The 126,966-nt window shown below is 38.9% G+C and overlaps 1 non-coding gene and 2 pseudogenes across 1 annotated transcript; 1 reads left to right on the top strand and 2 right to left on the bottom strand.

The window, feature by feature from the left end:
* Positions 1 to 49,853: 49,853 nt before the first annotated feature.
* LOC121482439 lies at positions 49,854 to 52,783 on the bottom strand (annotated as a pseudogene).
* An 11,063-nt stretch (positions 52,784 to 63,846) lies between these two features.
* On the bottom strand, positions 63,847 to 121,660 carry LOC121482440 (annotated as a pseudogene).
* LOC121483655 lies at positions 107,551 to 107,652 on the top strand. Its single transcript, XR_005985783.1, has one exon. It is a non-coding gene; the product is annotated as a U6 spliceosomal RNA (small nuclear RNA).
* Positions 121,661 to 126,966: the final 5,306 nt, after the last annotated feature.

The following is a 126,966-nucleotide window of genomic DNA, read 5'->3' on the forward strand; positions in this document are numbered from 1 at the left end:
AGATGAACAAAATTCTTTGAAAAATAAAATAATAAAATGTATAGTTTATAAAAACTGACAGAAGAAATTGAAAATCTGAATAGCTTTATTAAATTTTTTTGTTTTATTTTTTTTATTGAAGTTCAATTTGCCAACATAGAGTATAACATCCAGTGCTCATCCCATTAAGTGCCCACCTCAGTGTAGCTTTATGTATTTTAAAGAAATTATAAACGTTCCTACAATGAAAACTGAAGGCTAGTTTGGCTTTATCTGTGAATCCTATCAAATATTTAAGAAAGAATTATGGCTGACAGATGAATGGATAAAGAAGTGGTACATAGATACAATGAACTACTAATCAGCCATCGAAAAGAATGAAATCTTACCATTTGCAACAATGTGGATGGAACTAGAGGATATCACGATAAGCAAAATAAGTTAGTCAGAGAAAGACAAGTATTGTATGATTTCACTCATATGTGGAATTTAAGAAACAAAACAGATGAACATAGGGAAAGGGAAGGAAAAATAAAATAAGATGAAAACAGAGAGGGAGACAAACCATAAGAGACTCTTAACTATAGGAAATAAACAGGGTTGCTGGAGGGGAAGTGGGTGGGGGGATGGGGGTAACTGGGTGATGGGCATTAAGGAGGGCACATGATAGATCGAGCACTGGGTGTCATATGCAACTGATGAATCACTCAATTCTACCTCTGAAACCAATAATAGACTCTATCTTAATTAAATTTAATTTAAATAAAAAAATTTAAAAGAGAATAATTATGGCAATATCATACAAATTCTTTCAGAAAACCTAAAAGGAAGAAACGTTCCAATTTGATTTTTAAGGCCAGAACAACCCTGATACCAAAACCTGTTTGTAGGGTATCTCTGACCATATTTGCTTCAGGCCATTGCTTGTCTATAAATTTTAAACCAGTATGGACAAAACCAATTCAAGCTCCATGAAGCCAATGCAATTTTTTTCCAGCCTCAGCCAGCAATGTTTTAAAAGTAATTATGAAACTGTTGGTCATGACATTTGGCTTTAAAAGAAAACAGTGCCGTTGGGAGCAACAATGATACCACATTATGACTGTGTCATCATTTAGTCACTAGGTTTTAAAGAATCATTTCTCCCAAACAACAGAATCACCAGAAAGCTTTATCCATGCCAAAAGCCCAGAAGTTAGTGTAAAAGTTAGTGAGTTTTTCTTATACTTTTACTGAAATTTTACTCAAGTAAGTAAACTGGCTTATCCAAAATGACTGGTACATGCAAACTAAGCCAGAAGGTTAGCTACCACATTCCTGTGTCTTTCTCCTAGCTGCACAGGAGAAATTCCAATAGCAACAAACTTTCCTTTGAATAAATGACAAAGCTTAACCCTTAGCAATGACTCCATTTCGACCAAGAGTTGCTATTCCATAAGCAATCAAAAACACCTCATATGTGGATACCACAGTGCTATGACACCCAAATCATATTTTGGTGTCAATATAAAAAAATGATTTCACAAAGGCCTTCTCTACATTAACGAGAGGTCCATACTGCAGGAAAAAACAACACATACCTCATTGAACTGTTTGTGGTGGACTGATATTTGGTAATATAACAAAATATGATATGGGTTACTTTTCCTTGCATAAGTTTTAAACATAACCATATAAGAGGCCTACAGGCAGCCAGCTAGGTGTTTGTCAAAGATGCGAAAAGGTATTATGTATTTGTATGTGTGTTTGTTCATTTCAGTAGAGTTACTTCCCTTTTATGTTCTGAAAATATTTAAAATTCAAACACAAAGGATAACATTACCTAGAATTCTAGCCTTGGAACAGGAAGTTATCTGGAGTTTCTTTGCCAAAATGCTTTTACTAAAATATCTTATAAAAGATTAGGTTAAAAGTAATAGGAGCAATTTCTAATTCTACAACTAGGAATTTGTGGCAAAGAACTTTTTGGAGATGCACAAAAAGATTTATATATAAGAACATTTACTGCAGTGTTAGTTAAAATAGAAATTCATTAATAATAGCCTAGGTGGCTAAAATTTTAAAAATAACTCAGTTAACCACATGATGAGGAAAAAATGCAGCCATTAAGAAGCATGTTTGGAAGGATATAAATATATCCTTTTTAATAGTTGCATATATGCCCTGAGTATATATAGTGTTTTTTTTTAAAGATTTTATTTATTTATTTATTTGAGAGAGAGAGAGAGAGAGAGAAAGAGTGTACCTGGGAGCACAAGCAAGGAGACCTGCAGAGGGAGAGGAAGAAGCAGTATATATATATATATATATATATATATATATACTGGGTTACATAGTGTCCCATTAAACTTCATGTTTAACCCTGAGCCTGTGAATGTGACCTTATTGGGAAGTATGATCTCTGCATATATAATCAGGGTAGGAATAGCCAAAATAGTTTTGAAAAAAGAACCAAGTTGAAGGACTCACACTATCTGATTAACTAATTTACTATTAATAATCAACAGTGTGCTGCTACTGGCAAAAGGATAAGCACATAGATCAATGGAACAGAATAGAAGCCAGGAAAAGATCCACATAAATATTCTAAAAGATTATACAGGAGGAAGTATTTGTGGCCTTGAGTTAGGCAAAGAGTTCTTATATAGAATACCAAAATCAGGACATTTAAAGAAAAAAAAAATCAACACATTGCACTTCATCAAAATTAAAAACTCCTGCTCTGCCAGAAACACTGAAGTACTTGACCAACAGGCCACAGAATGGGAGAAAATGTTTGCAAAACATATATCTGATATAGGACTTGTCTCCAGAATATATAATGAACTGTCAAAACTCATAAAAAAAAAGAAACAAAAAAAAAAAAGAAACAATCCGATTTTTAAAAAATGGGCAAATGTTCTGAAAATATTTTATCAAAAAAGATATATAGTATAATATAAACTATAAAGATGAAATAAACATGAAAAGATGTTTAACTTCATTAGTCATTAGGAAAATGCAAAACAAAACTGCAGTGAAATAACATTACAAATCATTACAGTGGTTAAAATTAAGAAAACTAATTCTACCAAGTTCTGGCAAGGATATAAAGTAACTAGAATTCTCATACACTGCTGGTACATTGCATTGATGCAAAATGGTACAGTCACTATGAATCACACATTGTGTAACCTTCTGAGGCCGCCTTTCACTTCGCACAATGTATATGAGATTCATTCACATTGTGCCTGTATCCATAGTGAGTTGGTTTTTATTGCTGAGTAGTATTCCATTTTATGGATGTACCAGTTTGTTTATCCATTCCTCTACTGAGGGACATTTGAATTGTTTTCAGTTTGGGGCAATTATGAATACTGCTGCTATAAACATTCACATATAAGTTTTATGTTAACATACGTTTTGATTTCTTCAGGGTAAATACTTAAGAGTGGGATTGCTGAGTCATATGGTAAGTGTATATTTAACTTTAGAAGAAACTGCCAAACTGTTTTCCATAATGGCTGTGCCAAAATGGCAAAACTACAGGGACAGAAAACAGACCAGTGGTTGCCAGAGGCTGGGGTGGAGGGAAAAGTTGGCTACAAATGGCCACAAGAGAATTCTGTGGGCGATGAGAACTATTCTATAGCTCATGGTGGTTGTTACAGGACTCTATGTGTTTGTCAACACATACGGAATTATATAGTAAAAAGAGTGAGTTTTATTTATGTAAATTATATCTCAATAAACCTGAATGAAAATCATTCACGTAGAAGGAATGCATAGAAATCTTAGGATATCCTATGCCATATTTAAACCAAAGATCTGAGATAGCAGATGGCTTCCCACTGCCTTCAAGATAAAAATCTAACTTTTTTAGTGGGATGTACTCTCTTAGTGGGCTATTAACCATCCAGCCACTGCCTATTTCTAGGAGTTAGGCATTAGCTCCATTCAGGTTTCATCTCAACAATTACTATCCACATTTGGGTATTTCTATTATTTTTTGAGCTGGTTTCCAGTTCTTCCCATCCAATCCCATTTACTTTTGAAGTTACAGGGCTTCCTGCTTTTATACCCAAACCCTACTAAGCTTTCTCATCCAGCCTGGGCACACAGCTCAGTGACAGAACTTTTGGCAGGATTCCAGAACCTCCCCACAAAAGCATCCAAGAGAAGGGGCCTTACCTTCTCAGCCTGGCTTCAGAGAACTGAATAGAAATAGACATAAACATAGGTATGTACACATACAAGCATATGTTTCCCCTAACATTTTTGTGAAGCTCTTTACTGACCTAACTCCTTTTATTCTCTCTGCTGATTCAAGTACAGCATAGCCTGACATCCCCATTGCTAGAGAATGTAATACATCTGATTAACAGCAGCAAAACTAGGAGCAGCAGGGAGCCTGGATGGTGCACTCTTGGGCTCTAATGGAGCAGTTTTTGCAAATTGGATCCACCAAATGTTAGTCGTAGGATAGATGGGAGGAACTCTACTATCATAGCCATGTTTGGACTCTGAATCCTAATAAAATTCTCAGCAGCTTGAGTATATCATTTTGTTTCTAGAAAAGCAGGCTTTCTACCCCTGATTTTACCAGAGGAAAAAAAATTTTAGAATAGAAGGAACAATGATTAGACAGATTCTAAAGAAAATAATTTTAAATACGTTTTCAAATACTTCTTGTTGGTATTAAAAATACCAAAGATGGCTCAAAATGAACTGAATATTAGCCTATAAAGACACATGGTTTTGGCAAAGCAGTCCATGACAACCATTTCCAATGCTTGGGGGTCTTTCTCAATCATTTCTGACTTCAGAGTCTCCCATGTTTCATGCTAAAATGAGACCCCTGCTTAAGTATGATTATCACTGCACATGTTTTTTAAAAATAAAATCTCTCTCCTTTCAAAAATGTAAATGAATCTACCCATTAAGTGAGTGAGTTCCGCTCTCTCAAAACTTTTTTTTCTTGAATGTTGGGAATTCATCTTCTCTTCATTCTTTTCCTACACTCATAAGCAAATTCTCAGTTCCTCTTCTAGTGATTTTTAACTTAGGGCATGTTCCTCCCATTCCCCATCCTGATGGAAACCATCCTGTCATTAGCAACATTAAATTAGAGGGAAAAAAAAAGAGTATCGAGACAGAAAAAACAGTTTGGACAGCTCAGCTCTGCACTCAACCCCTCAAACATCCCATCTACTCCCTGACTTCCACTTGTGTCTCTACTCCATACTTTATTTTTCTGAGGTTACCTAGTAGTCTATCTGTTAAGGGTGCCACAACCTTAAAGAATCCAAAAGTAAACTTACCCTTTCTCCCCACCCATTTTCCCAGTATACTCTCTTTTGTATACTCCATATCTTAACCATAATTTCTCAGACATTAAGCCTTGCCAATTCTACCTCCTAATTATCTCTTGAATCTGCCTCTTTCTCTTTCTTCTCACTACTACAGCCTTAGTTCAGGCTGTTTTTAGCTCTTGTGTGGGATCCTTCCCGTAGCAACTGGTTACTTTCCCTACCTCCAGCCTCATAAACACACAACTCCACCCCTCCCTTCCAGGGCATCCCTTACATGCCTGGCCAAAAAGGTGTTTACAAAATGCAAACTTGATCATATCTTTTCCCTAGGTGTAATTCTCTAGAAGCTTTTGTTGTCTACAGGATAAAAACCAACTTCCTTAGCAGGAGGTATAAAACTTTTTATAAATTGGCTTCTACCTACTTGCCACCTCTTTATCTCCTATTCAACCTTCAAAATCCCACTCAGATGTCAACTACTTTATGAAGCTCTCTGAACCAACCCCTCTTTCTCATAGTTAAGTTAGGCCCTCTTTCCTCTGTGTCATGTACCTAATATACTTTTTATTGTAAAATAAATGAGAATTAATTTATATATAGATGCTACTCATCAGAGAGATGAGCTCTGTGAAGAAACAAATTATTTATTGTTCCTATCTATATACTTAGCAATTGTACTCAATCACCAGATGGTGAATGGATGAATGATTAAAGTGGAGAAGAAATCAATTAGTGAGCCATCAATGGTTGTTTATTTTTCTAAACATTCCAAACTAGATTTCCTAATTGTCTCAAATGAAAAAGTTCCTGCTAGCTGTGATCATTTGAGCAATAGAAACTACTATGATGGCATCTATTGTGACAATAACTATAAAAGAAAAATAAAACCTTGTTACATATCTGGCACTCTGAGTAATAACCTTGAAAACAGGCCATGAAATTTCCCCATTAAAAAATCCCAATGATGAGGTCTCCGCCATAGAAATAAAATTCTGGTAAACACCATGACCATTTATTTAGGAGAAGAATGAATTTGCAGCCCCAAGTGTTGGAGCCTAATGGAAAAGGAGTCAATACAGCCAAGAAGAAAATTCCTGCCACATTTCAGAGGACTAAAAATCTTATTACCCTGGAATATTCCAGGTCAAATTGGTCAAATTCATGATGGATCATTCTTTGACCTTTTAATAGGTGCAAATTAAATATGGTGATGGATACATTTCACAAAAAGTGAGATGTCTTGCAATCAGACACAAGAAAGTGCTCTCTCTTGCTCTCTCTCTCTCTCTCTTTTAGTAAATACAGATACATGCACAGATATTGAATGGACTCAGGACTCAGATGAGAGAAGCAAAAGGCTAATCTGTTCAGATAGAAGTTAAGTCAAAAAGAGAAAATGACCACGGTTGTTCTTCAGACTAAGTTAAATTTATTATTTCTGTTGTCTGTCATCATCAATTGCAGTAAGGATAGAGACCAACAGGCTGGAACTCTAACAAGCCAGGAACCCCCTGATCCATACTGACCAGAGAAACAAAAGACTTTGTCTGAATATTTAAAATACCACCAAGATAATGGAAAACTGAAGCCAAATTTCATTCATTGCCCCCAAAGAGTGATAATGTCATGCAATAGTGAAGTGTCCCTGAAATTGTAAAGCAATTAAATATTTGTCAAAATCAAGCCTTTTCTATTTGGCTCAAGTTCTGTTTAGGTTTTCCTACAGTTCAATCAATCAATTTATTTCCCAAATCAGTGGTAACCAAGTGTTTCAGTTAGGGTCCCAATGGGCTGGTACACTTAAATTAGGTTAATCTGAGTAGGATATATTTAAAAGGGAACTTTTAAAAAATGTGTAGGTAAGATGTAGAGGAACCACAAGAAGCCCAGGGCTAACACTGGAGGGGCAGTTACTACCCCCGAGGCCCAAAGAGAGGAGGGAAGAAAGCAGCTTTCAGAGCACAAAAGGAAAGAGTTGTGTGAAGAAAGTAGAAGTTCTCAGTCAGCCCAAGGTAACCTTGCAGGAAGGGAGCCAGGAGATAAATATCTGACGTCTCTCTCTCTCTCTGACTTTCTGCTGGGTCTGCCATAGACTGAACCTACCTAGAAGCCAGAGGACATATAGGACCACATCTCAGAGCAGAGAACAGAGTAAATACAAAAGGAGAATGGCTCTGGAGGACAAATGAAAACTATGTAGCACTCCATGTTTTAGGAGGAAACAGTTATTTTCCCAAGCATTTACCTCTACTGAGTCACTACTGCATGCAAGGTACTGTTAATTGTAAGAAGATGATGGGGATGGGGTAAAAGAGGTTGAAGATGAAGGGAGGGAGAGACACAAGGAAGAAAGAGCTTCTCCTACAGGAAATTAAAACATGTTTCCAACTGTGGCAAATCTCATTCAATGACCATATTTATAAGCACAAAATCTACTCCAGAGTGTGGTCTTTGGAGTGGCAGCATCAGCATCATCCAGGAGATTATTAGAAATGCAAGACATCAGGCAGTACCCCAGACCACAAACTCTGAATCTGCTTTTTAACCAGATCCCCAGGTACCTGTTATACACATGAAAGTTTAGGAAGCACTGCTATAAAGACTCCCTAGAGTTACTCTGGGTAATAAGAGAAGTTTGGAGTAATTACAGCTAGTGGGATTTATAGGAAAAGGTTCATGGAGGAGGTATATTTGAGGGGGATATTAAAATAGTATTTTATAGAAAACATGCTTTTTAATTTCATCATAAAGTCAAAGAGCAAATATAGTTCATCAGTAACAATATGTAATATTCAATAAATAATATAATCAAAAACTGATAATAAATATTGTTCTATTAATACAAAGCTCTTTCACAATAAAATAAAATTCTTAGGATATATAAATTCTCTAAAGGTTCTGTAAAGAAAGGAAAAATCCAGGCTGATTTAAAATGGAAAGCTGCTGCTTCAGTTTTGTGCTTTGCCGTCTTTCTCTTCTGAATACTACTTTCCTTTCTATTTCAGGCACAACTCTGGTACTTAATGGGTGTTCAGTAAATACTCTTTGATTGATTGAAGTCCAACTGATTTAAAATTGTGTGCTAAACTGTAATAATAGATCAGCATCCAAAAAAAAAAAAGAAAGAAAGAAAAGAAAAGAAAAAGAAAAAAAAAACAAATCTAGTTGTAGATTTCTACTTAGAGAATAGCACCATCTAGTGTCTCCACAGGAAGGTACCATCTCCCATCAAGCCTCTACCTACAGCTCCAGAAAATTCTAGTACTAACATCTTTCTATCTTACTACACCTATAACAAAGCCTTAGATTTATTTCAGTTTGCTTCTTCCAGGTATCACTTCCAAGTCTGAAATGGCAGGAGCGCTTTCATTTACTAGGGGAAAGACAGCTGTCCCTCAAAACCTGTGTGGACCAGCCCATATCCTCTTACCTTAATCCTTACCAACAAACTGAATGCCATCCTGCTTTGCAATTTCCAGAATCTATAATGCCTGTGTCTGAGGGCTCTTTAAGATCTTCAAAGTCCACCTTTCTTCTCAAACAGCAGGCCAGACTTAGCATCAACCCAACTCCAAGGGCCCAGACCAATGACTACCAGGAATTGGTATATAAACATCCCAGTTCCCTTGCCCCTCAGGAAGTAGGGTCTGTTTCCTAGAGTTTTCTCATGAGATTAAGCACCAATCATTCAGAGTCATGGCTTTTGGGGCTGCCTTCTCTTACCTGTCTCACTTCCCTACTTCTCAACCAATGTTCTCCTCACCTCCAGAAAAACTACTTGTACTTGAGTGTTTGCCTTGTGGTCTGTCTGCTTCTAGGAAAACCTAGACTAAGACATTCTTCTTTAAAAAAATACTTTATTGAAAAAATAAAAATAAAAAATATAAGAATAATTTATTGAAAAAAAGGAATAATTTATTGAGATATGATTTACATGCAAAAATTTCATTTCTATATTTCATATAGAGTATGGAGATAAATATACACCCATGAAACCATCACTACAGCCAAGGCCATAGACCTATCCATCACCTTCCAAAACTTCTTTCTACCCTTTTTATTATCTTCTTGTGGTAAGGACATTTAACATAACCTCTACCCTTTCAGAAATATTTAAGTATATAATGCAGTACTGTTAGCTATGGGCACTATTCTGTATAGCAGATCTCCAGAACTTATTTATCTTGCATAACCAAAATTTTGTACCCTCTGTCCAACATCCCCCCATTTCTCTCTCCCCTCAACCCCTGGCAAGCACCATTCTACTCTCTGCTTCCATGAGTTTGACTATTTCAGATTTCACAGATAAGTGAGACCATACTGTATTTAGATTATTCAGCCTTAAAAAAAGTAAGGAAATTCTCACTCATCTGTGGAATCTAAAAAACAAAATAAATGAATAAGCAAACAAAAGAGAGAGTACAAATAATGTAAATACAGAGAACAAACTATGGATTGCCAAAGGGAAGAGGGGAAAGGGATGGACAAAATGGGTGAAGAGAAGTGGGAGATACAGGCTTCCAGTTATGGACTGAATAAGTCATGGGAATAAAAGGCACAATATAGAGAATATACAGTCATTGATACCGTAATAGCATTTTATGGTAAGAGATGGTAGCTATACTTGTGGTGAGCATAGCATAATGTATAGAGAAGTCACATCATTATGTTGTACACCTGAAATTAATGCAACATTGTCAATTATACTCAAATACAAAAAAAAAATTTAAATAAGAAAATTCTGCCATTTGTGACATCATGGATAGATCTGGAGGGCACTAAACTAAGTGAAATAAGCCAACACAGAAAGACATTCCTAGTGCTCACTTTGGTAGCACATATACTATTGTAGCATATCCCATCCAAAGCCACTGGTTAAGAAGATAGGTAGAAAAGAAGAGTGCCATGCCTGGTTTCTCATTTGCTAGCTCCCCAATATAATGCTGTAATCTCATCATCACAGGAATTTTACATGAGAAGAGAGGCTTTGTTTTATTCACTGCTAATCACCAACACCCAGAATAGTGCCCACAAACAGCAAGTGCTTAATAAATATTTGCTGGCTATAAATTGATGTTGTTGGACATAAATATAGCTCTGAATCTAAAAAAAGAAAGTTACCTTATGGTAAACAAGATTATGTATGAAAATATTTCTTTCTCTTTTAATTCCCAACATTTTCCATTATTAAGACATTTTTGGCAAAACTCAGATCTATAGGTCCACATTTGAGCTGCTAAGCTAGTCAGAATACATGTCACTGAAATAAAAGTGCATTATAGACATGAGAATTTGTAAATATATGAGTATTAAGGTAATTATGTTAAGGGTTCGTATTTTGTCAAATTAACATTTTAATTAATTCTATTATGAGAAAGGAGATACTATAAAATTTTTAATATTTGCCTAAAGCTACCTTAAAATTTTTCCCATTTTCCCCATAAAATAAAACATGATTTCCATTTGATTATGTCTTCAAATTAAACATTATTTGAAAAAAATAAACATACATTTGAGATTTGTTTACTGACCACACTGACACAGTAGAGCATTCCAGCATGTGAGATGTTTTCTTAATCAAAGGATATTACAAGGCTAGAAGAGGAAAATGACTGAATCTGGAAGTTTAGACCAGAACAGGTTGAAAAGGTAATATATCTTATGTCACTCAGGGAAGCTGCATAGCATGCTAGACCAACAACTATTCATCAGGGAAAGTGAAGTAAACTAGGATTAGGCAGGGCCCAGGAGCACTGGTCCTCCAAAGTGTGACCTATAGCTTAGCTGTCACAGTCCAAAGAGGCCTTTCCCCAGATAAGCACTGATAACCAAGGGGTTCAATATGGTAAACAGAGTCTGACATATAGCATCTCCCTGGCTCAAGAGAAGGGTGGTGAGCCTGGATTTAAGCAAAACACAGATTCTATCTATAGCCACAGGGCAGAGGGAGATAGGCAGAGGTGGGTGTTAGGCAGGTTTTCAATTCCCTAACTAAGCAACCCAAGATGCAGGGCAAAGCTCAGCCCCAAGAGAAACTGGAATGGAAACCAAGAATTAAGAGGGGCATCCATGTGGAAAACTGGGATACACAGTTTAGCTGATCCCCTGAACCTGACCTAGAAGGTCTGAAACTAGAAACAAACAAAGGATAATTCCAAATGCCCTCTGATGGAAGGATTAGGTCTGGAACTCATGTTTACAGTGACTGAGAGGACCTAGGTTCAAAGGTCAAAAGTCATCAGGGTCTCCAGCTAGACAAAGCTGCAAGGGCATTAGGAAATCAGTAGAAGGTGGGAAATTGCCTTTCTCCAGCTCAGCTGCTCTAGGCAAATCAGAGAGAGACCCATATTTCTCTAAAATGAAGATTTAGCAGAGGATTGGAGGTGGGGTGGGGAATGAATTTAATAATTGTTAACTTGGATCTAGCCTGTTATGCTCCTTGAAGATAAAGAAGCTGCAAAGCACATTGAGAGTGAGAGCTGTGCTTCAGAATACAGAAACATTTATTATTCATATCTACTTCCAAATAGCGCCAAGTGAGTACAAATCATGGTGCACCCAGAAAACATAAATTAATTTGAATGTTCATTTATTTTGATCTTTTATTTCCACATGGTCTCAGTGGGTCCCAAACATCCCAGGATCACAACAGTCATAACTAAAGACTGTTCAAGGACTATTTTCCCTCAATTTCATATGATGATAGAACCAGGTTCAAGGTCCGCCCTACACAAAAACATGACTGAAGCAGATTCTATATAACTGAGAGGTCCTGTGATTAAAAATTCAAGAAAATAAAAGGAAAAAAAATGCCAGTGAAGGCAGGGTTGTAACAATGAGTAGTCATCCAGTATTTGCACAACTCACACTCTACCACAAAGTTTCACCTAGAATTTTTTAAACTAAAATGTATGGGTTTGACTTGGTTATTTTCCTTCAGGTGAAAAAGGAGGGATACATTAAGGTCACATGATAAAATTGTTTCTTTATACATTTTCTTCCTAAGTATACCCTTTATTTACTAAATGCTAATAACTAAGGCATAATACTTTCCAATAAGTTCAGCTTATTATTTTGCCTGTATAAACAGTGTCAAAAAATGGTAAAGTAAATCACTTAGGTTTACTAACATTAAGGCCAAGACCCCAGCACAAATTACATTCCCATTAAAAGTCAAACTATGGGGGCAACTAGGTGGCTCAGTGCTTGAGAGTCTGCCTTTGGCTCAGGTCGTGATCCCAGGGTCCTGGGATCGAGTCCCACATAGGGCTCCCTGCAGGAGGCCTGCTTCTCCCTCTGCCTATGTCTCTACTTCTCTCTGTGCATCTCTCATGAATAAATAAATAAAATCCTTAAAATAAATAAATACATAAATAAATAAACAAATAAATAAACAAATAAAATCAAACTGTGAAGAGAAGAGCAATTTAAAGACTGAACAAGGTGAGTCTCAAACCATGTCCCCCATCTTCAGCTCAGTTCAGTGATGTATTAATGATCTAGACACAGTACCACTGTGTCAACCAGTCTGGGATGAGGGGGAAGCAGACTGGGCTACTAAAGTAACCACTCCTCCAGAGAGGCTGAGCTTGTCAAGGCAGTACTATCAAGACATGTGATCTCATGTGTTTATGTTCTGGTCAAATGAACATGAGCAAAAGTAAAGTTTACAGCTTTGGGGTCATGTACTTAACAGCAAAGAAGTGGCTCTCCCCTGCCATTTTATACCCTTCCTGCTGACTGGAATTCAGATATTATGAGAATCATCTTGGGCCATATGGAAGAGGTCAACATTCTAAGAATGGCAGAACAACAAGATTAAGGGTGTGAAAAGTACCTGGGCCTTTGATAACTTCTCAGTAGAATGCTACCATAACTGCTAAAATTTTAACTTGAGAAATAAACTTCTATACTGTTTAAATCATTGTTGATTTTATTCTCTGTTAAAGCAGAGATTACATACTATTACAGATACATGGCAAATAATATCTTACTAATAATATTTTAAGGATAGATGATGTGAGTTATCAGTTCTTACATAAATCAGAGTAGTTGCTCTACTGTAACACTACTCACCTTAATTTGTATTCCAAAATGTTGAAGAAAAGGAGTTTAATAGTATGTAGCATGCCACGAATTGTACGAAGTCCATCATGCACCCATAGTATATGTCCAACATGTGAATGCCATCTATTATGTGTACTATTGGTTGAAAACCTCTAGACTCGAACAGGAAGCTAAGAAAACTATGGCTTTAGGATTAATATTCATGTGGATTATTTGTTTCATATGTAGATTGTATTTATCACCTCAGTTATTAATTTGGCTAATTCATATCATAAGGCAAAACCAGCAAGAAAGCTGGATGCAAATTTTCCCCCATGGAAAAATTGCAGAGGACACAAGTCCTACTAGTGAGAGGGAAGCTTAATGACAGCCAAAAAGGGATAACAGAAGTATAATGAGTTAAATAATAAAAGCATGTTTTACTTATAAAATTGTCAATAAATAAATAAATACATAAGAACTTATATTGGCCAGAGCAAGCTTCCTCCTACACTACTGGTACAGTGTATGTTAATTCCAAAGAAATAATCAGACAAGTACACAAAGATGTAATGTGCTAAGCTGTTCAAAATAGTGATATTTATAATAGTGAATAAATGGCTGCAACTTACATGTCCAACAACAAAGAGCTGACTAAATAAATTTGTTGTCTCTGAAATGGGATAACTGCAGCCATTAAAACCGAATTTTAGAAGATTATTTTATTACATTATATTAATTGACTGTACAGTTTAAAAATGTGTGAAGCATGATCTTGATTTTGTTTAAAAAAATACCGCACCATAAAAATACAATTTACATGTGTGCTTAACACATTTAAAATGTCAAAAGTCTAATATTATCTCAGGGAGGGGAGGTATGAGTAATTTTAATTTTCTTCATCATGCTTTTGTTTGTTTTCCAGAGTCTTCAGTGGACATGTATGTTACTTTTATAATCAAATAAACAGACAAATGTAATCTTAAAAGGAAGGGTGAAAGGAAAAGAAGAAAGGAGGGAGCAAGGGAGAGGATAAGTAAAGGGGGGCTTTCATATAGAACAGGTCTGAGTCTGCATCTAGACTCTACTCCATAGTTCTTTGATCTTGACAAAATTAACAACTTCTTTAAACCTCAGTTTCCTCAGCTGTAAAAACAGAATTAATACTTATCTGAAAGGGCAATTATGAGGGTTTAATATAATATCATCATATATATTTCCCAAACTTCTGAAGAACATTAATCACTTAAAATGATCAAATAAAAATATTTCCTTGGGAAAATGAGAATGTAGATTTGGATATTAAAGACTCTACCAGACCTCCTTTTAAATAAACCAATTTAACTTCATTTAATCCAGCCTTCTCTGAATTTACCTGACCACAAATCATGCTTGTACAGAGTATGTGTGAACATACTTAATTCTGCCTAACACATCTTAGGAAATGCTGACAAGTTAATGGACATGGTCCAGTACCCAGAACCCAATGGGTCCTTCGGTAAGTTTTGTCCTTTTTTCACCTATAAAGGACTGAGACCAGCATTATGATGATGCCAGAAATAGTGAACTAGAATGGGTAGAAGATAGCTCCTAAATAAGAACCCAAAAGAATAATGAACTTAAAAAGAGGGAAAGTCAAACTGGAAATAACACTGACAAATGACACAATGCATTATTTCCCAACATAGGAATGAGGCATTTGCTCCCTAGAAGGGAAAAAGGAAGCTGTTATCACTCCCCATGAACATAAAACTGTCATTTCTGTTACTGCTACTAAATGTAACATGCAATTAAAGAAACGAAGTTTACATGTAACTAATATGTTGATTAATCCTAGTACATGCCAAGACCCTGAAAGATAAAACCAAAACAATTTGAATTTATAATTTCATTAGGCATTAGCATTAGCCAGAGGTGCTTGCAACACAAGATAGCAAGGCCATTTTCAATATAATTCATCTTTTTACTTATAAGTTCAATCATCAGGCCCTACATATATTCTTTAGAGGTCAGCATGAGAACTTCCTAGAAGAAATTCTACGGATAAAACCAACACTGTCATGGGGAACACCGTAAAAATTCAAAAAGCATTTTAAGTTTTCACCATTGTTACCTTTTGCTTAGTATAATTAATTAATTAATTAATTAATGACTGGATAAGGTAAAAGGTGCTTTGCATGTGATTCATAAGTATCAGAGGTAGATGAATTAAATACTCTCTCAAAATCCCTTATAACCCTGTATTCCTCTTTGTTATTTTCTTGACATCAGAAAAAAGTTATCATGTGCCAACTGAACCAAGAGAGAACAGCAGGAATAAAAAGATATGAGAATTAATGAATTAGCCCAATCCAATTATGTTCAGGAATCAGAAGAGATCATGTTAACTACTGTGGGTGTAGACAGGCATAATAATGGCTCACAAAGATGTTCACATCCAAATTCTAAGAACCTGCAAAAATGTTACTTCACATGCAAAAGAAGCTTTGCAAATGTGATTAAGGACCCTGAAATGGGGAGATTATCCTGGATTACCTGAGGGACCCAAAGTAATCCCATGAAAATCTAAAATCAGATTATTTATCCCAGGTGAATCAGAGACAGGCATGACAATGGAAGCCATGATGTAGTATGTTAAAAAGCACACGAGATTTCCTGTTAAACACAAGAGACCACACATGTGCATTTAACTCTGTTCCTCTGGTCCCTCAAGAAAGTCCACAAAAAGATAGTAAAATACACTTTTGGAAAATATAGCCCCATAAGGACAAAGAGAATAGGAAAAGAGCTATGTGCAACAAAATTTTAGATGATGAAAAGAAGTGGTAAACTGACCTGGCAGATATAAGAAGCTGAAGCTATAGGAAACAAAGTTAAGAACCAATCTCATTTATATCATGGAATCCTCAATATGCTAATAAATTGAAAAAACCAAGTGGTATCTCCAGTAAGGGGGGTAAAGGTCGTGTAAAAAACAAAAGCACTCTTTCATAGTCTGCTCATTAGGTGACAAGACCCTCCATTTTGGGTAATTGATTCCAAAACTATTTGGAATTTCCTCTGGCTTAAAGTAAGTACAAATGCATGAAATTTATGAAAAAAAAAAAAACTGAAAGAACTGAAGAGATGACAAGGAAACCAGAAATTAAAAGCCTAAAATCTAGAGGATGTGAACTCAAAGAGGTAAGTAGACTACAGAAGCTACATTTGATCTGAATGTATTTTTCCCTTCCCCAGACCATAAACTTTTGTTTTATAGCCCCACTATTCAAGGAGAACGTTAATTAAAGCCCAGGTCCCACTCAACACGGATAATGAACTAGGATACCCTCCCTACAATAAGCAGGGATTCCAAGAGACAGAATCACAGGGAAAAAGTTAACCAGCCCCTACCCCATGCCAAGATAACAAAAAGGAAAGTTGTCCTGGTACTGAGCAAGCGGTGGACAAAGGGAAAATCTCCAAGACTCTGTATAGACAAATTAGCCTCCAGCACATTTGCAGGCGAAATTCAAATCACCTAGGTGGGCCAAAAAAACTTCAAGCAGAGATGTCATTTTATATCTGTAGTTCTCTGCCTTGGATGTTCATAGAGATAACCTAAGTAGCTTTGAAAACTCCTGATGTCTGGGGGCACCTGGTGGCATAGTTGGTTGAGCATTTGACTCTTGGTCTCCGCTTAGGTCGTGTCAGGTCCTGTCAAGTCTTGATCTCAGGGTTGTCAGATGGAGCCCCGTGTCGAGTTCCACACCAGCCCTCCACTCATGCCCTCTCTCTCTAAATACATAAATCTTTATCTCTTTTTATTTATCTGAGAGAGAGAGCACAAGTAGAGGGAGGGGCAGAGGGAGAGGAAGAAGCAGACTTCCTGTTGAGCAGGGAACCCAACAGGGGCTGGATTCCAGGACCCTGGAATCATGACCCAAGACAAAGGCAGACACTTAACCAACTGAGCCCCCAGGCACCCAGACAAATAAATCTTTTTTAAAAATTACTAATGCCTGGATTCTACTTCTCCAGATTCCGATTTAAATAGTTTATAGTCCTATCCTATGACCCAGTAATTGTACTACTGGATATTTCGAAAGAATACAAAAACACCAATTTGAAAGGATATCTACATCCCTAAGTTTATTGCATCATTATTTAAAACAGCCAAATTATGGAAGCAGCCCAGTATGCACCAATAGATGAATGAATAAAGAAGATGTGGTATACAGATACAAGGGAATATTATTCAGCCACAAAGAAGAATGAAATCTTGCCATTTGCAATGACACAAATGGAGCTGGAGAGTATAATGCTAAGGGAAATAAGTCAGGGAAAGACAAAGACCATATGATTTCACTCACGTGGAATTTAAGAAGTAAAACAAACAAAGGGAAAAAAGAGAGAGAGAAACACAAAGAAACAGACTCTGAAGTATAGAGAACAAACTTAACAGAGGGGAGGTGGGTGGAGGGATGGTTACCAGAGGGGTTACCAGAGGGGAGGTGGGTAGAGGGATGGGTTAAATAGGTGATGGAAATTAAAGAGTGCACTTTAAAAAAAAGAGTACAGGGGATCCCTGGGTGGTGCAGCGGTTTGGCGCCTGCCTTTGGCCCAGGTCGCGATCCTGGAGACCCGGGATCGAATCCCACATCAGGCTCCCGGTGCATGGAGCCTGCTTCTCCCTCTGCCTGTGTCTCTGCCTCTCTCTCTCTCTCTCTCTGTATGACTATCATAAATAAATTTAAAAAAAATTAAAAAAAATTTTTTTAAAAAAAGAGTACACTTAAATCATGATGAGGACTAAGTAATGTATAGAATTGTTGAATCACTATATTGTACATCTGAAAATAATATAACACTGTATATAAACTATACTGGAATTTAAAACTTGATTAAAAAAAGAACTGAATCACTATATTGCATACCTGAAACTAATAAGCACTGTATATTGGCTATACCGGATTTAAAAATTAAAAAAACTTTAAAAAATTAAAAAACAATAGTCTATAGTTCAGCTTAGGCATCAAGATTTTTTAGGGCAGCCTGGGTGGCTCAGCAGTTTAGCGCCACCTTCAGCCCAGGGTGTGATCTTGGAGACCCGGGATTGAGTTCCACGTCAGGCTCCCTGCATGGAGCCTGCTTCTCCCTCTCCCTGTGTCTCTGCCTCTCTCTCTCTCTCTCTCTCTCTCTCTCTCTCTCTCTCTGTGTGTGTGTGTGTGTGTGTGTCCTCCATGAATAAGAAAATAAAATCTTAAAAAATATATTTTTTAAAGTTCTTCTGATGGGGCAGCCCTGGTGGCGCAGCGGTTTAGTGCTGCCTGCAGCCCAGGGCATGATCCTGGGGACCCGGGATCGAGTCCCACATCGGGCTTCCTGCACGGAGCCTGCTTCTCCCTCTGCCTGTGTCTTTGCCTCTCTCTCTCTGTGTGTGTCTCTATAAATAAATAAATAAATCTTTTTAAAAGTAAATAAAAATTCAATCCTCTTTAAAAAATAAAAAAATAAAAAAAATAAAGTTCTTCTGATGCTTCTACATGCAATCAAGTTTGAAAGCCACTGTTTGTGATGGTAGGCGCAGAGCATATGTAAATACAAATTCTACTTGGAGGCAGGTACATCATTCCCAGGTTTCAACAGAAGCCCATAGCTTTTCCAAGAGCAATGACCCTAACACAGAGAAAAATAACAAAGTTCCATGAAATGAGAACATAATTAAGAATAGGGGGCTACAGGGGGATCCCTGGGTGGCGCAGTGGTTTAGCGCCTGCCTTTGGCCCAGGGCGCGATCCTGGAGACCCGGGATCGAATCCCACGTCGGGCTCCCGGTGCATGGAGCCTGCTTCTCCCTCTGCCTGTGTCTCTGCCTCTCTCTCTCTCTCTGTGTGTGACTATCATGAATAAATTTTAAAAAATTAAAATAAAAGAATAGGGGGCTACAGAAACAAACCTTCAAAGACTTCAAATATAGGAATGAATTAAAAGACACAGAACTAAAACAACTACCCTTACTATGCTTAAAGAAACAAAAGACAGGCTTGAAATTATCTTTACTGGAAATCATAAAAAGTGTCCAAGGAGATTTGATAATGTAGCCAAAGAACTTATAGCAATAACAATTATAATCCAAAATTTCCACTCAGAGTATAACTTTAATAGCAGATGAGACATTACAAAGGGGAATTTTAAAACTGAAGTATAGGTCAGAAGATATCCAGAATGCAGCACAGAAGTATAAAATATAAAAAAATTCATAAAAGCATTTAGGAAACTATACTGAATATAAAGTGAAATGGCTTAATGTATCTTTAAGTAGAGTTCCAGGGGAGAAGAGAAAGGAAAGAAGGAAAACAAAGAGATGAGAATGAATGAAAAACATAGATTCAAAAATGCAAGAAATCCAGTGAGTCCCAAGCAGAGTATATACATATAAGGACTTTTACCACAGACACATCATAGTAAAAGTGTAGAACACTTAGGGCAGAGAGAAGATCTCAAAGGCAGACAGTGAGAAATAAGAACACATGGCACTTGGATGAGGGAGCCAGAATGGCACCTTCACTGTGGTGAAAGCGAATAACCACCAATTCTATTCTCATAATTCTCAAGAGGGACTATAAATTGAAAACCTTTCAAGAAAAACAAAAATTGACAGAATTTTCCTCCAAAAAAAATATCTCACTCAAGGAAATTCTAAAGGATGTTATTTCTGCAGAACAAATAAATACTCCAGAAGAAATAATTAAGAAGGAACAAAGAATACAGAGCCAAGAAAAAAGTGGGTATGTGGGTAAATCTAAAAATAATAATAATAATAATGTTCTTTGAGATGAAAATAGAATTAAGATACAAAACAAGAACAGTTTATAACTGAGGGGAAAATGAGATTAAAAGTGTTTTAAGACCCTTAATGCTGTCCAGGAGAAAAAGAAAGGAACCTACTAATTTTAGACTTGATAAATTAAGAAGTATTAAAAGAAAAAAAATTGTATGACTTTCAAAACTAATAGAAAAGCATTAGCATGATTTAAAAAGCATTCAATATCAAATAAGGCAATAAAAGAGAAATATAAAGCACAAAATAGGATGAGTAATACCAAAACCCATTATTCTTTTTTAAAAATATTTTATTTATTTATTTGAGAGAAAGCGAGAAAACATGAGTTGGGGGGGGAGGGGCAGAGGGAGAAAGAGAAACAGACTTCCCACTGAGCAGGGAGCCTGATGCGAGACTTGATCCCAGGACCCTGGGATCATGATCTGAGCAGAAGGCAGATGTTTAACCAACTAAGCCACCTAGGCACCCCTATTATTATTTTTAATATAAATCAATCCAGTGTTCCAGTTAAAAGACAAAGATTTTCTTAGAAAAATCACATTTTAATCAAAGAATGAAATTTTATTTTATTTTGTAAAGATTTATTTATGTATTTGAGAGCAAGAGCAGGGGCAGGGAAGGGCAGAGGGAGGAATAAGAATATCAGGCAGACTTCACGCTGAGCACAGAACCTGACAGCCGGGTTCAATCCCAGGACCCCAAGACCATGACCTGAGCCAACCTCAGATGGCTCAGATCACAATCTGAGCTGAACCAAGAGTCGGATGCTTAACCAACTAGGCCATCCACATGCCCCAAAGAACAAAATTTAAAAAAAAAAAGATTTATTTATTGAAAGAGATAGACCAGGGGGGGTGCAAGAAGAGGGGGCGAGTGTCTTAAGCAGACTCCACGCTGAGCACAGAACCTGAGGTGGGGCTCAATCTCTCGACCCTGAGATCACCACCTGAGCTAAAACCAAGAGTTGGCCCCTTAACCAACAGTGCCACATAGGTGCCCCAAGAACAACATTTTAATCAAAAGAGACAATATTGGGATGCCTGGGTGGCTCAGTGGTTGAGCATCTGCCTTTTGCTCAGGTTGTGATCCCAGGATCCTGGGATTAAGTCCCACATCAGGCTATCTGCAGGGAAACTGCTTCTCTGTCTGCCTATGTCTCTGCCTCTCTGTATCTCTCATGAATAAATAAATAATGAAATCTTTTTTTAAAAAAGAGAGACAAGGGATCCCTGGGTGGCGCAGCGGTTTGGCGCCTGCCTTTGGCCCAGGGCGCGATCCTGGAGACCCGGGATCGAATCCCACATCAGGCTCCCTATATGAAGCCTGCTTCTCCCTCTGCCTATGTCTCTGCCTCTCTCTCTCTCTCTGTGTGTGTGTGTGTGACTATCATGAAAAAATAAAAAAAATAAAAAATTAAAAAAAAAGAGAGACAATATCTAAAAACTAAGGACAGAGAAATGTTAAAGGATAGGGGAAAATAAACCATGAAAATAATCAAAAGAAAGTTGGAGTAACTATAGTACTATCAGAAAATATGCAAGTTCAAAAGTATCACCAGAGATAAACTTAAGCACTTTATATAAATCAAAGGTAGTTTACCAGGAAGGCAAAGTCATCTTAAATCTGTACCTAATGATCAAAGCAAAAATTGACAGTAAAAGACAAACTACACAAAACCATACATATAATGGGAGATTTAAACATAGGTCTCAGTAACAGAACAAGGAGATTTTTTTAAAGATTTATTTATTTATTTATTCATGATAGACACACAGAGAGAGAAAGACAGAGAGAGAGAGAGAGCCAGAGGGAGACGCAGGCTCCATGCCGGGAGCCCGATGCGAGACTCGATCCCGGGACTCCAGGATTGCCCCTGGGCCAAAGGCAGGCGCCAAACCGCTGAGCCACCCAGGGATCTTCAGAACAAGGAGATTTTTAAAAATCAGAATGAATATGGAAGATTTGAACATGATTAACACAGAAGCTCTCTTATTTAACATTTTTTGAGATTTCATCTTTCGTTTGTTTTTGCCAATCTCTGTAATCCAGTAGGGGTTTTCTTACACATATATCTTTTGACCTTGATTTTTTCAGCTGCTAATTTTAATGCCCATGTATCAGATGCCATGTGTAAGGCAGTGACAATCTTTAATTCTTTATTTCACAGCTGAGTGGACTCCATTCTTCCCTGACAAATACATAAAAATATTTTGAGTGTGTAAACTTTACAAGTGCATCTAAATTTTGTCAAGTTCCAAAAATTGGCAGTGTAACTGTAAGTATATTCTCTTTCAACTCTTTGCCATTTTATAGTGAAGGGTTTTCTCTAAATCAGTATTTTTTGAGCTGCAGACTAAGACCCACTAGTGAACTCTAAAATTGATTTAGCATGTCAAAAGCATCATTTTAAAGGAAATAAGCCAGAATAGAAAAATATTAGAGTGCACAAAGGAGTAAGAATTGTTTCTTTTGAAACTTATTTCTGGGACACCTAGGTGGCTCAGCGGTTGAGTGTCTGCCTTTGGCTCAGGGCATGATCCCAGGGTCCCGGGATCGAGTTCCGTATCAGGCTTCCTGCTTGGAGCCTGCTTCTCCTTCTGCCTATGTCTCTGCCTCTCTCTCTCTCTCTCTCTGTGTGTGTTTGTGTGTCTCATGAATAAATAGATAAAATCTTTTAAAAAAGAAACTTATTTCCATGTATGTAGCTATTTATGAATACATTACGTATATGTGTTTCCATATATGCTATGTCTATATATACACAGATGAACATATATATTTGAGTTTACTGGGTTATAATTAAAATTCATTTTTCAATGTGAGTTGTGGTCAAAAAGTTGAAAGCCAACATTGTAAATAATCTCTCAGGTCCCTTGCAGTTTTGAAGACACAGAACAAAACATGCATGTGAGAGTTCTACTTCCTATCCTAGAATATCCCAACGTCTCTCTTCACACCTTGACAGAGCAAGTGAATGCTGTAGTGCTGTAAAATGAGTCATCTCAAAAATCTCAAGACTGCAACAACAAACACGTATTTCACCTACAGCAGTGGTATTGTAAACTCTACTTTCAAGGTGGCACAGCAACTCAAATGATAACAAGGACATAGAAACTTCTCATTTAAGGGAGCTTTTCCTTTCTAATCACTTCGTGTGACAACAGAAAAGAGACTATTTCTTGTCCCTAGGTAGGAAAGAGGCTAAGGTCACGGCTTCTATGAGTTGTGGCCTGGTTAGTTTCCTCTGGTGTGTGGTTAAATTCTTCCCACTTTATTTGGGCCATTATCCTACAAATGGATTAGCACTTTAAAGTATAACTATACAGGGCAAATCCATCCAGTTACTGAAAAAAACTATATAGAAAACAGATAAGGAAGACAACAATAATTACCTAGAGATCAAAAAAAGTTTGTAACATAAAAATAGTTTCCCAAACAGAGATTAACACAGGTCTTCTTCCTAAGGGCACGAATAAATTTTTATAAACCAAGTACAAACAGTGGTAATAAAACTTAATGAGAAACTGGATTTTTTACAGTATATATTAAAAATATTCATTTCCTGTTCTCCTGTGAAAGTCTGCATAAGTAAATATTGTTATCATTTTCTCAAGATCAAACTATTAGAGATTATACATTCCACTGTTTCTTTCTTATTTCAAAAATAGTTCAGAATCCCAGTCGTGAAGAGAAGAAACAGCTAATAATAAATCCCATGAATGCCTATGACTCTCTGAGAACCCTTAAAAAAGTGACAAATTAGGTATTCATAAGTGAACATTATTAAGATTTTTTCAACTAGTATGAATCATTCCAAACCAAATTATAGTAGAAATGCCATATCCATTTTAAATCCTAAACTATCCACTTAAATGGCCAATAATTTATTCTTTGAGAGAACACGAACAAGACTCCAATCAATTTACATGAGACAGTCCAAGCAAATAGGAAACTGCTGCCAAGTTCCAATTGTTCCATCCTAGTAATTTTATAAAAAAAAAAAAAAAAGATTGAGTAGAAAACAAGAGAGTTGTTTTTATAACTTAGCTATAAATAAAATGAAGTGTGGGTGTGGGTGGTTGTGTGCAAAAATCTCATCAAAGAATGTATGAATGTGCTTGGGAAACAGTTTTGACAAAGCAGAGTCACCTCTAGGCCACATGGTACCTCCTCTTTCTCTGAACACCTTTATGCAATATACAAACACACAATTCTAGGTAATAATAGCCCTGCACAAAAACTATTCTTACAGTCATGGGTAACTTCTATCTCACTTATCAAAAGGAAACACAATCATTCAATACCTACTTTACCCCCAAGTGAACCCTCACCTCAGCAGACACAACCTAAGAGGAAAGCCTGAGAAGAAACAAAGGGCAATTCACCTTGCCATGGCCCAAGGAAGAATTTCATTAATTATATGACATGTTTCTCTCATTTCATTGAGATATAAAGGGAGATGCGGTGTGATGAAAGTCCCCCAAACACCTCCAAGGTGGCCATACCTTTAGTCACCTAAACTCTGGATGGAACAGAAAACATAAAGTTATAAACATAAGGTTACCATTTCCACATAAGGTCACTGAATGGACTCTTGATGGTGACCCCTGGAGCAAAGAACTTGCTTTAGGAAGATCCAACTACTATACAAAAAGAAAAGGGGCTTCCCAAAGGACAGTTGAGGCTTGGGATTTTAAAATTGAAGGAACAGCAAGAGTTACTTAATTTGACCCTTTAACTTGACATATAATGAAGGAGATCCAAGGCATTTCAATGACTCTCCGAAGGTCATCTAATGTTTTATAATAATTGAACTTGAACCTATCTATATCTCACTACTCATCATTCATTGTTCTTTCCAGTACAAGTCTGAAACCCCATTTTCTGCAGTGAATTCTCAAAAAAAGGAGCACTGGGCAATTACAGACAAGATCTTAGTGAATAATATTTAATTATGGGGCAAAGGGCAGCCCGGGTGGCTCAGCGGTTTAGCGCTGCTTTTGGCCCAGGGTGTGATCCTGGAGTCCTGGGATTGAGTCCTATGTCAGGCTCCCTGCATGGAGCCTGCTTCTTCCTCTGCCTGTGCCTCTGCCTCTCTCTCTTTCTCTCTCTCTCTCTCTCTCTCTCTCTCTCTTCTCTGTGTATTCTCATGAATAAATAAATAAAATCTTTTTTTAATAAATAAAATCTTAAAAAAAATTATGGGGCAAAAACACTTTCCTTAATGATAGATATATTCTGTATTTGACAGAGATGTTGGTCACATGTTTATATGTTTGACTGTACATTCATTATACTTAGGATCTGTACACTTCACCATAAGTCATAAATTATTTTATTATTAAAATAACAATACTTAATAAAGATAATTTATGAAGTGCCAAAAACTATTCAATAACAAATTCTGCACCATATATCATTAAACTTATGCCACCTTATCCTGGGTCATATAGCCATCAGAACTCTGAGGCAAGGATTAAGATACTAAATTTTACTTTAGAATTTCAAACTTAGGGCAGTGAGGGTGAGCAAAAAAGGGGAAAGAAGGTAAAGAAAGATGTAGAGCACTCAATGTGATACATTACTTCACATGATTACTGCTTCACAAGGAACCGGGAAGAGACACAGCAGGCCACTCAGCAGATGTGTTCACTCAGTACATAGGACTTCTCTAGAAGCTTTGCTAAAAGGATTTGCATTTCAGAGTACTCCAGAGGAGAGAGAAAGGGGGGAAATCTGACTTGCTTCTTCCTACCTCCCATTTCCCTCTCCCCATTTCCCATATTCCCCAGCAATACTTGAAGCGCCCTTGGTCAGTTGCTCAAGAAGCCAGATCCCACATCCCACAGAGCAGTGTTTCTTCTCAGTTTGAATGCTGAAGGGTGACTCAGTGCAGATGGTATGCTAAACAAATTGATAAGAAGAAGGAAAACAGTCAAAGAAACCTGAGATGGCACATAAGGTTTATAACCTAATACAGATTAACAAGTAGATGGTAGAATAAAAGGTACATTATTATCCTGTTTTTATTAAAGAAATAAGACTAAGAGAATATACACCAAAATAGTAACAGTAATCATGCCTGGGATGGTAAAGTTAGTGCGTATTTTTTTATCTACTTTGTTCTTCTCTGTATCTGCTGGATTTCCTACCCCCAAATCCAAATACTCAAGTCTCCACGTTCTTTTCTCCTTCACCCTACTAGCTTCAACCCTTCATGCCATAATGATGTTTCTAGGCCTACAAAGGATGGTTACTTGGGATTTAGTTATTAAACTCAATACAGAAAGCACATATTGCATATAGCAAAAATCACTTTTGAAAATCCCTTCAGTTCTTCATAACAAGTAATTTATTTCCATAACAAATGGGACATTCTGTACTACCCATAAAGTAATACTTAGATCCCCTAAAATTTGAAAACTTCTAAGCTTCACTGAAGGAAGTAACAACATTAGAAATCTGTGTGCCATTGTATGGGCAGTCAAATCAAACTGGCATTGAGATAATGCTTGTACTCTAAGTGCCCTATGGTTCCCATCCTTCTTTTAATCAGGGTTCCACTCAAGTATAATTTCCTGATATACAGGATGGCTTGCAGGAGGAAGAGGAGAAACAGGGCATTCAGCAGTTCACTGGAAGATTCTAGAGAGATGATGAAAAGATCAAGGCACAGGTATGAAGAGGAAGGCATTTCCAAAATATTGGTATTACTGTGCAGTTCAAAAATCATAATTAAATCCATTGAAAATAATCATGATTTAATGTTTACAAAGGCAGCTTAAAGTTTATATATGCATTAAAATAAAAACATATTTACTATGAAAAAATGGAACCTCCACAGATGTCTCTTTGCTAACAGCCACATCTGAAAGTCAACTCCTGTTGACTTCTACCCTCTTAACTTGACTTATTTTGCCTAGAGCACTTATAATACCCTGACACCATATTAAATACCTACTTGCTAATTTGTTGAATGTCTCCTTCACTAGAATGTAAGGTCCATGAGGGCAGAGGCTTAGTATGTTTTGTTCACTGCTGTGTCCTCAGTGAGCTTAGAAGGTGTGGCACGTAATAGATGTGCAATAAATATTCGTTAAAGTAACCATTAAATCCCTAACCTGTTTTAATATTAAACCTCTATAATCTTAATACATGTTCTCAACTGTGTTTGTTATTTGTTGTTTTGAGAAAGCCACTCCACTGTTTTCTTCTCTTTTTCTTCAGATATAGGTATTAGCAAAATTAGGGCATTAATTGCCCACTTTAGGGCCAAACAGGACTAAGGCCATACATTAACTACTGCACCCTACTTAACAAACCATTTCACAAATCTTGCATTTTTCATGCTTCCTTTCTGAATCATTGAGTTTTTGTAGAATTATTACTATTTTTTACACTATGCTTTCTTGTTCTGACAGTTTAGGCTACTGAATTACAGTAGCTCTGTATGGCATACCTGCAATATTCAATTTGAAAACTGATTTATGCCAATACATCTCTGGGACTGGAAATTCAAGTTTACTTCTATATGACTGTAGAACACAACCTATCTAGCAAATTTACTAGTACCTTTCAAATATTATGCTACGATTTTCTGTAGCCTGCTATCATCTGTCTTAAAAACACATTTTACAAATATATAAAGTCATTTAATGAGTTTGACCCAACCAGATTTATACTTTGCTTTCTAAGAAATTTTAATGTGTTCTTTGAAAACTATGAATAAAGGATGTTCCTGAGGTAAAAGAAGGCAAAATGAATGTTTTCATTTTCTATATTTATACCTTGTCTCATTCTAAAATTGACTTCAGATAATTTATAGTAATAATTAAACTCTACAAGGTGAAAAATATATAAGAACTCAAGGACAAGGGAAAATAAAGGAATAATGATAAGATGTGGCCAGAGAAGCTTCTTTTATAACTAGAAGGCAGGGAAGAAGAATAGACTATAAATAATTATACTTTGTTGTTTTTCCCTGGTCATTATGACCATCTAAAATTTCTATACCGGGATCCCTGGGTGGCGCAGCGGTTTGGCGCCTGCCTTTGGCCCAGGGCGCGATCCTGGAGACCTGGGATCGAATCCCACATCAGGCTCCCGGTGCATGGAGCCTGCTTCTCCCTCCACCTGTGTCTCTGCCTCTCTCTCTCTGTGACTATCATAAATAAATAAAAAATTAAAAAATAAAATAAAATAAAATTTCTATACCATGAGAAAAGAACAAAGTATTCAATTCTCCCCGGAAAAGATTTTAATTAAAGAAAAAAAGAAAATATTTGCTTCAATGTTTGAAATATAACATAAATTGTTACTGGGTAAGCTTGGCCTCAGATTCCACTGATACAAGTAAAATTCAGTCTTCAAAGTAGGGTTTCTGTGCTCTACGGGGTGTGTATGCCAACCTATCAGCCCATTTAGAGTGAATGGGAACTCTCAGGACTTTTTATATTTAATTTTATGTGATGTATTTAAATTTATATTTTGAGGTTCTGTAATGTTTATCTTGCATATTTCGAATACTTCTTTCCAGTCTAATTTCAAAGTACAAATATATTTTTTTAACAAAATTGGGATCAGAATATACATACACACACATGTATGTATACACATTCATACATATGTATATGCACACATATATAACATGTGTGGTTTAGTATTATCTTTTTTCACTGAGCCTTCTATCAGAAATATTCTCTTATGCATTAAATACTACTTGAAAAAAACAAATACTAAAAAAAATTAAAAAAAGAAAAAACAAATATATTAAATATATTATATGGATGAACTATAAATTCCATTTAGATGTAATCCCTAGTTGTTGAATTTGATTCCAAGATTAACTATTTTAAATAAAGTTGCAATGACATCTTTGCACACAGACTTTCTTTAGAAGTGGAATTACTGTTTTAACATTTATGATATGGATACTATGCTATTCTCACAAATGTAAACATTTTTAATGCAAAAAGTACTTAGCTGATCATTATTTTGCCCTCTTCCCATTACATTTTAACAGCTAGGGAAATCATTTTGAATGTACTATTGTTACTAAAAAAATCTATTTTTCTGACCCTATATTTATCTCTTCAAATTAACATCATGATAAAAGATGTCCTCTTAGATAAATAAACCTATTTATATTATGCCTTTGTTGTGTTGGGTAGAAGTAAAAAACAAGGAATGTATAAGCTTTCAATTATATAGACCTTTATTGCTGAGAGCTCCAACTAATCCCTTCTGCCAAAACACTGTTGACAGCAATTCCAGGACTAAAGTCCTAGGGAGATATCAAGATCCAATCACAATAATGCTACATGTAGCCATCATATTGCAGCTTTTATCCTTGAATAAGATCAACTGGAAATTGCACAAAACTTGAGAAATGTTACTATTCTTTAACTTCTCTTCCCAAATTATGCTTATGATTGTATGCCACATCATCATCCAGGCAACAGATGCTATGGGCAGCAAATTAGACATCTGAGGGGGGCACTTGATGGGATGAGCACTGGGTATTATGCTATATGTTGGCAAATCGAACTCCAATAAAAAATATACAAAAAAATAGAAATGCATGTAATAAAAGAAAAAATAAAGTAACAAGTTTTAATAACAATTATAAAAACAAGACATACCCTGAGGACTCAGGCTACTCTGAGAACAATTTAATTTAAAAGAATCAAGTGTTGATTTGAAAGGTAGTCTGGTTTGTTTCTTTGCAGTATGTGAAAGAGAGTCTAATATTAATCTTCTATACAGAAACACACAGAAACTTAAAAAATTAAAGAGGATAGGTATAATTGTATCGATTTTTTAAGTTAAAAAATACAAACAAAACAAACCTATTCTTATATGGTCAACTAATGTATGACAGAGGAGATAAGAATATACAATGGGGAAAAGACAGTCTCTTCAATAAATCATGCTGGGAAAACTGGAAAGCAACATGTAAGACAATGAATGGGACCACTTTTTAACACCACACATAAATATGAACTCAAAATGGATTAAAGACCTAAATGTGAGACCTGAAACCATAAAAAACCAAGAAGAGAACACAGGTAGTGATTTCTCTGACACTGGCCATGACATTTTTCTAGATATGTCTCCTAAGGTAAGAGAAACAAAAGCAAAATTAAACTACTGGAACTACATTATAAAATGAAAATCTCTTACACAGCAAAGTGAGGGGATGGGTGAAACAGGTGATAAGGATTAAGGAGGGCACTTGTGATGAGCACTAGGTGATGTATGGAATGCTGAATCACTATATTGTACATCTGAAACCATAACACTGTGTATTAACCACACTGGAATAAAAATATACTGAAAAGATGTACTAACCAATTCCAATGTATAGATCTTATTTGGACCCTGATTCAAACAAACTGTAAAATATATATTGGTGTGTGTATAAATCAATCAATCAATCAATCAGGAAAGTGTGATCTCTAAATATCCGCTCATAATAAATTGCTGTTAACTTTTTAGCTGTGATAAATGGTACTATGTTTTAAAAGGTAAGCACATTCATATTTAAAATTACATTCTGAAATATTAGAAGATGAAATATGATGGCTGGAATTTACTTCATAATAATCTAGTGAGTGGATAGCAATATAGGTAGAACAAAATTGGACAAGAGCTGATCATTGTTGAAGCTGAGTGGTAGGTACATGGGAGCTCATCATACTATTCTTCTATGTTTGTATATGTTTGAAATTTTCCATTATAAAAGTAAGGAAAAATACAATGAAAGAATTATAAGGTATACCAATTCTTCTTGAATTTCACATTCAAGAAAATACATCCTATATAAAAAAGATAGCAGCATTATCATTCATTCATCCATTCAACAAATATTTGAGAACCCAATGTACCAGAAGTGTGGGGGGGGGATCAAATATATATCATAAGTTCCCTCTACACACAAAGAGTTTACACACCATTAATATTCACCACATAATGTATTTTTCTTTGAATGAAATAGACCAACTGTTTATACAGAATAAAGAGTTCTCCTTTCCATAGTAATCATTAATAATACCATGGAATAAAAAAAATAATAATACCATGGAATGCCTTCCCTCTTTACCTTTCCTCCTTGAGAGTTAGCATAGAGGATAGTAAAGGCATAAAAGATTTGCTTTAAATTTCAGCCTCAGGGATCACTGATCATTTGAAATAGCCAAAGCCATTGGTGTAGTTGATGATCTCAGCATCCCAGCTGTGGCCAGTAAAAAGCTTGAAATACAGGATTCACTTGGGGGTAGTCGTTGGCGAGGAGGAAGAGAGATCTTCCAGTTAACATTACTGGGAAACTTATCCTTTCACTCCAAATAAATGGATTTCCTGAAAGAAAATTATTTTCCTGTCCTACTGAGAATAAAGGAAGAAATAAATACAAGAGCTACTGTACTGAATGCAGTGTTCACCCAAAAGCATGGATGTGAGAAAGATGAAAATTAGCAGCTCGTGAGTAGAGAAAAAAGAGCAGAGGACAAAGAAAAGAAGGAGGCAAAACATAATGCTCTCAAACATCAGACCCATAAGAAAGTAAGCAAAGGGATCCCTGAGTGGCTCAGCGGTTTAGCGCCTGCCTTCGTCCCAGGGCACAATCCTCGAGTTCCGAAATCGAGTCCCACAGCAGGCTCCCTGCATGGAGCCTGCTTCTCCCTCTGCCTGTGTCTCTGCCCCTCTCCCTGTGTGTGTCTCTCATGAATACATAAATAAAATCTATTTTTTTAAAAAATAAATAAAAGTAAAATGTTTAGGGGGTACCTAAGTGGCTCAGTCAGTTAAGTGTCTGACTCTTGATTTCAGCTCAGATCATGATCTCAGGGTCATGAGATTGTGCCTGGCATGAGATTGTGCCTGGCAAAATTCTCTTTCTCTACCTCTGCCCCTCCCTCACCATTCACACACGTGCATGTTCTCTCTCTCCCAAAAAATAATAATGATAATAATAATGTAATATCATTATATAGTGACAGATGGTGACTACACTTACTGTGGTAAACACTGAGTAATGGATAGAAATGTCAAATTATTATGTTGTACATCTGCAACTAATATATCATTGTATGTCAACCATACTTTTTTAAAAAGATTTTATTTATTTATTCATGAGAGACAGAGACACAGAGAGAAAGAGAGAGAGAGGCAGAGACACAGGCAGAGGGAGAAGGAGGCTCCATGCAGGGAGCCTGACATAGGACTCGATCCCAGGTCTCCAGGATCACGCCCTGGGCTGAAGGCAGCACTAAACCACTGAGCCACCTGGGCTGCCCTCAACCATACTTCTATAAAAATAAATAGAAAAATACTTCAGGGCATACAGTGTGATAGTAAATGTGTATTGTTTTGTAAACCTTCAATTCTAAAAACAATCAGTTGTCTTAATCAAGAGTCTATATTCCTAGAGTGGTCAGTTAGCATAATATTACAAAGACTATGCTGCAAAGGATGCTATTCTACTACAAGTTCTTTTGTTATCCTATCAAAACCAACATGCCATGCTTTGTTAATTAGCACATTGAAAGTCCAAAAGATGGATTCTGATGAAAGTGATCTGTTAATTAACATGATGAATGTTTAAAATGAGCTTTCCATGATAAAGATAAAGCTACTCAATAAATATGGACTGAATAAAAATATTTTAGAGCCATTGCCCACATTTACATTAATAGGGATTAGAAATCAGCAAGGCCCATTGCCTATGCACTTAGGGATAGCAACCAAGGCTTGATCCCTAAATATTTCTGGGTCCAGCTATTTTTTCAGAGAATTTCTGATTGCCTGATACAACTGGAAATAATAAAGTCCTGCCTCTGGGATATTGTTATGTCTCTGCCCTAATGTAACCTTTCATACAAGGTGGACGACAAAACATCTGAAAAGACAAAGGCCTGAAACTCTAAAAAGCTTAAAGAACAGGTTGAATTAACTATTTTGCGCCTACTTGTGAATAAACACTTATTTAATTAAAATCTGTATATGTGGCAGGATTTGGTCTGAGACTTCCTTCCATTATGACATAGTAGTGAGGCTGTAGGTGAATAGAGAACCATCGTCCACTAAAAACTTCAGCAGCTACTGTTACCCACCAAAGTGACCTTAAAATTGTATATGACCAAAGTGATTTAGGCAAATTCATCTAAAGTGAGATAATCAATAAATACATATAATAAGTAAATAACATAGTTTCAGATAATAATAAGGACTATAAAAAACAAGAGGCAAGAATATAGAGATTGTGAGGCCAGAGAGAACCTGATAAGTTAATATTTAAGGATAAGCAACCAAAACCATAATTTGCTTTAATTTTTTAAGTTTTTATTTAAATTCCAGTTAACATACAGTGTAATATTAGTTTCAGGTGTACAATATTGTGATTTAGCACTTCCATACAACAGCCAGTGCTCATCACAAGTGTACTCCTTAATTTCCATCACCTATTTCACTCAACTTCCCTAATAAACATCAGTTTGTTCTCTACAGTTTAGAGTCTGTCTCTTGGTTTGCCTCTCCCCTCTTTGTTTTCCTTTTACTTACTTGTTTCATTTCTGAAACTCCACATATGAGTGAAATCATATTGTATTTGTCTTTCTCTGACTATTTTGCTTAACATAATACTCTCTAGCTCCAACCATGTCATTGCAAATGGAAAGATCTCATTCCTTTTTTATGGCTGAGTAATATTCCATTGTGTATATATACCACATCTTCTTTATCTATTCATTAGTTCATGGACACTTGGACTGTTTCCATAATTTGGCTATAATATATGACAGTGGTATAAACATCAAAGTGCATACATCCCTTTGAAATAGTATTCTTATATTCTTTGGGGAAATACACAAAAATAAATTCATAATGGATGAAAGAACTAGATGTGGGATCTGAAGCCATAAAAATCCTAGAAAAGAACACAGGCAGGAACTTCTTTGACATCAGCAGTAGCAAATTCTTTCTAGATACATCTCCTAAGGCAAGGGGAAAAAAGCAAAAATACACTATTGGGACTACATCAAAATTTTAAAAATTTGAATAAATGGACAGGATAAAGAACAGTATATTAGATACAGGTAAAGAGAGAACTAGTAATGGTGAGCTAGGTAATTAAACCTAACTCTCTAGCCAAGAACAATTCAAAAAGCTGAGAAAATATATTTTTTTAAATTTTGATTTTGTAAAGGTAGTGAAGACATACTACTTATTGAAGGATTTGGAGAAGGGCAGAGTAGGGAGAGAAGAGCCAAGAAAAGAAGGAAAGCAGGATAGTGAGCAAAAGAGATGAAAGAGAGAATTGCGGAGTAGCTCTATTTGAAGAGATGATAGCTGAGAATTTTCCAAACTAATAAAAGACATCAAGCCACAGATTCTAGAAGTACTATTAATCCTTAGACAAATACAAAGAAAATCACCTGTGATGGTTTATTTTATGTGCCAACTTAGCTTGGGCATGGTACATAGTTTTTGGTTAAACATCAATCTAGATGTTGCTGTGAAGGCATTTTTTAGATGCGGCTAACATTTAAATCCGTGGATTTTGAGTAAAGCAGATTACCATCCATAATATTCAGTGGCCTAAATATATCATATGTACATCAAATGTAAATAGACAATTAAAAGATAAAAAATTAACTATATGCTGCTTATAAATGATATTCCTTAAATATTAGAATATAATATAAAAGGTTGAATAAGAGGTAAAAAGTTATATCATACACTAACCAAAAGAGGCTTCTATATCTATATTAAAATTAAACAAAATAGACTAATGCTAAAAGCATTGAGTTAAAAAAAGATATTTTGTAACAATAAATGATTCCATTTACTATGAAGATAATGACAATTCTAAATTGTCATACATCTCATAACACACCTTCAAAAATATATAAAGCAAAACTTGATATAATTAAGGGATAAAAAGATAAATCCACAATCTTAGTAGGATAATTTAATTTATCTGTCTCACTAACTCATAAAAAAAATCAGATTTAAGGTGTGGGGCGATGGCAGAAGAGTAGGGTCCCCAAGTCACCTGTCCCCACCAACTTACCTAGATAACTTTCAAATCATCCTACGAATTCGGCCTGAGATCTAAAGAGAGAACAGCTGGAGCATTACAGAGAGAAGAGTTTGCACTTCTAACAAATACAACTCGTTTTTAGCCACTCTGCACTGAGCAAAATGACTAGAAAGAAGAACTCACCACAAAAGAAGGAATCAGAAACAGTACTCTCTGCCACGGAGTTACAGAATTTGGATTACAATTCGATGTCAGAAAGCCAATTCAGAAGCACAATTATAAAGCTACTGGTGGCTCTGGAAAAAAGCATAAAGGATTCAAGAGACTTCATAACTGCAGAACTTAGATCTAATCAGGCTGAAATTAAAAGTCAATTAAATGAGATGCAATCCAAACTGGAGGTCCTAACGACGAGGGTTAATGAGGTAGAAGAAAGAGTGAGTGACATAGAAGACAAGTTGATGGCAAGGAAGGAAGCTGAGGAAAAAAGAGAAAAACAATTAAAAGACCGTGAGGAAAGGTTAAGGGAAATAAATGACAGCCTCAGAAGGAAAATCTGTTTATTTGGGGTTCCAGAGGGAGCCAAAAGGGACAGAGGACCAGAAAACATATTTGAACAAATCATAGCTGGGAATTTCCCTAACTTGGGGAGGGAAACAGGCATTCAGATCCAGGAGATAGAGAGACACCCCCCCCCTAAAATCAATAAAAACCGGTCAACAACTCAACATTTAATAGTGAAACTTGCAAATTCCAAAGATAAAGAGAAAATCCTTAAAGCAACACAAGATAAGAGATCCCTAACTTATATGGGAAGCAATATTAGATTAACAGCAGACCTCTGCACAGAGACCTGGCAGGCCAGAAAGGGCTGACAGGATATATTCAGGGTCCTAAATGAGAAGAACATGCTGCCCAAGAATATTCTATCCAGCAAGGCTCTCATTCAGAATAGGAGGAGAGATAAAGAGCTTCCAAGATAGGCAGAAACTGAAAGAATATGTGACCACCAAACCAGCTGTGCAAGAAATATTAAGGGGGACTCTGTAAAAGAAAGAGGAAGCCCAAAGAAATAAGCCACAAAAACAGGGACTGAATAGGTATTATGATGACACTAAATTCATATCTTTCAATATGTGGAGAAAGGGAAACCCTCTTGCACTGTTGGTTTGCAATGTGAACTGGTGCAGCCCCTCTGGAAAACTGTGTGGAGGTTCCTCAAAGAGTTAAAATAGAACTGCCCTACGACCCAGCAATTGCACTGCTGGGGATTTACCCCAAAGATACAGATTCAGTGAAACGGCAGGACACCTGCACCCCAATGTTTATAGCAGCAATGTCCTTAATAGCCAAACTGTGGAAGGAGCCTTGGTGTCCATCAAAAGACGAGTGGATAAAGAAGATGTGTTCTATATATATAATGGAATATTACTCAGCCATTAAAAATGACAAATACCCCCCATTTGCTTCAATGTGGATGGAACTGGAGGGTATTATGCTGAGTGAAGTGAGTCAGTCGGAGAAGGACAAACATTACATGGTCTCATTCATTTGGGGAATATAAAAATAGTGAAAGGGACTAAAGGGGAAGGGAGAGAAAATGAGTGGGAAGTATCAGTGAGGGTGACAGAACATGAGAGACTCCTAACTCTGGGAAATGAACAAGGGGTGCTGGAAGGGGAGGTGGGAAGGGGGATGGGGTGACTTTGTGATGGGCACTGAGGGGGGCACTTGACAGGATGAGCACTGGGTGTTAATGCTATATGTTGGCAAACTGAACTCCAATAAAAAATATATACAAAAAAATCAGATTTAAAAAATCCTTATGGAGAAACTTGGAAAAGCATGGCTAACAAACTTGACCTAATTTATATATGTAGAACATTGAATCCCAAAACTGCAGAATATACATTCTTTTCAAGTACACTTGGAACATTTAAAAAGCTGACCATATATGAATGTATGTTCTCTGATCACAGCAGAATTAAGCTAGAAATAAATAACAGATAGTAGAAAATCTTTCATATAGTTGGAAATTAAGCAGTACTTAAATGACCCATGCATGATTCAAAGAAGCAATCACGACAAAAATCAGAAAGTATTTCAAGTGACTGATAATTTCAAAAAAACAATGTATCAAAACTTATGGATGCAGCTACAGCTATGTTTAAGGGGGAAATTCACAGAATTTATGCATCTATTAGAAAGAAAGACTGTAAACCAGTGATCTAATAAGCATGTTAAGAAGTTAGAAAAAGGACAAATTAAAGCAAAAAGGTAGAAGTAAGGGAAAAAATAAGAGCAGAAATCAGCAACAAAGAAATCAAACAATCAACACACTCTTGAAAAACAAGGTGAGAGATGTCATTCAATTGGATATCAACTTATTCCATACCTACAGAAATTAAAGCATCATGGTATTGCCACAAAGACAAATAGAACAATGGAACAGAATTGAGAGTCCAGAAACAAACTCCTACACATATGCAGACACTTGATTTATGACAAAGGTGGTACTACAGAGCAGAGGAGAAAGGGTAGGATCTTTAATAAATGGTGCTGACCTCAAGGTAGAGACTGATTTTAGTTTCTACTGCCCTCCACGTTTGTGACCACTGAAAATTTATACTCTCTACATGTGTAATTAAATACATTTATACTAATATTTAATCAAAATGGAAATATTAGTGTATTGAACTGTAATATTCAAGTATATGCTTTGCTTTTTATAATTGAAGAGATTTTTTAAAAATATTTTATTTATTTATTTGAGAGAGAGACAGAGATAGCAAGAGAGCATGAGCAAGGAGGAGAGGGAGAAGTAGACTCCCCATTGAGCAGGGAGCCCAACATGGGGCTCGATCCTATAACCCTGGGATCATGACCTGAGCCAAAGGCAGACACTTCACTGACTGAGCCACCCAGGCATCGTGCCTTTTATAATCAAACTCTTTCAGGAATTACTTTAAAAATTAAAGCTTTTATAAATATGATAGGTATGATATAAGTAAATACATTTTTAATTGTCTTTAAGTTCTCAATTTATATCTAGACAGGAGCTTGTGCACCCCACAGGATCTACTTCATTCTTTGAAGTAATTTAAACTGTACAAAAGAAAGAAAGAAAGAAAGGAAGGAAGGAAGGAAGGAAGGAAGAAAGAAAGAAAGAAAGAAAGAAAGAAAGAAAGAAAGAAAGAAAGAGAAAACGTAACATAACGTAGTATTAGCCTGTTTAGGACTGAGCATGAATGTGAAATGGAAGTATAAGAGAGCAAGTAAACATGCTATAGATTCAGAATGAAGGGACTCTTCCTTAAGTGAAAATGTAATCATCTCAAGTACTTATAAGCTCTTCACAGATGTTTATTTATATAAGAACATGTAAATACAAACAGCTGTTTAGTTAAAAGCAGATTATAAATCCAGTGCTTTAGAATTGAAATGTATTAAGTGCTACTTAGCTAAGAGTGTCTTAACCACACAAAATGTACATTATAACATGCAGGTTTTGGGAATTTTTTTTGTTTTGTTCTACAGAAAGATTAAAGTGATTTGGAAACATCTTAGCATATGTGGAATCATACTACATTCTTCATAACATTAATCCAGAATATATGCCAAATGTAGTTTGATGTTACAGAGAAAAGTAAGGGCTTTGGATTCAAAAAGAACTAAATTCAAATCACAACTCTCTAACATAATAGTTGGACAAGCCACTTAACTCTATGAACCTTGGTTTTTTTCTTCTGTAAAACTGCAGAAGCCAACATCTAACATCACAGAATGCTGGGATGGAGCTTTTCTTGCCTGAAGTATCAAAATAATAGATGTCAGAACACAAATATAAAACCGCATTCCTTCACCCACCACTCTTACAGAGTCACTAAGGAGACAGTCTATGACTCTTTTATCAGTTATATTTTGCTATATAGCAAACCACCCCACCACGTAGTCCTTAAAACTACAAACATACAGTATTTCTCACATTTCTGTGCATCGCCGTGGCAGTTCTTCTGGTTTGGCCAGCTTGGCTGGGCTAGATGATCTAAAATGGCCTCTTTCCCATGTCTGGCTGTTGACCTGATGTCAAATAGGGTAATACAAAGGCCACATGACCCTAATCATCCAGCAGGCTTATTCACACAGTCATAATCAGAGCTCCCAAGAGCAGCAAGAGAGTCAAAGCCCCCATTGGGCAAGTACTTCTTTAAGGTCTCTACTTGTAGCACATTTTCTATTGTCCCACTGGCCAAAGCAAGTTACATGGCCAACCTACCACAACTCTTGAATCCCTCAGAAAGATAAGAGATAAAAAAGAGGTTTGAGAACAGACCCTATTTGCTAGTAAGAGTTCAATAAATATATGTTGAATAGAATAATAAACAAATGAAAGAAAAAAAAAAGGATGGTGGCACCATTAACCAAAATAGGAGGTTTAGCTAAAGAAACAGGCTCAGGATTAATGGGAAAGAGTGACTTCCATTCCAAATACATAAAACCCTGAGGTACTCATGAGACATTCAATAAAGACAGCCAATAGACAATTACATATACCCTTCTGGAATGTTGTGGAATGCTTTCCTGGAGCTATTTTAGAAGTTAAAAATAATTTTTTTATTTGTGTCTGTCCTTTACAATTATCTTTTATTTACAATTATTATTTACATGGTAGTGGTCTTCAACTACTACATTTCCTCAAATCTAGATGTATTTTCCACATTTTAACAGTCCAACTAATGTCTGTTACATCCATATACACATTTAACATGATAGTATTCCCTTATGGAAAGCTGAGATAAATCAATACAGCATTTTAAAATTTATGACACATTAAAATTGAGGAACTATTATTAACTATAAACTCTTGATCTGCTGTATCTGGGAGTAGATTTTAACCTATTAGGTAAGGCTAATTTTACTTCAGACCCAATCAAGAAGTTTCTCTTGATCTTTCTTTAAAACTTGTACCACTTTCTCTTTTACCTACCTCAGAAAAAGCCACCACCATCCAGCCAACAGTTAAATCTATAAACCTGACAGATATTCTTTTTTTAATATTTTATTTATTTATTCATGAGAGACACAGAGAGAAAGAGGCAGAGACACAGGCAGAGGGAGAAGCAGGCTCCATGTAGGGAGCCTGATGTGGGACTCAATCCTGGGACTCCAGGATCACGCCCTGGGCCAAAGGGAGGCGCTAAACCACGGAGCCACCCAGAGATCTCCCCTGACAGATATTCTTGATGATTTCTTCTTCCTCATATATAAAAATCAGTCCATTGCCATATCCCACTGAATCTACCTCTAAAATATGACCCAAACACATCTCCATTACTACTACCCTATATCAAGCACCATCAACATGCACCTAGACTATTTTGATATACTCTGAGTTGGTACCCTTGCTTCCACTCTGTCCTTCGTGCTATCCACTTTCCACTTAGCAGCCAAAGGACTTTTTGTTTAAATGTTAGCTCCATCATTTTACTCTCCTACTTAAAACTCTTCAAATTCCTATGGCTCTTAGAATAAAATCCACAATGACATCCACAACCCTCCACAAATTTCAAGCCTCTGACAACCTCTTTAACCTCATCTTGTACCTCTTTCCACTTTACTCCATTAACACTCATCTACTTTGAGTTTTCCTAATTTTTATTAAGCTCTTTTCCTCCTCATAACCCTAATCTATGCTGTTCTCTCTGCCAAGTCTATTCTTCTCTCTTCTTCCAGTTCATCCATACTGACCTTTTAAGTCTCAGCTTAACTTCCTTGACCTTCCCATCCATATATGTATATGTACGCACATATATATAGTTTATTTTTGTCTCTCCCATTGGACCATTAATTTCATGAGGCAAAAACTTTGCTTGTCTTGTTTACTACCAATTGTTCACAGACTACCTAGTGCATAGTAGACACTTAATAATATTCTTGAGGAATAAACAAAGAAATAACCAAAACATCCTCATACAAAGGAGCAAAACTGCTGGTCACACATAACACAGTATCTTATGACCAGAGAAACTAGAGAATAGGAGGCTTAGGTGAATAATGGACAAAAGCTGCAGATCTTACAAACAGAATGAGAAACAATTTTCAGTCAAAAGTTATAGCAACAGGCACAATATATTGGCAAGAAGCAAAACTTTAAATTTCCTTAGCAATACAAAGATTACACATTTAAAATATAAATTTAGGGCAAAGACTGAGCAGTTCCCACACAAATCCCAAGGGCCCTTATACTAGTAAATGATGTCCTAAGGCTGATGGTTAAGTGGCAACAATGGCAAAAGATCCAGAGGAAGATTACGGAAACCCAGGTTTGGAAGAGGCTGCTGGTTGTCTCCCAGCATCCGCCTTCCCTTTATTCTATGTAATCCAATTTTTGGGCAGTGACCATGATTGATACAGGCAAAGCTCCAGAAGCACAGAAAAGAAAGCTGTATGTTGTGGCATAAAAACAGGTTTCAGAGAGGTGATAGGTATGTGGTGTGGCCACTGAATGTTCTAGAATCTTGTGCCTTGGGTGGCTGCTCCACATTACACATTTAAGTGGAGGAGAAAGGCCTCTTTTTTTGGAAAGAGGTGCATGGGATACCGTGAGGAATGGAATCAAGAGACCCAGGATCTAGGCTTTGACTAGCTTCTTACTAACTGTGAAGCTTGAGCATGGCAGGAGACTCATTGGGTCTCATGTTCTCCATATGAAAATGTTGACTGTGAAGGACTCCATGTAAATACATAGAAACCTGCTCAGTACTCCCAGAGAAATAATGAGTTGTGTCAGGCCTAGAAGGCTAGGTATGATCTCGTCAGACAGAGATTCTACTAAATTGTGCAGTCACATTTTTCTTTCATGCCCCCAAAAGGATCCCTGAGTCAGAGTTAGAAGTATTTGGGCTCTGCTGTTAATTAATTGTATGACATTAGATAAGTCATTCACTCTCTCTAGGCCTCACTTTTTCCAAATGCAAAATAAAGGAATTGAATTAGATGACCTCTGAGGCCACCCTGCCTTTATTTATGGCCTTTTCTCACCCAGTTATCTTTTTTTTTTAAATAGACTTAATTTTTTAAAAAAATATTTATTTATTCATTCATTCATTCATTCATTCATGATAGACATAGAGGGAGAGAGAGAGAGGCAGAGACACAGGCAGAGGGAGAAGCAGGCTCCATGCCGGGAGCCCAAGGCGGGACTCAATGCCGGGACCCTAGGATCGAACCCTGTGCCAAAGGCAGGCACTAAACCGCTGAGCCACCCAGGGATCCCCTTAAATAGACTTAATTTTTTTAAGTATTTATTTATTTATTTATTTACTTACTTACTTACTTACTTACTTACTTACTTATTTATTTGGCACAGAGAGAGAGCACAAGTAGGCAGAGTGGCAGGCAGAGGTAGAGGGAAAAGCACGCTCTGAGCAGAGAGCCTGATGTGGGGCTCCATCCCAGAACCCTGGGATCATAACTTGAGCTGAAGACAGATACTCAACTGGCTGAGCCACCCAGGTGCCCCTAGACCATATTTCCATATTTTTTAAAGCAGTTTTAGGTTCACAACAAAATTGAGGAAAAGGTACAAAGATTTCTCATATACTCCCTGCCCCCACACATGCATTATCCCCATTATTAATATCCCCTACTACAGAGGACATTTGTTACAACTGATGTACCTTCACTGACATGTCATTATCATCAAAAGTCCATAGTTTACATTAGAGTTCAGTCTTGGTCTTGTACATTCTATGGGTTTGGACAAATATATATCTACCACAGTATCACAGTATCATATAGAGTATTTTCACTGCCCTAAAAATCCTGTGTGCCCTGCCTATTCAACCCTCTCTCCCTGCTAAGCCCTGTCAACCACTGTTCCTTTTACTGTCTCCATAGTTTTCTTTTTCTAGAAGGTCATATAGTTGGAATCATATAATACGTAGCCTTTTCAGATTGGCTTCTTTCACTTGGTAATATCTAAGTTTCCCCCTCATATGTTTACATAGCTTGATAGCTCCTTTCAGTTTAGCACTGAATAATATTCTGTTGTCTAGGTGTGCCTGGGTGGCTTAATCGGTTAAGCAGCCTATTCTTGATTTCAGCTCAGATCATGATCTCGGGGCTCTGGGATAGAACCTCGCATCAGGCTCCACACTCAGTGGGGGGTCTACTTCAGGATTCTCTCTCTCCCTGTGCCCCTCCACCCACGCTTGAGCTCTCTCACTGTCTCAAGTAAATAAATAAATCTTAAAAAATATTAATATTCTGTTGCCTAGATGTACCACAGTTTATTTACTTGTTCACTGTAAATGTCACTGAAGGACATCTTAATTGCTTCCCAGGTTTTGCAATTATGAAACATCTTTGTGCAGATTTTTGTACAGGTATTTTCAATTCATTTGAATAAATACCAAGGAATGCAACTGCCAGGTTGCATGGTGTGTTTGGTCTTCTAAGAAACCGCCGAACTGTTATCCAAGGTGGCTGTACCATTTAGTACTCAAATCAGCAAATAATGGAGAATTCCAGTTGCTTCCCATTCTCACCAGTTTTTGATATTGTCAATGTTCTAATTTTTGGCCATTCTAATAAGTGCGCAGTGGCATCTCATTGTTGCTTTTATTTGTATTTCCCTGATGACATATAATAAGGAGCATATTTTCATATGTTTATTTGCCATTTGTATATCTTCCTTGGTATACAAGGTCTTTGGCCCATTTTTAAATTGGATTGTTTGTTTCTCTATTGTTGACTTTTAAGAGTTCTTTGTATATTTTGAATAATAGTCCATCACCATATTTGTCTTTTACAAATATTTTTCCCAGGAGCACCTGGGTGGTTCAGTCAGCTAAGTGTCTGCCTTCAGCTCAGGCCATGATCACAGGGTCCTGGTATCAAGCCCAGCATCGGGCTCCTTGTTCAGCAGGGAGCCTGGTTCTCCTTCTCCTTCTGCCTGCTGCTTCCCCTGCTTGTACTCTCTCTCTCTGTCAAGTAAATAAATAAAATCTTTTTAAAAAACAGATATTTTCCCCAGTCTGTGCCTTCTCTTTTTCTCTCTTGACAGTGTCCTCCAAAGAGCAGGAATTTTTATTTTAATGAAGCCCAGCTTGCCAATTCCTTCTTTCATGGATTGTCTTTGATGTTACATCTAAAAAGTCATCACCAAACCCTAGGCCATCCAGATTTTCTCATATGTTCTCTTCTAGGGATTTTATAGCTTTGCATTTTACATTTAAGTCTGTGATCCATTTTGACATAATCAAATAGTATACTTACTAGGACTGCCCAACTAAAGGCTGAATTCCTGAGCCTCTTTGACTCCTATGCATGTTCATGTGATAAAGTTCTAGCCAACAGAATATGTAGAGAAATTATGTGTACAAACTTTAGTTCTCACCCTTAAATGGAGAAGTGTATTTTCCTTCCCTCCCTCCTGTGATTTCTTCCATCCTGCTATCTGGTACATAAATGTTATGGCCATCTTGAACTGTATAGATAAGTACAGAGGAAGGACAGAAGAACAAAATAAACCATATAGAACACTGGTGCCATATCAGCAAGGGACTACTACCTAAAAGAAAGGTGAATTTCTATTTTCTTTAAGCCATTATTTTTTATTGTATATTTTTTATTGGAGTTTGATTTGCCAACATATAGCAGAACACCCAGTGCTCATCCCATCAAGTGCCCCCCTCAGTGCCCATCACCCAGTCACCCCATCTCCCCACCCACCTCCCCTTCCACTACCCCTTGTTTGTTTCCCAGAGTTAGGAGTCTCTCACGTTTTGTCTCCCTCTCTGATATTTACCACTCATTTTCTCTCCTTTCCCCTTCATTCCCTTTCACTATTTTTTATATTCCCCAAATGAATGAGCCCATATAATGTTTGTCCTCCGATTGACTTACTTCACTCAGCATAATGCCCTCCAGTTCTATCCACGTCGAAGAAAATGGTGGGTATTCATTGTTTTTCATTAAGCCATTATTAATTTACATTTCTATTAATTTGCATTTCTGTTTATATACAACAGAAATTACATTCTAACAGAGTGGACCATGCAAGAAGAGAAATCTAGACATTAGCAGACCAGAGACCATTCTTTTGGTTACTCCTAAGAAGGGGTTTTCATCTGTTCCTTGAGTTGTTAACTGTAAAGTAATATCAGAACCTACTTCATTTAATTTATAGTGGTGGCATATAATTATGTAATATTCATTACATATTGAAATGTTTATGGGTTCCATTAAATCAAATGTATTCATCATTCTTTTGTATTCTTTACCTAAAGATCAAAGCTATATAGACCCTCTAGATGTGTTAAAAATGAGTTTCCTGATTGGACCCTACACAGCAATAGCAGTAAATATTTTGGAGCTGAGACTGGCAAAACCAAGTAAAAAGCTTCCTCATACCTACCCTCACTCTGATTCATATACTCCTTACAAAATGTTGCTTTAACCAATTCATGGTATAGTATATACTATACCATGACAGTACTACATTTGAGGTATTTTAAATGGATATGCTGAAAATTCTCTTCCCTCCTCCTCATTTTATTCCTTCCTTCTCTATGCCTTGTACTAATCTCCATGGAATGTATCAACTGACTTCCTTATGCTCTGGCTTCTTCTTGAGTAAAGCCAATCAGAGGCACAGGCAGGGGATTGCAGGGTAGGACAAAAGAGAAGTTGGGATATTTATTCCTCCAATTTCTTCCCTGGCTGGCTACAGTGGACATTATTTCTTTTTCTCAACTGAAGGCCAAGAAGAAAGCACAGAATGTCCATGTTGTACATTTGTATAATTTTTCAGAGTGGAGGCTAAGTGTGGTTATGAACTGCTGACAAATTGGAAGCCACCACACACAGGCCATGACTACTAGGAATTTAGCCCAACATAAAATACTGTTGTACAGTGGCATGGTAGCCTCTCTTGTTTCACAGTATATAACCTATTTGCCATGACGTAACCAGTAAACCTTGGTCTAAACTGCATTCAGAGTGACAAAAACAAATATAAACTCTCAAACCTTACATGTGAATCATCTACAGTACTTGTTAAAGATGTAGATTCTTGAGCTGCATTTTAGGAAATTCTGATTCAGCTTATCTGGAACTTGTCTTGGAATCTGTAGGAAGTTGCCTGGGTAGGTTAGGCCCAGGTGTCAAAGGGGCACACTTTGAGAAACACTTAATTAGAATATTGTGGTTAAAAAAATTTAATATCCAAGTCTATCAATATTCAGTCTTCTTGGGCAGCAGAGTGTTAACCTCCAGCTAAACTCTATAATTCTTGCAGTCTGTCTTTTACAGCTACAGCAGAGTTTCCCAAATTGTCATATGCATACAAATAATCTGGAGGGGGGGCAGTCTTGTTAATCATAGCTTAATGTAATCATAAGATTCAAGAAGCATTTGCTAAAGACGAATGAAATCAAATTCTGCAACTCTTGAAAATTAAAATGATTACAAGAATATGTAACTGAAACTTGTGTTGATATAAATTGCTAACTATAACAACATAAGAGAAGCAATTTCTGAACTGCAAATATAGCTATATTGTTAATTGAAACATAGGTAAAATGAAATCTCTTAGCTAATGCTAAGTCATTAACTGACATAAAATATTTGTGTTTTGCTCTGTAATTTTCTATGTTAATTTTATATTCACCACTCAATTAAATTTACCTTACATTTAAGCAGAGACATTTAACTCAGCTTGATTATTATATTATGCTTATGAAGAAATGCAAGATTCAATAAAACATAAATATTTTAATGTGTTATAATTACTGGATAATTTTTCTTCCATGCATTAATAAATTTTTATAAACATTTGCTGTTTTATTCAGGTTCAAAGATTTCTCAACTTGAAACTGCATAAACTCTTTCTTTTAAATGGCCTTGATATAACCACCAAACCGTAAAATTTTGTACTGGATAATAAAATTATGCTTTCTCTTGAATGTTTGGTTTAAAATAATCAGGACTTTTCATACAGTTCAGTTCACATCACATGGTATCTATTGATACACTCAAGCCTTTAAACTGGCCCTTATAACGCCTGCTTCAGGATTTACAGAGCTGAAATCCTGATAACTGCAATACTTACCATTTAATTCACAATCTACTAAGTGTCAAGCACCTTACTGGGTGCCTTACATATGTGATCTCTTTTGAACCCCATGACAAGCCCATTTTGGTTATTACCCAAAATGTTAGGTAAGGAAATTGAAGCTAAAGAAGTGAAATGACTCACCCAATTTTTCACTGTGGGCAAGGGGTAAAGCCAAAATTTTAACTCAATATAACAAACTCTACATCTTTACACCCTGCCATGATGCATTGATGGAATATTAAAATACATTTGTTGAACAGTGGTTCTGTATACTCAACTTCAAAGAGGATTCAGGGTGAATAAACATAATCTTATATCCTCGAAAATGTTTCAATCTAATTGAAGTAGAAAATAGGAATAAAGGATGTGCACAGGTAGTTTTATTACTCACAGGAATATAAATAAATTGTGCTTTTTATTCAAGTGTTTAGTCCAGAATGAGACATGGACATTATAAATTATAATATATTACAATGGATCTCTAATAATTGTCTTATTATGTGTTCCTTCACAAACCGAATCTCAGATAAGAAATCTAGTAAAAGAGTTTATCTGGTAAAATGGGCCTCATCAAAACTTAAAACTTTTCCTCTGTAAAAATCCTGTTAAGAAGACCAAGCCACAGACAGACGAAATATTTCAAAGCCCCATGTTTGACAAAGGACCAGTATGTATAATACACAAAGAGCACTAAAAACTCAACAGTGAAAAAAAAAAACAATTCAATTAGAAAACAGACAAAAAGTATGAACAGATATTTCAATAAAGAGGATATAGAGATGATAAATAAGCACACGAAAATATGTTCAATATTATTATCCATTAGGGAAATGCAAATTAAACCTACAATAAAGTATCACTTCATACCTATGAGAATGGCTAAAATATAAAATAATGACAGCACCAAATGCTGACAAACATGATGAAAAACTCGATCACCCATATGTTGCTGGTGGAAATGTAGAACAGTACAGCCACTACAGAAAAATTAGATGGATTATTTAAAAACTAAACATTTAACTACCAAATGACTCAGTGATTGCAAACCTGTGTATTTATTTATCCCAGAGGAATGAAAATTATATTTGTGCAAAAGCATATATGTGAATTTTCTTAGCAGCTTTCTTTGTAAAAGCCAAAACCTGGAAACAGCCCAAATGCCTCTCTATGGGTGACTCATTAAACAAACTGTGGTACGTACATGAGTGATACCACTCATTTGTTTGCTTCAATCCTATCCCTCTTGTGAAATGTCTATTTTTAATTAGGTTATCCTTAGTCAAACCATGAACCACTAACAGACTACCTATATGAAATTCTATTTGGCAAAACTAATGAAAAGTGTATAGAAGATAGGTCAAAAGCAGATAAAATCTTATTTTAAAATGTTTATTTATACTATTGTTCCACTATCAAATTTAACTCCTCCAACTGTTCTCTTAATTTCAAATTTTATTTCACCACAACCAACTTCATGACCCACCATGGGAATCTAGGGAAAAGTCATTTTATTTTTTTATTTTTTTTTTATTTTTTTTAAATTAATTTTTATTGGTGTTCAATTTACCAACATACAGAAAAACACCCAGTGCTCATCCCGTCAAGTGTCCACCTCAGTGCCCGTCACCCATTTTAAGTTAATAGTCTTTTTATTGAAAAAAAAGACCAGAATTTACAACTTGGAATGGACATAAATTACAAGTTCTTCAACAGCAATGTTGATGGCTCTGCTGAAGTCCACAGTCACAGTGTACTCTACTGGCTCCAAGTCATGGTTCAAAAGGTTTTAAAACCAGAGAGTCCAAGATGCTCCCTTGTTAAAGGTTTCTTTTTAAAAATCTGTGTGAATGGTGACAGCCTGACACCCATTTCACTCTAGTAAAACACAGACAACACTAAACCAAAATATATAGGATGCCACCAGCATGTATGTCATTGTCACCAGGGGTCAGGACAAACAGAAGTATAAAAGTGCTGTCCTGCTAAGTGGGGCCACATCTAGACAGTTTATCCTTCACCCATCTTTCTGCACCGCATCCTGAGGTAAACTAATTTTAGATGTTTGTTTTCAGTAAACCAGCTATGACAATACATACTAACAAATTGAACTAGAACTCATTTGAATAGGTTTCAAGTTTGGTTTTTTCATTTTTCTTTTTTTTTCTTTTTTTTTCATTTTTCATTTTTAATACAAATGCCTGAGTATGCTCAATTGTCAAGCTGCATGCACGAAAAGCTGGCAAGCCCAAATAGTGTATTAATCATTAGCAAATGGAACTGCAAGGAGTCCACTAACTGCTTCCTTATCATAAGGCAGTACAAGTGTTTATATAGTAAAACTGATATGTTGCTTATCTTTAGGATGCAGGACCACCAGCCAATATGTGCAGATTTTGTGTGTGTGGACAGAAGGTACTTCAACATTCAGTTTTGCTTTAGAGAAACAGAATGAGAAAATGAACTTTTTTTGCAAGAGGTCAGTAAAAGATTCAATATGATTCTTCGGGAGGGTGGAAAAGGAGTTCAAATTAGGTCTTCATTTTGCAGTCATCAACTGTAGTTGATTTGTCCATCTCCATCAATATCTGCTTCTCTGATCATTTCATCTACTTCTTCATCTGTTAGTGTTTCTCCTAAGTTTGTCATGACATGACATAGTTCTGCTACGTTGATGTAACCCTTCTCATCCTTGCCAAAGATGCAGAATGCTTCACAAATTTTCTTCACTGTCTGTATCTTTCATTTTTCTAGCCAGTGTAGTCAAAAATTCTGAGAAGTCAATGATGCCATTACCATCAGCCTCCACTTCATTGATCATATTCTGCAATTAGGCTCTTGTTGGGTTCTGACTCAGTGACCTCATGACAGCGCCAAGTTCCTTTGTTGTGATGGTACCATCGCCATCTTTGGCAAATAAGGAGAAAGTTTCCTTGAATTCAGCCATCTGTTCTTCGGTCAGCTCATCAGCTATGGTGCTAGCAAAGAGAGGAAGAGCAGAGGGAACGAGGGTGGCTGCACCAGCACAGGAGCTGTGATGGCTCCGGTGCCTCCGCTGCTGCTCCTGCTGCTAAGTCACTGTATGCGTTCTGCACTTGTGCTGCTGTTGCTGCCCGACTGCAGAGAAAGGTCATTTTAAAGCATACACACTGCTTACCATTAGGAGAAATAGTCAACACAGGACCCACAACTTTCTGCAAAATTTTATCAAATACAAGTCAAAAGTCACCAGAAAGCAGGCCTAGAATTGGTGTTCTCTGGCCATTTGAAGAGGCTACTTCATTAGGAAAAGAAGTTTTATCTGCATTTTTTCTTTTATACATTTGAACTCAGTTGTGTTTTACCCTCTCCAAAGGAAGCAGTATTTCAGATATAATTTTTACTTTTCCAGAACTGTTTTTCTAATTTTAGAAAAGTGAGCATTTTGGGGTCCCTGGCTGGCTCAGTCAGTAGAGCATGCAACTCTTGATCTCAGGGTTGTAAGTTCTAGCCCCACACTGGATGTAGAGTTTATTTTAAAAAGTAAATGCATAAAATCTTTTTTTAAAAAAGAAAGAAAAGTGAGCATTTTATGAATACTCACTGTAAAGTATAAAATATAACCACTTGCTACCATCTAGTGGAACTACTCAGTTTTACACAGAAACATTTTTTGCTTTAACAGAATCATTCTACTTCATTACCTTGATCTGATTCTTCTTGGTTACATGTATTTGTGATTATAAAATAAAGTTTCTTGATATTGATCCAAAATTCTTAAAATATAAGGATCAAGTATATAGGACAAGACAGAAAGAGAGGAAATGTCTTCTGAAGACACATCATTGCATTTTTTTTTCATTTAAAATAAAACAACAATTATTTTGAGAGTCATCCATAAACCATTCAGAGGAAAAAGTCGTGAACCATACTCCATCTAAATTCACGCTGAGAAGACTTAGTTTTCATGCAAATTGGCACTATATCCTCATCCCCAGCTTGCTCTTATTCTACATATATCATTTCATGGCCAGATTTTTTCTCTTGTGTGCTTATGTCATGCAAAGCATGTCAAACATGTATGATCATATTAATTACATTTTTCTTTAACATGGCAGAGAAGGGGGGATCCCTGGGTGGCTCAGTGGTTTTGCACCTTCCTTTGGCCCAGGGCGCAATCCTGGAGTCCCGGGATCGAGTCCCGCACAGCCTGCTTTTACCTCTGCCTGTGTCTCTGCCTCTCTCTCTCTGTGTCTATCATAAATAAATAAAAATAAATCTTAAAAAAAAACATGGCAGAGAAGTCCTGGTGGAATATGAAATCTGAGAAATCAAATTATAAATGTGCCATATGGTCACTGATGGGAGGACAATGTACAGGAAACACTATGACCCACAGCACTGATTACATTGCTTTGGCTATAATACAGCTATTCCAGAGTATAGGAGGGCTTTATCAATATCCCTTCCTATGCTCTCAGTGGTCACAATTATACAGATGAGCCTCCTACCTAAAGCATGTATGATTCTGCCTGAGATTCTTCTTAGCTAAGGTTTCCTTCATTAAGTTTGCATTCCACAAGAACATTAGAGAAGTGTATGTATTAAAAAATGAGCATGTAGTCATATTTATGGTACCAGGATTTATATTTCCAGTCACCATGGTCCACTTGAGTCTGGCTACAGAATATTATGTGGCATCTATCACATCATAGAGCCAGGCAAAGTTTTATACTGACAAGACAGACTCCCAAAGACATTTTCATGACCATTATTTACATTCCAATAGTACAAAAATCATCTTGGGGGGTCTTCCTCCATGTCAATCCTCCCATATCCAGGAAACACAGCAAAAATATTGCAAGAGATGTCCCTGGTGCCATCCTGACCAGAGCCCTACCCTCTTTGGTGTTCTGCCAATGAACACTACCTTCAAATAGCTTTGAACTGAACTCACAATATCCAAGTAATATAAGCTTTAAAAATCCACTAAAATAACTGGGATATTTAAAGTTATTAGTCAAGGACAACAGAAAGAATTTTTAAAAAGGAAGCCACTCCTGTAATAAGATTGATCCTTCAGACTAGTCTGTCCTTGAGGACAGGATTCCAGCTAATAGAGAGGGAGCGGCTCCAATAATTCTCTATTCTAATATACTCCAAATTTGGTTAGAATACTATTGGAGAAGTAACCTCTCCATGACCTACTGTCCCCCACCTCAGGATTATCCAGTAAGTGTCCTGGCCCCAGGACATTCTCCTAAATAGAGGCTAGATGCTGAGCTATCACTTGACCCCAGATTATTCCCACAAAGAAACCTTTCCCCTGGAAGATTCTCCCCTGCCCTGGGCAAACCATGAACTTCTCTGTATTGCTTAATTATGTGTGTTATATGGCATCTGGCCTGCCCTATCAGTATTATCTGTTCCCTCCACTTCCACCAACAGGAAGGAAGTTTTTACCTGCAGCACAAGAGGGATGTGTTTGGATCATCATTCTGCATCAGTTATCAGGAGGGACTCATTGGCCATGGTAGACTGGCACACATTAGAGATGCTGTTCATGTGTCTCTTCTTTCCATGAGTAAAGCACTGTTTTAACCATTGCCTTGTGTGTTAAGTCCTCCATGGTAACTCAATCCATTGAAGATGCAGTGGGCCAAGGTCTGTGAGCTCATTCTTTTGGTGGTTGGCACTGCTATGATTGCTGCCATTCCCCACAGAATGGCACTCCTCAATTGGGATCTTCCTATTCAACAAATACTAAGCCTCTATGAAGAATAATAAAGCTACCTGTACAAGAGAAGCCTAGTTACCTATCAATACTCATAACTTCCCTTCTTATAGAGAATTGGAAGCTTTACCTGAGCAAATAGCCAGGGTCCCTGCTACAGACCTCAGTCCCTTACCCTTACTACCCCTTTTCTTAGAGGCTAGACATGGTAGCAAGCAATCCTGACCATGTAAAGTAAGGGAACACTCAGAGATGGGAAACTAATGAGACAGCAGCCCAACAACCAGCCTAGAAACCAATCAAAATTCCCACTCTGAATTTTAGGTAAGACTGAAATCATTAAGAGATGTTAGAGGACAATAGCCAAACTATAGAAAGAGCCCAAATATCTACCAACTGATGAAAGGATAAATAAGACTATATATATATACCATGTAATATTAGTCATCAAAAAAAAAAAGTGAAATCTTGCCATTCGCAATGACATGGAGTTAGAGAGTATAATGCTAAATGAAATAAGTCAGAGAAAGACAAATACCATATGATTTCACTCATATGTGGAACTTAAGAAACCAAACAAATGAACGTGGGGAAGAGAAACAGAAAAACCAAGAAACAGACTCTTAACCATAGAGAACAAACTAAGGGTTACTGGAGAGGAGGTAGGTGGGGGAATAGGTGAAATACGTGATGGGGATTAAGGAGGGCACTTGTTGTAATGAGCACTGGGTGTTGTAAGTGTTGAATCACTAAATTCTACACCTGAAACTAACATTACACTGTGCGTTAACTAACTGTAATTTAAATAAAAACTTCAAGGAAAAAAAAGAAATGTTAGAGCAGGGAGCCAGAAGCAAAGTTAAAGCTCAACGGAGAAAATATGAATGGAGACATCATCTTCACACTGGTAAGATTTGGCAAAGAAGGGACCAAAGACAAAAAGGAGTTTAAAGACAAGTCCTTGGAAAATACTAAAACTTAGAAGGTGGCAAGAGAAAGACAAGTCAAAAAAGGAAAAGTCAGAGAAACAGGAAGAAAAACTGAAACAAAAAATTATAGAGTAAACTCTATAAAAACAAAAATTAAAAACGGACAAAGGACTTGAACAGGCATTGTTCCTAAGAAAATATGCAAATGACCAAAAACTAAGATGAAAGATACTCAACATCACTAGTCATTAGGGAGATGCAAATCAAAAATATAACAAAATACCATCTAACACCCATTAATATGCCTTCTATTAAAAAAAAAAAACAGAAAATAACAAGTGTTGGCTGGAATGTAGAGAAACTGGAACCCTTGTGCGCTGTTGGTGGGAAAATAAAATGGTATAGTCCCTGTGAAAAACAGTATGGCTTTTCTTCAAAAAATTAAAAAAAAAAAGAATTGCCACATAACCTAGCAATTCCACCTCTGAGTATATATGCCAAAAATAACTTAAAGCAGGGTCTCAAAGAGATATTTGTACACCCATGTTCATGGCAGCACTATTATAGTAGATAAAAATATAAAAACAACCTAACTGTCCACGGACAGATGAATGGATAAGCAAAATGTGTTTTATACACACACACACACACACACACACACACACACACACACACTGGAATATTACTCAGCCTTTTTTTGTATACTTTTTATTGGAGTTCAATTTGCCAACATATAGCATAACACCCAGTGCTCATCCCGACAAGTGCCCCCCTCAGTGCCTGTCACCGACTCACCCCAACCTCCCGCCCACCTCCCCTTCCATCACCCCTTGTTCATTTCCCAGAGTTAGGAGTCTCTCATGTTCTGTCACCCTCACTGATACTTCCCACTCATTTTCTCTCCCTTCCCCTTTAGTCCCTTTCACTATTTTTATATTCCCCAAATGAATGAGACCATGTAATGTTTGTCCTTCTCCGACTGACTCACTTCACTCAGCATAATACCCTCCAGTTCCATCCACATTGAAGCAAATGGGGGGTATTTGTCATTTTTAATGGCTGAGTAATATTCCATTTTATATATATAGAACACATCTTCTTTATCCACTCGTCTTTTGATGGACACCAAGGCTCCTTCCACAGTTTGGCTATTAAGGACATTGCTGCTATAAACATTGGGGTGCAGGTGTCCTGCCGTTTCACTGAATCTGTATCTTTGGGGTAAATCCCCAGCAGTGCAATTGCTGGGTCGTAGGGCAGTTCTATTTTAACTCTTTGAGGAACCTCCACACAGTTTTCCAGAGGAGCTGCACCAGTTCACATTGCAAACCAACAGTGCAAGAGGGTTTCCCTTTCTCCACATATTGAAAGATATGAATTTAGTGTCATCATAATACCTATTCAGTCCCTGTTTTTGTGGCTTATTTCTTTGGGCTTCCTCTTTCTTTTACAGAGTCCCCCTTAATATTTCTTGCACAGTTGGTTTGGTGGTCACATATTCTTTCAGTTTCTGCCTATCTTGGAAGCTCTTTATCTCTCCTCCTATTCTGAATGAGAGCCTTGCTGGATAGAATATTCTTGGGCAGCATGTTCTTCTCATTTAGGACCCTGAATATATCCTGTCAGCCCTTTCTGGCCTGCCAGGTCTCTGTGCAGAGGTCTGCTGTTAATCTAATATTGCTTCCCATATAAGTTAGGGATCTCTTATCTTGTGTTGCTTTAAGGATTTTCTCTTTATCTTTGGAATTTGCAAGTTTCACTATTAAATGTTGAGTTGTTGACTGGTTTTTATTGATTTTAGGGGGGGGGGTGTCTCTCTATCTCCTGGATCTGAATGCCTGTTTCCCTCCCCAAGTTAGGGAAATTCCCAGCTATGATTTGTTCAAATATGTTTTCTGGTCCTCTGTCCCTTTTGGCTCCCTCTGTAACCCCAAATAAACAGATTTTCCTTCTGAGGCTGTCATTTATTTCCCTTAACCTTTCCTCACGGTCTTTTAATTGTTTTTCTCTTTTTTCCTCAGCTTCCTTCCTTGCCATCAACTTGTCTTCTATGTCACTCACTCTTTCTTCTACCTCATTAACCCTCGTCGTTAGGACCTCCAGTTTGGATTGCATCTCATTTAATTGACTTTTAATTTCAGCCTGATTAGATCTAAGTTCTGCAGTTATGAAGTCTCTTGAATCCTTTATGCTTTTTTCCAGAGCCACCAGTAGCTTTATAATTGTGCTTCTGAATTGGCTTTCTGACATCGAATTGTAATCCAAATTCTGTAACTCCGTGGCAGAGAGTACTGTTTCTGATTCCTTCTTTTGTGGTGAGTTCTTCTTTCTAGTCATTTTGCTCAGTGCAGAGTGGCTAAAAACGAGTTGTATTTGTTAGAAGTGCAAACTCTTCTCTCTGTAATGCTCCAGCTGTTCTCTCTTTAGATCTCAGGCCGAATTCGTAGGATGATTTGAAAGTTATCTAGGTAAATTGGTGGGGACAGGTGACTTGGGGACACTACTCTTCTGCCATCTTGCCCCATTTACTCAGCCTTAACAAGGAAGGAAACTCTGACTTATGCTACAATATGAATGTATTGAGCACATTATACTAAGTGTAATAAGCCAGTCACGAAAAGACAAATATTGTCTGATTCCATTTATATGAGTTACTTAGAAACAAAAAAATAGAATGGTAGTTTCCAGGCGCTTGGGGGAAGGAGAAATAAGGAGTTCTTGTTTAATGGGTTTCAGTGTTATAAGATTAAAGTGTCCTGGAGATGGATGGTGGCATTAGTACCATAATAATGTTAATGTACTGAATAGTACACTTAAAATGATTAAGATGGTAAATTTTATTTTGTGTATTTTACCACAATAAAAAAGGGAAAAAAACATAGTGGAGGGCCCATCATTTATACTGAAGAATGGGCGGCATGAGAAAGGACTCGCAGATTTGTCCAATTCTGAGGTGTCGGTATGACCACTTCCTGCAGCACTTTGCCTTTTCACAATGCTCCATTATCTTACACAGTTTGCCCAGATTGCCCTTAAGTGGTACATACATTCCATCTTTATACCTTGAAACACCCTAGAACATCTACCCCCAGCCATGTTGGCCACACTAGGAACACATTAGAAGTTATCACCTCAAATTCATGATCATCATCTTCCTCCTCCTCCTCCCAGACATGAAAAGAATAGATACCCCAGCCAGTTTTCATACATAAAGAGAAAAAAATTCCTTTCTCCTTACCTTTATGAAGACAAACTAAACAATAACACAATTGTGGACAGGTGAACAAATTACCATCTGAATATGCTCCAAAAGATTTGGACAGTCAGGCAGGCATAATGAAGATTGCAGGAGAACACTCCTCTCTGGACTACTTGATGGCTCACAGTGGAGATAATGACACATGCATATGTGCTCAGCATATGAATAGATTATGGCCTTGCAGTCCCTGAAAATCACATCCTATTAAGTGACTACCTACATAAGGCCTCCTCCACAGGCCAAATACCAGCCTTCATCATCTTCATTTTTTCAATATTATCAAAGAAAAAATCATGCACCTGGTTAGTGGGGACTACTAGAGAGGCTTCCCAGAAAGGACATTCTCTCTTGCTTTTCCAAAATGTAAATTAAAATGAAAATTCTATTTGAAATCTCTCCTTCCCCTACACAATGTTCACTACCTGTGCAAGCCATCAACTACTAAATTTATTCGTATTTCCCTAAGGGCTATAATTCGAAGTTCAAATGTCCAAATACCCAGGCTAGAACAACCCTTTGTGGCTTTCCACTTGATGAACCTGAGTTCATACTTCCTTCCATTGGACTCATACGTTTTATACTCAATCTGACATATGAATGATATAATGAATGAGAAGTTTATAGTATTAAGTATCAGGAGCTATACTATGGCTTTATTTATTATCTCACTGCAGCTTCAGCACACAGGGAGGGTCATAAAATATCTACAGTGCAATATCTACAGTGCAAAAATGAACAAATCCTGGATCAGGGAAATTAAATGCTTCTCCCAAGGCTACAGTTTCAAGAAGTGGCAGAGCTCAGACTAGGACCTGTGGTGTGGTGTGTCACTCCAAAACTCACACTCTTATATAGGAAGAGGATGTTTCACACCATATTTAACTACCACCTCTGTATCCTTGTAGTTAGTAAATCTCTCTGAGGGTAACCCTGAGGCCACAGCAGTGACCACTACCACTTGGTAGGATTATAGAGCACTCCAAGAGGAGTGTTTGAAATATGTACAGTGGCTAAAGAAATACACGTTTAGTGCCCATAATTAAAGATTTGGTGCATGAGAGGGCTAGGGGCCAAACACATCCCTGAAAGGCTGCATTGAACAGCAACATGTCTTATCAGGCAAGAGATCCAGGAGACATTACATACAGCAAAACAATATGCTCAGTATAGCCACATTTTTCATAGGGATATAAAGTAAGTTAGTTGAATGGAGGACTAAATGTTTAGCAAGAGTTGTCAACATGCTAGCTATTTTCTCCCCCTTATGAGAGACTAGGCCTTTGTACTCAATCCAAAAAGACACAACTAAACATTCTACTTTAATGGGAGGTAACCTCCTGGGGAACTGCCACATTTAGAGCCCACACTGACTTTCTTAAACATGTGCTCCACTTGGAGCTAAGCAACAGTTGTCCAGTCCTCCTATTCAGTTTCTTTATGGATCAATACCATCTTTTAATGGTGTCTGTAGCAAGGCAAAAATATGGGGCATGAATGGTACACATAATATTCCAAATGTCTACCTACTGATGAGTGGTTTGGCTACGACTATAGCACCATTATGTCACTGATGTGGTCAGTGAATCCAAATAGAAGACATAGTCCAGACAAGAGTCCTTAACTGGGGATCTCTGGGTGGCTCAGCAGTTTAGTGCCTGCCTTTAGCCCAGGGCGTGATCCTGGGGTCCCGAGATCGAGTCCCACATTGGGCTCCCTGCATGGAGCCTGCTTCTCCCTCTGCCTGTGTCTCTGCCTCTCTCTCTCTCTCTCTCTCTCTCTCTCTCTCTCTCTCTCTGTGTGTGTCTCATGAATAAATAAATAAAATCTTTAAAAAAAAAAGAGTCCTTAACTATTGCTTCTATTTGCTATGGTGACAAGCTTGTCAAGGTCATACTCAGAAAAGGGATCCACTATAGTGCATGCCCAGTGGTAACCTTGAGGGAAGGGTAGACATCTGGCACTTTTGAGTTTGGAAACCAGAGATCCCCTCTATATTCAACTGTGCAGTTGGCACTCTGCACACATTTCCTGGCTCCTTGGCCTGATATGTTGGAGTCAACAGGTCTTGTTTGGGGACCAAATTTCAAATTACAGATGAACAACCATGCCTTGATGCATAGTCTATCCAGGTAACCATGGTCCTAACCTGAACAGTGCAAGTATGAGCAATTTGTTGGTTTCACTGATTTTCACCTACAAATGACCCTTATCCATGGGTATGCACAAGAGACACATAAAGAAGGTGTATGTCTTTTGCAATTTGCTGATAATGTTCGTCTCCACAGAGGCTGAGTTGGAATTACCCAGTCATTCACCTAATAGAAGGTAGTTCATACTATCAACCTGAGAGTTTCTGTGCAGGGGGTAAATCAAATGTAACAAGGTGCACTTGGGGTTTCTTCCAGGATAAGAAGTACAGTCCACTTCTCCACTCATTGAGCACAATGCTCTTTCCCATGCACAAATGCAGTTTTTATTGGGGTAGTATCCATAGCCTACCAGAAGACATGTGCCTTTAACTTAGCTGAACCAGACCCAGGCATCCTCATAAACCTGTGTGTAATAAAACTGCAAGAAATGCTGGCACATTCCATACATATCAGACAACCAAATCTGGAGGGTAACAGGACACAATTTCCTGTACCTCTGAGACACCATTAATTCCTTGTTTATTTCTTCCCTGGATATACAACTTCCACTTCAAAATGGATGTTTCTTGGTAAACACCCAATTTGTTCATGTTTTCATTTGGTACCCATCCCATAATAAACAAGTAAGTTAGTCACAATACTTGTTCCTGCTTTGTTATTCTCATGATGTCCACTAACACCACTAACGAGCCAGAAATGGGGTATATCAATTAGTGGTTTCAGGTAAGCATAAATACAAGGATCAAAGTGTGGCACTGGCTAGTGGATACATCGTTTTGACACTGGTTCCATCTTGCAAAAATGTCAGTTGATAACAATTTCACTCCAAATATGCTTCATGGGTAATTTGCCCAAGTGGAAATCTGTGCACAGCTTGTTGAAAATGTTTTTAAGTAATGTTCTTGGTCAATGTAGATGTCTTCTGAATAATCTTATAAGATAGGATAAACAGGATCTACATGTTACATATAAGTGCATACAAACTAAATAAGCTTATCATGTGCTTTGTAACTACTGGGTATTTACTCCAAAGATACGGAGGTAGTGAAACAATGGGACACCGGCACTCCAATATTCATAGCAGTAATGTCCACAATAGCCAAACTGTAGAATAAGCCATGATGTCCTTCAACAGATGAATCGATACACACACACACACACACACACACACACACACACACACACAATGGAATATTATTCAGCCATCAGAAAGGATGAATACCTACCATTTACATCGACGTGGATGGAACTAGAGGCTATTATGCTGAGTGAAATAACTCAATAGGAGAAGGACAATTATCATGTGGTTTCATTCATATGTGGAATATAAGAAATAGTGACAGGGACCATAAGGGAAAGGAGGGAAACTGAGTGCAGGAAAATTAGAGAGGAAGGCAAACCATGAGAGACTCCTAACTCCGGGAAATAAACAAAGGGTTGCGGAAGGGGAGGTGGGTGGGGGGATGGAGTAACTGGCTGATGGGCATTAAGGAGGGCATATGAGATGAGCACTGAGTGTTATACTATATGTTGGCAAATTTAAATAAAATATTAAAGAATTTTAAAAAAGAATCCAAGCCATCCTCCAGTGGCTACTTGGCTATATACAAACAATAAATTATACACCAGCAAACATCTTAGGTAGCCACCCAAAGTGTATATACTTCATCCTATAAACCAAGCAACCATTGTTGCAGTACCTAAACATGAAACAAAGTCTTAGAGTCCTTGTATAGAATTCTGACCTGGGAGTGACCTACACTTCCACCACTTGCAGAAGAAAAGGCTATGACCAACAATTCCCACTTGTAGAAATTATGATGATGAGTGGTCTTGGACTGTATCCAAATTTAATCACTCAAGAGGAGCCCTTAGAAAGAAAAGGGGATGCACAACAGTGTGATAGGTCACAAAATCCTAGGGGCCAGGGACTATCTATCAGTCAGTCACAGCAAATTAGCCTATTTCTAAAAGTATTCATATAAATAAATAAATAAATAAATAAATAAATAAATAAATAAGTAAATAAATATAATAAAAGTATGCATTGAAAAAAAAAAGTATGCATTGAACATAATATTGAAGACAAGCTCTTTCAGGTGAGAGACTTGGCAGAAGTTCTGTTATGGGTTAAACTGTTCCCTTCAAAATTGTTCCCTTCCAAAAACTCATATGTTGAAATCCTATCACCCAATTCCTTAAATGGGTTCTTATTTTGAAAAGAGTTTTACAGAGGTAATCAAGTTAAAATGATGACTTTAGAGTGGCCCTAAATTAATATGACCAGTGTCCTTATAAGAAGAGGAAATGTGGAAACAGATACATATACATGGAAAATGCTATTTGAACATGTAGAAGGCAGTCTACAAGCCAAGGACAAAGGTCCAGACAGATCCTTTCTGCACAATCTTCCTTCACATCACATATAACCAACAATATCAACAATTTCATGTTTTACTTTGAGGCCCACATGTGTGACAGAATAAGTTTTTGTTGTTAAAGCCACCCAGTGTGGGTTATTTCTTATGGCAGCCCTAGCAAATTAAAACACTCTCTAAAGGCAAGGACAATTTGTGTCAAATACACCCATATTCTAAAGTGAAGGGCTGATCACCTGGCAAATAAATGATACCAAACATGTCTGTCAGCATTACTCCATTTAACTACCAAAGAGATATAAAAAAATTAACATAGAAGAAAGAGAAAACAAATTTTTAGCGAATTTTGCCAGTGTGCTGAGTATTTCTTAAACACTCACAAGGACAGGACAAGTACTGTTTCTGTCTTGCTACAGATCACTGACCAAGAGCTTCAGAGAAAGTAACCTATGCCTGTGAAGGCTGAGGGACACAGGAACAAGTATGTGACTCATACAGGTATAATCAAGACATTAAGGCCCAAGGTGCCCCTGGAGAAAGGAAGTAAGTGTATGCCTTGTGAATGAATAGCAATTCCACAGAAAGATGTCGAGTTCCTGTGTTGACAGGTTGTTGTGGGGAAAGGAGAGACTGAGAATTCTTTCATAGGGAGGCCACCCAACAGGACTGCTTAGTAAGGAAGAAAGACAACAGAAGTGACGCTCATAGCAGGCCTAGGGATTGAGGGGAGTGTCGAAGAGACAAGTCAGAGGAAAGTCACTGCATGTGACAGGGGCATGAAGTCTGAGGTCCCTGAAGAAAAATGAAAATGTTTCCCAGAAGCATCATATCATATTATTGTCCACATCTCAGAGCCTATATCCACGTTACAACTTAGCCAACTATGTCACTGTATGCTCTTCTCTCACTGAGGAGCACATGAGGGGGAAAAGTAGGAGAAACTGGTCACTGGAGAGTAGACTGAGAACAGAAAGACAAGAAGTGTTTGCCTGTTACTGCCCCAACACTCCTATATACACATCCCTTGCAGGATTCCAGTCTACAAACAGGACCCAGCTGGGAATGAAAGATATTCCCCAACATTCAAGAACTGAGGCAAACCTGGATTAATACACAGGAACAGATTTCTTACCACGTGGACATGGCAATGGAACATTTGGCTATGTAAGAATAACCAAAAAAACTATTGGATATTCCTGGGCTTTCCTCCAAGCCATGGGCAGAAGTCCTCAAGTTGTTTTTTGGGGAAAAGAACACAAAGACAGTTACTTCCGTTATGAACTCATTAACATTATTAGCTCAACAGGAACTCAAAGAAATAGTGATCAAATACAATTCTAATGAAATATGACAACAAAGAAGTCATAGTGAGAACTGCAGGGGAGCCACGCATGCCTGCATTATTGGATAACACAAGCCAGGAGATTCTCAGCTACCCCAAAACATATACTTTTATTATTTTTAAAGGAACATTCAAAATTACAAAAGACATTCTCAGAAAATTCCCTACTTCAAAGACCCCTGCATGCCAGGTCAGCAGTGAGATAATCCAATTTTGTTTATTTTTTTTACCAGTTTTTAAATATCTTTATTCACAATTCAGTATAATACTGGTAAGTTTGAGTGCTATATGTATGCTAAAACAGATTATGAAAAGCATATTTACAGTGAAACCACTATTTTATATAACAGAATCATCTGATATACTATCTCTTACAATAACAACTCAATAGAGTCAACTCTACCCTTTGAATGGACCAATTTTGTGATTCTCCTAGAAAGTTTTGAGTTGAACATAGTTTCTTGCTGCTTCTCTCTCTCTGATCCAAGGCTTAAGAAAATATTCCTAGAAATCAGCAATTAGAACCAGACCTCTCTAGGATTGAAGAGAGACAGGAGTGAGAAAAGGGACATCCTGTCACATTTTAGAGGCCCGCAACTGTTATGCTTTGCAGGATAGTGGGGAGAGGGAATATGCAATGGAGGAGGAAAAATCAGTCCCAACAATTATACTGAGCATTTATAAACTGTCAATATCAATGATTAATTCCTAAAACACAAGTTTATAAACAGAAGCCACCCAGCTAGCTATTAACTGAAATGCATATGCAATATGGTCAAGGAGATGCTATGCTTACAAAACCACATTCATCTTCTTTACCTCTAATTTTAAAATAATTCATTCCCTTGTTGGGTATGCAAGTGAGCCACAGGGAAAGCAGTGCATCTGCAGTACCAGCTGGTGCTAAGAATTTCAACACTTCGAGAAGATGCAGGCTAGAGAACTTTATTAGGCACCGGAGGGGTTCTTCTCTCTTGCCAAGATGCCCCCATTTAAGTCAGTTTTGAATTTCATTTTAAGTTTATATTGTACAAATTCTAGTCTTAGTTGAGAATAGTCTCCAAAAGTTTCTTGAGTCACTCCCTGGATTCTCTTACTATTCTGTATTCATGAATTCTTGAATTCATGTATTCTTGAATCCATGTATATACCCAGCCCAAAGGTTTTGTTTGTTTGTTTTGTAGAGGTGTAATAGACTTGTGAGTTTCAGAGGTCTGATATTACTGTTTAAAAACAATAGCCTTAAGAGAGTCCAGATACCAGCTTCTGAGGTCCATTTTCACAATCTAATGGTGTTGGCTCGCAACTATCAGTGCTTGCCCCAGAAGGGGTAGATTGTTCTTCAGCTCGGAGGAAGAAGTCATATGAAGTTTGGGAATAATACACCAAATAAGCAGGTTTATACTGGTGTGGCTTTCCATACTGCATTCCCCAAGCAATTCAAATCCATACTACACTTTCCTCAGCATCTCTGAAGCTAATCATCACATTTTTTAATGCTTCCTAAAGAATTTTTTAAATGATCTTTTGAATTGTTCCATATCAAATAGGTTAATATCTTCACTTGATCCTTCACTCACTTGAAAAATAATCCCAAGCTTGCTGGTGCTGATGAAACCAAGTATAAATGATGTATAAAAGGGCTGCATCATAAAGACTTGCATTGCTTCTCCTCACAAAACAGAACCAAGTCCTGAACAAGAGATTCCTTTTTCTGCCAGAAGTTTGTGGTCTGCAGGTGATTTTCAGACAAAAAAAAATCCCAGGCTTGGAAGACTGTCATCATTTCAGTCATTGGGATTTTCAAAATGGTTCTCTTGATAAACTCAGCAACAATGTCATCAATTTCTTTGGCATAGCCAACATGGTCAGTCAGGTCTCTTCCTCAGTAGCTGTCCCCTAGAGGTGATCCACTTCTTAAATTACACTCAAGAGCAGTCTTTCTCAGCTCATCTCCTGAAAGGGGATAAACTCACCCGTAAACTCATATAAGTCCTCATCTCAGTGTGAGAGTTATTTCCACACGCAGTCCACAGGAAATATTAAACATGCAGATGAGACTTCTATGCAGCACAGGGGCTTGTGCTCCATTTTTCTATACAGCTGGAAGCTTTGGCAGTTGTGGGTGCCTTCAAGTCTTGACCAGTGCCTAAAGCCTCTGATTCCCATTAGAGGCAGGATATGGAGGTTAAGGCTCTACCTTAAACAATCCTGTTCTCAAAATCCAGCATATGGAGGTTATCCAGGATATGGAGGTTAAGGCTCTACCTTAAACAATCCTGTTCTCAAAATCCAGCATAACTGGCAGGGCTCCCTCATGTGCCACATAAAACAAATATCAAAACATTAACTGTATTATACTGAGAAATCAGTAATGTTCTTATATTAATTATTAATCACAAATTCAGCCTACATAATGGTACTAGGATATTGCAAAGAACAACATCATATTTGCTGTCAATGTTTTTGGAGCAATTTATATATTTAAAAAAATCTACACCAATTAAATAATTTTTTAAGCTGCATAATGTTTGGTATATAGTAAGGACATATTGAATTACTATAGCTGAGTTTAAAAATATGAAAAAAGTGGCCCCTTGAGAAATCCACTCAGTACAAAGTCCCTTGCTTACAGGAGGAGATGGATAGGAAATGATCCTTCCACAGAAACAAAGAGGCTTCTAACACAGAGACCTGAAGACAATCACACATATGATGAGGTCTGTATATACTCTGAAAACTCAGAGAAGAATGAGATAAGGGGACACTGGGTTACACCCACACTGTACCCATCCTTATGTTTCTGGATTTCTCCCAGTTCTCTCCCCCTCTCCCCTTTTATCACTTGCTTCTCTTTTTTTTTGTTTTTCTCTACTTTCCCCCATGTCTCCTGCATTCTCATAAATTTTGCTGAGTGATATATATATCTTATGTGCTCCCAAGAAAGACCAGGGGCATATCCACCATCGCTTTCTTCCCTCTTACTAGTAACATCTCCTATTTCAATCTTTAGGGTCTCACCTATCTTTTTCTAAAAGGGCAATGAAACCATATCAGTCTCCAGATAAAGGGGATTAAGAGTCGCATGGAGTAGATCTGTCAAAATAAACTGAGGAACTAACAGCCTACATCATGTGGGGAAAAGGGCTGGGTAAAATATGGAAACGAATGTCCCTGAGGTAAAACCACCAGCTCACACAAAAGTTGGGATCATACTTCCTATCTGAATGTCTGGAGGCCAATACATCACAACCCAAATGGCACAAGGAGTACAAAGACACAGAATTGAAAAGGTTGAAGGGTTACATACATTGGTCAACAGAATTTAATTAATATCCAAAGCTGGAATAAAGTCAATAGACAACAAATAACCAAATCTTTTCATGAAGCTTTGAAAATAAAAAAGAGGCTCCCAAAGAATACCAAAAGAATCTATACTCTCCTACACAACAGTTGAGGGGTAAGTTTGAACTGGAGATAATCCAATATGGAATTCTCTTAACCTCAGAACTGGGAGGGGTAAGCCAGTGTCCCTTCTAGTGGCTTCTCTCACTAGATACAGGATAATTGTAGAATGGACCCTTTAAACAATTTTGTCTCTAATAGTTCCTTTTTTTCTAATAGTTCCTTAATAAGTGTGGGGACCTCCTTTTACTGTCCCCAACACATCCCAGTATCCTAATTTCTTTACTTACACCCCATGGCTGGAATGGGAAATCTGGTAGCTCCTGCTCTTCTACTTATCTTACAACCACTGTTCTAATTGTGGCATTTCCCCATTGGGAAAATTCTTTACAACTCAAAAGAAGAATTACACATACTTAACGCTTCCTAGAATACATTTAGCCATATCAGTTACATCTTGTGTATATAGGCCCAAAAGAGCCTACCCATTAACTCACATCAGTCCATATAGTACAATCTGAGACTGATTTCTACATCAAAAGTAAACTTTTGACTGAACCCATGGAAAATTTCAGGCACCACACTTTTCAGCCCCAGTGTCCCTAGGAGCTGAAAAGCATGACAATTTCAAGTGCCACCAAGCCCCCAAAACACTTTGACCAGTGTGTCAGATATTTAGAGAAGGAGAAGCCACAACTCTGCCTTTTACCTGTTTATTCTTGAAAACAATAAAGTCTGGGTGGAAAGGTGGTGCTGAGTATGTTATTTAAACATCAATCATATAAACTCAAAATGGATGAAAGATCTAAATGTGAGACAAGATTCCATCAAAATCCTAGAGGAGAACACAGGTAACACCCTTTTTAAACTTGGCCACAGTAACTTCTTGCAAGATACATCCACGAAGGCAAAAGAAACAAAAGCAAAAATGAACTATTGGGACTTCATCAAGATAAGAAGCTTTTGCACAGCAAAGGATACAGTCAACAAAACTAAAAGACAACCTACAGAATGGGAGTAGATATTTGCAAATGACATATCAGATAAAGAGCTAGTTTCCAAAATCTATAAAGAACTTATTAAACTCAACACCAAAGAAACAAACAATCCAATCATGAAATGGGCAAAAGACATGAACAGAAATCTCACAGAGGAAGACATAGACATGGCCAACATGCACATGAGAAAATGCTCCGCATCACTTGCCATCAGGGAAATACAAATCAAAACCACAATGAGATACCACCTCACACCAGTGAGAATGGGGAAAAATTACAAGGCAGGAAACAACAAATGTTGGAGAGGATGCGGAGAAAAGGGAAGCCTCTTACACTGTTGGTGGGAATGTGAACTGGTGCAGCCCCTCTGGAAAACTGTGTGGAGGTTCCTCAAAGAGTTAAAAATAGACCTGCCCTACGACCCAGCAATTGCACTGTTGGGGATTTACCCCAAAGATTCAGATGCAATGAAACGCCGGGACACCTGCACCCCGATGTTTCTAGCAGCAATGTCCACAATAGCCAAACTGTGGAAGGAGCCTTGGTGCCCATCGAAAGACGAATGGATAAAGAAGATGTGGTCTATGTATACAATGGAATATTCCTCAGCCATTAGAAACGACAAATACCCACCATTTGCTTCAATGTGGATGGAACTGGAGGGTATTATGCTGAGTGAAGTAAGTCAATCAGAGAAGGACAAACAGTGTATGTTCTCATTCATTTGGGGAATATAAATAATAGTGAAAGGGAATATAAGGGAAGGGAGAAGAAATGTGTGGGAAATATCAGAAAGGGAGACAGAACATAAAGACTCCTAACTCTGGGAAATGAACTAGGGGTGGTGGAAGGGGAGGAGGGTGGGGGGTGGGGGTGAATGGGTGACGGGCACTGAAGGGGACACTTGACGGGATGAGCACTGGGTGCTATTCTGTATGTTGGTAAATTGAACACCAATAAAAAATTAATTTATTAAAAATAATAAAAATAATAAAAATAAACATCAATCATAATAGTACAGATATTGGAATAGGGTCTAGGTCCTCCTGATCCTCCTCCTCATATGAGCAATGTGGTCATGGCCAAACTAGCTTGTAACACTGGATTTGTCATAGAGAATGGGGTGATTACTCCTCATCCTGTTAACTGGCAGGGTCCCCTCACCTATTAGCCAAGGAGGAACTCTCTATAATATCACTGGATTTTCCCAAATCCATCCTTAGTAACAGTTCTTTGCAACTCAATTTAGGAGCAGATCTTAATACATTTTGACGTAACTGACTATCCCTAGTCACCAAACACTTTTTCAGTGAGGTTGGCTACTGTCCTGCAGGTCCCATTCCATGTGGGAAAATCAACCTGCTGAGTCTCACCTGTATTTTTGCAAAAGGGCTTTGTGACCTTATCAGCCTTCAGGAGAAGGGACTTTAAAATGCAAAAATAAGCTCCATAAATGGAGAAAACAAACTGGTAGTTGTTAGAGGAGTAGGGAATAGGGAGATAGGTGAAATAGGTGAAGGGGATTCAGAGGCACAAACTTCCAGTTATAAATAAGCAAGTCACAGGGATAAAAAGTACAGCATATGGAATATAATTAATAATACTATAATAATTTTGTATGGTGACAGATGAATACACTTATTGTGGTGACCACGTCATACTGCATATAACTGTCAAATCACTATGTTTTATACCTGATTGTCAACTATATTTCAGAAAGAAAGAAAGAAAAGAAAGAAAGAAAGAAAGAAAGAAAGAAAGAAAGAAAGAAAGAAAGAAGAAAGGAAAGATAAGGTAAGAAAAAGAAAAGAAAAGAAGAAAGGAGAGGAGAGAAGAGAATTGAATTGATTTCATGGAGCCAATCTGTCAAAATCAGGTTAGACAAATTCCCATGTAGTGTTGCCTCTTGTGAAGAGACAACTTTTACAGCAGTTTTGTAGTAGATACAACTGTTCTCTCAGGAACACAAAACACTGGAGTACATAAAAGACAGAGGTTTTTCTTTGCCTGCCTGTGGGATTCTGTGTGTGAAATCACTGTGCCCTCAATTTAGTTGGAAATTTTAACTCTCCCTTCTGATGGGCATCCAAGGCTATACAGAAGGGCACCTTCTACTTGTCAATCAGTAACCTATTATTAATTGTGAAAGCTTTGGACATTGGAATATTTTTTCTGAGACAATATAAATATTCAAAATTTTAAAACAGCACATTTCAAAATCAGTTTAGAGAGCTATAATATATATATTTTATATATTATATAATATATAACTATAATAGTTATAGGTATCTTGATGACACAATAACTTTTCATTTTTTACTTTTTCACTACAACTTCTCCTAGCTGCATTCAGACACACGTTTCAGAAACAAAACCATAGCTATCTTTTCACAGACACTATAACACAAGCTTCCAACAGCATATTTAACTTTCCCCAACTGGAAGCCCAGGGAAAAGAGGAGAGAGAACACAGGGGTAGCAAATGACACCAGTAAGCACAGGTTGTTCATAATTTTGTCCATTCCATGGTATAAGGACCTTTTTATCAACAACTAGGCACCAAGTAGCTAATTGTAATCTTACCTCTTGCTACCTAACCTGCCAAGCTTTTTTCAACAAGTAACATACATTATTGGATGCAAAAAAAAATCTATCGTACTATCAACCCAGCCCTCAGCCCACACACCTTGGAAGAGGCTGACAGTAGAAGGTCCCTTATATACTCCACTCACTCCCCTTGTAGATATGGCTGCCAGGAGATCTCTATATCTCATAACCTGGCCTGTACTGCTCTACTTATCTGGGGAAGTCTTTAGGCCTCCTAACCCACCCTTGCTGTAAGACCAGGTCAGGAAAGCTTCAGGTCATCCAGTGACTCAGCCAGGGTACTCCGAGCTACCATGCATCCCAGATGCTTTATCCATACTAAAATGGAATATATTATCCCTTAGTCCGGGGACTCTATTGTCCTTTTCATCCACCACTTACCATGAGCTAACATGCTAGGAAACCTAATTAGGCACTAACCTAGCCTTTTATATCTAAAAGGTGTGGGCACTGTAACTTTACTAGCCATAAATTCAGTGCCAAATTTGTCACTGAAAGCACAGAGCCAAGGAAAAGGCCCAACTTATTTAACACTTAAAAAATACAAAAAGTTGAGGCACTTGGGTGGCTCAGTCAGTTAAACATCCAACTTCTGATTTTGGCTCGGGTCATGATTTCAGGGTCATGTGATTGAACCCCACATCACACTCCAGGCTAGGTGTGGAGCCTGCTTAGGATTCTCTCTTGCCCTCTCCCTCTACCCCTCCTACCAACCCCATTCACACTCTCGCTCTAAAAACAAAAAAGTAAAAAAAAATACAAAAAGCCCTTTTATATTTTGACACTTTAATACTTAAAAGCATAGCAAAAATAAGAATGAGGCAAAAGGGTCAGCTCCCTGTGATTCTTGTCTCACCCATCAAAAGGACATCATAACAAAGAGCAGCAAAGGGTTTCACTTCAAGCTGTAGGAGACCCCGCTGTGGATTTCCAGACTGTAGCTACATGGTTTGCTATTCTGCAGCTCTATACTTAAGTGAGGGAAGGGCAGAAATCCCCATATCCTAACAAACCTTGCAAGGCATGAATACAGTACCTCATGAGGTGTGAGGCCTGGAATAGCTAGCCCATGGGCAGCATTTTAGAAGGATTCACTCATGTTGTCTGGACTTGGAGCAGCACAAGACCTAGTGCATGACTTAAGTGAAAGTAAAGTTAGGGTTGAAGCTGTCACATCCAGTGAGAACAAAATGAGGCTGTTGTGGAAGGAAACTACACTTCTACTAGCTACAGAAGAAACACTGTCTTTCCTAAGATCGACATGGGCACTCTGAAAAAGACTAAATAGACATTTCCTTGACTTTCGTGGAGGACAAAAATTACTTCACCCTGTGTTGTTGACTATAGCACTGACAGCTTCAGAAAACTTTTATATGCTAGAGTTAGTGGGACACCAGCACTGGTGTATGATACATGCAAATGAGTCAAGAACCTAGGGTTGTAAACACATGGGCAAAAGATACAATCAACAGACTTTTTTTTAAAAAAGATTTTACTTATTTATTTATTTGACAGAGAGAGAGAGAGAGAGAGGACAAGCAGGCAGAGTGACAGGCAGAGGGAGCAGGAGAAACAGGCTCCCCGCTGAGCAGGGAGCCCTACATGGGGCTCTATCCCAGGACCTCGGGTTCATGACCTGAGCCGAAGGCAGACACTTCACTGACTGAGCCACCCAAGCACTCCTACAATGAACAGACTTGATTGTAAGTGAACTGCACTTTTATCACACAGAGAGAAAGTTCTGTGTTTTCCATGGTTGACATGAGAACCCAATACAATTAAGTATACTCAGGTTTTCTTCATAGGAAAGCATAGAGGAGCACTAGGGGAGTAGATGAGCACAACAGAAGTGTGAGACTAAAGAATTAAGGAGCTAGGAGGGACTCCAGCAGTGGTTGGGGGAAAAGGCACTGAATGGGGCAGCAGCCTGCAGCCTGAGGACCCTTTAGGAAGTTCAAATGGTGCCCCTGTGCACATGAGCTCAAGATCAGTATTGCTTACTTCACTGCAAACTGCACCCCACCATCTGCAGAAAAACAGGGTGTGTTCTCTACCGTCTACATACGGATCCATAGAAAGGGAACGTGATGGGTATTTTCTACACTCTCACAACGGAGACATAAACAGTACTTGAGATTTGTTCCAAGCAAATGGAAAACAGCTTCAGGAAGCTTGTCCTTTTTTTTTTCCTTTAGAAAATCCTTAATTTATTTACATTTGTGTTAACCAATCACTTTGTAGGGTCATTTACTTTTTATACAATGAAAGCCATCAGGCCTACATATTTCATTCTCTGGTACTGTTTTGAAATAAGCATTCATTTGCTGACACACATTCCTGCCACATTCTTTTCTTCCCCAATAGGCAAGTTCAGACTTAGGAGGCCAAAGTCCAATGGAAAGTACCAGAACTGAGGGAAGAATATTTGCCTAATCACTCACGCCACAAAATGATTTCTCGGAATCTGCTGTGTGTATAAGATGGTATTCTACCCCTACACATGTAATAGTTGTCTTTCTGAAAATCAAATCTGATGCTACAAAGAAATCACAAAAGCAAAATACTGTTCTTTCAAGTTAGACCAGATTTGTTTTCAAAAGGAAAAAAATCAAGCTAGTTTTAAAAATTGTAAACTGTCCTACATCAAGCATCTAACCATTCATGGAACTTGACTTTTCTATCTCAATTTTTAAGTAAAGGTAGTGGAGGCTTCATTTATAAGAAAAAATAATAATTTAAGTACAATTAAGAGATACAGAAACTAAACTAATGTTTTGTTTTAATGTGTATGGAGCTTTTTTCCGTTACAGTCCTCAGTAAAACTTCCTAACTATCCTGAACTGAAATTTTATTTGCTCCAGTTATCTTTGACCTCTGATTTCCCCAACCATGGATTCTTTACAGCACATGTTAGTTGATTCATCTATGACATTTAACCCAATAAGCTATTATCTCCGTGGAAACTGCTGCCATTCGCTTCCATGACACTGTTCTTGGGTCCCTCCTCTGGTCTTTCTGGCTACTTTTTTTCCAGTCTCCTTTAATCCCTCTTTTTACTTTACTTATTTCTTCCATTCCTGACACTGTCGTTTCAACATACATTTCCTGGGCAACTTCACTAAGCCATGAATCAAAGTATCACATGGACACTGAGGAATCTAAAATTTCAAGCTCCAGCTCTGTCTACCTGCCCCATCTAATGCTTTTCAGACATTTTCAACTTAATGTGTCCCAAGTACAACATATTTTTAACTTTCTTCCTGTAGTGCCCTCAGACTTCCCTTCCTGTATTTTCTATCCTACAACATCACCATCTGTTGTAGAACCCACTAACATCTTTTTGAAGTAAGGCTGTGCTAGAGTCCCTTCCCTCCAGGACTTGCCCATGTTCTTTCCCCAATCGGAACATTCTCAGATGTCCCTTCCCTTAGTTAACTCTTAAGGATCTGACATTTTCCACGCTAATTCCTCATAGATACTCTATTAGCTTTGTTTTTCACAAGGTGTTTCAAAACTGACTTTTCCTTCTTAGAACTTATTACAGCCTGAAGCAATACACACACTTGTGTGGTTATTAAATAAATGACTGTTTTTTACTTCCTCACTTTTTGCAAGAACACAGTAGCCATTATTTATTTTGGTCTAACAATTTACCAAGCACAGTCACTAGTACATGGAATGCTCTTACTTTAGTATAGATACTGAATGAGTGAGTGACTTCTAGGTACCTCTTAACGTCCTTCAACATCAGTTGGTTACCATATCCTTTTGCTTCTATCAAATTACTTATCTTTCAAATCTGCTCTCATTATCATCCTCAGTCTAGTCCTTGGAGGAGGTCCTCAGCATCCCTTGCCCACCATCAGCCTCAACTCCATCTACCAAACTATTAGTATTGTTAAGTTTTAAAAGATTTTTATTTATTTATTCATGAGAGACACAGAGAGAGAGAGGCAGAGACATAGGCAGAGAGAGAAGTAGGCTCCATGCAGGGAGCCCGATGTGGGACTCGATCCCAGAACTCCAGGATAACACTCTGGGCTGAAGGCAGGCGGTCAACCGCTGAGCCACCCAGGCATTCCTAGTATTGTTACTTTTAAAACACAAATATGATTCTCCTGCTCTGAATCTTCAATGACTCCCAAATTTCTTTAGAAACAAATTTAAACTCCTAAGCCAAGTCTACAAGATTCTTGACAAGCTTACTTCAATCTTCAGAAGCTTGTCTTACCTCCCCTAGAGTTGGGAAACACATGAAGCAGTGTCTGACTCATGCAAGTGAATTCCACATCTGGGGCTAGAGCTGCCCTGAGAAAGGCACAGTGAGGTGTGTAGCTACAAAGTGAACCACATGAGCACACAAGAGCCAGACTGGTCAGACATGGCCTTGTTAAAACACATGAACTTGGGCATCTGCCCATCCTGGGGCTGAGCCCAGAGCAGCTGAACCCCAACATGTCACATTAAAACAAGAAAACTCAGCAAAACTTGGAAATTTTATTTGCCAAACAAAGGACTGCCCACACTGGCAAAGTGGTAGTGACTAGATGCACGAACTTCTGTGTATTTGAAAGCCTACAAATGCCAAATCTTTTTAAGGGGCTTATAAATACATAAAACAGGTTCCCTGAGAAAACCCATAGATATGCCTAAGTACCCAGGTGTGAATTCTGAGGGAAAAATCCACACTGGAGATAATAATGCAACATAAAAATTCCTTCTGAGAGCGATCAGAAGACCTCGAGCCAGGAGACAGAAGGGAGGCAATATATGGCAGCATTTGCATGAACCCTGACAACTCATGGAATGATGGGATAAAGGGATACTGGCTTCCCTCCAATATGAAATATTTAAAGTGGATAAGGAAATGCACCCACAGTGCCCACAATTAAGGGTGCAGTGAGAGAAGGCCCTATGGACTAGACACATACCTGAACATCTGCCTTGAAAAGGACTTTGTAAACAAAATGGCCTTGCATATAAGTGTTTACAGATGCTCCAAAGACCAAAATGATAAATTTTAGGACCTTGAATTTTAAGGCAAGTACTGTCCTGCATTGAACATTAAGTACTGTCCTGCCAAAATCATGAGCAACGTTCAGCCAACAGCCATTAGCCTGTCTACTTCAGGATATGAAGTTGAAGTAGAGAAAGGAAGAAATATATTTAAACTGAGTTGAAAAAGGCATTCAGGGCAGCCCCAGTGGTGCAGCGGTTTAGCGCCGCCTGCAGCCCGGGGTGTGATCCTGGAGACCCGGGATCGGGTCCCGGGTGGGGCTTCCTGCATGGAGCCTACTTCTCTCTAAATAATAAATAAATAAATAAATAAATAAATAAATAAATAAATAAATAAATAAATAAATAATTTTAAAGAAGAAAAAGGCATTCATCCCCAAATCTGGGCTTCTCCTTTTAATCATACATTCTATTTAAATGAGAGGTACCTGCTGAGGAACCGCCACAGTTAGAGCCAAACCTGACTTTCTTAATATGTGCTCCACTGGAGTATAAAAGATAGTGAAAGGGATTATAGGGGAAAGGAGAGAAAATGAGTGGTAAAAATCAGAGAGGGTGACAAAACATGAGAGACTCCTAACTCTGGGAAACAAACAAGGGGTAGTGGAAGGGGAGGTGAGCAGGGGAGTGGGGTGACTGAGTGATGGGCACTGAGGGTGGCACTTGACAGGATGAACACTGGGTGTTATATGTTGGAAAATCGAACTCCAATAAAAAAAATATCCATAAAAAAATATGTGCTCCACTGGGAGCCATGCATGGCTTACTCACTTGTCTGCATGTTTTTTCTTTAAGAATCTAAACCATCCTAAAATGGTATGTGCTGCCTGGAAATGACATGGTATGCCATGGAATTCCTATTCCCACTTTGTGCCATAAAGGTGGCACCATTATTCAATTAGAGGTTCCTGGCAAATGCAAGTAAAAAGTACAGTCCAGTTAATAGTCCTTGTATCTGATGTTCACAGGACTGTCAGGTCAATGCTCAGAAAAAAGATCCACCAACCCCATGCCCACTGGTAACCTCAAGAGGAGGGCAGAGTGCCTGGTCCAGCATATCTGTTATGAAAACTAGAAATGCCCTCCCTGTTCAGCTATGCAGCTGGCACTCTGGGCACATTTGCCAGGCTTTCTTGGCTTCATGTACTAGAATCACAAGGAACTGTTTTTGAGACAAGGTGCAAACTGTAGATGGATTATCATGTCTTATATATAATTTATCCAAGTGGTCTTAACCTGGGCAACGCAAGTGTAAGTTTTTTTACTCTGCTGATTTTCACCCTCAAAAGTCTATATCTATGTGCACCACATGAAGCAAGAAAAAGAGGCGTGCATCTTGTGCAACTGGCTAATGATGTTTGCCACCAGAGACTGACACTCGAACATCTGGGTGTCCCACTGCCAGGCAACAGTCCACACTATCACAACATGGGTATATATCAAGGAGTTTGTTAAACAAACAAACCAATGAACATTCAGGAAGGAGGTGATTTTCACTACAACAGCCCTGAATCTACACATTAAGCATAATTTCCATTGTTTTTTTTTATTATTATTTTTCATGAGAGTCACAGAGAGACAGAGAGGCAGAGACACAGGCAGAGGGAGAAGCAGGCTCCATGCAGGGAGCCCGATGCGAGACCCAATCCCAGGACCCCAGGATCATGCCCCGGGCCAAAGGTAAGCGCCAAACCACTGAGCCACCCAGGGATCCCCAATTCCCATTTTTCCATGCACAGAAGCAAGCAGTTTTGTCTGGAGTCACACAACTTCTATAGCCCACTGCACCACAACTGCCTTTAGTATAGAGGATATGACCACAAACTACATGCCTAAGAATATATGTCTGAGATCAGGAAATGGTCTTAACTATAATTAAAACTCACTCTTGGCAGGGACCCCTCTTCCTATATTGAAACTGAACTCCCTTTGCCTTTTTCAGATTTTATTTTTTTTAAGTAATCTCTACATTCATCGTGGGGCTCAAACCCTGAGATCAAGAGTCACATACTCCACCAACTGAGCCAGCCAGGTGCCTCAGTCCCTGACCTTTTTGGTAGACCTAATGAATCACTTTTTCCTGTAGCCAGTTCTTACTCTAGGACTCTTGGACTGGGGCTATTGGAGAAATCCTTCTCTTTCATGTGTCACACAGAGCAAGCACTGCTCTTACATATCTTTTCATGCACTTTAAAGTCAGCGTAATTTTACTCCTATTTATTTGCACACTACATGACAGAGAAAATGCAGTTACTGCTTTGATGAGAAATATGTGAATGTTAAACTTTTTAAAAGTATAGATGGGGGAAGCCTGGGTGGCTCAGCGGTTGAGTGTCTGCCTTCAGCTCAGGGCATGATCCCGGAGTCCTAGGATCAAGTCCCATGGTCGGGTTCCCTGCATGGAGCCTGCTTCTCCTTCTGCCTGTGTCTCTGCCTCTCTCTCTCTCTCTCTCTCTCTCTCTCTCTCTCTCTCTCTCTCTGCCTCTCATGAATAAATAAAGTCTTTAAAAAAAACTTAAAAAAAAAAAGTAAAGATGGTAGGGCAGCCGGGTGTCTCAGCGGTTTAGCACCGCCTTCAGTGCAGGGCTTGATCCTGGAGACCCTGGATCGAGTCCCACATCGGGCTCCCTGCATGGAGCCTGCTTCTCCCTCTGCCTCTCTCTCTCTCTCTCTCGCTCTCTCTCTCTCTCTCTCTCTCTCTCTCTCTGTGTGTGTGTGTGTGTGTGTCTCATGAATAAATAAATAAATAAAATCTTTTTTAAAAAAAAGTAAAGATGGTAACTACAGTTAGGGTGTTGTCTTAAGGTTCATGGGAAATGACTTGACCTATTTAGTTTTCCCTTTTCAGCCCAGAGACTTAAATTGTTTTTCAGGGGATGTATAAAGAAATTTAACATTTTTCTATATGAAAGTATTTTCTCTCAACAATGAGTCACATCCCTTTGTACAACATATAGCTTACTGAAGAAATAAAGAAACTACCTTATTATGTCTTCCCACTGTGTACATGTCTATTCATTGTATTGGATACCCTCTAAAATACCCACTGTTTTTTATTTTGGATAGTATTTTGTCAACATAAGGAGCTGATATTCTTTTCTTGTTGTTGTTCATAACAGCTTTTTAAATTTAAATTATAGTGAATATACATGCAAAACTGGTTTCTGGAGTAGAATTTAGTGATTCATCACTTACATATAACACCCAGTGCTCATCACAAGGGCCCTCTTTACTACCCATCAACCATCCTAGCTCACCCCCCACCCACCTCCCTCCATCAACCCTCAGTTTATTCTCTATTGTTAAGTCTCTTATGATTTGTTTCCCTCTCTCCTTTTTTTCTTTTCTCCCTTTTCCATATGTTCATCTGTTTTCTGTCTTAAATTCCATATATAAGTGAGATTATATGGTATTTGTCTTTCTCTAATTGGTTTATTTCACTTAGCATAATACACTCCAGCTCCATCCATGTTGTTGCAAATTACAAGATTTCCTTTTTACACACACACACACCCCACATCTTCTTTAGCACTCATCTTCTTTACCCAATCATCAGTTGATGAACATTTGGGCTCCATCTATAGTTTAGCTATTGTTGATAATGCTGCTATAAACATTATATGATCCCTGAGTGACTCTACTATTACAAAGATCCACGCTTTAAGGGTGGGAAAGAAAGTGACATGGAGATAATCCTCCAAGGATAAAGAGACTTAGTAACCTAGAGAGAACTGAGACAGCCCCATATGTGGTGGGGTCTGCATGCCACAGACAACTCAGAGAAGAACGGGATGCTAGTTACTAGACCACACCCACAATATATCCTGCCTTAGCCTCTTGCATTTTTTCTAAGTTCACCACCTCTTCTCACCTCTTTCCCCTTTTTTTTTATATTCCTCTGTCTCCTGTGTTCTCATGCATGATGCTGAGTGATATCTACAAAGAATGCAGTGATTCTCTGAAGAAGAACATGACCCAAATCATCCAAGGAGACTTTTTGTGAGGTAGCTGGGCCAAAAGAATCCCATAGAATACATTTATATATACTCATCTTCCACGTATTGGTTTCTGATATTACATCTCTTCCAAATGTCCATGAAGCAGGTCCAGATTCACCTCCCTTCCTGTTTAGATTAAATGTGTCCTATATTAGCTTGAAATGCTGCTTATATTTTTCCAAAAGAGCACTGTGACCTTACCAGCATCAAAGATTAAAAGATTAAATGTCCCAGTGAACAATTTTGACAAAATATCAGGGCTCCTGAATGCCTACTCCTTTTATGTCTGAGCCAAGGAGTAACATGGTGGCAGACTGCCTCAAGTGCCACCACAAACTTATACATATTGGGGGATCCTACACTGTAGCCAGCCTCTTAATCCTGAGCACATCATGATCTAAAAGGCAGAAACAGTAAATGCAGTGAATTGGTAATTGCCATTTAGATGAGCTACACAAATCTGTATGCTTGAATTGACAAGATATAAGAGGCTGCAGTCAAAAACAAAAACAAGTCTTTGAAAATAAAAATAGGCACCCAGAAAACACCCACTAGTCCAAATATCCTCATTTCAAAGTTGGAGGATAAATTCAGACTGGACATATCCAATATAAAATTCCCTCTGAGACTAAACAGAAGGCTTCAATCTCAGAATAGAAGGAAGTCAATATGTGGCAAGTCCTGCATGCACTCTGATATCCCAAAGAATGCTGGGATGAAGGGATGCTGGCTGGCCTCAATTTTGAAACATATAGATAAGCAAATTTATCAGCAGCACTTACAATTAACATAAAAACTTTTATATGTTACACTAGAGGCTACTTTCAAAATTCAAATGGCCTACACGCAAGTCTAAGACAATCATATGTGATTCTCACCTTCTGATCCATAGCTCCTATCTTTTTTTTAACCAAATCTACCATTTGGTTTCTAACATTAATAAGGGGATCTACAATACTGAATATTATGAGTTATACTGTGATTATATATGTATCCCCTTAATGTAACTTCAGTATATATGGCAAGTATTGAAATATTCCCCACAGAGTTGAAGAAACTAAGGCTCAGAGAAATCAAAAGCTAATCCCCAAATCACAAGGCCAATAAGCAGAGATGAAACTGTAACCTAAAACACCTGATGCCAAAACATGTGCTCATAAGCAAGAGATAGAAGTTTACACCAGATAAAAGAGCAATCCCATGCCCTTCTGGGCAAGGAAGCCTCCTATTTCATGGTTACTTGAGAAAAAAGTGGTATGCAAGCACTGCTACTTGATGGGACCACCAGGCTGTGTCTTAGGACATAGGATTATTTGAAACATGTAAAGTGCATAAAGAAATAACCCTACAGTGTCTATAATAAGAGTATAACAAGTTTCAGTGAGCAGACATGTATGTAAAAGTCTGTATTAAACAGGATGTTGAAAGCAACATGTCCCTCGTATAAGAGATATAGCAGAGATTGCACAGGACCAACGCTGGCTCTGCTGGCATTAAAAAAACCATAAGTTGAAAAAATATCATATGTTGAAGTCCAATATCCAGTACCTCAAAACATAAACTTACCTGAAAATGGGGAATTTACACAGGTAATCAAGTTAAAAAACAGTTCATTATTATGATGGCCCTATGACAATATGACATAGTGGCCACCTAAGAAATTTGGAGGACATGTGGACCATTAGAAAGGTACTATGGTGGATTTTTTTCTATATTACAAGAGGAAATTTGGACACAAACTCATATATGTGGAAAATGCCATATGAACATGTAGATAGCAATCTATAAGCCAAGAAGAGAAGCCTGGAACATATCCTACATCCCTCCCCAAATATCAAAAGGAAAAGACCTTGCCAACCTCCTTATTTCAGACATCTGGACACCAGAACTAGAAAAAAGAAACTTTGGTTTCCAGATTGAACATATGGGCCCTGGGTAAGTAAGTAGCCTCAGAATTACCTAAAAGGAATGCCAACTACAGAATGGCATGGAGGTACAGAAGAACCCTAATAAATGGGGACACTGACAGCAGACAAATTAAAAGGGAGACTACGTGGCTGGTTAAAGAAAAGACTGAGGGGATCCCTGGGTGGTGCAGCGGTTTGGCGCCTGCCTTTGGCCCAGGGCGCGATCCTGGAGACCCGGGATCGAATCCCACGTCGGGCTCCCAGTGCATGGAGCCTGCTTCTCCCTCTGCCTATGTCTCTGCCTCTCTCTCTCTCTCTGTGTGACTATCGTAAATTAAAAAATAAAATAAAAAAAATAAACAAACAAAAAAGAAAAGACTGAGGTCCCTAAAGGAAAATGTCTCCATGGCAGTATCTGCCTAGGATTTCCTCCCTTTCAAAGTTCCAGATACATGCTATAGTTTAGTTAACGATGCAAGAATGCACTCTTCTCCCTGAGTCCTTCACTCTCTCTGGGAATAGCATTAGGGAATGAGAATGAACAACTGGTCAATTTGGAAACAGATGGAGAAAACAAAGCCAAAAACTGGTTGTCTATTTCAACTCCCAATCAATATACATACATCGTTTTCAGGATTTCAATATTCATGCAGGCCCCAGATGGAACTCAAAGCTATTTCCCAAGATTTAGAAACTGGGGTTTTAATTATTATACTAGAATAGGCTCCTTCTAAAACAAAACTCATCACAGACATTGGGCTATGTAAGAGTAATCAGAAAAGGTACAAGACTTTTCTGAGCCTTCCTCCAAGACATGGGAAGAACAGGTCCCCTATACAGACTGTATTAAGCTAAGTGAAAAATGTCAGAGAAAGACAAATATTATATGATCTCACTTATATATGAAATTTAAGACACAAAACAGATGAACATAAGGGAAGGGGAAAAAGAAAAAAAGGAGAGAGAGAAACAAGCCATAAGAGACTCTTAACGATAGAGAACAAATTGAGGGTTGATGGAAGGAGGCGGGTGGGGGATGGGCTAGATGAGTGATGGGTATTAAAGAGGGCACCTGTTGTGATGAGCCCTGGGTGTTGTATGTAAATGATGAATCTCTGAATTCTACTCCAGAAACCAATATTGCATTGCATGTTAACTAAGTAAAATTTTAATTAAAAAAAAAAAAGAATCCAAGCCATCTTTCAATGGCACCTGCTTCCTAGAAATGACACTGGATTTGAATGGTCCATCAAATGTCCCAAGGAGTTCCCCACTGCTGGGTATTTTCCCATTACCATTATTTGATAAGTGTCACTGGCAAATGCAAATTTTAAAATATAGTCAAATTAACATTCCTCTCATCTGATATTCACTGAGGTTGTCAGGGCAATATTCAGAAAAGGGATCTACTACTCTCCATGCCTAGTGGTAATCTTGAGAGGAGAATAGAGTGCCTAGTCTGGCACATCTGTTCTGGAAACTGGAGATCTCCTCTCCATTAGACTGGGCAGCTAACATTCTAGGCATGTTTGCCAGGCTTCCTTGGCCTGATGCTCTTGAATCACTAAGAAAAAAATGTTTTTGCAAATTCTATCCAAGTGAGCATGGTCTTAAGCTGGGCAGTGCAAGTATCATGAGGTTGTTGATTCCATTGATTTTTATCTTCAAAAAGTCTTTATCTATATGAACCACATGGAACAGGAAAAGGAGGTGTGCAATCAGTAGATCATGTTTGCCACTACAGATGCTGAGACTTGATAATCTGGGTAATCCCTGCACCAGGCACCAGTGATGAATACAAACCCAGGACTCAGTCAAAAACTAACAATGTAGAGGCGTGCCTGAATGGCTCAGTTGGCTAGGCATCTGACTCGATTTCAGCTCAGGTCATGATCTCAGGGTTGTGAGATTGAGCCCCACATCAGGCTCCATGCTCAGTGGAGAGTCTGCTTGAGATTCTCTCCCTCCTCCCCCTTTGCCCCTCCCACCACCCTCCCCAAGCTCACTGACTCACTCACAGTCTCTCTTTCTAAAAAAAAAAAAAAAAAGTAAATAAATCTTAAAAAAAAACTTTAAAAAGATTGGTGTAGGGATCTTCTTTCACACACCTCACATCCTAGTATCCTAACCTGCTTTAATGATACCTCTTGGCTGAGCTGAGGAAGTCTGATGGGCTTCCAGTTGTCCACTTATCGCCCTACCACTGCTCTATCCATGGCATTTCCCCCACTGAAACATCCCTTATAATTCAGGAGAAGTTATACAAACTTTTTTTTAACTTTCTTTTTAAACACCTTATTTATCCATTCATGAGAGACACAGAGAGAGAGGCAGAGACACAGGCAGAGGGAGAAGCAGGCCCCATGCAGAAAGCCCGATGTGGGACTTGATCCCAGGACCCTGGGACCCCAGGACCATGCCCTGAGCCAAAGGCAGATGCTCAACCACTGAGCCACCCAGGCATCCCGAAGTTACACAAACTTAACACAACTCTTATTACAATACATTCAGCAGTACCAGTTACAACATCTTGTGTAATTGGCCCAAAAGAGCCTACCCATAAACTCACATCAGTCCACAGTCCAATCTGAGATTTATTTCCACATCCAAAATAAATTTTGAACTATGCTCACTGGTGGATTCTAGGAACCACAGTGACTTGTGGTCTGGTGTCTACAAAGGCTGAGTGGTCTGACAACTTTAAGTGCCATCATGTTTTCAATACACCGTGATCAGTATAAAACCTCCAGTTTCAATTAGAAAGGGAAGGTCTCAACCCCTGTCCTTATTCCTGTTTATTATTGAAGGAGAAAGATCTAGATAGAATGGTGGTACTGAGTCTCATGAACATCAGCCCAAATAGCACTGATTTCACCCAAAGGGTCTAGGTCCTCTTGGTCCTTCTACTGATGACCCCCTACAAGCAGTATGGTCACAGCCAGACTGACTTACAACATGGGGACAGTCACAGAAAACTGGGTGATCTTCACTCCTTGTTCTCCAGGAAAACTGGCAGAACTCTCATTTGCTAGTCAAAAAGAAAGTCTTTATAGTCTCATTGGGCTTTTACTCAAAACCATCCTTAACATCACTTCTTTCTCCCTCATTATAGGAGTAGACCTTAGTACATTTTGACATAAGTGACTGCCTGTAGTCATCAAACGCTTTATCAGTGAGATCTGCTACTGCTTCCCAGGTCCTATTCTATACTCAGGTATGCTGTGTCTCACCTATGCTTTTCCAAAAAAGCACTGTAACCTTATCATCCTCCAGAAGGAAGAAGTTTAAAATCTGCAGAATCAAAATAAATAAATAAATAAATAAATAAATAAATAAATAAATAAATAAAATCTGCAGAATCAATTTGACAAAAGAAGGTGATACAAACCCCCATGTAGTATTGCTTCTTTTAGTGAGAAACAAACAGGCAATTTTTGCAACAGTTTAGAAGGAGCAACAACTATTTTGTCAGGAACACAGAATACCAGAGTGTATGAAGGGCAGCAGTTTTTTTTTCTTTTTTACTACACACATAATTCTGAGTGTAAACCCATTTAAATAATCTCAAGTATTGTATCTAGAAAGTATGCCCTCAAATTTGTTGAGAATTGTAATTCTCCCTTCTGGTAGGTATCCAAGACCATCAAGATTGACATCCATAACTTGCCAATCAACAAGATATCATTATACATTAAAAATGTTGCACATAGAAGGAAATATCCTCTGATACTATAAGAACATTCACAGTTCAGCATGTAACACATTCTGATTACACATTAGTACATGGTGCATACAATGAATTGACTTGCAGGCTTCTCAAGGACCAAATTGCTTTTAACTTTCCATCTCTTCACAAGTCCTTCTATAGCTGCATTCAGATACTTTTTATAAGAACATAGGCCACAGATATTTTATATGTATCTAACATACAGCTTATAGGAGACCATTACTCTCCTCGGATAGAAGCCCAGAAAGTAAGGATAGGAGATTACGGGGTGCAATTGGCAATATGGGTTTACGTAGTTGTAAACATGGGTTTACACACACTTTCAGCCATTCTTTAGCCACAACAAATGTACTTTTAACAACTATACACCAATTGAATGGTTGATTCCAACACTACACCTTGTTGCCTAACCCTCTAAAGCTTTTTCAACAGGTAGCATTTACTATATGATCCCAGAGAAATGTATCTTAACTCTATCCTAGCCCACATACTCTGCTATAGGTTGAACAGTGGGAGGACCCCTAAGATCACAACTCACCTCCCATGTAGACAGGGAGCATAATACCAAATCCTAGAAGCCACACCTCTCATAACTTGGCCTGCAATGCTCTACTGATCTGGGAGAGACTTGGTACCTCTTAACCAGCCCCTGCTGTGCTATTAGATCAGGAAGTCTCATCTTGTCCATGGGTTTAGCCAGGATCATCACAGGTACCATCAGCCTAGAGGCCTAATCTATTTTAATATGAAATAAATCATCTATTATTAGCTCAGGGACCCTACTGTGGCTCTCATCACCACTTAAGTGAGAAAATGTGATTCCAGATGCTGGGGAATCTATCTTAGCCATTAATCTGACCAGGATAGCCTCTTGTCTAATAAAGGAGCATCATAACTTCATCAGCCACACAATCAGTGCCAAATTTGGCATTTCACTCACAGAGACATACAAGGCCAAGGAGAAGGTAAATTTGTTATTACACTAAAATTATCTGTAAAGGCTTTCTTTACATTTTGACACTTTAATATTTACTAACACAGCAAAAAATAATGAGGCAAATTCAACCTCCCAGTATTCTTTATGCACTCTCCATAAGAAAATGGAGAGAAATACCCCAGTACAAGTTATAGGAGACCTACTCATGGAGCAGCCACGTCTAGGTTGCAGTTAAGTACTTGTCTATCCTGCAGCTCTTTGCCCAGATAAGGGAAGGGCAGAAATCCCCATATCTCAACAAACCCTGAGGGATGAGAAAACTGCCTCATGAATGACTGACCCAAGTGCAAGAGCTTCAGAAAGCTTCACTCGTGTTCTTTGCATTTCCAGTGACACAGGTATGGTGTTTGATTAATGTAGAAAGAAAAACTAGGGCTGGAGTTACCCCTGCTAGAGGGGACAAAAGGGAGCTGGCATGGGAATGAACTGGATATGATAATGTCCCACTTCACAACTATGAAGTTCAAATGACAGCATTTCATCTAGGCCTACAGATACTTACCAGTATTTTCAGTAAAGTGCGGTGGCCTTAATAGCTTCCAGGAGGAAAAGATCAAACATCTCATGGAGTCAATCTAGGCCCCACATAAGACAGGCCACTCGAGGGGCAGCCACTCCAAACCACGCCAGGGTGGCCTCAGGTGTCCCAGCTTAGCAGTGCTCGGGGGCACTGACAAGTCACTATACAAAAGGCAGCAGGAGCATATATGTGAGGATCAGGTATCACCAAAGTGAAGTGCTACCCCACACTGGTTTGGCAATATGAGTTCTATCAAGCCCTTTAATACTTCAACCAATGTATGAACTCTTCAGTTCTTTTCAGGGACAGAGGGACGTCAACTTCTACCAGAGGCTTCTTTATTCCTGAATGAAGTAAGATCTGGCTACATAGGCTGTTTTGAAAGCTTTAGATCTACAAAAGTCCAAATAGCCAGGCTCTCAGGAGATTTTAATCAGCCTCTTGCTCCCTAAAGCCACAAGCATTTTTCAAAGGCTTCATATACTGTCAGATCTGGAAAATCTATCTTCAGGGAATCATAAGATGAAGACATACTGGATTACACCCCCATTGTATGTGCCTTGTCTTCCTGGACATATTCCAATTCACCCCCTTTTCTCCCTTCTTCCTCCTTTTCTGTTTTTGTCAAATGTTCCCAAGGTCTCCCTGTCCTCACTCATTATGCTGACTGATATCTATAAAGAATGCCATGGTTCCAAGACTGAAGACAGGATCCCAATCATTTAAGAAGACTCTTAGGTAGGCTAGGCAGGGAGAATCCAAATGGAATCCATTTTCACATACTCATATCCGATAGATAGATAGATAGATAGATAGATAGATAGATAGATAGATGATAGATAGATAGATAGATAGATAGGGCCCTACATTACTTCTGCAAGCAAATGACCATGGAGCAGTTCTAGAAGCTCAGTATTTTTTCCAGAAAGACACTGTAGTTTAGATGACCTCAGGAGAAGGAAGCTACAATATCATGGAGACAATCTGAATAAGAAGGTAGGGCCAGACTACACTGTCTGGGGAGGGGGGAAAGCTAAAATCAAGGCCAACATGGAAATAGGAGTCCTGAGGTGCCACCACCACCTTATATACAAGCTTAAGATGGAGATTCTAGCATAGTGCTGGGAGCCCCAATATATCACAACTTAAATGGCAGGAGGAGTACAAAAATGGGAAACTGGTACTTGCCAAAAGAAGGACTACAAAAAAAATGACTACACAAAAATGGTCAGCTCTCACTGACCAAACACCAGAAGCTGCAACCAACAGCCAACAAACATCAAGTCTTTTTAGGAGGCCTTGGACAACAGTTCAACTACAAGTCTTTGCATAAAACTCTCCCTTCTGCTGTGCATGTACATGAGGTTAATCTACTGTAGTCTATGTCCAGTGGTAACCTTGAAAAGGAGGGTACAAAGGCAGGTCTGGCACTTCTGTATATGGGATCTGGAGATGTCCTCTCTACTTGACTGTATAGCTGGCATCATGTGCTAGAATCACAGGGTCTTGTTTTAGGGACAGCTCCCTAATTGTAGATGGATTACACTTCCAAGCGCATAGTTCATCCAGGTGATCAGGGTGCTAACCTGGACAAGACATCATCTAATAAGCCTGTTGATTCCAATGAATTTCATTCTCAAGGTGATTCATGTGCATCACATAGGGCACAAACAGGGGGTGCACATATTGTGCATCTGACTGATAATGTCTGCTACTACAGAGACTGAGAATTGATCATCTAGTCACCCAGTTGCCAGGCAACTGTCCATACTGTCATCCCATGGACTCTCATCCAGGAGTCAGTCAAATGTAACAAGATACATTTCAGAGCCTGGTTTTCAGAGCAAGCACCACAGTCAGCAGGTTATACAGGCAAGCTCTACCATCTGAGCAGATTGCTTTCTTCCATGCTTAGGGGCAAACGGTTTTCTTTGGAGTTGTACAGTTTCCACAGCCCATTGCTATCTCTCTGCCTTTAATTTAGTGTATGTGTCCATGTACCAGATTGAGGCATCTGAAGGAACCTAGGTGAACAGAGGCCACCAGAAAATGGGGTGCTGGCACCGTCTCTGCATCTCAGTCACCCACACTTGGAAAGTGACTAGACACTTTTTCCTGAACCTTTTTTTTTAAGATTTTGTTTATTTATTAATGAGAGACAGAGAGAGAGAGACAGAGAGAGAAGCAGGCTCCCTGCAGAAGCCTGATACAGGCAGGATTCAGTGCCAGGACCCCGGGATCATGCCCTGAGCCAAAGGTGGATGCTCAACCACTGAGCCACCCAGGCGCCCCTCCTGAACCTTTAAGATACTATTAATGCCTGGTTTATTTCTTCTCTGGATATGCCACTTACACTTAAAAATGGCTATTTCTTGGGCAATAGTCACTTTGTTGGGCTTCTCACCTGGTGCTTATTTTATGATAGGAAAGTTAGGGCATACTAATGCCTGCTTATGCTTTGTACCCTCTCAATATCAACCAGCATCCACTAACAAGCCAGCAATCATCTTTCAAATGGGATATATCAGATGACAATGTCAGGCAAGCCATAAACAAATCATAAAGGGTGTCATTCAGAACACAAGAGACTCCTAACTCTGGGAAATGAACAAGGGGTAGTGAAAGGAGGTGGGCGGGGGGGACAGGGTGACTGGGTGACGGGCACTGAGGGGGGCACTTGACGGGATGAGCACTAGGTGTTATACTGTATGTTGGCAAATTGAACTCCAATTTAAAAATTCACAAAAAAATTAAAATTTAAAAATTAAAAAAAAGAAATTGGAATGTGTGAAAAAATGTGATTATAATCACAATTTATAAATTTGATTTGACAACAAATTTCTGGACAATTCTTCTTGAGTATGTAATTTGTACCATTTATATAGCCATTATTTGTACCCTACTTTGTAAGTATATTCATTTGGTGTCTTAAAAAAAAAAGAGGGCAGCCTAGGTGGCTCAGGGGTTTGGCTCCACTTTCAGCCCAGGGCGTGATCCTGGAGACCCGGGATCGAGTCCCATGTCAGGCTCCCTGCATGGAATCTGCTTCTCCCTCTGCCTGTGTCTCTGCCTCTGTCTCTGTGTGTGTGTGTGTGTGTCTCATGAATAAATAAATAAAATCTTAAAGAAAGAAAGAAAGAAAGAAAGAAAGAAAGAAAGAAAGAAAGAAAGAAAGGGTGTCATTGCCTAGTGGCTACATCTTTTTGCCACAGATTCCAGTCCACATATATGTCAGTCTTTGATACCTTCTCTCAAAACACACTGCATGAGTGATGTGCCTGAGTAGAAAACTGGTCTGTAAAGCTTGTTTCAGAGTTTCTATAGCATACTGGTCAAAATGGCCACCTTTTGGGGCAGCCCGAGTGGCTCAGCAGTTTAGCTCTGCCTTCAGCCCAGGGTGTGATCCTGGAGACCCGGGATCTAGTCCCACATCGGGCTCCCTGCATGGAGCCTCCTTCTCCCTCAGCCTGTGTTTCTGTCTCTGTCTCTGTCTCTCTCTCTCATGAATAAATAAATAAATAAATAAATAAAATCTTTTTAAAAAATAGCCACCTTTTGAGTAATCTTTTACAACGGGCTGAACAGGATCCCTCTATATATAGGGTATGAAGTTCATCCCAAACTGATCAGGTACCACACACTCTGCCAAATTTAGTTTTCTGGAGGTTTTTAGGCCATCAGTGTTTCTTGAATGAGCTCAGGGAATGTTGTCTGGGCATTAACCTACATAGCTCACCAGAAGTATGTCTAGGTAGCTAGCTGCTGATTCCTCCCACAGTTAAACTTCCAACACAGGTTACACAGGTGATGGACTGTCTACATAATAAACACAATACACTGTGAGTCGGCCTCAGGATACTCTACAGTAGACTGGAGAAAATATATTACAGTATATGCTCCAGAAAGACAAACAGCCTCTAATCATCCAATTGTAATGCGATCTGAAAAAGAAGCATTAAAATAATCAGTGCTGCATATGAGGCTCTTCAATCAGCAAAATGGAATTCATGACCATCATAACAACTAGAACTTCGAGGGCAAAAGGGCCGCCAGACTGAGTTTGTGGGCATCCACATTGTGGTGTGAGGTACTTTGCTCACTGGTCACACAGGGTTACCCTACAGTGGTGTAGTCTCTTTAAGCACCTCTTTGTCCTTTCATTTCTTGATCAGTGTAAGAACTTCCTTTCGCCATCCTCCTCCTAAGGCTTTATTGATACCTCATGGCTGTGCTGAGGAAGGCTGATGGGCTCCCAATTGTCCATTCATTCCACTACCACTGTTCTAATTTTGGCATTTCCCCACTGGGAGCATCCCTTACAACCCAAAGAACAATTACATGTATTTAACACAAATCTTCTCACAATACATTCATTCATAACAGTTAACACTATCTTACATGTGCATTGGTCTGTAGGGGCCCACACATAAACTCACATCAGTCCATAGTCCAATCTAAGAGTTATTTCCTCAAAGTAAATTTTGACAATGCTCGTGGGAATTTCAAAGCATCACAGTGACTTGTGTCCCTGTGTGCACAAGGACTAGAAAAATGTGAAAAACATGAGTACAGTCAAATCCTCAACACACCCTGACCAATGGATAAAGCCTTTTTTCCCAGTGAGAGATGGTCTAGACCTGTTTGTTCTTGAAAGAATAGAGACCTAGGTGGAAAGTCAGTTGAATATGTTAAATAAACATCAATGTGAACATGAAAATCTAGCAAATTTTTCTGCCTTCTTCCTGTCAATACCCAGGTATTCATGGCTAGATTGGCTTGGAACATGGGGGTGGTTGTTGGGTGTCCAGGTGATCTCCATTCCTTTCCCCTCAGCACGACTGACAGGGCTTCCTTATCTACTACCTAAGGAGGAAGCCTCTACAGTTTAATTAGATTTTAGCCCAAACCTATCCTTATTGCTCTTTCCTTTTTGTTTTCTGTGGGAACAAAGCTCAGTGTACCTCTACAATAACTGAATGCACTTGAACAATAGGGAGTATTTTATCTGTAATCACAGCCATCAGTCATACAGAAGCAGTTTCAATTTCCTAGTGACACAGACGAGTGGGTAATAACCAAATAATATTTTTCTTAGATTTATGGGGTTTTCTACTCTTTATGTCTAACTCAAACTACCTACACAATTCAGCAGGGGCCTCAGGGACATAGCTAAAGGATCACATGCCTCCCTGTCACCAAAGCATTTAGAAACATATCTGTAACTGTATACCAATATTGTGGACACTGGATTCTTATCTATTCTGCAAATCTATTTTGAGGGGTAAAGGTTGGGCTGAAAGACCCACATCCCAGAAGACTGTGGAGCAAATGAGAATTTGCCTCATGGCAACCTTGAAAGGGGGATAGGAAGGCAAGTAGGACATGGTAAGGTGATCTGCCACATTCTGATGAGATGTGTTTCAAGTTTTTCCCCATGTGACCTATAAAGATATGTGACCTATAGTCACCAGGGCAAAAATGCAAAGTGAATACCCTACACATGGATAACATCAGGGAGTTTCTCCATTTGGGACACCTGTAAGTCATAAAATCACTGCATTCTTGAAGGAAACTTACTGTCCATCACCAATCACATGCTTCTCTGTAATACTCAGACTTGTATGACTGGAGACTCATGATATATTATGAGATGAGAGATAATGGTATGGATTAAATATTTGTGTCCTACTCTCCCACACCTCAACAAATTCATATTTTGAAGCCCGAACTGCCAATGTTATGGTATCTGGAGATGGAGCCTTTGGGAGGTAATTAGGTTTATATGAGGCCATGAGGGCAGGGCCATCATGATGGGATTTATGCCTTTATAAGAAGAGGAAGAGACATGAGAGGTCACTCTCCATCACGTGTGGACACAGCAAGAAGGTAGTCATCTACAATCCAAGAAGAGGGCCTTCACCAGAACCAAATCTGCCAGGGCCTTGATTTTGGACTTCTCAGACTCCAGAACTATGATAAATAAATGTCTATCATGTAAGTCAACCATTCTATGGTATTTTGTTATAGTAGCCAAGCTGAATAAGACAGATGGGACAAATGACATAAGTGCAACAGCTTCAGTAAGCTTCACTCATGACTCTGAAATTACAAGTACAAAGGAACTAGTGTCTGACTCATACAGGAAAAAGCTGGAGCTAGAGCTGCCCTTAGCGGAAGGTACAATAGAGTGCTGACTTGGGCGGGGGAATGGGGTAACTGGGTGATGGGCACTGAGGAGGGCACTTGATGGGATGAGCACTGGGTATTATACTGTATGTTTGCAAATTGAACTTCAATAAAATAATAATAAAAACAAAAATTAAAAAAAATTTTTAAAAGAGTGCTGACTTGGGAGCACCTGTAATTCACGCCTCCCAAAGAAGAGAGGTTTTTGTTCTCCATGGTCAACATGCGGGCTCTGAGGATGGAAATGTGTTAGGGCTTTTCTCCACCTTCATGAGGAAGGGACAGCATATAACTAAGAGCTTCAGAAAGCTTTTCTTATGTCTTGTGGAATTTTTGAAACACAAGGTACAGTATTTGAGATACACAAAGTCAAGAACCTGTGGCTGTAGCAGCCACTGCCAAAGGTATCACAAAAGGGTGGTTTGGGAGTGAGCTGCACTTTTGCCACATGCAAAAGAGAGGACTGCACTTCTCATGTCCACATGTGGATGTGATGATCATGAGTGGCATAAGATTGTGCTAAAAGGAAAGCACCCAGAGGAGTATGTGGAAAGAACAGAAGGAGCCAAACCAAAAGGTCAGTCACAAAAGGCCGAAGCTGAGTATGAGTCAGGTGGAGAGTCAAAGAAAGATGTATTCCTAAAAACCTGCATTGAACAGGATTCTGAATACATACCCTCCTAGGTAAAACAGTGGCAGAGGCTCCAAAGGCCAAGACAACAAATACCAAATACTCCCATAGTGTACTGTGAGGTACGAGGATGCCTGTTATGGACTGAATTTTGTCCTCCAAAATTCTTATGTTGAAGCCCTAACCTCCAATGTGACTTGTTTGGAGACAGGGCTTTAAGAAGGTAATTAAAGTTGAATGAGGCCATCAGAGTGGGGCCCTAATTCACTGGTGCTCATTTAAGAATAGGAAGACACCGGGATCCCTGGGTGGCGCAGCGGTTTAGCGCCTGCCTTTGGCCCAGGGCGCGATCCTGGAGACCTGGGATCGAATCCCACATCGGGCTCCCGGTGCATGGAGCCTGCTTCTCCCTCTGCCTGTGTCTCTGCCTCTCTCTCTCTCTCTCTCTCTCTCTCTCTCTCTCTCTGACTATCATAAATAAATAAAAATTTTAAAAAAAAGAAAAAAGAATAGGAAGACACCAAAGTGCACACACACACTCTCTCTCTCTGTGTGTACGCATCACACAGAAGAAGCCATGTGAGGACAAACAAGCAGACAGCCATCTACAAGCCAGGAAGAGGGCTCATACCAGAGACCAACCTTAACATTTATATCTTGGACATCTAGCTTTCAGAACTGTGAAAAAAATAAATTTCTGTTGTTTAAGCCACCCAGTCTATGGTATCTTGTTATAGGAAACTGAGCAGACTAATACACCATCCTGCAAAAAAAATGGACCTATACAGGTTCTCTTGACATTAGCCCATCACTCACCACAGAAATCTACAAGAACTGAGGAGAAAGGAGAAAAGAGTTCAAAGGTATCAGTGTGACAGGCATTTTCCCCATAGTCATGAAGTAGGGAAAAGTACTATTGCCCCCCTGCCACAAAAATCACTGACAAAGAGTTTCAGAACAGTTGAGTAAGGCCTCTAAAGATTAAGGAAGACAGGAACTAGTGTCTGACTCACCCAAGTAAAATCAAGAGGATGAGGCTAGTGGTACCCCTAGATAAGGAATGTAAAAGTACATCTTGAGAGAGGGCAGCACTCCCACCATTTACAGAAAATATATCTCTGGTTTTCAGGGTTTATATATAGATTCTAGGGGCAAAAGTACTCTGAAAATCACTTAAATACCAAGAGAAGCACAGGAAAAAGCAAAATGACCCCAACAGAGGTTAAAAAAAAAAACACAAAAAGCCTATGGACTGAGGGAGAGTTTCATGACCAGAGGAAAGGCATTGCATTCAGCAGGGGCATAAAGTCTTAAGTCCCTAAAAGATGAAATGAAAATGTCTCTAGAAGAGCATCCACTCAGAATTTCCTCCATATCTCAGACATCAGACTCACACTACAATTTAGTCAACTAGGCAAAGGTGGGCTCTTCTCCCTAAGCCTTACTCTGTCTGGGAACCACATCAAGGGGGGTGAGAATGAGCAACTGTATAACTAGGGAGAAGTTGTATAATTGCTCATTGATTTAAAAAATAAAGGCAAAACAGTTGCCTATTCTGAACTCCACATCCATATATACACTGTTTACAAGACTCCAATCTTTAAGTCGTCCCTAGCTGGGAATGGAAGATATTTCTCAGTGTTCAGGAACACAGTTTTCATAGGAAAGAGAAAAAGTGTCTTTTTGACCTTACTTATATCAGCCCCATAGGAACTCAAGTGAAGACAATGATCAAATTCCAATAGGACTATGCTCTTTAAAAACCCAAAAGCCACTGAGGACTACAGGGGATCCATCCATGTTTCCACTATTTGCTACTACAAGGTAGAAGACAATGACAAGCTATGACTTGTCAGCTCTCTATAAATATATTTTCTAGTGTTTTTTTAAGGGCCTGTAAAATAATGAAAGAAAAGACCTTGAATCCTGACATGTCACATTACAACAGGTAAAACCAGAACAAAAATGCAGAAACTGGTATCGGACAAAATTAAGGGCTTCCCACACCAGCAGGTCCAAATTGACTAGATCCCTGAAGCTATGCTGACATCAATAGCCAGCAAATACCAAGTCTTTACAAGGGGTCTTTATATGTCCCAGATATGAGGGGTTTGTATGTACCTCAATAACTCACAAAATGAGTGAGATGGGATAAATTTACCCATAGGACCTACAATAAAGAATAGAGTGGGGGAATATGCTGTGCACCAGACAGATCCCTGAAAGTCTGTCTTGAACAAGATGTTGAAAGCAACTCATCCTTGATAAGTGTTTTGGCAGAAGCTTAAAAGGTGAAAAATATAAATGCCAAGGACCCCATATTCTAAGGTAAAGTACTGTATTATCTTGCTAAGCAACAAACCAAAACTGAATCAACAGCAATAACCCACTCACCCCCTCACAGACATGAAAAACTGAGGTAGAAAAAGGCAGAAAACATTGGAAGGAGTTATTAGCATGGAAGCCATTGTTGGGCCTCATCCCTTTTACCTAACCTCATAATTAAGGATTCTACTTAAATGTAGAAATTTAAGGATTCTACTTAAATTCCCACAGCAGGTGCTGTGGAAATGGCACAATTAAAGCTTAAACTGACTTTCATAAGCATTTGCTCCACCGAGAGCATTGGTTGATTGGTTGTCCTCGCTCATTTTTTTTTAAAGAATTTAAGCAATCTTTCAATGACATCTGCCTTTCTGGAATGACATGGGGATAAATGGTCCATTGAATGTCTCTTGAAGTTCCCCACTGCTGAGTACTATGTGCTGTAAAGTTGGCACTATTGTCTGAGGAGATGTGGTCACCGAATACAAATAGAAAACACAATCCAACTAATAGTCCTTAAATACAATTTTCCATCTGCTGTGCTCACAGGATTGCTAGTGCCATAGTCAGAAAAGGAATCAACTGCAATTCATGCCAGTCATAACTCTGAGAGGACAATACAGCACCAGTTCTGGCACATCTGTTTATGGTCCCAAGGATCCCCTCTGTACTTGACTGTGTAGCTGGCACTCTAATAAGCACTTTTCCCAGCCTTCTTTGGCCTCATGTACTAAAATCTTGTTTTCAGGCCAGGTCCTGAATTGAAAATAGATCATCATGCTCTATGCAATAGTCTATCCACTCCACCATGGCCCTTTCCTGGGTAGCTCAAATGGATGAGCTTCTTGATTCAACTGATTTTCATCCTAAGAGTCCCTATTCACAAGCACACACATGGAGCACAAATAGGAGTTATGTGTCTTGTGCAATTGGCTCATGTTGTTTAGCTAAACAGAGGCTGGGCCAAGCACCAGTTCATGACCCAGCCTAGAGGCAGCTACCAAGGAGTCAGTCGAAATACAAAATATATTTCAGGGTAATATTTTCCAGTGAAAGCACCACAGACTGAATCTTCACCCACCAAGAATTCCTTTTCCATGAAGAATTGGTTTTATCTAGGTTTGCACAGTTTTTTTGGTTTTCTACATCCCCCTACACTCCTAGTTTTATTAACAGATTTACCATCAAGATCTAATCAGATTCAGGCATCTTTAAGAATGTGGGTCTATCTGGACACTTTTTCTTGTACTCTGAGACATCTCTAACACTTGATTTATTTCTTCTTTGTATATACCACTTTCTCTTGAAAACAGATGTTTCTTGGGGGGAATAATCACATATGTTGTTGGGATTCTCATTTTTAACCCGTCCCTTGATAGGAAAGTCAAGGCTTCATAACCCCTGATCTTGCTTTGTCACTCTGTTAACTCCATCAGCACCTACTAATATGCCAGCAACAGCTTTTTACATGGGGTATGTTGGATAATAGTTTCAGGCAAGCACCATGAACAAACCCCAAGGCTGATATTGCCTAATGGCCATATCTTTTTGCTCCAGGTCTCACTCTGCATAAATGTCTTTGACACTTTTTGTCAAAACACACTGAATAGGTAACTGTCACTAAGGGAAAGGTGATCTGTACAGTTTTTGTATATTTTCTAAGGCAAGCTGTTGGTGAACTCTATGCCTTTCCAATAATTTTATGTAATAGACTAGGTAAGATACCTATGTGATATATATAAAGTCTGTCCAGTACTGAACAAGATTATCATATACTCTTCAAAATTTGGTCTTCTAGAGGGTTAAGGACACCAATTCTATTGACTAAGCTTGGGGTTGTTATCTAGGCATCAGCCCACATGGTTCACCAGGACTTACCTGGGCTGCTGAACAATGATTCTTGGCAGAGTCAATCTTCCGGCCTGATTACTTAGATAATGGACAGTTTCTCTAACAAAGATAATCCACTGTCTTTAGCTCTTCCAATCAGAATAAGGTCATCACCTAATAGTACAATAAATTCTCTGGTGAGAATTCCTATTTTATAGATCTCAGCCTATCAACTGGTGAGGCATCATGGAAAAGTTTAGGTTGCCTTAGATAAGCTCTGTGAAGGCAAATTGGTTCCCATGACACGGATGCAGAGAATTGAAGAAAACATTAACAGGTCCACCAATGCCACTTCATTAGGTGCCATGACCTTCATAACCTGTAAGTGGAGGGGTTATGAGTAACACTGCTGCACTGAGTGTGCACTCCAGCACAGTGTCACATGAAATACCATAAAGTTTTTTTACTGGTCACACAAAGCTATTTTGTAGCATGGTATAGTTTTCTTAAATATCTATGCAACTATCAATTCCTTGATCTGCGGAGGGACCTTCTTTCACTCCCTTGCCCCATATTCCCATATCCTACAGTATCTACTGATAATTCGTGACTATGCCGAGGAAGCCTGATGCACTTCCAGTTGCCCACTCACCCCACTATCACTATTCCTTTGTGGCATTTCCCAATTGGGAACATCCCTTACAATCAAGATAATTACACTTACTACACCTCTTCCCACACTACAAATTTTATATGTGTATTTGCTCAAAAGTGCCCACACTTCAGTACACATCAGTCCACAACCCAATCTGAGAGCGATAGCCACATCTGAGGTAAAATTTTTACCATACCTATGGAAGTTTCTAGGAACTACGGTGATTTTTGCCCCAGTACCCATAACAGCTAAAAGGTTAAACAACTCTGAGTGCCATCAAGCTTCTAACACATCTTGACCACTGGGTAAAGCCTCTTGTTCCAGTAAAATTAGAGATGGCTCTCAATCTGTACCCTAGACCTCTTTGCTCTTAAAAGAAGAAAGCTCTGGGTAGAAAGGTGGTATAGATTAAATTAGATAAACAACAGATTTAGCACAAATCTCAGCAAAGGATCTAGGTCTCTTACACTCTTCCTATCATCAGCAATTCTACTTCCTGTAGAAGGAACGTGTGTGTTCTCCATGGAGGACACATGATCCTGAGAGACTGTGGTGAGCTTTTGCTACATCTTAAGCAAATAGCATCCACCTCATTTTCAGGTGTTCAAATGTCACATCCTCAAGAAAACCCTCCCTGATTACTCACTCACCCCAAAACTGCACTGGCAAAGTTCTATGTTAAGTGATAGAATATACAGACCACGTGTCACTTCATGGTTGCATAGTGATATGAGCATTCCCTAAGTTCCTGATAGCACAACTAAAATTTTAGCTTGTGAAAGGCAGAAATATGTACCTTTGGTTAATGAAGTCTTCCAAATAACAGTGCCTGAGACACAGTGGGCACTCAAAAGTATTCCTGAAATTAAGTAGTTAATGTAGTATGCATTTTGAAGGTTTTAATTTCTATGATTATTGAATAAGACATAGCATAGAAACATAAAAACATTTAACAATAAAAAATAAATGTGATGACAAAATTTTGGACTATGGGCAGGAGATAGGGGAAGACACTCAGGGACGGATGACCTTTCCTGGGGCTCATAGTATCACATTCTCAAAGGATTGTCTATGTATGCATGAGGTCGGTCCCACCAACCAAATACCAATCCACTCCACCTTGAAGAAGGGTTCACACCAAACAGAAGTAGAAGCCCCATAAGTGCCTGCACCTTTTCAGCAGTACACAAGCTCCACCACAAGAAAGAAACACAATCAAGTATTTGATTTCAGACCAGGGGGAGTGCTTCAAATATGTAAATAACATATGGACATGGACCTACACTGTAAAAATTAAGGTTGCAGTGAATGAAGGTGCTATGGACAGACATATTTTTGAAAGTCTGTATTGAATAAGAAGTTGAACACACACCTTCCTCAGGTAAGAGAGAAACTGGCAGAGGCTCCAAAGGCCAAGATAAAAATAAATAAATGTAACATTGTATATCAACTCTACTCAAATTTAAAATTTAATAATCAAATAAATAATAAAGTGTCAGGCCACCTTGCAAAGAAATGGATCCAAATAAATTAGCCCATCACTCAACCCAGGTCTAGAAGAGTCTTCAGTCGAAAGGAGAAAAGACTTTTCAGGGGGAGTCGTTGGCATGCTGGGAATTTCCTCCACACTCATGAGGAGGGATGGAGATTGTTTCCCAGTTGCCACAAAATCACTGACAAAGCACTTCAGAAATACTAACTAATATCCATGAAGGTTGAAAGAAACAGAACAAGTAGAAACAAAGGATCTGGACTCATAAGACACTTTCTAGCATAGTTCCCTTCCTTAAGCTGAATTTTCTGATCTGTAACATAAGATTAGTAATTCATATTACATATTTTCTGGGTTTCTCCAGGTCCTGGGGTCCTCTTCCAGTATCAAGATCTTCCAAGATGTTGTTTTCTGGACCAGCTCATTACTGATCCTTAACTTTACCCTATACCCAGTGGATTTCTATTTTTTAAAGGTTTTATCTATCTATCTATCTATCTATCTATCTATCTATCTATCGATCTATCTATCTATCTATCTATCTATCTGAGAGAGAGAGCACACACATGAGCAGGGTGAGGGGCAGGGGGAGAAGCAGACTCCCCATTGAGTGGGGAGCCCAACCTGGAGCTCGATCCTGGGACTCCAGGATCATGACCCGATCCCAAGGCAGACACTTAACTGAACGAGCCACCCAGGTGCCCGACCCAGCAGATTTCTTCACCTAGTGACAACCACATAATCAGTGCCTCAAAATTACACTCTTATTAAGTATTCCCTGAGGATTCACTCATCCACTCTGACCCCACTATAGAGTAAATCCTGTGTCCTTCTTTGGGCCCTCACAGCAGTATGGATTTTTCTTTCAGAAAAAGCACTTTACATTTTTATAATTATACAATTTTCCCATAAATTACTGATAACACCCTTAAAACTTGCTCTTTTTTATTTTTTGAGAGGCATTTATTTTTTTTAAAGCTTTTATTTATTCACAAGAGACACAGAGGCAGAAACACAGGCAGAAGGAGAAGCAGGCTCCCTGCAGGAAGCCCAATGTAGGACTCAATCCCAGGACCCCGGGATCACACCCTGAGCCAAAGGCAGACACTCAACCACTGAGCCACCCACACGCCCCAGATTTTCACTCTTAAAGCAGAAACACATCCCTGTGGTTAGTTTTTCCTACCAAATAATAGTGTGTGGTACATACAATACTTGAAAGTATTCTGGAAATGACATATTTAATATAAGATCAAGTGTTGGGAGATCAATTTGTATGAGTGTGACCAGGACAAAGCATTTAAAAGTGAAAAGCAATCCAAAGAATAATGGGTCAATGACAGAATTTCCCATCATGGAACAAGAAATGGAGAAAAATATTTGAAGATAGATGAATTTGAGGGGTTCAAAGAATCACATTCCCTGAGTGGCTGTCTCTATATGGATTAGGCCTGTTCCACAAGCCATATGCCAACTCCCGCAGCCTTGAATTTTTGAGACTGTCATAGAAAAACACATGTTCCTGGTCAATGGGGAATGCTAAAGAGAAAATACATACAAGCTGGAGCTCTCACTCAAGCTCTTTCTCCCAAACATAAATGGCAATCATGTTTAGCATCTTCCCTTCTCTCATTCTTAACTCACTCTCTCATTCTCATTCCCTTCTCTCATTCACCCAAACTTGACAATATGTACAAATGACAGACCATCAAAACTTGTCCATATTCAACTGGAGACTACTTTCAGAATTCAAATGGTTCCAAAACACCTAGGTCTGGAAGAAACATTTATGAATCCCAGCTGGATGAGCTTACCACACATCCTTTACTTTGAACTCTTACATTTTTTACTGAATCTAACATTTGATTTCTATGGTTAATAAGATCTAAATTCTAAGTCTCAGAAGCTGTATTAAGATCTTACATTTATCATTTATTTCAACTTCAATCCATAGAGAAAATATTGAAATATATCCCATATAAAGATGAAGCAACTGAGGCAGAGAAATTTAAGTCTCTCCCAAAGCCATCAGGACAATAAGCAGAACTTAAAACACTGATATGCTCTTAAACAAGAGGAAGAGGAGGTTTCACACCATAAGAAAGCATCAGTTCATGTCCTAAGCAGATAAAGCTCCCCTTTCATAGTTACTCTGAGAATATAGCAATACCCAGACACTACCGCTTTACTTCGAATAAGCAGAATACAAAAGGAAATGCACCTGCAGGACCTACATTTAAGGCTGTAGTGAGTGAAGTTTCTGTGAGATAGACTCATCCCTTTAAGTATATATTGAACAGGATGTTAAAAGCCAACCACTTTTCTCTTCTAAGAGATACGGCAGAGACTCAAAAGATAAAGCAACAAATATCTAATACAACCATATTCTAAAAGGAGGTGCTAGGCTATGTTGCAAAAAGGACCAAAACTTGTTCTGTTGACACATTATCCCATGGCCCCTGCCAATGTTCAGTTAGAAGGAATATAGGATTTCTGATGAGAGTTGTGGTAGGCATATATTCAACCATCATGACTCTGGGTCTCCTCCCCCCAACTCTCAAAGACATAAACACTCTATTTAAATAAGAGGCTCCCTTCTGGGGAACTGCCACATTTAGAACCCAAACTGACTTGCTGGGAACTAAGCAGCAGTCACCCCTTTCTATTTTTTAGTTTCTTCTATAAGAATCCAAGAATCCAAGAATCCAAGCCATTCTTCAGTGAATAGTACCAGCTACCTTCTTCTATAAGAATCCAAGAATCCAAGAATTCAAGCCATTCTTCAGTGAATAGTACCAGCTACCTAGCTATTCTACAAAGCAGGAATAGTCCAGAAAACATCCAGGGAGCTCAAAATTCTGGGCACTTCTTCCTATATACCAGGCAATGCTGTCTGATTGGAAGCAGTCAATGAATGCAAACACAAAGTAAAGTCCAAGTCTATTGCAAAAATTCCCCTAACTGCTCCAAAAATGGATTTGGCAATACCATAGTCAGAAAAGGTATCTACTACAGTCCATGACCAATGGTACACTTGAAAGAACAGAATACCAGCTCTAGTATTTCTGGCTATGGGACACAGAGATTCTCTCTACTTGACTGTGGAATTGGCACTCTGCACATTTCCAAGATTCCATGGCCTCAAGCAATGGAAAACTCTGGGTCTTGTTTTGAGCCAGGTCCCAAGTTACAGATAAATTACCATGCCTTGTTGCATGGACTCTCCAGTTAGCACTGGTCCTAATCTGGGCATGACATGTTTGATGAGCTTGTTGATTCCACAGAATTTCCCTCAAAGGGTCCCTACCAATGGTCACATAACACATGAATAGATGGTATGTATTTTTAGCATTCTGTTGATAATGTTCATTCCAACAAAGGCTAAAAATTGATCATCCAGCCTTTCAGCTGCCAGCCACCAGCCCACACTGCTAGGACATTATCAGTTGCACATAAGTCAGTAAAAATGCAGCAAGATTCATTCAGATGCTTATTCTCCAGGATAAGCATCATATCCTAAACTGCACTAACTGAGCAGAATTCCCATCCCAGGCACAATTATAAATGATTTTCTTTGGTGTTATGCAGCTACACTGGCCCATATCCCCCACTGGACTTTAATTTAGTTGGTAAATCCACAAGCCAGGCCCAGGCATCCACAAGAAACTTGGTGTACCAAAGACACCAAGAAGCCTGAGTTGATGCTCCAACCTTTGCATCTAAGACAACCATATCTGGAGAGTGACAAGGTACATTTTCCTGTAGCTGCGAGATACCGTTAATGTCCACTTAATTTATTTCCTTGATACAGCACTTACAGTGTAAATATGGAGGCTCCATGTGCCATAACCACTTCATGGGATTCTCATCTTAACCAATCCCTTGTTAGAGATGTGAGGGTATAAAAACCCCTGCTCTTGATGTGTTGCTCTCTTAATGTCCATCATTACTCACAAAAAAGCCAGCATTGGTCTCTTAAATGAAGTACACCCAGTGGTGGTATCAGGCAAGACCAAAAACAAAAGCACATAGCTACACTGTAGTGAGCATAGCATAATGTACAGATGTGTCAGAATCACCATGTTGTACACCTGAAACTAATTAAACTCTGAGTTTGTGTCAACTTTATTTCAATATAAATAAATACAGCAAAAAAAAAAAACACAAATGGCAACATTACCTTGACACACTCAAAGACATTAAGTTGCCAATATCAGATGTCATATTAATGACTTAATCTCAGGAATACTTTCAAGTACCTAGTGGCATTAATAGACTATAATCTATTGTTTTTTTTAAAGAGGCAATTTATTTTATTTTTTTATTCATTTATGACAGTCACAGAGAGAGAGAGGCAGAGACATAGGCAGAGGGAGAAACAGGCTCCATGCACCAGGAGCCCGACGTGGGATTCGATCCCAGGTCTCCAGGATCGCGCCCTGGGCCAAAGGCAGGCGCCAAACCGCTGGGCCACCCAGGGATCCCTATAATCCATTGTTTTACAGATGTAAGAATGTGAATAGTTGAGTACTAGGAAAGGAAAACAAGATCCCAAACGGTGTCATTTCCTACTTGGGTGGCTGCTGTTCCTTAATATGTAAAGGGTTAATCTTCTAGTGCCAATTACAAGGAAATTGGACCCACTATCTAAGACAGACCATCCACTGCTCTTGTCACTTCCAATCAAAATAATATCATCCACGAAATGGTACTGAGACATGTCTGATGAGGTACTGGTCTTTTCTAGGTCTTGACCTATCCACTGGTGAGAAATTAGAGATTTTTAAAAAGATTTTATTTATTAATTCATGAGAGACACAGAGAGGCAGAGACATAGGCAGAGAGTGAAGCAGGCTCCCTGTGGGGAGCCTGATGTGGGACTTGATCCCAGGACCCTGGAGCCAAAGGCAGAAGCTCAATCACTGAGCCACCCAGGTGCCCCAAAATAATGGATCTTAATTCCACATTAATGTATAAAGTAATGTGACCCATCAAGGCAAATAGACTTTACTCACATGGGTTTGATGGAGTCTGAAAAAATAATTAGCATGTCCCACCACTGCACACAAGACCCTTCAGTATGTACAATGTAGTCCTAAAATGTTATGATATCTACAACTACCAGGGCAAGGAGGTCTGCTTATTGTAATCTATAATAAAGCCCCAAGTACCCTTTGTTTTCTTCACTGGCTGCCTAGGACTACCATAAATGTTATAGTCCCTTTAAGCATTTAAGCACATCTACCTCTTTTATTTCCTTGGGCAATGTAGAGGCTTCCAGTTATGCATACCTCAAATCAGAATCCTACACTGCTGTACTGATACCTCATGGCTGGGCTGGGGACGCCTGGTGGGCTCCCAGTTGTATACTCATCCCACTACCACTATTCTATTATTCCATTTACTGCTGGGAACATCCCTTACAATCGAGAGAAGAATTACACATACTTAACTCTCCCACAATACACTCAGCAGTATCAGTTACAGTAATATGTGTGTGCATTGATAAGCTGTGTATTGGGATCTGACTGGGGGGTGTCCTACACCTCCACCTACTATAGAATTAAGTTTTATATTCTGCATGTGGATAAAAAGACCCTAAGAAAGGGAATGTGGTAAATTTCTCCACCACAAAGACTGAAGAACAAAGCTTATTTCTCATTTGCTTCAAGCAAGTAACAAAAAGCTTCAGAAAGTTTGTCTTATGTCTTGTGTAGTTTGTGAAAAACAGAAGAATTAATATTTGGCTCACATAATCAAGTCAAGAACCTGAGACTAAAGCTGCACCTGCTGAAAGGTATAGCAATAATGCTGGTTCGGGAGTGAAGTGCACTTCCATCACATGCAGAAGAAAAGACTGTGTTTCTTGTATCCACATGACAACTCTACAATCATTGAGTGGCCTCAGACTACACTAAAATGAAAGCAATGAAAAGTGTACATGGAACGTTTTCTGGAACAGATCACATATTAGACCAGAAAAGAGGCCTCAACAAATTCAAGAAGACTGAAGTTGTACCATGTACCTTTTCTGTCCACAACACTATGAAAGTAGAAGTCAACCACAAAGAAAAAATCTGGAAAGATCATAAACACATGGAGGTTAAGTAACTTGCTACCAAAAAATAAATGGATCAACCAAGAAATAAAAGAAGAAATTAAAAAAATAGATGGAATCAAATGAAAATGAAAACAAAATGGATCAAAATCTTTGGGATTCAGCAAAAGCAGGTCAAAGAAGGAACTATACAACAATACAGGCCTACCTCAAGAAGCAAGAAAAATCTCAAACAACCTAAACTTGCACCTAAAGGAGCTAAAAAAAGAACAAATGAAACCCAAAGCCAGCAGAAGGAAAGAAATAATAAAGATTAGAGCAGAAATAAATGATATAGAAATTTTAAAAATAATAGATCAATAAAACCAGAATCTGATTTGTTGAAAAAATTAATAAAATTGATAAACCCCTAGCCAGACTTATCAAAAAGAGAAAAGACCCAAATAAATAAAATCATATGTGAGAAAGGAGAAATAACAACCAATACCACAGAAATACAATCATAAGAGAATATTATGAAAAACTAAATGCCAAAAAATTGGACAACCTTAAAAAATGGATAAATTCCTAGAAACATATATATTACTAAAACTGAAACAGGAAAAATTAAAAATTTGAACAGATTGATAACCAGAAAAGAGATTGCATCAGCAATCAAAAAACTCTCAACATACAAAAGTCCAGGACCATATGGCTTCACAGGTAAATTCTTTTTTTTTTTTAATTAATTTTTATTGGTGTTCAATTTACCAACATACAGAAAAACACCCAGTGCTCATCCCGTCAAGTGTCCGCCTCAGTGCCCATCACCCATTCCCCTCCAACACCCGCCCTCCTCCCCTTCCACCACCCCTAGTTCGTTTCCCAGAGTTAGGAGTCTTTATGTTCTGTCTCCCTTCCTGATATTTCCCAACATTTCTTTTCCCTTCCTTTATATTCCCTTTCACTATTATTTATATTCCCCAAATGAATGAGAACATACACTTTTTTTTAAATTAATTTTTCCACAGGTAAATTCTACCAAACATTTAAAGAAGAGTTAATACCTATTCTTCTCAAACTAGTCAAAAATAGAAAAAGAAGGAAAACTTCCAAATTCATTCTATGAGACCAGCATTACCCTAACACCAAAACCAGATAAATCACCACAAAAAAGAAAACTGCAAGCCAATATCTCTGAGGAACACATATGCAAGAATCCTCAACAAAATACTAGCAAACCAACTCCAACAATACATTTTAAAAAATCATTCACCACCATCAAGTGGGATCTATTCTTGGGTTGAAAGTGTGGTTCACGGGGATCCCTGGGTGGCTCAGTGGTTTAGCGCCTGCCTTTGGCCCAGGGCATGATCCTGGAGTCCCAGGATCAGGTCCCATGTCGGGCTCCCTGCATGGAGCCTGCTTCTCCCTCTGCCTGTGTCTTTGCCTCTCTCTCTCTGTCTCTCATGAATAAATAAATAAAACCTTAAAAAAAAAGTGTGGTTCAGTATTTGCAAATCAATCATTAATGAAAGAAAGGATAAGAACCATATGATCAAAAAAAAAAAAGAAGAACCATATGATCATTTCAACAGATGCAGAAAATGCATTTGACAAAGTATGACATCCATTCTTGATTTAAAAAAAAAAAAAGCTGGGGATCCCTGGGTGGCTCAGCGGTTTGGCGCCTGCCTTTGGCCCAGGGCGCGATCCTGGAGTCCCGTGATCGAGTCCCACGTCGGGCCTGCTTCTCCCTCTGCCTGTGTCTCTGCCTCTCTCTGTCTCTCTATCATGAATAAATAAATAAAATCTTTATTATAAAAAGCCTCAACACAGTAGGCTTAAAGAGAACATAACTCAACATAATTAAAGCCATATGAAAAATCCAGTTAATATCATCCTAAATGGAGAAAAACTAAGAGCTTTTCCTCTATGGTCAGGAACAAGACAGGTATGTCCACTCTCACCACTTCTGTTCAATATAGTACTGGAAGTCCTAGCCTCAGCAGTCAGGCAACAAAAGGAAATAAAAGGCATCCAAATCAGCAAGGAAGAAGTCAAACTTTCACTATCTGCATATGACATGATACTCTCTACAGAAAACCCAAAAGACTCCACCAAAAAACTGTTAGAACTGACAATCAAGTGCTTCAGCAGCACATATACTAAAACTGGAACAATACAGAGAACATTAGTATGGTCCCCACACAAGTTGACATGTAAATTCATGAAGCAGCCCATATTTTTGAGGCTTTGACACCTCTAGAAAGTTTTAGGTGCTCTCTGGAGATAAACTCTTAAATGTTTTGTATATTTTTTCAATTAAATCTCTTTTCAGAAGTGTCTGTAGAACAATAGAAATCTTTGACTTCTGAAAAAAACCTGATAAATTTAGTAAAGTCACAGGATACAAACTAACTGTACAGAAATCTTTTCATTTCTATATGCCAATAGTAAAGCAGCAAAAAAGGGAAATTAAGAAAACAATCCCATTTACAATTGCATCAAAAACAATAGGATACCAAGAAATGAACTTAACCAAAGAGGTGAAAGACCTATACTCTGAAAACTATAAAACACTGATGAAATAAATCGAAGAGGACACAAAGAAATGGAAAGACATTCTATGCTCATGGACAAGAAGAACAAATATTGTTAACATGTCTATACTATCCATAGCAATCTGCACATTTAATGCAATCCCTGTCAAAATACCAATAATATTGTTCGCAGAGCTAAAACAAACAAATCTAAAATTTGTACAGAACTACAATAGACTCCAAATAGCCAAAGCAATCTTGAAAATGAAAAGGAAAGCTGGAGGAATCACAATTCTGGGCTTAAAAGTATATTACAAAGCTGTAGTAATCAAAATAGTATGATACTAGCACAACAAGACACACAGATCAATGGAACAGAATAGAAAACCCAGAAATGAACCCATAATTATATAATCAATTAATCCTAGACAAAGCAGGAAAAAATATCTAATGGAAAAAAGAATGACTTTTCAACAAATGGTGCTGGGAAAACTGAACAGCCATACACAAAAAAAATGAAACTAGGAAATAGTCTCCTACACAGGAAAGGAAACAATCAACAAAACTAAAAGGCAACCTATGGAATGGGAAAAGATAATTACAAATTATATCTGATAAGTATTCAAAATATATTTTAAAAAACTTCTAAAGCTTGAAGCCCCAAAAAATAAATCATCCAATTTAAAAATGGACAGAAGACATAAACAGACGTTCCCCCAAAGAAGACATCTAGATGGCCAACAGACACATGAAAAGATGTTCAACATCACTCGTCATGATGGAAATGCAAATCAAAACTACAATGAGATATCATCTTACACCTGTCAAGATTGGCTAAAACAACATTACAGCAAAAAACAGGTGTTGGTGAGGATGTGGAGAAAGGGGAACCCTCTTACACTGTGGTGGGTACAAAACAAACCAGTTCAGCCACTCTGGAAAACAGTATGGAGAATTCTCAATAAGTTAAAAATAGAACTGCCCTACAGTCCAGCAATTGTACTACTAGGTATTTTGTACCTAAATGATACAAAAATACTGATTCAAAGGGATACATGCACCCCAATGTTTATAGCAGCATTACCTATTACCTATATTACCTATAATTTTGTACCTAAATGATACAAAAATACTGATTCAAAGGGATACATGCACCCCAATGTTTATAGCAGCATTACCTACCTATATACCTATAGCAGCATTACCTAGTCAAATTATGGGAACAGCCCAAGTGTCCACTGACTGATAAATGAATAAAGAAGATGTGTTATACAGATACAATGGAATATTACTCAGACATAAAAAGGAATGAAACCTTGCCATTTCCAATGACACGGATGGAGCTGGAGAATATTACGCTAGGCAAAATAAGCCAGTCAGAGAAGACAAATACTGTATGATTTCACTCATACGTGGAATTTAAGAAACAATAAACAAACAAGCAGAGGGACAAAAATAAGAGGGAGAAAGAAGCAAAATCAAGAAACAGACTCAATTATAGAGAATAAACTGATGATTATCAGAGGAAAGGTGGGTGGATGGTGGGTGTGCTAAATAGGTGATGGGGATTATGGAGTGCACATGCTGTGATGAGCACAGTGTTGTATGGAAGTGTTGAATTACTATATTGTGTGCCCAAAACTAATTTGACACTATATGTTAAGTAACTGAAATTAAAATAAAAACTTAAAAAATTTTAATAAAAGGGCAGCCCTGGTGGCTCAGCAGATTAGAGCCGCCTTCAGCCCAGGGTGTGATCCTGGAGACCTGGAATCAAGTCCCACATCGAGCTCCCTGCATGGAGCCTGCTTCTCCCTCTCTCTCTCTGTCTCTAATAAATAAATAAAATCTTTTTTAAAAATTTTAATAAAAAATAAAATAAAACAGGTGTGCCTGGGTGGCTTGGTCAGTTAAACAACTGACTCTTGATTTTAGCTCAGATCATGATCTCAGAGTTGTGAGATCGAACCCTGCATCAGACTCCTCACTCGGCATAGAGGCTACTTAAGATTCTCTTTCCCTCTGCCTCTGTCCCTCCCAACACCCTCCCCCTGCCCCAGCCATCACAAGCACACTTTCTCTCTCTCTCTAAAAAATAAATTTAAAAAATTAAAATAAAAAAGAGAAATTTAGCTATATAAGAGTAACCAGAAAAGCTATGGGAATATCTGGGTTTTCCTCCTAGACCTGGGAAGAGGAGGTCCCCAACATAGTCCCCATAGGGAAAAGAAAAAGAATAAAGTTGGTTTCTTTTGTATCCCATTTATATCAGATCAATAGAAACCAGAATGAAGAAAAACTGATCAAATTCTAATTTGATAATGCTCTAAAATTACATGACATTCCAGAAGTCATACTGAGGACTGTAGGAGAGCCATAAAGCCATCCACGCTGTAATATCTGATATCACAATGTGGAAGATAATGACACATTGTGACTTGTCAGCTCTCCACTAATACATTTTTCTAGTACTTTCTCAGGGTTTTCTGAAATGGCAGAAAAACTCCTTGGATCCCAACATGTCTCTTTACATTAGGAAAACAGGCTAAAAATGTGGAAACTGGTGTATGACAGAATAAAGGCTTCCTCACAATGGTGGGCCTGGCTTGACTAGGAAGCTGAAGCTATGGTGAAATTAACAACCAAAAATACCAAGTCTTTTTAAGAGGGCTCTAAATATATGAAACAGGCTCTCTCAGAAAAATCACAAGGCTAAACACCCAGGCTTGAAAGTGTAGAGACACTATCACACTAGAGATAACCCAATATATAAATTGTCTCTTAGAACAACCGGGAGGACTCAGGCCTAGGGAGAAATGAAGGCAGTCACACATGTGAAAGCTCTGCATTCTCCCTGACAACTCCAGTAAGATAAGAAAAAGTATACTGGCTCTTCCTCACTTTATCTGACCATGACTTTCTGAAAATTCTGTCTCTTTTTTCTCTGCTTCACCCCTAAACTCCCCTTTCTCTATTTTTCACTACTCCTCTCCTATTTTCGCTCATTCTGTCTAGTCATACTTACAAAGTATGCACTGGTTCTCTAACTTGAGTCAGAACCCCAAAGCTGCAAGGGGCCTGTGATATTTAGTATCAGGAGTTGTATTAAGGCTTTATATTTACCATCCTGTTTCAGTTTCACACATAGTGAGGGTCATGAAATATCTCCCACCTACACTAGAGGAAACTAAAGCCAATGTCAGAGAGATTAAATCTCTCTCCCACTGACACAGAGCCAACAAACAGTAGGTGTCAAATGGGAGTAGGAAGAAATTTTTCAATATTCAGGAGTTGGGGGTTATGATTACTATTCTAGATTGGGTTTCCAAATGCTTGGAAATGACCATCAGGTTATTTAAAAGTAAGCAAGTAACTGCTGGAACTTCCTAAGAAGTTCCCATACAAGTTCCCATACAAAGGAAGAACAGATCCTCAAGCTAATTTTCATATGTAAAGAGAAGAAAGTTACTTTCTCTTTGTGCTCATGAAGGCAACCTCAACAATAACAGAACTGCAGACACAGCAAACAAATTGCCATCAGAATACACTCTGAATCAATTGGACAGCCAGGCCAACATAAAAGGACTGTGGGCAAGGACTCCATTCTGGACTATTCAAAAGCCCAAGGCAGGAGATTATGATATATGGGGACTTCTCAGCTATGAACAAACCTACTGTTCTAGTATTTTTAATTAGACATTGAAAATATGAAAAATAAAAAGGCCCCCTAAGAAAATCCAGTACTACAACAAATTTTCCTGCTTGACATGGGGAGGAGAATTTCACATTAGACATGATCCTCCAAAAATAAAAAGAGGGTTTCTAACCTAGAGAAGAGCTGAATGCATTCACGTATGTGGCAGGGTATGAATACAACCTGATATTTCAGAGAAAAACAGGATGAAGAGACACTGGGTTACACCCATATTACACCTACTTTATCTTCCTGGATTTCTCCTAGTACAAACCCCTGTTCTCCTGTCCTTCCCCTTTTTGCTCATTGTCTATTTTTCCCCATGTCTCTCAGGTTCTCATTCACTATGCTGAGTAAGATCTACCAAAAAAAAAAAAAAATGCAATGGTTCTCACACGGACAACTGGATTCCAATCATTCAAGGACACTTTTATAGCAGTGGCTGGGCTGGGAAAATCCTAATGAAATCTATTTCCACATACTTATCTTCCATACATGTGGTTTCCTAAATTAGATCTGCCCTCAAATGACCATGGAACACATCCAGGTTCTCCTCCCATCCTTTTCACTATCAACTTGTCCCATTTTAGCCTGAAGGATCAACTACATTTTTCCAAGAATACACTCCAGCCTTAGAAGCCTCTGGAATTAAGAAGTCAAAAATTTTACCAAGTAAATTTCTCAGAAGTAGCTGACACCTTGAATACCCACTCCATGCAGAACCTGACACCAGGGCCTAATACAGAGATAGAACTATCTGAGATGCCACCACCATTTCATTGCAAATTTGGGATCACACTTCCTACCTGACAACTAGAAACCTACCATGTCATGACCCAGAAGGCAGTAGGTACAAATAAGGGAAAATGGTTTTTGCAAAATTCCAGGACCACACATGGATTGACTAGACACCACAGCTATGGTGAATTCAAAAGCCAACAAATACCAATTTTTTCAGGGGGCTTTAAAAAACATAAAAGAGGCTCCCAGAGAATATCCACTAGCCCAAATATCTTACTTGAACATTAATGGAAGGAGATAAGCCAATATAAAAATTCTCTCTGACAACAACCAGAAGACCTCCAGTCCAGAGAGAGCAGAAGAAAGTCAGTATGCTGCAGGGTCTGTGTGCATATTGCCTTCCAAAATATGTAAATTAGGCAAGGAAATGTACCCACAGTACCTATAACTAAGGGTACAATGAAGGAAAGGGCTATGGGTCAGACACATCTCTGAAAGTCTATCTTAAACCAGACATTGAAAGTGACTCATCCTCTGATAATAAGCATTGGCTGAGGCTCCCAAACTCAAATAAATGCCTAGAACTCTTTATTATTTTTAAAGATTTTATTTATTTATTCATGAGAGACATAGGGAGAGAGGCAGAGACATAGGCAGAGGGAGAAGCAGGCTCCTCGAGGGGACCCCAATGTGGGACTCGATCCCAGGACCCGGGATCACGACCTGAGCCAAAGGCAGCCACTCAACCACTGAGCCACCCAGGCATCCCTAGAACTCTTTATTATAAGGTGAAGTACTATGTTAACTAGATAAAATCTGACCAAAACTAGGTCTTCTAGCATTAACCCACTAAGTGGAAGTGGAAGAAAGGAGGAAAGAAATTTTGGAGGGAGTTATCAGTGTGATAGGCATTATCTTCACCGTCCTGAATCCAGGCCTCCTCCCATCTGCCCCAATCTCACAATCAAACATCTGGGCATTTAGAGGCCAAACTGACTGAAAAGAGAAAGGGCTGTGTAGAGCGGTGGTGTTGAATGATGTGCTAGAAAAACAGTCTGAAGAGCACAGATTTCAGAAGGAGGTCTAAGTCTCTTGATCCTCTTCCTGTCATTAGCAATACAGATGTGGCCAGACAGGCTTGAAACATGGGGTCAGTCATAAATAACCAGGTGATCTTCATTCCTTGTCCTCCAGCACAGCTGGCAGGGCCAAGGAGCTAGGTGCACACCTTCCCATTTGGCATTTTTTCAAACACAAGTGTCAAATCATTTTTTCCCACTCACCATACTTATGGACCTCAGTACATTCTGCATAAACTACTGCCCCCTGTCACCAAATACTTCATCAATGAGATCTGCTACTGCCCCTAGGTCCTGTTCTATACTTGACTAGCCAACCTGCAGGATCATGCCTGTATTTTTCCAAAAGGGCACTGTGACCTTACCAGCCTCCAGGGAAAAGGAGTTCAAAATCCCATGGAGTCAATCTTCCAAAAACAGGTGGGACACAGCCTGTAACTTTCCCTCTTTTATAGTAAGACAAACTTATTAACTTCTGTAGACCTATTGGAGCAGCAACAATTGTTCTCTTAGGAACACAGAACACTTTAGTTTGGGAAAGACAGCTACACAGGAGACACTGTAAAACCACTTACCTGTTTCAAGTATGGTAACTGGCAGGTAAGCTGTGAACTTTGGAGACCATAAGTCTCCTTGCTAGTGGGCATCCAAGGCCATAGAGGATAACACCTTCAACTTGCCGGTCTACAATACATCATAATACCATGAAAGTGCTGGACATCGGGTGATTTTTTTTTCTCGGATACCATGTGAACATTCACAATTCAAAACAGAACACATTACAATACCTGTTACATATTAGTACACAGAGTAAATGGTAAATTGGGCCCGCAGGCCTCTCAATAACAAAATCACTTTTAACTTTTCCTCTTTTTACTACAAGTTATCTCGGCAGACTTCAGACACTTTCTGCAGAAACAGGTATTTTTATGCAAACACCACAATAGGAGCTTTCTGGAGACCATCTACTCTCCTCAGTTGGAAGCCCAAGATACAAAGGGGAGGGGGCCATAGAGTGGGAGAGACTGGTACTAGTAAGCATTGGTTTACACATACTTTCAGCCATTCTCTGGCCCACAAAAATGTATTTTTTAAAATAGTTAGGCATCAGTTGGATAGGTGATTTTCATTCTACCTGTACTTGCCTAACCCTCCAAAATGTTTCAACAGATAACATACACAATGGCATCCCAGAAAACCTATCTTACTCCTGAACTGGTCCACACACCGTAGAAGAGGTTGGACTGTGGGAGGACACTTATGCTCCCCCTCACCCACCATGCATTTAAGAACGTGCGACCAGACCCTAGGGAGCCACGCCTCTCATAACCTGGCTCATACTGCTCTACTGATCCAGGGCAGCCTTGATCACTCCCGATCTAATCTTACTATGCTACCAGACAGATCAGGAGAGTCTCATCTCATTCACTGATCCAATCAGGGTCAATCCAGGTGCCATAGATCCCTGGTACCTCATCCATTGTAACACATAATTCACAATCTCCTAGTAGGGGGGCCTGCTGACCCTCTCACTCACCTAGATTACAGGATGCACTACGAGATCCTGAGGAATCTATCTGAGGCACAAACCTGGCCAGAGTTGCCTCTTGTCTAATAAAAGGGCATCATAACTTTTTGGGTCACACATTCTAGACCAAATCTGTCATCTCATGCACAAAGACATGCAAGGCCAAGTCCAGAGCCCAAATTATTATTCCACTAAAAACACACAAAAGAATCTTAATATTTTGACACTTCAATACTTACAAAAAGAGTTAAATGAAGAATGAAGCAAAAGTGCTAGCTTCCCATGATCCTTGTCCCACACACCAAAACAATGACAAGGTAACAAAAGGGTAGCTTAAGAGCTCAGAGCAAGTTGTAAGATACCCCCCTTGTGGAGAACTACCTCTATAGGCTCCAGCTGAGTGCTTTTCTATCCTGCAGCTCTATGCTCACATGAGAGCAGTGCAGAAATCTCCATATCTCAACAGACTCTGAGAGGATGAGGGTTGGAATAGTTGACTCAGGGCAATCTTTCAGAAAGCTTCACTAATGTTCTCTAGATTCATGTAGAAAGAGTAGCAGGAGCTAGAAAGAGAGAAGGAGGCCAGGCACCTAGGTGGCTGAGTCAGTAAGCACCTGCCTTCAGCTCAGGTCGTGATGTCAGGGTCCTGGGATGGAGCCCCGAGTTGGGAAATCTGCTTCTCCCTCCCTCTCTGCCTCTCCCCCCAGCTTGTGCATGTGCTAGCGTGTGCGCACGCATTCTCTCTCTCTCTCCCTCTCTCTCTCTCTCTCTCTCTCTCAAAATAAATAAATAAAATCTTAAAAAAAAAAACAAGACAGAAGGAGGCTGGCTGACATGGGAGAGAACTGCACATCCCCCAGCTGCAGAAGAAAGAACTGTATTTTCCAAAGTTCACATGTAGAGCTGAAAAACCACCAGCAGGGGGCATTTTGTCAACTTTCATGATTGGGGAGCAAAGATTATTCCCCCCTTGCCTCAAACTATTAGCAATTTCCGAAAGCTTGATGTGTGTCCCCTGGAGTTAGGGCGAGAGTGGGACTAGTGTGTACTCACAGAAAGGAAGCTGAAAACCTCCTGAAAGGAGGCAGGAACCAGCTGGCTCTGAAGATACGAGAGAGGAATGGCTCAGAGCCAACAGCCCTTCTAACACCTGCTGTAAGAACAGCTGTGGTTTCTATGGTCTACATACAGACTCTGAACAAGGGCGTAGACTAAGATTGTCTTAAAAGTAAAGCACCCAAGGGACGCCTGGGTGGCTCAGATAATTAAGCATTTGCCTTCAGCTCAGGTCATGATCCCAGGGTCCTGGGATCAAGACCAAGCCTGGCGTTGGGCTCCCTGCTCAGCGGGTAGTCTGCTTCTCCCTCTGCCCCTGCTCCTCCCCCCACTCATGCTCTCTCTCTCTCTCTCTCAAATAAATAAATACAATCTTAAAAAAATAAAGCACCCAAGAGGGGCACCTGGAGACACAGAAAAGTCCAACACAAGAGAGCCCTACAAAAGCCAGGGTGTTTAGGGGAGTTCAATGTCCAGAGAGAAGCTGCACCCATGGCCCCTTAAGATAAAGGGATACAGGCAGGCACTAGTCTCTAGTGCCTTCTCTCAGGAAGAGAAGACATGGGAAGAGCTGCCCTGTGGAGGAAAGGTCTGTGTTTTCCAAAGACAGTATGAGCACCCTGAGAAAAGCAACAATGGTGGGCATTTTCTCCACCTTCATGAGGACAGGACAAGGATTACTTCCTCCTACCTTGATCAGATATAAACAAGCTTGAGAAAGCTCCACTTGTGTCTTCTTTAGGTAGCTGGACACCACAGCTAATGCCTGAATTATTCAAGGAAGTCAGGAGTTGAGGTCTACAAATATCTGGCTAGAAGACACAATAAAAGAAGACTGGGCTGCAGGAGAAATACACTACAACCACATGCACAGAAGGACTGTGATTTCCATGGTTCATATGAAAACCCTATACAAGTGAGTATACCAGGCTGTCCTAAAGGGAAGACACCAAGGTAAAGCACCCCAAGAAGTAATGACCCCAGAAGAAATGTGGGTCAAAGAGACTAGGGGCTAAGGTGGAGTCTGGCGGCCAATTAGAGAAAAGGCACCTGATGAGACAGGAGCCAGCACTCTGAGGTCCCTTTAAGAAGCTCAAAACGTGCCCATGAAAGTGTCAGCCCAGAATTTCACTGTTCACAGCCCCAAAACCACATTACAACCTTCTGGACCACACCAGGGTATGCTCTTCTCCACACACCTCTCTCCCTGGAGATCAAATCTAGAGTGGTGATCAAGGAGCAGAGGGAGGAGATGAAGAGAGGAAAGGCAAAAAGAAGTCCTATATCCATCCCATGACCACATATACACACATCACTGACAAGATGACAAAACCTATGAAGGCACCAGTTGGTTTAGACAGAAATTCACAGTATTCAGAAGCATAGTGTTTCTTTCAATTGTTATAGTACACTTCTAGCTTTTTGGAAGTGACTACAGAATGCTTCGCTATTTAAGAGTTAACAGTTGGCTATGGGACCTTCTGGAAATTTCCTCCCAGACTAGATAAGAACAGATCCCCAAAGAAGTTTTTATGCATAAGTAGAAAAAGTTATTTTTCTTTTTATGCTTGTCCAAGGATACTTAACAGACTGCTGATGAAGATCTATTCCAGAAGAAACCCCCTTATTTTGGAAAAATTTCTGCTTTCCCTCCAACAACTATAGGACAACAATATCAAAAAAAAGTATCTTCAAAAAGAAACACTGTTGGAAAGGGCTGTACAAATGTGAGTAGATAACTTTAGAAAAGGTCACCTCATCTGTGAAACAGGAAATAAGGTCCCACTTCACAGCTATGATGCTCAAATGAGAGAGTCCCATTTTAGCCCACAGGATATCACCTGGATTTATTCAACAGAATATTATGGCCCTAGCCTTCAAGTAAAGGAGTTAAAAACCCTGAGGGATCAATCTGTCAAAAACTTCTGAAAGCTTAAGAGCTTGGGTGAGGGACCCACATGAAGACAGGTCACTTCAAGGCACCTTCACTGCCATGTGCCCAAACCCAAGTTTGGGCTTCCTGGGCTGGTGAGGAGCCCACAGAGCCCAGAGGAGTGATATGGTGCTATACAAATTGCAGAAGGAACATAAAGGCGAGAAACTGGTGTTTACCAAAAAAATCACTACCTACACTGTACCAAAAAAATCACTACCTACACTGACCGGTCAGATTGACTAGACCCATGAAGCTGCAGTGAAGTCAACAACCAACAAATGCTGAGACTTTTTAAGGGGCCTTTAAATTTACAAAGCAGGCTCCCCGAGAGAACCCAAAAGGCTTAAACACTGAGACTTGAAGGTGAATAGACAACATCACAATGGGGGATGTTCCTATATGGAAATTTTCTCTACGAACAATCAGGAGAATCCTGGTCCAGAGATAGATGAAGGCATTCACTTATGTGAGGGGTCTCCATGCATCCTGAAAAGCACAACAAGGATGGAATAAAGGGCTACTGCCTTCCATCACTTTACCTCAGCATGATTTCCAAGTACCCTCCAGTGCCCCCACTTTTCTCTCCTCCTCTGCCATATTTTAACCTTGTGTTACATATCAGTTTCTTTAGTGTGATGCCGATAGCACTAGCAACCAAAGGAAAAGTAATTGAATAGGAAATTATCAAAATTTTTAAAATTTTGTGTCAAACAATTTACACGTTTAATGCAATCCCTATCAAAATACCATGGACTTTCTTCAGAGAGTTAGAACAAATTATTTTAAGATTTGTGTGGAATCAGAAAAGACCCTGAATAGCCAGGGGAATTTTAAAAAAGAAAACCATAGCTGGGGGCATCACAATGCCAGATTTCAGGTTGTACTACAAAGCTGTGGTCATCAAGACAGTGTGGTACTGGCACAAAAACAGACACATAGATCAATGGAACAGAATAGAGAACCCAGAAGTGGACCCTGAAATGTATGGTCATCTAATATTCGATAAAGGAGGAAAGACTATCCATTGGAAGAAAGTCTCTTCAATAAATGGTGTTGGGAAAATTGGACATCCACATGCAGAAGAATGAAACTGGACCACTCTCTTTCACCATACACAAAGATAAACTCAAAATGGATGAGAGATCTAAATGTGAGACAAGATTCCATCAAAATCCTAGAGGAGAACACAGGCAACACCCTTTTTGAACTCGGCCACAGTAACTTCTTGCAAGATACATCCACAAAGGCAAAAGAAACAAAAGCAAAAATGAACTATTGGGACTTCATCAAGATAAGAAGCTTTTGCACAGCAAAGGATACAGTCAACAAAACTAAAAGACAACCTACAGAATGGGAGAAGATATTTGCAAACGACATATCAGATAAAGGGCTAGTTTCCAAAATCTATAAAGAACTTATTAAACTCAACACCAAAGAAACAAACAATCCAATCATGAAATGGGCAAAAGACATGAAGAGAAATTTCACAGAGGAAGACATGGACATGGCCAACATGCACATGAGAAAATGCTCTGCATCACTTGCCATCAGGGAAATACAAATCAAAACCACAATGAGATACCACCTCACACCAGTGAGAATGGGGAAAATTAACAAGGCAGGAAACAACAAATGTTGGAGAGGATGCGGAGAAAAGGGAACCCTCTTACACTGTTGGTGGGAATGTGAACTGGTGCAGCCACTCTGGAAAACTGTGTGGAGGTTCCTCAAAGAGCTAAAAATAGACCTGCCCTACGACCCAGCAATTGCACTGTTGGGGATTTACCCCAAAGATTCAGATGCAATGAAACGTCGGGACACCTGCACCCCGATGTTTCTATCAGCAATGGCCACAATAGCCAAACTGTGGAAGGAGCCTCGGTGTCCATCGAAAGATGAATGGATAAAGAAGATGTGGTTTATGTATACAATGGAATACTACTCAGCAATTAGAAACGACAAATACCCACCATTTGCTTCAACGTGGATGGAACTGGAGGGTATTATGCTGAGTGAAATAAGTCAATCGGAGAAGGACAAGCAGTGTATGTTCTCATTCATTTGGGGAATATAAATAATAGTGAAAGGGAATATAAAGGAAGGGAGAAGAAATGTTGGGAAATATCAGGAAGGGAGACAGAACATAAAGACTCCTAACTCGGGGAAATGAACTAGGGGTGGTGGAAGAGGGGAGGAGGGCGGGTGTTGGAGGGGAATGGGCGACGGGCACTGAGGTGGACACTTGACGGGATGAGCACTGGGTGTTTTTCTGTATGTTGGTAAATTGAACACCAATAAAAATTAATTAAAAAAAATTTTGTGTCAAAGCATAGTATCAGAAAGTGAGAAGATGATTCACAAAATGAGAAAATACACTTGCAAATTATATCTGGTAGTGTTGTAGTGCCCAGAATAAACAAAAAATTGTTAATATTCTATAAACAAAAGACAATCCAATTAAACAATGGCAAACATATGAATGGACACTTCTTCAAAGACAATATACAAATGGCCAAAATGCACATGAAAAGATGCTTGACCTCATTAGTCATTAGGCAAATGCAAATCAAAACCACAATGAGATACCACTTCACACACAGTAGGATGGTGAAAATCAAACACATGGACAATAACAAGTGTTTGCAATGATTTGGAGAAATCAGAATCCTTGAACATTACTAATATGTGATGGTGTCACTACTGTGGAAAACACTTGAAAGCAGCCTTAATAAGTCAAACAGAGTTACCATATGGTCGGTCCAGCAATTCCAGTATAGGTATACCCACGATAACTGAAAAATATGAAAAATATGTTCACACAAAAAATTATCCTCAAATGTTCATGGTAGCATTATTCAAAATAGCCAAAAAGTGGAAAGAACCCAGATGTCCATCAGCTGAAGAATGGATAAACAAAATGAGATTTACAATTGTATGTTACTCACCCATAAAAAGAGCAAAGGCAGAGCACAGAGGATTTTAGAGCAGCAAAAATACTGTTAAAAATACTCTGTAGGATATTATAATGATGTATATATGTCATTATTCATTTGTCCAAGCCCACAGAATGTACACCACCAAGTATGTACCTGAAGGTGAACTATGGACTCATGCTGCAACATGGATGAACCGTAAAAACATTGATATTTATGCAAAAAAAGTCGCTCACAAAGGACTACATATTGTATATATGATTCCATTTATAGCAAATGCCCACAACAGACAAATCCTTAGAGTCAGATAGTAGATTAACGGTTGTCAGGTGACACAGAGTAAAGGGAACTGAGTGATAGCTGAAAGATATGGGGTATCATTTTGAGGTAACAGAAATGTTCTGGAATAAGACACCGGAAACAGTTGTGTAACAATGAATATACTATACTGTCTATATGTGAACTATATTTCAAAAACTGCTAAATTAAACAGTAATGAACATTTATTGGACTCACTGTTTGTGCGGATCACAAATTCAGGAACTGCTGAGCTGGGTGGTTCTGGCCCAAGGCATGAGGCTACAATTGAGAGGTCACTAGGCCTGAAGTCATCAGAATCTATTGGAACTACAAGATTTGGTTCCAAGGTGGTACAGTCACAAGGCTGACAAGGTGGTGCTGGTAGTTCATGAGAGGTCTCAGTTTCTTCCCCTATGGGCTTCTCCACAGGCTCCTTGAGTGTCCTCATGACTTGATGGATGACTTCTCCTAGAATGAGAGAGAGAGACAAATGTTGCTACCTCAAGCAAATGACAAAGAGTTTCAGGAAGCTTGTGTCTCTCATAGGTTGAAGATCACAGGAACTACTATCTAACTCACATAAGTAAACCCTAGAGGCTATGTATGGCTGTAACTGTCCTTACAAGATGGGACAATAAAATGACAGCTTTAGATGTAAACTGAACTGACAGAAAATACAGAAAAACCTATGTCTCTGGGGGAACAAATGTGGGCCTCACAAAACACAGTGGCCTGATTGTTATAAAAGGAAAAGCAGGGGTACCTGGGTAGATCAGTCAGTTAAAATGTCTGCCCTTGGTTCAGGTCATGATCCCGGAGTCCTGGAATCGAGTACCATGTTGGGCTCCCTACTCAGTGAGGAGTCTGCTTCTCCTTCTGCCTCTGACCCTACCCCCATGGCTTGTGTGTGGTCGCACACTCTGTCAGATAAATAAAATCTTAAAAAAAAAAAAGGAAAAGCAGCCAAGTGGACTACCGAGGGAAGTAGAAGGAGCCCAACACAAGGGTGGGTCACAAAAGACCTAGGGACTGACAAGGAGTCTAAATGGCTCTTCAGAGGAAAGACACTCACTGGGACAGGGCTTGCATCCTAAGGTCCCTTAATGATCCTACAAAGTCTGACAGTGTCAGACAGGGATTTCCTCCAACATCACCAAACTCCAGCCTATACTGCAACCCTGCCAACCATGTGAGGTTGTGCCTTTCTCCCACAATCCTCATATTCTCTGGGCCCCAATTATTGATCAGAAATAGGGTGTAGTCAAATATGCATTTAGGCATTCATATGGCCTCTGACTCATGTCTGTGAGTGCCATTGGAATTTTAGCTTGATGACAGCAGGAACACATCTGTCTTATTACTGCTGCCTCCAATGACAGTGTATGGCACATAGCAGATGCTCAGAAAGCATTTCTAATTCCTACTTCACACAACATACAAAATAATGTTTAAAAAGAGTCAAATACTACCTAAATAAAAAAGCACAAGCAAACAAAAATATAGAATATAGATGATTGGAACTTCATCAAAAGTAAAACCTTTTGCATCAAAATTCATTATCAAGAAAACAAAGATGGGGCACCTGGCTGACTTAGAGGAATATGTGACTCTTGATCCGGAGGTCATGAGTACAAGCCCCATGTTGGATGTAGAGCTTAATTTCTTTAAAAGAAAGTGAAAAAACCACCCACAAAATGGGAGAAAATATTTGCAAATCATGTAAGGGTTTATTATCCAGAATATATAAAAGAACACTTAGAAATCAACAGCAGAAAGAAAAACAACTCAATTATAAAATGAGCAAGAGAGGGCACCTGGGTGGCTCAGTCAGTCACCTTAGCCTGCCTTCAGCTAAGGTCATGATCCTAGGGTCCTGGGATGGAGCAAGCACGGTGGGGAGCTGAGCTGTCCTTGGCCATCAGTCTCCCTGCTCAGTGGGGAGTCTGTTTCTCCCTTTCCCTCTGTTTCCCCCACTCATACCCTCTCTCTCAAAGAAATAAAATCTTTTTAAAAATGAGCAAGAGATTTCCATAGACATTTCTCCAAGGACAATATACAAATCACCATTAAGCAAATGAAAAGTTGTTCAATATCATTAGTCATTTGGCAAATGCTAATCAAAACCACCATGAGATACTGCTTCACACCCACTAGTATGACTATAACCCAAACAAAGTAAACTGCCAGCTGTTAAATAGGATGTGGAGAAACCAGACCCATCATACATTACTGGTATGAATGTGAAATCATACAGCTGCGTTTGAAATCATTTTGGCAGTCTTTTAAAAAGTTCAACATAGAATTGACATATATTCTAGCAATTCCAGTCTTACATAAACACCCAAGAGCACTGAAAACATGTTCACATAATAACATGCATAATAACTTTCTGAGGGTCACATAGGTGGCTCAGTTGGTTGAGCGTCTGACTCTTGATTTCAGCTTGGGTAGCGATCTCAGGATTGTGAGATCAAGCCCTGAGTTAAGCTCCAAGCTCAGCGCAGAGTATGCTTGAGATTCTCTCTCTCCCTCTCCCTGTGACCCCCTCACCCCCAGCTCTCACTCTCTAAATAATTAAATAAACAAAATCTTAAGAAAAACTTTGCAGGGACACCCGGGTGGCTCAGCAGTTGAGCATCTGCCTTCAGCTCAGGGTGTGATCCCAGGTCCTAGGACCAAGTCCCGCAACAGGCCCCCCCCCCCCCAGGGAGCATGCTTCTCCCTCTGCCTATGTCTCTACCTCTCTCTGTGTGTGTCGCTCAAGAATAAATAAAATCTTAAAAAAAAAAAAAAGAGAGAGAGACCATATAATGTTTGTCCTTCTCCAATTGACTTACTTCACTCAGCATAATACCCTCCAGTTCTATCCACATTGAAGCAAATGGTGGGTATTTGTCATTTCTAATGGCTGAGGAATATTCCACTGTATCCATAGACCACATCTTCTTTATCCATTCATCTTTCGATGGACACAGAGGCTCCTTCCACAGTTTGGCTATTGTGGACGTTGCTGCTATAAACATTGGGGTGCAGATGTCCTGTCATTTCACTGCATCTGTATCTTTGGAGTAAATCCCTAGCAGTGCAATTGCTGGGTCATAGGGCAGTTCTATTTTTAACTCTTTGAGGAAACTCCACACAGTTTTCCAGAGTGGCTGTGCCAGTTCACATTCCCACCAACAGTGCAAGAGGGTTCCCCTTTCTCCACATCCTTTCCAACATTTGTTGTTTCCTGTCTTGTTCATTTTCACCATTCTCAGTGGTGTAAGGTGGTATCTCATTGTGGTTTTGATTTGTATTTCCCTGATGGCCAGGGATGCGGGGCATTTTCTCATGTGCTTGTTGGCCATGTGTATGTCTTCTTTGGTGAAATTTCTGTTCATGTCTTTTGCCCATTTCATGATTGGATTGTTTGTTTCTTTGTTGTTGAGTTTAATAAGGTCTTTACTGATCTTCAATATCAGTGAGGATGACAGAACATGAGAGACTCCTAACTTTGGGAAACGAACAAGGGGTAGTGGAAGGGGAGGTGGGCAGGGGAACGGGGTGACTGGGTGATGGACACTGAGAGGGGCACTTGATGGGATGAGCACTAGGTGTTATACTATATGTTGGCAAATCGAACTCCAATAAAAAAATATTCAAAAAAAAGAAAAATCTTGCAGAGAATCTTCACAGCACCATTATTCATAATAGTCTAAAAGCATCATCAACCAGATCACCTGGCTGGCTCAGTCAGTAGAGCATGCAACTCTTGATCTTGGGGTCATGGGTTCACATCCCACATTGGGTGTGGAGATCAAAATAAATAGTGAATGAATGAAAGAATAAGTGAATAAATAAAAGCATAAACAACCTAAAAACCTATCAATTTATGAATGGGTAAACAAAATTAGTACACCGATACAATGGAATATTATTCAGCCACATAAAGGAATGAAGTACCAATGCATGCTACAACATGGAAACTATTAAGCTTAAATGAAAGAAGCCATATACTAAAAGTTAAATATTTTGTGAATCTACTTTATGAGCTACCTGCCATAGTCAAAATCAGAGATGGAAAGTAAAATGGTGGTTTCCAGGGGCTGAGGGGAGGAGAGAATAGAGAGTCATTGTTTAATGGGTATAGTTTCAATTTGGGAAAATGAAAAAATCTGAAGCATACTAAAAAACTGTGGTGATGAGTGCTTAACAGTGTAAACGTACTTAATGTCACTGAACTAGCCACTTAAAAATGGTTAAAATGGTATTATGGTATGTATATTTTACCACAATAAAAAAAGGAATGAAATCCCAGTACATGCTACAACACTGACAAGCCTTGAAAGCATTATACTTAAGTGAAAGAAACCAGACAAAGAGACATATATTGTAAGATTTCATTTATATGAATATGAAATGTTCAGAACAGGCAAATGAGAGAAGCAACAGATTGATTAGTCATTGCCGGGGACCAGAGGGAAAGGAGGAATTAACTGCTAAGAGCATGAAGTTTCTTTCGCGGGGGTTGGGGGGGTGATGGAAATGTTCTGGAATTGTGGTGAGCACAAAGTACAACACGATGACTACACTAACCACCACTGAATTGTACATTTAAAAATTTTAAATTACATGATTTATGAATTTTCTCTCAAAAGAAGTTTGGATAGAAAGTCTTCCATCTTGGGATGCCTGGGTGGCTCAGTGGTTGGGCATCTGCCTTTGGCTCAGGGCATGATCCCAGAGTCCCAGGATGAAGTCCCGCATTGGGCTTCCTATGTGGAGCCTGCTTCTCCCTCTGCCTGTGTCTCTGTGCCTCTCTCTCTCTCTCCATCTCTCATGAATAAATAAATAAAATCTTAAAAAAAAGAAAAGAAAGAAAGTCTTCCACCACAATGAGTCATCTCAGCGCAAGGTAGAAACCATCCTTTTCATGACCGAGCCTCAGAAGTCACAAGGCATTTCTCCCATCATATACACCAGGAGTCCCTGGTCTGGCCCACATTCCAAGTTAGGTTTTACATTTATATCATGAAACTCATGTCCTATCACTTTCATGACATGGGGAAGGTATTAATGCCTCCCATCTACAGGTGACAACTCAGGCTCAGAGATTAAACAGGGTTTCCCAAGGCCAAGATCAACAGGTGGCAGAGTTCAGACTGCGACCTAGACACAGCTGACTCTACAACCTGTGCTCTTAACCCTCCATCACTGGCGGTTCTTAACCAGACACTATTTGTGAAGCCATAGATGCCTAGGACCCCTCTTCAAAACATCTCTTAAATAATCATTTCTAGGGCTTAGTTGGTACACTTGACTGTTTTTAAAATCCCCAGGTGTTTCTGAGACATATCCTATATATAGAACCACCCCCTCTGTGCCCAATAACTTTGTATTATTAATATGGGCAGCTGACTCTAGCTGGATGGTCAGTGCCTTGGGGGCAGGGCCTCCACCTCCAGCTCCCTTGTGACTGCCCCTATGACAACACAATGTCTGCCTGCAAGAGGCAGGCGCTCAGGGGATATCATTGGACAGAAGGATTCAGAGCAACTGCCAGTCAGAATGTCAGCTGCCAAGGGGTTCCAGTGGAAGTAAGGGGACCGCAGTTTGTGCCTGAGAGCTGGCCGGGCTGGCCACTCTCTCCAGTGGGCAGGAGGTTCACTGAGGCCCACCTGATGGGCAGCCCCTGCTGCCAACTGGGGCACCTCAGCTCAGCCTAGAACAGAGGTTTCAGGAAGTAATACTCTCCTCAAGACTCCTCTCCCA

The sequence above is a fragment of the Vulpes lagopus genome, chromosome X (genome assembly GCF_018345385.1).
Source record: "Vulpes lagopus strain Blue_001 chromosome X, ASM1834538v1, whole genome shotgun sequence".
Taxonomy (NCBI): domain Eukaryota; kingdom Metazoa; phylum Chordata; class Mammalia; order Carnivora; family Canidae; genus Vulpes; species Vulpes lagopus.